Source organism: Pongo abelii, chromosome 9 (assembly GCF_028885655.2).
Source record: "Pongo abelii isolate AG06213 chromosome 9, NHGRI_mPonAbe1-v2.0_pri, whole genome shotgun sequence".
In the NCBI taxonomy this organism is placed as follows: domain Eukaryota; kingdom Metazoa; phylum Chordata; class Mammalia; order Primates; family Hominidae; genus Pongo; species Pongo abelii.
Window position 1 is genome coordinate 114,079,998 of NC_071994.2, and position 134,324 is coordinate 114,214,321.

Below are 134,324 nucleotides of genomic sequence, written 5' to 3' on the forward strand. Positions count from 1 at the left end.
ATCCAAACTATATCAGGCATATTCCAAAAAACACTTAGCAAGTCCAAAAGAAGGGGCATGTTCCAGAAACACTTAGCAAGTGTAGAATAAGTGACATATTCTAGGAACATTTAATAGGTAAAATCAATGGAACTTACTGAGGAGTCAAGAATGGTTTCCTGCTTCTCATGCAAGTAATTGAATGTATGAGGGAGCGGCTGAGATGGGGAATTGTCGAGGCTGAGGAGCAGGTTTTGAGAATAAAAACTAACATTTTTTTCTTTTGCCATAAAGGGAAATTTTTTATTTTTACTGCATAAAGTTTAGAAATGTTTAAACAATGTGCAATGAGGAGGGGGATGGCATATATCACAATAAAAGACCATAAACTAGGTCCACCCACTCACCCATAGATGAGTTATGTTTTAAATATATTTGATGCGATACGATTAACTTTGGACACCTTCCATGTACCTTGCACACCTTTGATCTCTGCTTAGACCCCACATCTCAGCTTTGAATTCTGTGTCCTGAATTGACTAACTATTTTATGCTTTCTGCTTGTGATCTGGGACTGGCTTCTCAATTCTGGATCTCAATGTATTGGTTATAGGGCATTTATTTGGTGGTTGCAGTTTCTGAGTACGTCTTTGACCTGAATCTGTGATTTGTTATAATGATGACTTCCTTGTCTTGTGGTTCTCTTTGAGCCCCAGTGGCAATCCCTACCTACACAGGTTAGGAGGAACTACTCTTAAGGGAGTTACCCAGGCAGTTCTGAGCTGCCTCTTTATAAAGGAATTTGAGAAGGGAGGGAATATATCTGGCTGCTGTACCAGGATACTTGTGGGTTTCCCTGGTTATTTATTTGAAAAACATCAGCAGACATTGATCAAGTGCCTGCAATGCACCAGGAACTAGAGATTCAGCTGTGGGTGAGATAAGTATAGCCCCTGCCCTCTATTATTTCATACATTCGTTGGAACAAGAGACAAACGAGTATACTTAGAAAAATAAATCCTCCTTCCCTTCCTCTGCCCTTTCAGGGGTTTGCTCTGGAGAGGGGATGATAACTCCTGTACCAAAAGCCATTCTCATATAGAAATTCAATGAGATGGGTATTTTGCCTAAGAATTAGTTCTGACCCAAGATTTTTAAAAATATTCTTTAGTTTCATGTTTTCTATTTTTTCTTAGTGTTTCTGTAGTGAAAGAAGATATCACTGCTAGGTGGGACTTTGTACTTGACTGGTAGGCCCTTGGGGGTGGAAAGTAAACATCTGTCTTTGCTTCTTAGAAGGCTCCCTCTAAGGGGATGGGGTGGGCCATAGGGGTAATGTTGTGTTTCTCTTTCCTAGACTATTCTGTCAAAATTCCTGAGTGTGAGAATGCATGCAAGTGTGCCTGGTGGCAGTGTGTACATATCCTCTTTAGAGATACCCACAGAAGCCCAGAATATTGCAGGGAGAAGAAGAGGGTGTCTCTTCCATTTAACGTAGTGGAGCAATCTCAAGGAAACATTAAGTGGACTGTTCTGCTGAAGCACTCATTCTCCAACTCCATGCCCCCGCAACCTCAATTTCCACAGATTATACCAGATGAATAACCTAGGCTGTAAGACACATATTGATGGTGACTCTTTTGCCCCATGGATAAGGGAAAGGACAGATTCTCCTTTCCACACTGAGCTTAACTGAATAATTTCATCGAAGAACAAATTTTGCATCAAGCTTCTGCACATCTATTAGCATCCCTTGATAGCAATATCTAAGATAACTAAGTCAAAACATTAATAACACCTACTTCCATGACCTCCCGAAACAGAGGGCAAACCACTTGCTGCTCCCAGGATCGTTCTCTTGGTGACAATTTTCTGTTCCAAGAGATCCTTCTCCTACAAATAATAACCACCGACAAAACTCTCATTTTAAAAGAAAGTAAGGAAGGAGGAAGGGAAGTGAAAATTAGTCACAATCAAAAAGAAAGATGGTAGGAGACGTCTGATGCAGAAGCATGTGAATTTTGGAGGCCATGCTGGCCTAGCACAAGCTGCTAATGAGGAACGTCTGCCTAGAAGTCTGCCACTTCCTCTGGAAGCCAGAGTAGGGGCTGCACTGCCTTGAGGGGCTGCCAGGATCTATGAGGCAAAGCCCATTCTATAGAAGGTAGTGGGCCATTTGTGGATCTTAGACAAGCTATTTAACTTCACTGTGCCTCAGTTTCCTCATTTGTAAAATTGGGATAATAAACCTACCTCACAGAATCTTTCAGAAAACCAATTAAATGAGTTATTATTTGTAAAAATTTTAGAACCGTCAGTGCTTGGCACATAGAGTGCTGAGGAGTGCTTGTTTAAAAGTAGGTCCATTCAATGTGCCGAAGTCACTTTCATGCAGAGCCATGATGTACAGCAGAGGGCAGCTGAGTTGCGTTTAAGGACCCCCAGACCTGCCTGTGGCCAGCACTCTCTGAAGCAATGGGCTATAAGGCAATGTGCGGTGAGGAGGGGAATGGCATATATCATGGTAAAAGACCATAAACTGGGTAGGTAAGGGCTTAGAGGGCTGCACACCGTATTACTCAGTTTGCAAGACTGAGATTCTAAGGTGATTTTAAGCAGCCCCAGGTTGATAAATCCCTCCAGTTCTCAGATCATCCCTTGGCCCCTAAGCTACTTCTAGAGCAAGCCTGAGCCATTCTTTTTATTGTCCATATCAGAGAGGTTCTAATTTGTTTGAGCTCCATAAATACTCTTCTAGTTTTGCAGTCACTTTCTTTGTCAAAAAGATAGCTGTCCAATAAATGCTTGCTGAATGGCTGTTCCTGTTATAAGAATCCTGGTTTACAGAAGAGACAACCACAGATTGGGAGAAAATATTTGCAAACATACATCTGATAAGGGGTTAATATCCAAAATGTGTAAGGAACACAGACAACTCAATAGCAGCAAACAAATAACCTAATCAAAAACTGTGCTTTCTCAAAAGAAGGCATGCAAATGTCAACAGATATACGAAAAAATGCTCATTACCATTGATCATTAGGGAAATGCAAATTAAAAGCACAGTGAAATATCACCTTACACCTGTCAGAGTGGATATGAACAAAAAGATGAAATAAACTAAGTGTCGGCAAGAGTGTGGAGAAAAGGGAATCCATGTGCACTGTTGGTAGGAATGTAAATTAGTGCAACCTTTATGGAAAACAGTATGTAGATTCCTCAGAAAACTGAAAGTAGAATTACCATATTATCCAGTTACCTCATTTCTGGGTATGTATCCAAAGGAATAGAAATCAATATGCCAAAGAGCTACTTTCACTCCCACGTTCACTGCAGCATTATTCACAATAGCCAAGATACAGAAGCAATCTAGGTGTCCATCATCAGATGAATGGATAAAGAAAAAGTGGTATATATATATACAACGGAATACCATTCAGCATTGAAATATCAGAAAATTCTGTCATCTGCAATAACATAGATGAACGAACCTAGAGGACATTAGGCTAAGCGAAATAAGTGAGGCATAGAAAGACAAATACCACATGATCTCACTTACATGTGGAATCTAAAATTTGAACTCATAGAAGTAGAGAGTAGAGTGATGGTTACCAGAGGCTGGGGGAGGGGAGGGGATGGAGAGGGAAAGGGGAGATATTGATCAAAGCTTGCAAAGTTTCAGTTAGACAGGAGGAATAACCTTTACTGATCTATTGCACAGAATGGTGACTATAATAAGTAATAATGCATTATGTATTTCAAAACTGAAAAACAGTTGATTTTAAATGTTTTCACCACAAAAAGTGATAGGCATGTGAGATAACAGATTCGTTAATAGCCTGATTTAGGTCAGATGTGGTGGCTGACATCTGTAATCCCAACACTTTGGGAGGCCGAGGCAGGCGGATCACCTGAGGTCAGGAATTCAAGACCAACCTGGCCAACACGGCGAAACCCTGTCTGTACTAAACATACAAAAACTAGCCAGACGAGGTGGCACATAACTGTGGTCCCAGGTATTCGGGAGGCTGAGGCCCGAGAATCACTTGAACCTGGGAGTTGGAGGTTACAGTGATCTGAGATCGTGCCACTGCACTCCAGCCTGGGTGACTGAGCGAGACACCATCTCAAAAAAAAAGAAAAGCCAAATTTAATCATTCCACCTTGTAAACATATATCAAAACATCATATTGTACTCCATAAATACATGCAATTATTATTTGTCAATTAAAAATAACAAGTTTTAAATTTTAATTAAAAAACCGTAAGAATCCTTGCTACTTGTCATCTGCTGTCATTGGTATTGGGGCTGTTACTCAGATGAAATAACTTTGAGTCCACCTTCTTAGTTCCTCTTTCCACCTCTTCTATGGAGCCTGTCTTCTGCCTGTAACTTTCTATCTCCCCCTCTCTCCATTCCATTTGCTTCATAGCAGGGAACAACACAATGCATTCCTTCTGCAGTTCCTTCCTATCATGCCCCAACAATATCTCTAATAGGTGAGGGTGCTCTTCTCTGCTGAATTCATTAAGTGGCCTTAGTAATCTTACTCAGCTGTGGCCAATTCATCATTCTCTACTGTTCTCCTTGAGTACTTTTCCCTTCCTCTCGACCTGAACATCACATCCCATACCTACGACAATTTATAATTTACCTATTTATAATTACGACTGACCATCATTGATGTCCAGTGAAACTTTTAAAGTGCTAATCCCACAACAGTTACATTTTAACAAAAACATCCCCCAACCCAGACATGACTGATGGGATTGGTCAACCACTCACTTTCAAATACTTATTGAAAAGTTATTTTAGACCCAGCCTCCATCTGTTCCAGAAGTTAAAAATAAAATGAGAATTCAATTAAAAGTATGCACACAATCTACCCAGAGTTGTGCCAGATCTTCTGAGAATATCCTACTTTCCAGCCAATTAGAAACGGAAGTGTGCCTATGCCAATAAACACCTTAGAATGCCAAATTGTTTAATTAAATAAGAGATACATCAGTGTGGATGCAAAATAGCAAAGATTTTTTAAAAGCAGTATATTCTGCCTTTAAGTTTCTTGCCCCTATTTTTCTGCAGAGAGATGTTAAAACGATGAAAAGAACTTAGCCACGTAGTACCTTCTACTCTATTTGTCTCCTCTGGTCAAGGTCAGTGGGTGGAAGCTCAGCAGTCTCCCTGCTTTCTACTCTGTAGTACTAACTGTAAAGTTCAATAAACCTGGGCCCGCCCCAGAGCTCATGCCAAAGTTTGACTTGTTTTAGGCTGGAAAGAAATCTCCACCAGGTATACACTAAAATCTACCGGTCTCTTTCTAATCCCTATTTTGCCGAATTCAGAAGAAAGATTTTCTTACTAGATAGATAGCTTTCATATTTCTTCCCTGAATGGTTCTTAACACATACTTAATTCTGTTCAAAGTCTGTGACTAAAGGAGTCCATCAAATTAGCTGATCCATTAATCCTGTTACTGTGTCGATTCTTATTTTTAAGATTCAGTTTCTGTGAATTGCTGATGTATGCGAGATGATAATAGCTTCTTTTTGTTTGTTTGTTTTCTCCAGACAGAGTCTCTCTCTGTTGCTCAGGCTGGAGTGCAGTGGCGCAGTCTCTGCTCACGCAACTTCTGCCTCCTGGGTTCAAGCTATTCTTGTGCCTCAGCCTCCTGAGTAGCTGGGGCTACAGGCATGCACTACCACCACACCCAGATAATTTTTGTATTTTTAGTAGAGACGAGGTTTCACCATGTTGGCCAGGCTGGTCTCCAACTCCTGGCCTCAAGTGAGTCACCCATCTCGGCCTCCCAAAGTGCTGGGATTACAGGTGTGAGCTACCACACTCAGCCTATGATGACAACTTCTTTCTAGTTAACATGCTTAAGACAGAGGCATTGCAAACAATGCCCATCCCTAAAATTTCCCAAAGAGATCTACGTGCCCACCATATGCACACACATACACATATATACATATGTATATACACACATACATAATATATTTACATATTTTAATTGAACCATTTGAATGTAAATTGCAGACATCAAAATATATCACCTTATCTCTTCTAAGAAGAATGAAGACACTCTCAAATAAAAGATATTTTTGGTTCTGTCTGGTTTCCTTTGCTTTTTTAAATAGTTTAATTATTTTATTCATAGTTGAGGAATACAATGAAATATATTTAATAGTGAACTTTAATAAGAATAATTATGCAGCACCGTATCTGGACACAAAGAGATTTTTCCAGCTTCAATTGTGACAAGACAGCCCTCCCTCTTCTTCAGGACTAACTTTCTATCTCAAAGAAGCCAGCATCAAAACAGGCAAAATGGCTCTGAATAGTTCTGTGGTAAACATGTTTATGGTTTGGCTGAACATTCACTTGGATACTAAAAGACAAAAAAGAAATTTCTGGCTGGGTGCAGTGGCTCATGCCTGTAATCCCAGCACTTTGGGAGGCGGAGGCGGGTGGATCACTTGAGGCCAGGAGTTCAAGACCAGCCTGGCCAACATGGTGAAACCTTGTTTCTACTGAAAAATACAAAAAATAGCCAGGTGTGGTGGCATACACCTGTAATCCCAGCTACTCAGGAGGCTGAGGCATGAGAATTGCTTGAACCCAGGAGGCAGAGGCTGTAGTGAGCCAAGATCTCACTGCACTTCATCCTGGGCAAGAAAGTAAGACTCTTGTCTCAAAAAAAAGAAAGAAAGAAATAGTTTGCCTTCCATCACCATTTCTTCTCCTTTTGTTTCCAGTTAGTGAATTATTTTCTGAATAATCCTGTGCTTTCCTAGTAAAGTCTACCTCCTGGTACTAGCTGGACCACGCCATTGGAGGTAAATTGAGTGACTGGCATCATCTTTCAACACACAATTTGATTCAAATCAGAAAAAAGCAAGGTTCCTACTCCCTCTAGTCCATAGCACTGAAGTGTACACTCTTTACAGGTAAAGCTTTTCATAGATCCTAACAGAGATGAACATTTCTTTGTGGACAGATGTTAGGCAACTTAAAGTGTAGATGTCAAACTGGTCATCGTTATTCATCAACAAAGCAAATTAGAGTGCTCAACACTCAGACAGAATCTTCAATATAGAAGGTGATAAATTTAAGTGAGCCAGAGGATTAGATCATAAAATAGCTGTTATTTTAGGGCTATGAAGGGAAGCAAGGTATGTTACTCCAAAATATGCCACTTTGACATAAGAATTATTTTGAGCTGAAGGCATGTGAGTTCTTGAAATCCTTTATCTGCCTGCAAGCAGAGGCTCCCAAAACAACTCAATTGTCATAAATCCCCTCCCCGGGAGCAACTGTAATCTCTCTAGAAGTCCATAGCACACCCAGACAGAAAGTGTCATAAACCATCACCCACCTATTCTCCCAAGGGCCCATTTATCTTTCCGAAAAGTCATTTGCTGTTCCATAAATGCCCTTTCTCCCTGTCCCTTTCCCCTACTGTTAGGTATCTATACCCCAAATTCTAACCACTTCTTCGAGTTACTCATTGCTGAGCAGTCTCATGGGTATGTGTGATGCACATGCTAATAAACTTCTGTTTGTTTTTCTCTTGTCAGTCTGCCTTTTGTTGGATTAATTTTATAGGGCCCCAGCCAGAGAATCTAGGAGAACGGAAAGAAAAGGACTTTTTTTTCTCCCCTAAAGCTGTATGGAACCACTGTGATGGTTCTATCCAGAACAATCAACCATCTATTGGTGATGGGTACACTGTAGCAGAGGAAGATCACAAACCAGCAAACAGAGGAGTAAAACAAGGACATGGAACCAAGGCTTCTAAGCCCAGGTCATTTCTACTACATGAAGCTCTTTAGCACATACCAGGAGCTATTACTAGAAACTAGCAGCATCAGAAATAATAACAGGAAGCCAACTAAATGCTTCAGAAAATGAAAACCACCATGGAAGTCAATCATCTGATTTCTTTTGTTTATAGTTCCTTTACCCAGGGAGAGGAGAGCTGTGGCCATCTGGAGTAACACACGTTTTGCATTTAATGGGAATGAATAGTGAAAAACAGCCAGAGGAATCTGTTTAGGTTAGTTCAGCTTTTCTTTGCTTTGGCTTTTTTTAATAGGATGCTATAAATTTTAGATGTTTGTATCTGAGTGAAACATTCAATATATCGTCACTTGAAATTTCACTTTCACAATTAATTCAAATAGCTTCGGAAAAAAATAGTCATATGGATTGAAAGCTGCTGAAAGAGGCAACAAACCAAGTGGAGGGTGAGATTTCCCAGGATCCAACATGGAATTCAGAGCTCATATAAGATACTCAAAAAGGGGGAGGAGGCTGCGCTATCAAGAACTACATTTATGGTGTCACATTGAGAGGTGACAGAGACTGCAGCCAGAGACAGGGAAATAGGTGTACCTGAGGACACACAGATACACCTAAGTGTGTTAGAAAAAAACTGGAAAACCTCTTTGAAAAATGACTTACTTGCCAATGATGAAAAAATAATAACAATGACAATAATAGTAGTAACTTCACTAAAACCCTCCCTATGGCGTATGGGCTGCCACCCATCTCTATGTATTGCCCTCCTGGCTTTCTCTTTGCTCCAACCAAGTTTCTTTTAGTACTTGGACTTTATCGGAACTGGCATTTGTATACACTCCTTCTGCAGGGAACACTGCTTTCCACTGCCCCTGCCCCTTCACCTGACGAAGTCTCAGATGAAACAACTGTTCCTCAGGGAACCTTTCCCTGATTTCCTGAGAATCAGTGACACCCCCCTGTCTTATGTTCTCACAGCCACTTAGGTTTTCATGACAATCATAATTTTATTCTTGTTCAATGGATCTTCTAGGAGACTATCAATTCTATGAGGTCAGAGACTATGTCTGTCTCCCAAGCTCACAACACAGTGCCCACCACAGGGGTATTCAGTAAACACTTGTTGAACAAATTACTATTGAACAAAACAACATCTGGATGGTATTTTCTGGTAAATACAGTATTTTGCTTCATAGGAAAAGGGGGTATAATTTAGGAACTCCTTGAAATTGCCAAAAATTACATCAAATTCTCATTTATCTCAAGTTATCCAGAGCATTGGAAGTTAAAATCTACTGATAATAATATTATAACACTTTCTTTATATAATCATTTAATTATATATGTAATACATAATCATTATAGCCCCACATGTCTCCAAGAATTCTTCCACATCATTTTTTTAAAATAAACTGGTAGAAAGGATCTAATTTGATTCTTGTGGTTTCCTCTCTTTAATCATTCATGATTTATTGATTCATCCATTGATTTATATGTTCATTTCTCTTTTCTGTCATAGGAGGTGTGGAAGCTTCTCTGCCTGTCTTTACCACCCTCTAGTCTAGGCCAAAACTGAGGGTGGAAGAGTTGAAAACACAAGGCAGACTAAGAAGAAGCAAGGATTCTGCAACAGTTGCATGCTTTAGAATCAACTTATTGACTAGATGTCTGGCAGACTGGACAGCACTAAGCTTTATATCCTCCAAGCATCTCCCACTTGACCCATTGCAAAGCTGGCTCCATGCAGAAGACTTCTTATTCTGGAGCCCCTACTCTTTAAAGGGCTTTAACTCAGACCACAAAGAAAATTGTGGCCCCTGAGGTCCATCAGATCTTCCAGATGGGGTCTCCAGCGCCTTAGAGAAAAATTGACGGTACCTGCATATATAATGTCACAGGAAGCAAACAAATTAATCGTTATCATAGAAAGTTGGATAATTTTTTGTTGCAATTTCTCTACTTTTGAACTGTCATGAGCATGATTACATTATTCTTGAGGTTTTTTATATTAAGGAAAAATGAAAAGTCCCCAGAGAAACCCCACAGTAAATGCCTTGTCCAGCTAAAAGCTCCTCAGTACTCTACCAACGTGGGCCAAGTGGCCAAGAAGGGAGAGAAGTGCACAGTGCAGGTAGGTGAGTCCCAGTGGAAACGTTCACAAACCTGGCAACACCCAGTGGTATCCAAGGTTTGGTGGATATTTTTCTCAGCAGACTGGATTAGTGGGTGAAGATGATGGCCAAGAAAACGTGGAATATGCTGTCTAGTCAAGCAAACCTTTCTTCTAGAAATATTTATTCTCTTCTCTAAAATTTAGATTCCTTTGCCTGGTCTAGCAGTGCCTCTTAAAAAAAAAAGCCTCTCTACCCTAGCTTCCATGGAGCTTACACTCCTGGGGATAGAAGGAAGTTTTCTATATTCACTTAATCTACAATGTTGGTGTTAGTTCTATGCTTCTATCGATTAACACCACCAAGAATCTCCCTGCTTTTAAATACCCCAGCTATTGATAAGATGCACAATGTCTGGTGTCTAAGATTGACCTGTGACTTTTATGGAGATTGACCTTTTATATGAAATTATTACTCAACCTGTATAACTAAATCTCACAAGGGCTGCTGGGGGAGGTATGGGGGCATCAGTCAAAGGGAAAGCTAAAGATAGAGAATTTCAAAACTCTCCGGGCTGATGTATTAGTCCATTTTGTATTGCTATAAAGGAATATCTGATACTGGATAATTTATAAAGAAAAGAGGTTTATTTGACTCATGGCTCTGCAGGCTGTAAAAGCATGGCATCGCATTTGCTCAGCTTCTGACGAGGCCTCAGGAAGCTTTTACTCATGGTAGAAAGTGAAGGGGGCATGGGCATGTCACATGGTGAGAGGGGGAGGTGTCAGGCTGTTTTTGAAAACCAGCCCTCATATGAACTCAGAGTGAGAACTCACTGATTACCATGGGGAGGGTACCAACCCATTCATGGGGGATCTACCCCCATGACCCAAACACCTCCCACCAGGCCCCACCTCCAACACTGGAGATCACATTTCAACATGAGATTTGGAGGGGATGAATATACAAATCATATTAGCAGGGAAAGGGTGCACAACACCAGCATATGTGGAAAACACTGCCTAGTTGTATGACTTCCTTTAGGCCAATGGAACATTAACGATTGCACCATAAGTGCTTGTGTCATGGGGCTTGCCCACTGTTGCAGTTGGGATCCTTTTACCATCATGCAAATAAGCCCAGAATAAACCCTTGGAAAATGAGAGACCATGTGAAGGGAGGCTTTAGTCATCCTAGCTGTCCCAGACAAAGTTATCATAAGCCAGCTGGCCCCAGCTGGCCCATCAGTTCACTGCCAGTCATGAATAAGGCCAGCTGAGGCCAGCCAAGCCTGACCAAGACAAGAATGATCACACTAAGCCCAATCTGCAGAATTGTGAGCCAAGCAAAGTGTTGTTGTTTAAAGATGCTAAAGTTTAGGATGGTTTGTTCCCCAGCAATAGCTAATGGACACAGAGGTCACTTGAGCAGCATAATCCCTGAATCTATGCAGCCACGTCAGCCATGTCAATCTTCAGGGATTGGTGCATAAAGATCAAGGGCAGAGAAGAACCGCAACAGTACCATTATGATGTAGTACCTTTAGCAGATGACCCCCCAGCCAGTATATGAGGCTGCTGTTTTCCTAGCTTTCCACCCGTAGAACCTATTGTACAACTGTGTTTTTCACAGCTAGATAAATCCGTACCCTATCAATATTTAATGCTCGGTTGCTTTTCTCTCCTGTGTCCTCTGATCAAGTCTCAACATTGGCTTACCATTTACTCTCCCTGGCTCAGCTCAAGGGACCCATTTGTGGCCAAACAGATGATTATTTCATCAGCACCAACCTGGGTCTGTAGAATACTATACATCTGTCAAAATTATCTTAGGCCACATTTCAAAAGGCTTTTCTAGACATTCGTAAAGAGTCTGATTTAATGTCTTCACTAAGATACCCTAGGGAGGTTATTTTCATTCACCATAAGAACTGGCTGTTGATGTCCCTGATAGAATGCCATAATTGAAATTATCTATACATGAGTCCGTCTGTCCCAATCAAGTATGAATTCTTCAAAATCAGAGACCATATGTTATTTGTCTTTGAAATCTCCAGGCTTAGTGCAAAGCCTAACATACAAGTTCAGAGTCTGTCATATGAAATGAATGAGTGAATAAATGAATCAATCAATAAGCCATGTGCTTTGGACAGGCCCAGTACCATACTGATTTATTTATAGGATCACAATATGAGTGTTGTATTCTTTTTTGTTTAGCAGCCTTCTGAATTTTGGTAGTGGTTGTTTTTTGCTTTTGTTTATGTTTGAGACAGGGTCTTACTCTATCACCCAGGCTGGAGTGCACTGGCGTGATCACAGCTACTGAAGCCTCAACCTCCTGGGCTCAAGCAGTCCTCCTACTTCAGCCTCCTTAGTAGCTGGGACTACAGGTGTGCACCACCATACCAGGCTAATTTTCTATTTTTTGTAGAGATGTTTCCTGGCCGGTCTTAATCTCCTGGGCTCAAGAAATCCTCCCACCTCAGCTTCTCAAAGTGCTAGGATTATAGGTGTGAGCTACTACACCTGGCCTTTCTGCATTTTTGGCTACTTTGAAACATCAGAAGTTTCTCTGGTTTTCTTTTGCTTATAAGATTTTGCCTTCTGGATCACTTTGATTTACAGTCTTAATTTACATGTAATAGATGCAATGTAGAATTTCCTTTGCTTCATTATTTCTACAAAAACAAAGATTAAAGATTAACGGAAAATAAACTGAGAAAAACATCAAAAGAATTCTGGATATAGGAAAAGGGAAAGCTGTGGTTATTGTACAGAGTCTTTCCTACATGTTACCTTCTCCATGAAGCCAACATTTGACATCCCACTTAAAACAGCAACTTCCCATGTCACCCCTACCACCCAAATCCTGCCTACTCTGCTGTTTTTTCAAAGCATTTACTGCCTTCAAATATACCATCATAATGCCTTGTAGATAGTAGGTACTCAATAAACACTTGTTAAATGAATGACTATACCCATGACTATTGTGGGAGGCAAAATTCTTAGATGATCTCCAAGATTCTCACTTCCTGGTGTACACACCTGTATAATCGCCTCCACTTGAGAGTGAGCAGGACCTGTGAAAATGTTGGGGCACCACGCCTTCTTCCCATGTTAGGCTGTGTTATGTGGCAAAGGTGAAGGTAGTTTACAGATGTGACTAAAGTCCCTAAATTAATAAAGAGAAGTTATCCTGGATGGGCCTGACCTAATCAGGAACTGAATTCTGCCAACAACTAGTCGGCTCAGGAGATGGAGACCTCAACTGCAGCCTTCTCAGACCCTGAGTAGAGGGGCCCAATGACACTGTATAAAGATGGACTCCTGCCCCACAGGAACTGTTAGATCATAGATGAGTGTTGTTTTAAGCTGTTAAATTTGTGGTCATTTGTTATGCAAGAGTAGAGCACTCATAATACAGCTACGAACTCACCGAGTGTTGAAGAAAGGGGTAAGAGGAACCAAGCAACCTACAGGACTTTTCTTCCTGGTGAGAAAGAAAACTTCTCCTTGGCCTCTGATGTCTCCTTAGGTACCATCCCATGTCCTGGGACCTCTATGCCAATGGCCTTTACCTCCACTCTACCCCTGCAGCCCTCTAAAAATTTAAATTTATATAGCTCAGAGGACATGTGCTTTCCTGCCTTCAGAAATATTTGTAAATCTGGTGAGACCTCCAATTTTACTTCACGTCTGAGTGCTCCTCCCTCCCTGTGGTCTCTGAGGGTTTCCACCTTACTTATTCTCAGTTCTCTGGGTCCCTGCAGTCCCTTACAGTGACACTTTGTAACCTTTGCTACAAAACAGAATCCCTGAGGAACTTCTCAAAAACACTGAGAAAGGATCTTGATCCCCATAGATTGTGACTTCATTGGTCAATGATGGGGTCCACACATAGACATTTTTTTAAAAGCTCTCTGGGATGTTCTTAATTGTACCCAGGTAGAGAGTCTCTGATTCGGGCCATTTACATTTTATCCCTTCTTTGGCCCTTACAATAAATCAAACCTGCCAAGCTTACTATAATTTTGGTACATTTGCTGTAGGTTTAAGACTGACACAAAAAGGGGATTATTTTGTGGGGTAGTGGCTGTTCACCATCTCATGAGCTTCTGCCTCACTTGCTTTTCTTTCAGATCTGCTGCCTCGCACTTGGCTGTTTCACAAATCCCATGCTTCCACTGTGGAAATGTCATATATAGTGAAGTTCCCTAAGTATATTCCAGCCAGCCAGCCCCCTGCCCCAATCTCCAGATTGCTGTGTTTCAGAGAACATCGCATCAGGTGCTCTGAGACGTCTCTGTTTTGGTACATTTGTTCATCAATGCTCCATCTACAACCTCTAAGTCTCCTACCTCTTTCCTTTCCTTACTGTCTCCACTTAACCAATGTTTTATCTTCATTGAGATGTGGGTTTATTCTTTCAATCCATCACCCCTGCATGGACTGACTTAACACCATCCCCAAAGCAAATGGTTTCTTCAACCACATTATCACTGGGACCTGGCAATTCCTTCATTCTCTTGTCTTCTGATGGCACCACCCAAGAAACTACCAATGCTGCTGTTTCTGAAGAAATTCAAACAGCATGGACTGGTAAAACTCCAAACGCTTGGTAGTTAGCTTCTACTAGCCATTTGCTAATATTGTACTATTAATAGCTAATGTTGAACACTATCTTATCAGGAACTTTGCATTCTGTCTTTTAATACTTACAACAGGATGTTAGATAAATATTATTATTGGTACCACTTTGCAGATGTTGAAAATAAGACTTGCTAAAAGTCACACAGCTATTGACATGATTTGAGCCTGGGTCTGTCTGACTCCAGAGTCTTAACTCTGAGGTACTATATTTTCCGCCTTACAATGAGAAAACTCTTGGCTTTACTAGCTCCATTTTTAGATTCATTAGCACTAACACAATTCTTCCCTCTTCTGTCCTGTCTCAAAGAAAAGGTCATCTCTCTTCCCACCCCCTCCCCCCCCTCCCCAGTTAATTCCTTCCCTGAAGGGCTATCGCTTAATTCTCACATCCCTTTCAAAATCATCCCATTTCAGCAGCCCCTTCTTTTGATGTTTTTAATCTGTTCCTCACTACTAATTCTTTTTTTTTTCTCAGCCTACGAATAGACCCCAAACTAAAAAACTCAGCTGGAGACTAGGCATGGATCCTCCTTAATATTTATCTTGTGGGTACCACAAATGTAACCTGTCCAAAACAGAATTCATCATATGCAACTTCCCCATTCCACATCCCCCTTCCACAAACTTGTTCTGCTCTGATATACTCATCTACTAATGTAGAAACATATTCAGTTTTAAGATATTTTCTTATAAGCAAAAGTTCATTGAAGTGACTATTAATTCTCATTATTATCATCATCAAAATAGTGCTTTTTCTATTTATGAAAAATAAGCTCAAGTATCATGCTAGTGTTGTTGATAACATAAATTATATTTGTAGACAACTATAAGCTATGCAATTATACTAATAAAATATAAAATTCTAAGGTAACTTGGAAAAAGCTCACACATCAGCTCTCTGCACCTTGCTATCTCTTGGTGATTATAAGAATTATCTCAGACTGGTGGCAATAATTGCCATGTTTTTAAAAACCAATATTGTATGAAGAAAGGGAAATTTTTAAGCACAGAAATAGTACTTTAATGTAATAAAATAGTACATTGAGGCACACTGAGCAGAAACATAAAATTTATGCTATCCCTTAGGCTATAAGCTCTATGAGGGCAAGAAGCTTATATGTTTTGCTCCATACTACATTCTCAGCATCTAATGTAGTGCCAGGAGCATAATTAGTGCTCAATAAATGTTCATTACATTAACAAATAAATGGGAGAAATTGATGTATAGTTAGGATAATCTCTGTAATAAACAGACTCAAAATGATGCTCATTTTCCACTTGCGTAACAATACGTGGCAGCTGAAAGCCTCCTCTGCATAGTCACGCAGAGACCCAGACTATTGGAGGCTCTGTCACCTTTACTTTGTGGCTTTGATTAATGTCCCAGAGGTTATCTCCATTCCAACAAGCCAGAGGAGAAAGCAAAGCATGGAGGAATGCCTCATGGAGTTTATGGTCAAGCTTCCAATCAGTGCACATTACTTCTGCTCACATTCCAGTGACTGGAACTCAACCACAGGGCCACTCCTTACTGTAACAGAAGCCAGAACATGCAGTCTAATTGTGCCCAGGAAGTGGAGGAGGCCATGAATTTTGATAAGCAGCTAGTAGCCTGTGGCACATGAGATGAGCAGGCCGGAACCAGATCTTATCTTATCCTCTTGAAGCAAAACATCTTGGCCCACATTTTAAAAAATAGGTATATAAGTCTCTTTTCTGCTTGTATAAGCAAAAGCATGTAAATAGAATACTTACACAGAAAAAAATGAGGTTAGTTTTTGCATCTATTCATGGTGTCACCATGTATCCTACCTTCAAAAGGAGAAGCTTGGGTGCCATCAACAGATTCTCCCTCTATTTTATTCCAAATCCTTAGGTCTGATCTGTCAGCTAGTGTACACTATAAGACTGAACTCTAGCCCCTTTTCTCTGACTCCGTTGCTTCTCTCTTCTTTTAGGACCAGGCTGTTAACTTTAAGGGATGCAATAGCTTACAAAATGGTCTTCGGGCCACTAGTCCCCAGTGCAATTGATTAAACATCTTTCTTCCATCAAAGTTATATTTTAAAAACAAAGTCACTAGGTCCTATCCCAGGTTAATAAAGTAAAACAAACAAAATGCAAACTACGCTTCTTCTTGGCCATCCTAGATTTTACAGATAAAAATCCAAACTCTCCAGCTAGGCATCACAGCTGGCATCTAAGTGCCTTTCTAGACTTACCTGTCTACTTTCACTCTATCCCATATCTTAATTTCCTGCCTTCATTGTCTTCTTGTGAAATTCCAGTTCAGATTAGGCCTATGACTCTATTCCATTTCAATTTATGATTCTATGCCTTTTTTTACAAGCTTTGCACAAAATAAAATCTCTCCCCTCTTTACTTCCTAAATTACCTTCATTTTTATGGGACCAATTGAAGTATTACCTCTTCTACGAAGATTTTTAAATAACTGTCACAGCAGAGTTGGCTGATCCATCCTCTGTGAGCCACGGCACTTTTCCCAATTCAATTTTCACTTCAAAAACTCAAAGTGAGATAATTGCCTAGGCAAAACTTTCTCCTGAGAGTAAAGAACTATATCAAATAGTAGCAAGAAAATTGAGACGATTTTCTGAACTTAAATGCATTCTTTCCCCTTGCGATTCTGCAAAAATTATCATTATCACCATCATCACCATCACCATCATTATCACCATTACCATCATCATCATCCAGTCAGTTTTCATCCACCCTGTCTACAACACACATACATACCCCAGCACTCTCTTTCTTTGTTCTGCCTTGGGAATCAGTAACCAGACAGCCCAACTTTGCAAGATTATCTTATTCCTCAAAAAGTTTACCAAGTGTTCCAAAACTTGCTGTTGGAACAACATATACTTCATCTTTGGGCCTTTTAGCCAATTTGATTACTACTTAGAACAACAAATAAGACTTTCTGAGACTTCTCTCAGCCACACAAGGCCAAGATGCCACAGACCTCAGAGAGTAATTTTGCTGCATCACAGTAGTACATGACTCTGTTGAGCAATAGCACTGCTAAATGCTGATATTCAGCTCTGACTCAGAACCGAGGGCTCTGGTCTAGGGATAGGAGTATGAGAGACATGGGGGCTTGTTTTTCATAAACATTCCCTGCTTTTTGTATATCTGGTAAGTGGTACAGTACATGTCCAGACTGTCTGAATATCTAATCTCCGCTTTTCCTTCCCACTTGAGCCTTTGATCTCTTCCCAGTCCATTGGGCCATTAGCCCATCTGAAACTCAAGATTCTCCCAACATGTAAAACATGTTGTAAAATCTTTTAATGAAACACAGCTTATTTTCTATTTTAGGAAATTATTTTGAGAGTATTAGACTACTTTACGCTTTACTTCCTTTCCTTATAAGATGAGGCATACATTGGCTCTTTATACATTTCATTTCTAAATCTAACAACATCTTCAGAGTTCATATTATAATTTAGTTTTACAGATAAGGAAATGGAGGCTGAAAACTTTTATTCCCAAGGTCACATGGCCAAGTGATAAGTAAACAACTGAGCCTGGAATCCAAATACAGTTCTATAGAACTATAAGCCTTGGCATTTTCCAAAGGGCTCGTACTATTTTGATATTGACATTTTGGTGCCAAGGCTCCAAAATGATGGGGTTCACAGGATGAGAGACAGGGCAGGGCTTACTCATAGCATAGAGGATATGTCAGGGATTTCTTTTGTAGACATCACTAAGTAATAAAAAGCAGTGTTTTGATAATTCGATATGCTACTTTAATATGGCTCCATCAAAAGGTGCTGCTTTGTTCTGCTAATCCACTACTATCTGAATCAGAGGGCACACACAATACAAGAGCTGGAAGGATCCATTAGGAAACGATTTATTTTAGCCCCTTCCTGCTGCTGCTAAGAAAAGCAGAGAAGAGATCTGCCAAAGGTCACAAAGGCAGTTGGGGAAAGAACTTAGTCTAGAGCCTGGCTTCCTGTTACAGCCTCTCAGGACTCAACATTTCCCTACCTTGCACACAAAGTCCTGTCCAGGCCAGCCTACACTGCTCTCTCCCTTCTGAACTGGCTCACCATAAACCATCTCCCAAAGCATGTTCTGGGACTCATGCTCCCAGAACTCATGCCTCCTTATTTATGCAAGAGTTGATATTACAAGTCTTACAAAGGCATACATTTTAACCACGTATAATCAGTTACCTCAATTAAGAGAACAAAATTAAGTGAAGTTGGGGATAGTTGAAGAGAGTGAAAATAAACTCGGAAAAATGGAAAAGTAGAAAGTCAAAATACCTTTAAAAGTTTAATTAAAAGATTATAAAAAACTTTCATTAACAATAAGTAAAAATAATGAATAATGACTATTCAAACATTTTAAAAACCACTAAAAATTAAAGATCGTAATGTTACTTTTGAAGAGTACAAACTTATAACAAATATAATGAGGCTTTTAAGACCAGAAACTAAAATGATTTTTTAAAAGCATAGAAAATAGGTAGTGGGATAAATTCCTGAGCTGAAAATCCTAGAATAAGAACAAATTTTGTCAACATGCTTTAGGCAGAGCTGAGGGGCAGAGAAATGGATCACTCTATTACTATGTACCAGGAGTTTGGAGTCCTCCAAAAGTCCAGTGCAGGTGGTGGCCGTGCCTTACTCTGGAAGGCGGTTCTATGCAGCTAGCTATTTGGTGATACCTCTGCTTTATGTTGTTACTCCATCACTTCAGGAATGGTTGCTCTGTTCCCCTAACAGGATAATGGCTGTACATTGTAGATTCAATTAGGAAAGAGCTCTGAAGTCAGTCTAGCTTCTAATCCTGGCTCCATCTCTTGTTAATCTTAACCTTGCCAAACCTCCATTTTCTCTTGAATAAAGTGAGAATAATTAAGAGTGCCTAGTTCATTGGCATGGTTGTGAAGACTAAATGAGATCCTTTCAGTAAAGGACTTAGCATAATACCTGATAAATAGTAAATGCCGTGTAAAATTTTAGCTATTTAATTATGTGGGCTGAATTAATGAGACTGAAAAATCTTTGCAGACAGGAGCCTGATATGTTTTGTTCACAACTGTGAACACCAAGCCCAGTGCCTGGCACATAGTGAGAGTTTAAATATTTATCAAATGAATAAATATACTGATCTTTCCATTGTTTCTCATTTTCCTTTTTCTTCTTTGTCTCATTTTTAAAAACACACATTTAGCAACCACTATGTGACAAATATTCAATACACAAAAATGGCTAAGGTAACGAGATTTTAAGCAGGAGTGTGACTTGGTCAGGTATGTTTTGGGTCAGGTCACACTGATGACAATGTGAGAGGAGGTTAAAAGGCAGCAAATGTGGGTCCAGATGAGAAATGATGATGATCTTGAGCAAAATACTGATCATGGACATTAAAAGGGAAAAATGAATCAAAAGTGGATTTATGAGGTTATGTGATGGAGTCTCAGTAACGGAATAAATATAAAGAATAAGAGAGCAGGGTCTCCTCTTTCAATTACCATATAGCACACCTCCTATATAATTGGCCTACTTTGTGATATCTTTTCCATTTTCCTGAACTTTTATCTGTTCATTTCATTGCTATATTCTTCTTTGTAGCGCTAGAATACTAAGTATTTTGGTAGATTTAAAGTAGTTTTACCTAATTAAAGAGTAAAATGGAAAATCAACAAGCCCAACATGCACAAAGGTTTATTGTTTTGTATGTTTAAACAAAAGGTAAACCACATCTACATTCAAAAACAACCAAAAGAGAGAGAGAAAAAAAAAGAAGGAGAGGGGAAGGAAGGAAGGAAGGAAGGAAAAAAGAAGAAAGTGAATCTTAAAGTAACCTCTGAAATGTTCTTTTTATCCCCATAGATCACTGACAATGTATCTATTTTCCTTTAAAAAGAAGCCCACCTGGACTAATAAATCAAATACACAATTTGAGTTTCATTTGTTATTTACCAATTATGGTCAGGTAACAAAAAGAACATTTGCAAAGAGAGAAAGTCTGGGTGAATTCCTCCCATCTGGCATAACAAAAAAGAAAAAAAGAAAAAATGTATAAAATGGAAAATATATAAGAAAAAGTACAGAATTATTATGTAAATGTTCAAGTTGTATTTATTTGAATAATGAATTTTCTGCTGTTTCAAATCGCTTAAGAATTACAATAAACATACACCATTTAGATTCCACTAAAAGAACTGTTAGCACCAATAAACAAATTCAGTAAAGTTTCAGGATACAAAATCAACATACGAAAATCAGTAGTATTTCCATACACCAATAGCAAAGTGTCTAAAAAAGAAAGCAATCTCATCTACAGTAGCTATGAAAAACTTTAAGATCCTAGGAATAAATTTAACCAAAAGGTGAAATACCTCTATGAGGAAAAGCATAAAACACTGATAGAAGAAATTGAAGAGGACACAAATAAATGAAAAGATATCCTGTGTTAAAGGATTAGAAGAAATAATATTGTTAAAATGTTCATACTACACAAGGTAATCTATAGATGCAATGCAATTGCTATCAAAAATACCAATGATATTCTTCACAGAAATAGAAAAAAACACTCCAGAATTTGTATGGAACCACAGAAGTCCCCAAATAGCCAAAGCAATTTGAACAAAAAGAACAAAACCTGCTCTGTCGCCCAGGCTGGAGTGCAGCGGCGCGATCTCGGCTCACTGCAAGCTCCGCCTCCTGGGTTCAGGCTGTTCTCCTGCCTCAGCTTCCGGAGTAGCTGGGACTACAGGCGCCCGCCACCACACCCAGCTAATTTATTTTTGTATTTTTAGTAGAGACGGGGTTTCACCGTGTTAGCCAGGATGGTCTCCATCTCCTAACCTCGTGATCCATGAAAGTTCTTTTGAAGCATCACATTACCTGACTTCAAAATATACTACAAATCTATAGTAACCAAAACAGTATAGTATTGACACAAAAATAGACATATAGCCCCATGGAACAGAAAAGAGAACATAGAAATAAATCCACACACTTATATCTAACTTATTTTCAACAAAAGTGTTAAAAACACAAATTAGAGAAAGTATAATCTGTTCAATAAGTAATGCCAAGAAAATTGCGTATCTACATGCAGAAAAGAAAAAAACCAGATCCTTATCTGTCACCATATTAAAAAAAACCCTCAAAATGGATTAAAGGCTTAAATGTAAGACCAACAGTTATAAACTAGAAGAAAGCATAACGAAATGCTTCACAACATTGGTACGGGGAAGGAGTTTTTGGATAAGACCACAAAAGCATAGGCAACAAAAGCAAAAGTAGACAAACTGCATTACATCAAACTAAAAAGTTTCTGCACAGCAAAGGATACAATCAACAAAGCAAGGAAACAACCTACAGAATGAGAGAAAGTATTTGCAACCTATGCATTTCAAAAGGGGCTAATAACCACAATATATAAGAAATCCAAACAACTCAATAGTAATAAAAACAAATAATCTAAATATAGGCAAAAGAAATGAAAAGACATTTCTTAAAAGATGATGTACAAATGGCCAACAGGTATGTAAAAAAAATGTTCAATGTCATTAATCATTAAGGTAATGCAAATCAAAACCACAATGAGATATCATTGCACTCTAATTAGAATGGCTATTACCAAAAAGACAAAAAAAAAAACAAGTACTGATGTGGATGTGGAGAAAGGAGAACTCTTATACACCATTAGTCGAAAGTAAATTAGTATAGCCATTATGTAACACTATATGGAGGTTTCTCAAAAAACTAAAAATAGAACTACTGTATGATTCAGCAAACTCACTACTGGGTATACATTTAAAGGAAATAAAATCTGTAAGTCAAAAAGATATCGGCACTCCCATGTTTACTGCAGAACTATTTACCATAGCCAGGATATTAAATCAACCTAAGTGTCCATCAACATATAAACAGATAAAGAAAATGTGATATGTATATACAGTGGAATACTATTCAGCTATAAAAAAATAATGAAATTCTGTTATTTGCGGCAACACGGATGAACCTGAACGATGTTATGTTAAGTAAAATAAGCCAGCCACAGAAAGATAAATACCCCACTTTTGTGAAATCTAAAAAAGTTGATCTTGTAGAAATAGAGAGTAGAATAGTGATTGCCAGAGGCTGGGGAGTGGTGGAGGGGAGAAGGGAGTGGGCAAAATTGGTCGACAGGTACAAAGTTACAGTTAGATGGGAGAAATAAGTTCTGGTGTTCTATTGCACAGTAGATTGACAATGATTAACAATATTAGTTTGTAAATTTCCAAATAGGTAGAAGAGAAAATTTTGAATGTTCTTACCACAAAGAAATGATAAATGTATGAGGAGATGAATGTGCTATATACCTTGATTTGATTATTGATTATTACACAGTGTATACTATACATACATGGCAACATCACACTGTATCCTAAGTGTTAGGATAATTATCTGTCAATTAAAAACAAAATTTTTAAAATAAAAAAGTAAATATTGGACAATAATATAAGACAGAGGAGAGTTACTAGAATTAGAACTTTCTAAGATCTTTGTATTTTTCTGGAGGAAGGTAAAGACATTTTTGATCATATATGCATGTAAAAATATTAAGGGTAACATTTTAAGGAAATAAAAATAACTTTCAAACTGTAGAGGAACAAAATGAACTAAAAAATCAATGAAAATTAATTTAGAAAGGAAGAAAAATATACTAAGCTAGCTGAATATAAGTGCAAAATAAGATGATGGAGATAAATTCATATATATCAGTAATCACATTCAGTGTAAATGAAATATATACTTGTTGATAAATGTCAATTAAGAATAACAGTTTGGAATTTTAAAAATCAGCTGCATGCTATTTATAAAATACATGCTTAAAACATAATGATACAGACTGGCTGAAAGTAAGATAACATAATAAATTACACCAAACAGTCATGAATCAAAAGAAAGTTCCACAACTACATTAGCAACTGAAAAAAAAGAATGTTAAGGCAAAATAATTTTAAGGGATGAAAAAAGCTCATGATTAATAAAAAATGGAACAATTTGCCAGTAAGATACAGTAATTATAAACTTGTATGCACCTAACAACATAGCCTCAAAATATATAAAACAAAAGATATGTTTTGAAGTCTGGTTGCTTCAGAATATGAATTAATGTACATGTACCATTTACCTGGGTCTTAGAAATATTTTATTCTCAGTAGAAACTTCAGTTACAATAACACTTATTATTAAGTCTATAACATTCTCACTGAATAGGTCTTAAAATACAGACTAAGTTCAACAGTTATTCACATGTCAATTAAAACAACTGGCCTCAGGAAACAAGAAAAGAACCTCCACAATGAAGCCCTCATTTGACCCAGCCTTGCTCCCAGCCTCTCCCTTCCTCCTTTCTTGCTCACAGCTGAGGCCACCTGTAGGTCCAGCCTCCTTCATACTTACAGGATTAAATCAGACTCAGACAGAAGTTGGTGAACTTCTCTGGTCAACCAGCATGTTAGTTCAGCATTATTATCCTTGCTGCTTGTAAATTTTTGTTTCTCCACCCCTTTGCCTCTTACCAACCTCCTTCCAAAGCTCTTAATCTTGATACCTGAATTACACTTTTAATAACTAGTCAGTAGTTAACTTCTGGACTTCAGAGCAATCCCTGACCTCTAGTCAGTATGCCCCACCTGCCAAGCAAGACAGCCCATACTTCAGCTTCACTACTGACTAATCAGTGAAAAGTTACAACCATGACCCTTAGAAATGTACTTGGACAGAAAGAGTTGTCTCTGTCAGCAGTGTAGCTGAGTCAGATCCCCTGGCTTCTGTCCTGTTCATGTGGGTGTAGATCTAGTGCCAGATCCCTGCCAGGTACCTGAGTGGGTCTGCTGATTCCAGTACTTGATAACTGTAGCCCTAGGCCTCCACCCCAGTTTCAGACTTTCACTGACTCTGATTTGTAATTCTTGCCTCTCCACATCTATTGTCTGATCTGCTCTGTGAAAAGTCATTCAAGTTCATTAAATCCCTAACACTTATGGAATGTATGTCCCACTCCAAGCCTGACCTAGATGCCACTTGATATAAAAGATAAATAAAACCTCTTTCAATGAAAGTCTCTAGAACAGACCAGTGCACAGAAGATCATATTTACTATGACCCCAAATCTAGACACATGCTATATGAGAATTTATTACACTTGAGGATGCAATATATATAAGTCAGACTTCTTGGGTTGTAAACAACAGAGAAAATGCTGGCTAATTTAAGCAAAGAAAGAAATGTATTGGTTAAAAATTGGCTGGCTCAGAATCAAAGACAGAATTTTGAAAAGAATAGGAACTTAGGCAGCACCTGGTACCTTTGTGGGAGGAACTAAGTTCATTCTCTTCAGGAGATACCAGTGAGCTATATTTTTTTTTACTTTTCTTATGTTACTTTGTATAACTTTCAAGTTATCCAGGGACAGACATTCTAATGTGTCCACTTTTTGGCTAGGAGATGCTGGGGGCGCTTTGACAACACCATAGAAAAACACATGAAGTAAGGCAGAGATAATTCCTAAAGTAAGAGAGAGGTGCTATTACCAGAAGGAGAGGGGTAGCTGTGGAGGATCCTCAGCAGATGTCAGTTGCAAAGCATCAGCCTGAAAGTTGTCTACTGGATACTGGCATGTTGTATCTAGGCCAAAGAATCCCAAGGACAGAATGATAGAAAGCAGAATTTTGACCAGGCACAGTGGCTCACACCTGTAATCCCAGCACTTTGGGAGGCTGAGGCGGGCAGATCACTTGAAGTCAGGAGTTCAAGACCAGCCTGTACAACATGGTGAAACTCCAGCTCTACTAAAAATATAAATTAGCTGGGTGTGGTGGTGGGAGCCTATAATCCCAGCTACTTGGGAGGCTGAGGCAGGAGAATTGCTTGAACGTGGGAGGCAGAAGTTGCAGTGAGCTGAGATCACGCCATTGCACTCCAGCCTGGGCAACAAGAGCAAACCTCTGTCAAAAAAAAAAGAAAAAGAGAAAGCAGAATTTCTCTGCATATATTGTGCAGATGATCTCTTTGATTACATTATGAGGCAGAGTAAAAGTGCTATGAGTAAGGTAAAAATAAACTGCAAGGAGAGTTAATGGAGGAAGTGCTGGCATTTTAAGGGAGGAAACTAAGAAAAGCTTCAAGGAGGGATTCGCATTTAATATGGGGTGTTTAAGATTTAAAGGAGGAAGAAAGGGCACTCCAGTCATGGGGAACAACGTCGGTGAAAAGGTAAAGATAAAAAGCAAGGGAGGGCTTTAATAAGACTAAAACTAGATTTTTAAAAAATTAAGGTAGGTATTTTTATGAGAACAATATATAGATAATGATAGAAAGTTAGATTGGGGCATAGTTGTGGGTGAATAAGGTGAGGAATAAATTTGCTCAGTCCAAATAAGAGGTAATGAAGTCTTGATCTCTGATGGCAGCAGTGGGCAACAGACAGTTTGAATAATGGAGGGAGAAATGGGAAGAATATTGCAGAGGTTATCAGTAAGCTATAGAAATGGACTAGGATGTGGAGAGTGATCAACAAAAAGTCAAAACTGATGCTGAGGTTTCAGACCTGGGGGCAAGAAAAAGGCAGAAGAGGCAGGCACAAATATGCTAAGCCTGAGATGATGGAGGGGCATGAGTTGGAAAACTCAATTCTGGAGTCATCTGTCTAGAACTTGATAGTAGTGATGTGAATGAAATAACGGAGAGAAGGAGAAAAGAGAAGAGGGCCAAAGATAAAATTTAACTGAAGATCTAAATTCATAGGGTGTGGAGGTAAAGAACTGGTGAAAGAAGCAGGGGGGAAAGCAGGAGAAAAAGTGGCTGGAATGACCACTAGGCAGCAACATGGAAGCCAAGGGAAAAGAGGATGGCAAAGGAAGCTGGGTCTGTAACATCCAATTGTGCTGATATGGAAGAGGCCTTTGGATGAGACCTTCAGGAGGCTGCATGTGACTCCAGGATAGTGTTGAAGGCAGAGGCTAATGTGCAATTGTCACGGAGGGATGGACAGAAAGAATGTGAAAGGTACACACACGGAGGCTTAATGTTTGACAATGAAGAGAAAGAAAGAGCCAGGCCAGTACTTTGAGAATGAAACAAAGTCGAGAGAAGTTTTTAGAATAAAGGAGAACCAGCTTGTCATAGGTTTAGGGCAAAACCCAGAAGAGATGGAGACACTTAAAGATGGAAAAGAGTGAGAATCACTAGAGGGGTAAGACAGGAAACTAAGGCCATTGTTTCAGGGGTTATGTAGGCCAGGAGGGGTCCTGGAATGCAGGGCAGAGAGGGAGTAGAGATTCAGAGTGTTTGGAGATGAGAGACCTTGAGCTCTTTGGTCTTGATATTCTTGGTTGAGGATACAGCTGTCTGCTGAGAGTAAGGCTGAACGGTCTGGCATTTGTGAAAAATAGAGAGGATTTGAGACAACTGCTCTGAGTTATCTGTTACATAACAACTGCCTGAACAGTGGAAAATAGTGCTGACTTTTCTTAACTCCTGGAACCCCCTGATTTTGTGACCAAAATTATTGACTTTCTCACCAACTTGACAATCTATAAGCCAGAGTGGTCAGGGTTCTGTTGAACTCTATTCCTTCCTGGAATAATGCTATCAGTCCCAGGTATTCCAATCCAAGTGTGACCATGCAATGGAATTAATAAGTTCATTGTTTTGTCAGTCAAGTTATCATTACACAGAAACTTTCCCATTTGGGGCTTAATAACATCAAGCATTATTGTCCTTATGGGTCCCCTGTGTTCATGTCACCGAGCCCTCAGGACTTAGTGGATATCTGACAAGGGTCTTCATGATTCAATCACATAGTCATTTTACCATACACCAAACCCCTGTAGCTGCCACAATATTGTTGACCCATATACCATTTAGTGTTGTTTTATTCTTAGTCATACACTGTTTAGTTTGTAAGGAACTCTGTTGTTGAAATACAGAAAGTGGAAGGGAAACACAAAAGCAATGAATCCGCAAACTTGCCTCAAGATGCTTGCATTAGATCCACGGATAGCATTCAAAGTTCTCATATTGCACATCAGGGTGTTTCTTGTACTTCAACAGTATTTAAAATGTAAAATACATGATGATTATATACAATTTGAATTTCCAGCTATTGAGAATAAGGCCTGTCAACAACCGCAGTGTGTTATTTGTGCAAATGAAATCCTGAAACCTTCATTCTCATCTTGTGATTTAGAAACAAAACCTGAAAATTAGATACATCGAAAAACAACACCAGTTGATTTTTTAAGTTCAAAAGAGAAATTTTAAGCAAGTTATGGAAGCAATTGTTGATTCTAGAACTTGTAGTTAGACTCCAATTTACTTTAATATAGTTTTAGTCCCAAAGTAAAAATATGACACAAAGAAATGTTAAAATTTATTTGGCCATGAATCATTCTTTTACATCTAGAATTAAGTTAATATAAATCAAATAGGCATCCTGTTTTTTTTAAGAAGAAACAAAGATAAAAGGAAATAGAAAAAAATCAAATAGTATATATCACTCGATAAATAAAAAATTGTTGAAATTTTTCCTCTATTAAAATAATTATTAGACTATTAAAAATGAAATATTGGTGCAATATTATCTTTTTATAATGGTATATATTGGGAATACAAAAAAGTATAGATAATAATATAATGAATGTCTATATTCTCATCACTTGGCTTAAGATTTTATAACACAGACCTAAAATATGTATATTTTTAACTTAAAATCACTCTTTCATACATAACATGTAAAAGGGGTAAAACATATAAATTTAATTCCTAAGAGAGTTTGCAAGGTTTTATCACAAAAAGCATTGACACTAGGTGTGGTGGCTCACGCCTGTAATCCCAGCACTTTGGGAGGCAGAGGCGGGTGGATTGCCTGAGCTCAGGAGTTCAAAAAAGCATTGACAAATCTGAACACTTTGAGTGATACAGGGTTCACAGAAGACTTAAAGTGCTTTTTAACTGTGGGTGGACAGACACACGAAATGTTTTTCCAGACTATCTTATTCATTTCACTTAAGGAGCTCAAGAGAAAGCAAAGAGAGTAACTGAGTCTTGATTATTGTTATTTATTCTGAAGTGCAGAACAAACCACAAGAAAATACATCCAGCATTCGTACCCTCTGAGTCAGTTTACGTGGTGGATACAGAAAGGCCAGAGCTGGGTGAAAGTTAGTAGGAAGGCTTTATTATACTGAGGGTCTTACTGGGTGCTAGACCCCATGTCGGACACATTATATATCTCAGTTTATTTAATTCTTGCAACTATCGCTAAAGTAGGTATTTTGGTGGTTGCCATTTTGCACATGCAGAAACCAGGAGCTAAACAGGTTATGGGATTTGCTCAAGGCCAGTAGTGTTGAAGCCAGCACCCAAACTTACGAGTCTGATTCTAAAGTTCATAAGGGATATCTTTGCTGTATCAGTGTTGATGAGGACTTCAAGGTTCAGAATGAATAGCAGCTAGATGGTAAGATATCACAAATGAAAGCACAATATGTTTACCTCATCAAGATATGTAGGGTTCACCTTTGCTACTCTCTGGAAGCAGAGTCAAAGTCAGACAGGAACTCCTAGAACTTTCAGAAGCCTCCTGTTATCATTCTTTCCCTGGTAACTCTGGGGATACTGGGCCTCAACAGCTTCTGATCCCCACTCCTGGAGACAGGAAGGGAGACTCAATTGCCAAGGCAACTAGTGGACCAAGAAACACATATTGAAAACATGCCAGGTCCTGATTGCTGGGTTACCAGGGATCCTGCATTAATGAATGGCCAAAACCCCAGAATGTGTTTCTGCAATAACTGACCTACACGTTAATAATCTTCATTATGAGTCCAGGTGCACTTTCATTGTGCCCCAATGTGGAACTCTTCCAATCTTGTTTAACATTCACTCCAACCCTATGCAAAATTCAAGATATATAGCTGTGTCACTTTGGGAATAGGAAAGAGGGAGTAGGAAGAGGAAAAGAGTAAGAGAAAGAGAAGAATAAAGGAGCAGGAGGAAGAAAGGAAGCAAAAGGACATCATTTCGTTGGGTTTCATTTCGCTGATCTGTTAAAGGAAGGTATTAGACCAGGTATGTTATTCTTAATGTTTCTGGATGTTAGAACCTATGAGAATCTGAGAAAAGCTATGAACTATCTTTAATACACATAGCATATTTTGTACAGAGTTCCAAAAAGTTCATGGACTTCAGGTTAAAGACCTTTAGACTAGATCTCTATGGTTTCTTCCAAATCTGTGGGAACAAACCCACCATAAATTGAAATCGAGCTTCTTTTGTTGCTATCAAATTTCTAATTCAAAGGGGGTGGTAGAAAAATAATCATATTGATAGTTTGGTTGTTTGCTTAGCAACCTGCAGGTGAGAAACCAAATGAATGTCAAGTAGTATTAAGGATACAATCATTATTCTAAATATTTTAATATGCCACAGGTAAGCCTCAAGTCAAACAGTAACGCTCCACAGAGCGGAAGTCTGACAACATGTTAAGCAGCTGCTGCAGTTCTTGGCCTGACTCCTCCTCCTCCCCACCCCAGGCCCCACCCTGGACACCAAACTTTCAAATAAATTGCCAGGAGGTCCTTTGTTCTAAAGAAAAAGGCTGAATGGTGAGATGAAATGGGCATTGAATTTTTCTTTTTCTTTTTTCCTATTCTATTCTTTTATAGTCTGAATGATAATCACAGAGGAAGTTCCCTTGGCAATGTTGCATTTCCATGGTGATGGGAGAGGTCAAGGTTAGCAAACCAGGGTTCTGGGAACCTTCTGCTGCAGGCTGGATGTGAGGGAAGGGCTAGCAGTCAAAGTGTCAACAGGGGACCCACTTTCACAGTCTCTTCTTTAGAGTGGACCACAGAGCCTAACTTGTCCATTTCTGAATGGACAAACCAGTGATGTCTTGAATGTAATAATAGCTCCATCGCTTCCCCCTATGCAGAAACTTGCTGTGCCCTTCCTCTCAAAGGCCAGGAATGGATGCCTCTTACTAACAACAATCCGTGGATTGTTGAAATATGTATGTGCTCTTTGTATCGGTACCAGAAGCTCAGAGATGCCAAGTTTTAGAAACCAAATCTGCTTTAGAAAAGCAATTTGATCTTTGAGAACAAGGGATCCGAAATAAGCCGTGACCGTGTCAGTGCAAGCAAACAGATGAATTAATTAAAAGTGGAATAGGAAGCATACAGTTTAAATTAAATATCGAATGACCTAAATAATTCCCCTTAAAACCCCACTCAGTTATTTTGCCTGAAACTGCATGTCCTGATTTTACTCTTTTGAATTCTCTTCTTATGCTTTTATGTGGGTATATAATGTTATGAAACTTGTACAGTTTGTTCAGACCAGAACTACAGAGGAAGACATGATGGAACCAAGGTAAGCCCTAATAGACCAAGGATATTTAAAGTAATTGATTGAAGATCTGTGATTTCTTTGAGAGGAGGAAAAGGTAGGAGAGACACAGAGATTCTTAGGATCCTAGAGATGGAATGAAATAGAATTTTGTATATTACAGAGCTGTGGTGAAGCCGATTCAGAAATGGGGCAGCTCTTCCCATTTTAAGTCATATTACTGGATGCTTCGAGTTCTGCTACCAAGAAGACTTAAGGATTCCTTACACACATTGTCTGCCTAGACCATCTATGTGCTAAAGTCTCTCAAATCTCAGTCCAGAGCTCCAGGTCCATATGTCCAATGTTTGAATGCCCATCAGACATCCTAAACTTAGTAAAAACAGAACTGAACTCCTTCTCTTTATCCCTTCATCTGCTCCTCCTCTGTACCTCAATGCTCTATCTCAGTAAACAGTTATTAAATACCAGGTCAGCCACAAATACAGGACTCATTCTTGCCTCCTTTTTAACCCTCATTCTAAACATAAAGTCTTGTCTATTGTCTCTTGTTAATACTGCTCAAATCCATTCCCTCCTTTCTGTCTCCATTTCCATTGGCCTTACTCAGTCTTCCATCATCACTCCTGAGAATTATAACACCCTCCTGTACTGAGCTTCCTGCCTGCAACTTACCCACATCCACCCATTCATTCTCCAATCTACGTTCAGAGGGATCTTTCTGAGATGCAAATATCATCATGGTCATTCTTTTGCTTAAAAGCAGCCAATGCTTTGCCCCTGCTCTAAGGATAAATCCCAAATTCTGTTATGAGTATTACCAGACTTGGTAGATCTGGTCCCTGCCTGCCTCTCCAGCTTCATCTGTGGATACTCTGCCCTTCCACCTGCTCCTTCCCGACCCTCCACATACACACAGTATATATATGAGTTCCTGGGATGAGATACTTGGTTTCCTGAACTCACAGGCTTTCTCTTTACTCTGAGTTTTCGCATAGAGCTCTGCTCATACTCTCACCCACCCTCCTTCTCTGTGGTTACTCATTTTGCTGGTCTAGGTTCTGCTTATGTTTATGACCTCTAAAAATGTCAGCTTCTTTGTAATTTCTTTTCTTTGTTTTTATTTATTTATTATTTTTTGGAGACACGGTCTCACTCTGTCTCCCAGGCTGGCTCACTGCAACCTCCGCCTCCTGGGTTCAAGGGACTCTCCTACCTCAGCCTCCTGAGTAGCTGGGATTACAGGCACACACCACCACACCCAGCTAATTTTTTGGTAGAGATGGAGTTTCACCATGTTGGCCAGGCTGATCTTGAACTCCCAACCTCAAGTGATCCACCCAGCCTCCCAAAGTACTGGGATTACAGGAGTGAACCACCACATCCCGCCTTCTTTGTAATTTCTTTAAGGATGTGTTTCCTGACCTCCAAATTTAGCCTGTATGGTCACATTGCACCCTATACTTCCTGTATCAAAGCATTTCCCATAAAAAATATTGTTATATTATAATTGCTTATCTATCTTTTTGTACTTTTATTTTAGATGTAAGCCCCATGGGGGCTGAGACTGTGTTTACGTTGTTCACCAGTATACCCACAGTGCCCTGCACAATGCTCAATAATGTTTATAGAATGTTCTTGAAAAATCCCTGTCAATAATTAAGCATTTGCCTGGGCATAGTGGCTCAGGCCTGTAATCCCAGCACTTTGAGAAGTCGAGGTGGGAGGATCACTTGAGCTCAGGAGTTTGAGACCAGCCTGGGCAACACAACGAGGCTTCATTTCAACAAAATATTTTAAAATTAGCCAGTTGTGTTGGTGCAGACCTGCAGTCCCAGATACTCAGGAGGCTGAAGTGGAAGGATCACTTGAGCCCAGGAGGCTGAGGCTGCAATGAGCTATGATCACACCACTACACTTTAGCCTAAGTGACAGAGTGAGACCCTGCCTCTGATGATGATGATGATAATAATAATAATAATAATAAAAATCTGTAGAAGACTAAAATATAGATTATGTAACCTCTGAACTCTTTACGCTTTTTTATGAGATGTAAATTTTCACCAAGAACTAACAAAGTCTTAGATACTTTACAATACGTTTTGACTGTGGTTAATGTTTTTCTTCCTCTCTTACATTCTACAACTGTAACTTGCATTCACCTTCCATAGATTCCCACAAGAATCATATTGGAAGAATATTTTGGCAATCTGCTTTTTCTAAGAAAATTCCTGTGGATTGTGATTTGGCTCACATAGAACTAAGAAACTAGCCCTTCCAAAAAAATGGGTGGAGTGCATTTTCCCAACATTTTTAACATTTTTTTAAGACGGGGAATAATTTGGATGGAAGAGAAGATCGAAGATTATCTCATTTGGAAATAACATATAGAGAAAGGGAAGTTTGCCAACTGTCTGAATATTTTCACCATGATGTCTTGGGCCAGTTGGTAATCTCTGTAATTTCTAACAAATGTAAAATGTTTTTGTGTAATTACAGTGTTTAAGAGGGTCTTTTGTAGTTGTCTGACCCTTTCTGAGAATTCCAATCAGAACATCCATCTGCTGCCAGTTAGTTTTCTAAAATCCAGCGCTGATTATAACACCTCGGCTCACAAAACCCTTTGTTGGCTACTACAGTGGCTAAAGAAAGAAAACTCAACATCATTTGCTTGGCTTGCATGACCCTATATTACAGGACCCCACCTCCCTTTGGGAGTTCGTCTTTCCCAGGTCCCTCCATATATTTTACATTCTAGTCACACTGTATAACTTACCATTCTCTAAACACGTCTTGTCCTTTCAAGCATCTATATTTTTCCCTATCTCTGCTACGTACCTGACTTTCCTTCTTCCTTAACCATCTTTGCCTAATGCAACATTACTCATTCTTCAACACTCAGTATTCCAGTATCTTTAGTGATGGAAAAGCTAATGGGGACTCTAAGCTAGTGCAGCCCTCTAAGTGTTAGTCCAAGGCAGTTGAAATTTATCTCAAAGCAACAGATTCTGAGTAGACAGATGGTACATGAAAAGCAGTGTTCAGGGAACAAGTTAAAATAAACTAGGAGTCCCAAGGACCAGGAAATGTTGATAGTCACATACTAGCCAATTATAAGGAAAAGTCATCAGCTCCAGGTTTCCTGGAGGATACCAGATATTCCCATTTTTTTCCTCCTATCTGATATTTACACTCTTAACATGGTGTTCTGCTTGCCACACTGCTGGCCAGCTGTAAACTTCTGTTGGACACAGCAATCCAGACAAACAGATAGAAGTGCTTCTTACATCAGCAGGCCCTTCTTGTGTCAGCTTTGATTTCACAGGTTGCCACGTTCATGACATCTGCCAAGATTTCCTAATCAGCCATCTGCAAACCAGCTTCGTGCTGAAAATGAAAATCCGAATGAAAGCAGGCTTACTTAACACCTCAGTGATTTAAGAAAATTAGGCCATCTTTCTAGTCCATCTATGTCATCTTTACTTGTAGTTTTTGTAAATGAAAGAATAGGAGGGTTGAAAGATAAAAATAAAATCACTTGGAAAAGTTAGCTTAAACTTGAAAATCACTTGTTCTTGCAGTCATTGCATTATACTGTGATAAATAAGTCAGTAATTTCCAATTTACAACATAATCGAAAACTATTTAATACAATAACAAGGATGTTAAATGAGTGCACATGCATTAGATACAAAAAGATCTGATGTTCTATAAAAGAAAAATGAAAACTTTTCAGTTAAGAGAACTGCTTTCAAGAGATCCAAATTGTTTTAGAGTTCAAGTAAACGTCTCTGGAAAGAAATTCAGTTTAAATGGATGTAGTTTACTCATGCCATGTGATTTGTAATTACTTCAGAATTTCCAGTTGCTCTTCCCGGCTTGTCTTCTCTTTTCACATATCAGAGTTATCTGTCATAACTCAACAGAAAAGGGAAATGACGTCTTGCCTTCTCATGCAAGAGCTAGGAACTTTTTCTTGTCTCTTTGCTTCAATTACCCACCTAGGGAAAAGTTATCTTACTTCTTTGTAGGCATCAATGGGCTGTTAAATACAACACTTTTTAAAAAGTTAAGAAAAAAATGCAATGCTTAAATTTAGTTTAACAGTTTACAGTTTCTGACTTCCCCACTACCCCTCCCACCCAAATAGTGGGTTGTTTAATAGAATCTCGTTGGAGTTTCTGTAAACAGGTTTGCACATGTGGCTCCTGCATGGGAAGGGTTCCTGGGATTGTGATATTTAAAAATGGTTTACAAATGGTGGGGCACGGTGGAGCATAGCTGTAATCCCAGCACTTCGGGAGGCTGAGGCAGGCAGATCACAAGGTTGAGAGATCGAGGCCATCCCGGCCAACTTATGGTGAAACCCTGTCTCTACTAAAAATACAAAAATTAGCTGGGCATGGTGGCACGTGGCTGTAGTCCCAGCTACTCAGGAGGCTGAGGTAGGAAAATTGCTTGAACCCAGGAGGCGGGGGTTGCAGTGAGCAGAGATCGTGCCACTGCACTCCAGCCTGGCAACAGAGTGAGACTCTACCTCAAAAAAAGAAAAAAAAATGGTTTATAAATTAAACAGTATGTCACCACCCTTCCCTAGCCTCTCAAAGATTAGCAGATGTGCCTGCACATATATTTTTTCTTTGTGGGGTGGGGGGTGGGCGGTGTTTTTATTTTTAAATATTAGAATTTAATATGAATTTTGTTATTGCAAACCACCTCAACTCCTTGTGGGAAATAGTAGGGTTATACATTATCAGTAAGTCATATGTGCATATTGGGATGCTGGAAAATAGTAGCATCTCACTCAACGACCTCCAAGGAAGTTTCCAAATGGAGTCTGCAGCTCTGTATCAGGAGGCTTAGGTGAGAGCCAGAGTGGTTGCAGGTGGATGCCACGTGATTTCCTGCTTCTTGGTTTCTGGCCCTGATAGGGCTTTGCTGGAGACCTCCCTTGGTTAAAAACTAACTTCCTATAAGCATTTAAAGGAGCTTTCAATACATTAACATCCACTACTTGAAGGGAGAAGGTGAGAGAGAAGGAGGTCGCAACAGAAAGAAGGCTTCTCTTTGAGAACTTGGTTTGACAGTTGGCAGGGAGTTCTCTGCTGCAGAAGGTCACAACCCTAAGCTCTGCTTTTTGTTAGGGAGTCATGGCCAAGGTTTGTTAAAACAAAGCCACACACCACATCCTAGTGCCAAACGGGCAGGAGCTCTGGCCTGTTGCAAATGAAATCATTAGGAATTCCTTTGGAGTAAGAGTTACAGCCCTAAAGCTCTCTGTTGCTAAGCAAATGCAGATGTCTAATTGTGCATGTTGTTGTCTCCCTGAGACACGGCTTGGAGCATGTCACTTCCCTTTTCAAAATCCTTTAAGGCTACCACCCTCCTTGAAGAAAGTCCAACATCTTCAATATCCCTTTCAAAGCTCTCCCCATTCTTCTCTATGCTCTTTTTCAATCTCAAGCCACAATATTCCAAGTGTGCCAGGTGTCCTATTAGCTGCAGGCCTTTGCGCAAGCAGTGACCTCTGCCTGGAATGCACTTCCCACCCCCAGATGTCCTCCAGTTCAAGATCCACTTTTCCCTCAAGGTCTAGCTCAGTGCCAGGCTTCCCCTCTCAGAATTAGTCTTCTCTTCTCACTCTGTTTCCACTCTATTCTAGCTTGTCTAACATCATCATTTTCAGGGACAATTAAAAGTTCAGATGCTTACATCAAAGACACTTGGGTTCTTCTCCCAGCTCTGCAGCTTGCTAAGTGTGATGTTGAGCAAGATGCTAATCTTCCCTAAACCTCCACTTTCTCCTCTGATAAACAGGAATTATTCTAAAATAGCGTAGTTGTGAGGATTACATCAGAAAATATCAGAAGGAAAGCATTTCCATCACTCCTGGAACCACAGACAAGTTTGCTATTATTATTTGTTTCTCCTGATAGGTTGTGCTGATTTGGGGCCATAGCTTATTTGACAGGTATTCCCAAAAGCACTGTGATTCCCTCCTGGTATGTGCTAAATGACTTTTTCTTGAATTAAGATATTTGTTGAGTAGATTCACAGTACGAAGCCAGGAAAATCACACCAAACAATGCAAATGAGTGAGCTCTCTATGCCAGACTCCTGCAACAGTTGATTTGGTTTGAGCCCACTGTCAAGGCCTCCAGGCAGATTTCCTGAGGGAACCACACTCTGCTTCTAATCCTGCTGCCTGGAGAGTAGGCAAACACCAGCCTGCTTCCTGGAGTTATCCACAACTTCCCTATCACAACTAAGAAAAATGATAGAGTTAACAAATCCCAAATAGCCCCCCTAAAGATAACTGTACTATTTTTTTTCTCTACAACTAAGTAAGAAAAAAACTGCAAAGAGATGATCTAGAGCAGTGGGTCTCAAACTTTTGGTCTCAGGATCCCTTTACATTTTAAAAAATTATTGAGGACCTCAAAGAGCTGTACTTATGTGGGTTCTAAGCTAGCTATAGTTCATCATATTAGAAACTGAAACAATATTTTAAAATATCAGTTTATTTTAAAGAAAGCAATAAACATGTTAACATACATATTTTATGAACAATAACTACATTTTTGAAAATAAACCAGTGAGAAGATTAGCATGTGTGTGTGTGCAAATCTCTTTAATGTCTGGTTTTATAGAAGACAGGTGGATTTGTATTTCTGGTTTTGCATCGAATTGGTTATGATTTGTTGTTTTGGTTAACGTATATGAAGAAAATTGACTTTATACAAATAAGTCATTAGAAAAAGAAGGACTCAACAAGGACAGCTTCTTAGAGGTTAGTTGCCATGTAGAATCTGAAATATATCAATGAAACTTTGCAGTGTTATATTTAAATCCATTGGCCAATCTTGCATTTGAGATGGATCTTTTACCATGAATGATGTTTTTAACATTATGCATTGATCTCTTGGAAAATATTGGTTCACTGAGTTATACAGACCCTTAAAATAATACGTTGTATTATTCAATATATAAAGCGCCATTTTTCAGTATTACCAACAACCTCCTCAGAAAAGTCTCTAAATATTGGGAAGCGGTCAAGTTCAAAGTGGAAAATACAAGTTTCTAATTTTTTTCTTGAAAGCTCAATATTTTGCCATTGGCAATGGTTATCAATTGTTTTCCCTGAAATGACTGGCTCATGTGGTTCATTTTGAGCAAACACCCAAGTCTGAAAAATCATGGTTTGTCTATCAGTAATTTTTCCCAATAAAACTTATGTTTCATGAACAGAAGCCAGTTCAGCTCACTATGAAAGAACCAATCACACAGTGCTTTACCTTGCAAGATCTATTATATGCCAGTGTGCATACAATACTTTATGTATACATCCCATTTCACCATGCAGAATAGTAAAAAGATACATAATCGAGAGTTGAGACTTAGTAAAATGAATAATTTTTACTGCTTCATCAAGGTCACTTTTAAGCCAAACTGGCATTTTCTTTTTACTTCAAGTACATGGCAGTGAAGAACATGTCTCTAGCACATAGCCAACAGTGTTCAGCAGAGATGACAGGCTGAAACTAAGGAAGGAAGTCAAAATTGAAAAGATATTCTAAAAGAATATAGATCAAGAGAAATTTCTTCCTCCTACACTGGGCCTAGCACAGGTCTTTTTGTCCCTTTTCTTTGAGTTTTGTCCTAAGAGGACATGTCCTGTCCTTTTAGGACAGGATAAGGACAAGTGTGATACTTTCAGCTGTGACTTACAGAGTACGGCTGCAGGGCCTATGCCATCTGATATTTCTCTTCAAATTTGGTCACTTTAGAAAGGGACAAAAGCTGGGAACCAGGAGGCAAACTTAATCCTGAAACAAGATCATTAAAACTTTTAAATAGATTCCAGAAGGCTGGGTCTGTCAGCTCTGATGCTACTTTCCAATCAAAATATTGAAAACAACTTTATTACAATGTTTGATTTACCAATCCAATTAATAAAATCTCTTCTTGCCTCCTTATGAATTTGTTATTTGCAACATGTGTTTTATGAAGTAAGACTGGACTTCTTCAAGCCACTGATAAATCCAATGATCTTGTAAAAGGACTGAGCACAGCATGAAATCAAAGGTCACTCTCTGTTCAAAAAGAGCAACGATCCCCAGATAATGGCTTTTTTGAGCAAATTTTTTTTAGCCTTTGCCTTTGGAATTCACCATCGAAGTCATGGGACTCTGGTTCATGGGCTCACCATTGCACTGGAAAAGTTGATGAACCATATTATCTAAAGGATTGCAGAAAGGTAACTTGCTCCTAGTGGGTTAGGATTGGGCAGACTCCAAAGTTGTGCTCTTGAAACATTGAAAAGACTCTTGGAGAAATCATATACAAATGAAATAATGAATGGGAAATCTAAATGAATCTATCCTGACCCAAATTTCATCCTGAACATACAGAATGTATCTATTCTAGAGAAGCTTAGGTCATCAGATGTAATCATGTTATTCCAAGTTAAAAAGAGAGGAGTAAATGACTAATAGGCAGAATACATTTTCTTCTACTCATTCAGGTCAAATAATAGTTCCAGTATCTTTACCCTTGAGCAACAAAAGAAGTCCTGAGTCTATCCTTTTACACTGGAAATATCGTTGAATAAGGAGACAGAAGGCATGAGTTATTTTCTTGGCTTTTAACATTACTGGGTGTGACCTAGGCCAAGTTGCTCTGTCCTTCAGAGTGAAATGATCATCAGATTGTTCAGTTCCCGTAATTAACACATATAGCCCTCCAGTCTCATTCTCATACCTCAAAGAATCAGAGTTCACCCAAGTAAAATGGATTGTCCTTAAGATCTAGGTAAAAAAATGAACAAACAAACAAACAAACAAAAAACACCTTTAACAGGTGGCACACCCACCCTGCTTCCAATTTCCAAGCCTGTGGAAATCCAGAGTCTCTGTGAATTCTTGAGGGACTCAGGTTCTCCTGGTATCCTTACCTTCCAGGCACTTTGTTCTCTCACATGCTAGTACTGCCCCTCACCATACCAGTTGATGGGAATTTCATCCCCACCTTTGCTTCACACATACACACACACACACACACATACACACCCCACATATTTGTTAATTTTCATAAAGTTTAGTGAAGATAATGAAAGTGCCAGGGCCAGGTCAGGGCGCAGAGATTACAAACATTTTTTGGGCTCCTCTCTTAAAGAGACCTGGGTTAGAATTCCGGTCTATCATTTAGTTGCTTGATCTTAGGCAATTTGCTTAATCTCAATGAGTACTCATGTCTAACTTAAAAGACATTACCTCTATTGTAGGATTACTGTGAGAATAAATGAAATAATGCAACTCAAGTTTCTAAAAAATTTCCAGCCTTCCAAGGTCACCCTCTAAAAATAGATATAAATAAAAATAATATTGGAAGGTTCACATCTGAGAGTATGAAGTACATTAAATATTCCTCCTACTAAGTACAACTAAAACCCCTGGGCATTATGCATAAAACAAACATAGTAAGACTTTTAAAGATTGAGTGGGGAGCCTAGACTTCCACCCTTGCAAGGCTGTAATGAGCCACCCCATTACCCTTTCCAGGATGATATCAGAAAAGGCCAGGAAAAGAACCAAGACTTTCACCATTACTCAACAATGAGGCCACTCAAATTGCAGTGTTGGTGGAGACCATCTGGGAGCTGGAACTCCCAACCCCCACCAGCAGTAAGGAAATGATATCTCCCCTCCTCTGCTAGAGCAGTACCAGAAAAAATCAGCTAAAACATGTTTAAATAACATCCAGAGTCTCATGTCATAATATGAAAATGTCTAGGTTTCAATAAAAAAATCATTCATCATGCCAAGAATCAAGAACATCTCAAACTAATGAGGAAAAGGAATCAATAAATGCCAACAGATTGGCAGGGATGTCAGAATTACCTTACAAAGATATTAAAGAAGATATTATAAAATGGTTCTAAAAGCAATTATAAACGCGCTTGGAATAGAGAAAGGAAAAAAGTAGAAAGCCTCAGCAAGTACACAGAAAGTCTAATCAAAGAAATAGAAGATGTAAAGAGGACCCAAGTGAAAATTTTAAAATTGAAACAAACTGCAATGGAAGCAAAAAGCTCAGTGGATGGGCTCAACACTATAATAAATGAGACATAGGAAAGAATTCGTGAACTGTATGACAGAACAATAAAAATTATCTAATCTGAACAATAGGAAGAAAACAGACTGAAAAAAGTGAATGAAGCCTCAGAGACCTGTGGGACTATAACAAAAGCTCTAACACCCATGTCAGTGGAGTTCCAGAGAGGGAGGAGAAAGAGAGTGTGTCTAAAAAGGACTCCAAGAAATAATTGCAGAAATTTCTCAGATTTGGCAAGACACATAAATGTACAGATTCGAGAAGCTGAGCAAACTCCAAACAGGGTAAACCTAAATAAATCAATGCCTAGACACATCATAATTAACTTTTGAAAACTAAAAAAGAAATCTCAAAAACAGCCAATGAAAAAACAAAAACCTTACCTATACCGGAAAAATAATTCAAATGTCAGTGGATTTCTCATTAGAAACCATGGAGACCAGAAGTAAATGGCACCATATTTTTCAAGTGGTGAAGGAAAAAAAAAACAATTGTGAAACCTCTACTTAGTCTCACACTTTACACAAAACATTACTAAAAATGGATCCCAAACTTAAATTCAAAATGTAAAACTATAAAGCTTTTAGAAAAGGCAGGATAAAATCTTGAAAGTTTAAGGCTAGGCAAAGATTTCCTAGATTTGACTCCAAAAGCATGACCCATAAAGGAAAAATAGATAAGTTAGAGTTCATCAAAAGTAAAATATTTGCTCTGCAAAAGAACCTGTTAAGAGTATGTAAAAACAATATAGAATGGGAGAAAACATTTGCAAACCACATATCTAACAAAGGACTTGTATCTAGAATATATAATAATTCTCAAAACTAAACAATGAAAAAATCCAGTTGGATAATGGGCAAACGATATTTCAGTGAAGAATATTTGCCAATGAAAATGGCAAATAAGCACGTGAAAAGATTTTCAACGTCAGTGGCCATCAGGAAAATGCAAATTAAAACCACAATCACTGCACACAACCACACAATCTCTGCACACTAAAAGAATGGCTGAAATATACATATATAGAACGGGAGAAAACATTTGCAAACCACGTATCTAACAAAGGAATTTTATCTAGAATATATAAATAATTCTCAAAACTAAACAATGGAAAAATCCAGTTGGATATACGTATATGTGTATATATATATACGTATATATACATATACGTATATATACATACACAACACCAAATCTGGAGGAAATACAAATAAACTAGATTACTCATAGGTTGCTACTGGGAATTTAAATGGTATAGACATTCTAGAAAACAGTCTCATGATTTCTTTAAAACTAAACATGCAATTACTACACAACCCAGTAATTTGCACTCCTGGGAATTTATCCCAGAGATATAAAGATTTATGTGCACAAAACCCTGTGAATAAATGTTTGAAGCAGGTTTATTTGTAATACCCCAAAACTGGAAACAAGCCAGATGTCCTTCAATGAGTGAACAGTTGAACAAATTATGGTACATCCATGCCATAGAACACTATTCAGCAACAAAAATGAATTATTGATACAACACAATGACCTGGATGAATCTCTAGAGAATTATGTTGAGTGAAAAAAGCCAATTTCAAAGACTATATGTAGTATGATCCTATGTATATACCATTCTTGAAATGACAAAATTATAGTAGTGGTGAACAAATTAGTGATTACCAGGGGTTAAGGAGAGGACGGGGGCAGCAGGAGGGAAGTGAATGTGACTATAAAGGAACAGATAGCTTGATGGTTTATGTATGCTCGGGGGGGTTTCCTGCGAGATAAAAATGCATTTGCTTTTACCTTAGGTAAATTCGTGCAGTCTTTTATGATTTCTGCCTTTAGAGTTCTCCTTAGAAAAATATATAGCCACACTGAGATTATATAGTAAAAGCCACCTTCTATTTTCTTCTATCACTTTTATGGTTTTGTTTTTCACTTTTAACTCAATCTCTTCATACGCTGGGGATGGTAGATATGATGGGAGGTAGGATTCTGTTTGATTTTTTTTCAAATGTAGACTTAGCTCTTCTAATACTCTCGAATAGAACGGGAGAAAATATTTGCAAACCACCTATCTAACAAAAGACTAGTATCTGCAATATATAAAGAATTCTTAAAACTAAACAGTGGAAAAAATAATTCAGTTGGATGATATGTAAAAGACATTTCAGTGAAGAATACATACAAATGGCAAATAAGTACATGAAAAGATGTTCATGTGCTTTTATCACTAATTTGAGATAGCATCTGATCATTCAAAAAATTCTTACATTTACTTATACTGTGCATATTTTGTCTTTTATATCTATCTCCTTTACATTTTTATTTATCCCTCTGTGTAAGAATCACTATCGTAAGGCATTTAGGGCCAAGAAAATGTTCCCAGTGAGAATTACTAGTCACCTACCTTGCTATCCATGAACTCACTAGCTGGGTAACTTTTGACAAGTAGAGGTCTCTGAACCTCAGTTTATATACCTATAAAATAGAGCTAAAATACAATTCTACTTATTACATGTGGCATACTGAGATCCTCTTTCTTCAAAAGCTTACTAAGGCAAAATTTTGTAAGAAGTTATGATTACCTTGTTTAGCCCTTCCAAGCACCAACATCTTGTTTATAACAATCTTTTTTAAAAAAAAAACTTTTGAATTTTGAGATAGTTTTGGATTTACAGAAGAGGTATAAAAATGGTACAGATAGTTCCAATATATCTTTCATTCAGCTTCTTCTTATGGTAACGTCGTATGTAACCATAGGACAATTATCAGAACTAAGTAACCCCAGTACAATACTAATGTCTAAACTATAGACTTTATTAAGATTTCACCGTATTTTTCTACTAAGGTCCATTTACAATTCCATGATCCAATTCAGGATCCCATACTGCATTTACTTGTCATGCCTCTTTAGTGTTCTCCAATCCGTGACAGTTTCTTAGTCTTTCCTTGTTTTTTATGACCTTGACACTTTTGAAGAGTACTGCTCAGTTATTTTGATAATAGCCCTTTTCTCTCAAAATAGTTATTTTTTAAATCAATAGCATATCATTGGGTTCCATTTTGTTTTTTCCAACAGCTTTATTAAAATATAATTGACAAATTGAAATTTTATATATTCATCACCTCACCTGGTTACCATTTGTGCATGTGAGAACATTTAAATCTATTCTCTCCACAAATTTCAAGTATATGACATGTTTATTACTATGCTCCCCATGCTGTACATTAGGTCTCTAGAACTTATTCCATCCTACATATGGGTGTGGCTGGTAGACACATAGAACTAAAAGCACCTTTTTTTTTTTTTTTTTTTTTTTTTTGAGACAGAGTCTCGCTGTGTCATCCAGGCTGCAGTGTAGTGTTGCGATCTTGGCTCACTGCAACCTCCGCCCCCTGAGTTCAAGCAATTCTCCCACCTCAGCCTCCTGAGTAGCTAGGAGTACAGGCATGCACCACCACACGCAGCTAATTTTTGTAGTTTTAGTAGGGACAGGCTTTCACCATGTTGGCCAGGCTGGTCTCAAACTCCTGGCATCAAGCGATCTGCCCATCTTGGCCTCCCAAAGTGATGGGATTACAGGTGTGAGCCACTGCACCCGACCTAAAAGCACCACTTGATACTGATCTTTCCTACTGGCAGAGATGAGATTCCAGGGTCTTAATTATTATTTGTGCATTTTGGTTTCTACAGGCAAAATGAAAGGTAGGCTAAAAGCTTCAAGTTGTTTCCTAAAAGAAGAAGAAAAATGATGTAACTCTCTGCTCCTCTCCCCCGACACAACTGCAAAGGGTTAGCTTAGGACCATGAGTGAAACTTCCACACTTCCTTAATTTCACACATTATGCATAGTTACTATTAGCACATGTGCTTCCAATCACCCCCATCTTACAAACAGTGCAAATGTGGGTGCTAAGAGAATTGAACCTGCCAAACATATTTGACATCACGATGCCCTTGGAAAAGCTATCCGCTAAACCCAGATATATATGTACATCTCAGCAGTTCTATTTTATTAAACTCACAACATTTCCACCCAATTTAAACTCACTGTGATAGCACACGTCGTGACGGATTTGGGTGGTGGTTTCCTTTCCAGTTGGCTCTAAGAATATTGTATTAAGCCAGACCACAATCAGATGCCAAGCCCATGATTAGCTTTCTCTTTCCACTTGGGTCGCTTTTGTTTTTTGAGCAGATATGCAGTGCTGGATACAGCCATTTGTGGGTGGGCTGAGGATGGGTTCTGTTAAAAGAGATGTGATAATGGCTGTGAAAATCCATTTTAAGTGCTGTAACCCTTGTTACTTTAAATGTTATCTGTGAATTTCCTGCTAAGGGTTGCATTTCTGTAATAGTGATTGCAAACTGGTGGCCCCTGGGCCAAATATGGCTCACAGATGTGTTTTATTTGGCCAGCTCAGTGTTATAAAAGCATCTGAATTTGTGGCCAATATTTACATATTAAGAGATGCTACACAAAAATCTAGATTTCGGTCTTCTCATGAGAAACTTGACGTGACCACATTGGGCCCACTTTTCCATGTGGCAACAATTGGTTGGGGCTGAGTTGCAGCTGGCTCTTTGAGACAGAGTATGTACCATCTGGTTAGCATAATATCTATCCAGCTCACTTCTCCCATTTATGTAACTTGCTGCATCTCTGTGAGTGTTTAGATTTTCAACACTGGTTTATCAAGATCAAGAGATCAAAGATCAAGAGATCTTAATTATCTAAGCTTCTGGTTAGACCAAGTAAGAAAATGCATGATGAGAAAAGAAAAAGTATGATAAGTCTTAGTCTAGGTTTCTTCAAAAGTAGACCTTGAAAGAAGGATTCAAGTGCAAGTAGTTTATTTGGGAAGTGAACCCAGGAAACACTGGCAGGGAAACGCAGTAGAGCTGGAGAAGAGAAGGCAACCATAAAGAATGTAATGTCAAGCAAGTAACTGCCGTGGTTACCTGAAGCTTCCTCCTCCTGGAAGATTGTAGGAGATAGCGTAAAGTAGGAGCCTCAGAGTCACCCCAGCAAGGGGCAAGAAAGTAGGAAAATTCATTTGCCATTTCCATCAGGTATTGGTTGATGGCTCTCAGAAGTAGCAAATCAGCATTTCTAGTCTTTCATGGCTGTGCACAGATTGTCTCTAGAAGTCAGAGAAAGCCCTCAGGCAAACGTTCCCCAAATTGTAAATTAGTGCTATAAGCACTAAAATGTAAGACCCAGGGGGATATGTGAAGGGTACCAGCAGTACCAGCCACAACATGCTTCCAAGGAAGGGTACAATGATGATTTTGTCCCACAGAATAGAGAGGAAGCCCTTGGTATTTGCTGACCAGCAACACAAACTTTCTCTCCCTCATGATAACTGCTCATCCTCTGGAGCAAGTCCTAAAGTCCCCCAAATAGGCCTTCACTTCCTGCTGCTCACTTCTAGTTCCTGAGTAAAAGGACGTATCATCCAAACTGTCCAAAGCAAAAGAATTGTAAGGATACTAAGAGTGTCTTTTGAAGTTGACAATGGGCCTTCGTCCCCTTATTCTTGGCTTGTATTTCTTTATTCCAAAGCGAGGACATTTAAGCACTTTCCATAGTGAGCCCATGATCAGAATCCAGATGTGAGCAGGCTGCCTTCATTTTTTGATTGCTAACAATGGTGAGTCATATGAGGATTGGATATCACTCAAACATGAGCCCAGTGCATGTGAATGCTTCAGTCATGCCAATGTTTCCTTTGGTGAGAATCCCTCCTAATGTCCAAGCATAGTGATATGTTTATAGTAATTTTTTTCACTAGAATAGCAGGAAATTATGTTATGTAATTATTTACATTGATTTTCAATTACTAATTGATCCAATCCTGATGCTATGACAACTGGCGGCACTCAGTTACCCGATGAAAACTGACTATAATCTCCTAAAGAATAAGGGCAATATTGCCAGCACTTAGAATCTGCCTGTAGACAGTAGGTTCTTGATGACTCCCATTACTCATTCTTTGCTGTTTGGCACATCATAAGTGCTTAAGAATTGTATATTTGCTCCACATTTCTCTTCCTACCTTTCTCTCCTCCCTCTTTGCCTCAGTTTATCATTAGAGGTGGAATCGAGGGTTCATAAAAGAACATTCTAGATGATGATATGTAGAAACAAGTTAAATGGGGTGGGAAACCACTAATTCCTTGAACATTAGGTGTCTAAGAAGGGATTTTTTTTTTTTTTTTTAGGTCCAGTATGTTTTCCTGACCAGGGAAAGACTCTAAATGGCAAAAAGCTGGGCTAGACATAATGCCACTTCAAGCCCTGGGTAGCATAATGTTCGATATTGACCCTTGGCTTATGGAATTTCTTGCCAAATTGATTTTCTCTTTGGGGAAACCTTCTTAATGTGATTTTACTAGGGTTAAACTGGAATAGCACAGAAAATTATTAAATACATAGCAATTATATTCAGATTCAGGTACTCAAGAGAAACTGTACAAAGTCAATCCATATTGATGACATTGTTATTATTTTGTACAATTGTTCAAGAAGAGTGTGCCCACTCAGAATTGAGCCAAATAAAACAGTTGACCCTTGAACAACATACGGGTTATGGGCACTGGCCCACCACACAGTTGAAAATCTGCATATAACTTTTGACTTAACTACTACTAATTTAACTACTACTTAAATACTGCTAGCCTTCTTTTGACCAAGGCCTTCTTTTGAACAAGAGCCTTGTTGACAACATAAACAGTAGGTTAACCCATATTTAGTAGGTAGCATATCATATGTACCTACTGTCTCAAGGTGTCTTGAGACACCCTTGCTGTCTCAAGGGTGGCAGAGATGGAGGAAAATCCACGTATTAGTGGACCTGTGCGTTCAGTCCATGTAGTTCATGGGTCAACTACAGAACATTGATTCTCAAGTGGTATGGAAGATGTGAGTGTCAGTAAAGCTGTGGGCAGGGGAACTATAGTGAGAAAACATGCCAGAATTACCTGCATAACTTTTTCAAACTACAAGTCTGCTTACAGCCTGGTGCCTGATTCAGGGAGTTCTGGTCTGATATGTCACTGAGCAACAACCTCTGGAATAAGGATGCTGTGCATGCCTAAAGAAAGCATAGGTTCTTCTCTCTGCTTATCCCAGGGTGGAGGGGTCTCCTGTTGGCAAGAGGTGCTCTGGACATATCAGGACTGCCTTCCCAATGGGGGTATCATGTATTGCTCAGGAAGGCACAGAGCCAGTAGCCTCAATGAAGAACAAGCCCCTCTTTGTGCAGACCCCACTGGTTATGACTCTGAGGCTCACAGAAAGTTCCACTCACTGAAACCCCACCAGAAACTATCAGTCCCAATATAGTGTGAAAGAAGAGCTTCACTTAAAAACCATCATTAAAACTTTCACTCCCACTATCACTATGTTGTTAGCACTCTCAATTAAAGCAGAGATTTCCCTCCTGGAAATAACTATGAGTCTGTTACAATCACTAGGTCCCTGATACAATGAAAATATTTTCCTTGAAAGAGGCAACATTCATCCAGAATTACCATTGGACCTATATTTTATATGAGGGATATTGCTTACAGCCTCTCATTGAGTACTACACATCCATGATAATAATTCATGAAAACCACTATAGGATGTTGATATTCTTATTCCTTTCTGCAGATAAGGAAACCTAGGCTCCAGTAAGGTTAAGAAACTTGCCCCCAAGATGTCATAGAGCTATTAGGTGTAAGACTCATCACTCCTGTACACTAGTTTGGATTATCTCAGGCAAGCCATCATTACCTAGTAGGGAGGAAGGAATGGTCATAAGAGAGATGGGGCCAGCTCCAGCATTCTGTATATGGGGGTTTTCGGGATGACAATCTGCTCAGGGCAAGGTGGAGGTGGTTTTTTTGTTGTTGTTGTTTTTGTTTTTTGGTTTTTTTGTTTTTGTTTTTGTTTTTTTCAGAAAATTCTCTTGGAAGCTATGGTTACATTCAAACTCATATTTTAAAAAACTCAGTTGGAGTGACTTGAAGAGGAGATTGATGGAACTTATCGGGGAGTCTAAGATCACCAACAACCCCTGACTAATGACCTAAAGCCACCATTAAGTTTATCCAATAAGCATTTGTTTAAGCAGTTTCCATGTGCCAGGCTCTATGCTGGAAACATACAGTTGGCCATTTGCTTAAGTCACTCAAGAAAACTAGGGGGAAAGAAGTAGCACTGACCAAATTATGTCATCATTTGAAAGGTGGCAATTCAGAAATATCCAAGATTCACAGTAAGAGTAAATCCTATGGCTTTCCTTTTTATGGTTCTAATCTAAATGATCATTATCATCTCTCAGGACTAGAGATTTTATTTTTCTCACAGAGTATGTGGTCTCCAGGCACACAGCTTGCATAAATCCTGAACACACTCCTCAAGGCTTTATGATGTGTGTGTGTATGTGTGTGTGTGTGTGTGTGAAAGAGAACAGAGGGAGAGACGGAGACAGAGAGAGAGAATGTTACAGGGAGGATGCATGACTCCCTGCTGTGATCTGACAACATCCAGGAAATTTAGAGTTAACATTCTTACAGTCAGCAGTCACATAGGAGACTGGGCCTCAATCTCAGCATTCCTGGGCTGTCGTCAGCTTCACGATTTCAGTGTGCCTCAGTGTCTGTTTTGTATTTAACTCTGCCCCACATATAACACCACAAGACCTGTTCGTGGTTTTGCTGCTAGAGAATGGTTAATATCTAAAGAGGGTGGGTGCCCTTACCAAGCACCCCCAGGGGAGATCTCAAGCTAGAAAGATAATGATCAGTTTCATGGAGAAAGCCACACAGGCACAAACACCAGAAACTGATATTTAAACCCCGAACTCATAAGGGACCCCACGTTTTCACATTAGCTGGCTTTGTCTGTTTCTCCTCATCAGCAAACATATGCTCTCCATGGAACCAGCCCAGCCCATCTGAACCAGTTACTATTTCTGTAAGAAGTAGGAGGGGAAGGAGAAAGGGAGAAGAAATTTTACATTACCATTCTCATGCGGTGCTATAAATATTTGCCACAGAAAGCCATGAGGTCTCATTTGCATGAATGATACCACAAAAGTCAACTGTGCCTCTGTGAACTAAGGCCTCTCTCACTCTGTCCTGAGTGTACTGCTTAAATATTGGGGTGGGCTCTTTGATTAGAGAAATCTTAATTTGACTCCCACCTCTGCAACATAACATTGTATGACCTTGAGAAAAGTAATTGACTTCCATTTCCCAATTTCAACTATCCCATCCTCTCACTACCGTCTTCTACCTGCCGATTCCCTGCCACCACCAGTAGTTCAACAACACTTTGACTCCTACCAAGATCTTGTTCTATTGATCTCTACAAGTGTTTCACCGTCCCTTACCTCTTGCATGGCCTCCTTTTATTCATTATTCATTTAAAAATTCCACGGCCATTCAGTAATTCTTCTCTTTAGTGTATTTTTAATTTCCTTGTCCCTCTCCTTTGGCATATTTGCTTGGCTAAATGACAAACCTAGTTATGTCCACCTCTTTGCCTCTTCCTCACCTGAGCCTGTACAGTTAGATATGTTTGGAGAAAAACACATAATCTTACTGACTAGTCTCATTAAGTTTATGACTACCATCTTCAGCTGTGCCTTCTGCTGCCTGGCAACTACTCTGCCTCCCTAGCCAGTTCACCGTCTCATTTTCCTAGCTGAAGATCTCATACGTCCTCTGTTCTCTTAAACCCCACACCCCCACTCTCCCTCTCAATTACTGGCTTTGCTTCCTGCTTTCTTGAGAAAAATGAAGAGAGAATTTCCACAAACTCCCACTTCCGCCTCTACCCATCTCCCTATATCTCATTTCTGTTAATGTGGATGAACACACTCTGCTCTCAGCTGAGCAAAACTTGCCACTTCTTTCTCTCCTGCATCACAGGATTTTTTTTTTCTGTATTCAAACCGTTCCCATACTAGCATGCTATTATTCCGTTTTACTAAAAATCTTTATTTTGACTCCACTTTCCTCTGTAGCTATAGCCCCCATTTCTCCTTTTCCCTTTGTAGCAAAACTCTTTGAAAGAGCACTCTATGCAATAGTCACTATCTCTAGTTTCTCCCAACTCTTTCTTGAACACATTCAAATCAGGGTTTTGCTCCAGTGAAAGCATTCTTATTAAGACCACCAATAACTTCCATGTGTCTAAATGCAATGATATGCACTCAGTAGATATTCTTGAATGATGAATGAATCACTCTAAACCTCACTTTCTTCATATGTAAAATGACATAATAATATCTACTTTTGATATTTGTTGTGGGGACTGATGTACTATAGGCAAAGAATTTCACAGAGTAAGTGCTAAATTATATATTAAGCAAAGGAAGTTTGCTACATTTTAAGAGGAAATATTTACCTGCAAAGACTCTGCAGCTTCTTTCAATGCTGAATCTTCAGTGAAAGGTGTTGCCCACACCAGTAACCACCCCTAGCCCTTATGAAAAGATTTCCTCCCGTTCCTCTAAAGATGGCAACTTTCATTTTCCTAAATTGGATATTAAACTTTGATATGTTGGAAGATGTGAATGTATGTTGTTTGCTGATGAAATTGTGGGGCTTCCTTCCAGTGAGGGGAAGGGTGAGACATCTGGGTTGAAGAGACATCAGCACATTGAGTTTGTTCATTAAATAGGACCTCCAATATATGTGCAACCATTTGAAAATAATTGAAATCTGTTGGGGAAGAGAGAAAGAGAGAGGCATGCAAGGATAGACGGCTGAGAACTGAGCACTGCACCTATTTGGTTGAAGACAGTAAAAGGACGGAATGGTCCAGCCAATCTCATTGGCAAGTAGGTGAGCCAGGGGAAGGACTCTAGATTAAACATTTCTCTCCAAGACTCCCATCATACCCTGCTGAAGGGAATATGCATTCCTAAAACTTTTGGGGCCAATTTGACAATGTGTTTTTAAAAAGTTTGAAATGCACATGTTCTTTGATCTAGTCATTCAATTTCTAGGAATTTATTCTAAGGAAATAATTATAGATAAGCACAGAGGTTTAGTTACAAGACAGTTGGCTACAACATGGCCCATACTATGGTTTAAAAAAAACTAGAAAAATATAAATGTTCACCAATAAGGAATTGGTTAAATACATCATTTATTCAGTTTAATGATATTCAATGAAGTCATTAAAAATATGCTGGAGATTACATGATGCTGAAATATGTTCACAATACATTGTTAAGTGAAAAAGTCAAGTTGCAAAACATTATGTAGAGAATGATTTACATTTTTATAAGTTTTTAAGAAAAAAGTTTGAGAGACTTTGTAACCAAATAGTAATAGTTGTGGGATTACAAGTGATTTTCATTTTCTTCTTTTTATTTATATTTTAAAATTTTTCTACAAGTGTGCATTACTTATGTAGTAAAAGTTAAATCCATAGAGAAAATTTCTCTCTCTAGTCAGTACAGGACCTTTTTTTTCTTTCTCCTGGCCCCTAATGATCATATGCAAATGGACCGAGACTGAAGATACACACAAGTTAATAGGCATACAGCAAGAGGGGAGTGACTTGATATTTTTAAAGAATGTCCATCCATCATTCATTTGCCAAACATTGATGTGTGAACTATGTTTGGCACTACACGAGTATCTAGCCAGCAATGAGATTAACGTGGCCTCCCATCCTCATGTAGTTTTTCGTTTACTAGAGAAAACAGATACTAAGCAAATAATTATGCAAATATGGGAATTATTACAGAAGAAAAATTTAGTTGTAACAGAGCACATAGAAGGATTTAACCCAGTCTGCAGGGTGAAACTCTTTGGGTTTTAGATACATGGGAAGGAGCACTCCGGACTGATTTCTGCCTTTCTGATTTCTCCCATGATGTGTCTAAGGGAAACTGCCAGTGTGATCGGACTGGACAATGTCCTATTGCTGGTCTCCAGAGTTATAATAGAATCACAGTTCCCAGCCATTCACACTTACCACGTCAGGAGCCAGGAGACCTGCCTGGTTCAAGTCCCAGCTCTGCCGCTTCTAGCTGTGTGACATCATACAAGTCACTTCATGTCAGGTTTTACTCTCAATATTTACAGAATGAGCTGATTGGTTTAGACAATTCAACAACAACAAAAATTCTGGGACTGTATGACTTCAGAGGGCCGGAAAGAGAAGAGACCCTGGCTTGGGAACGGGTCCAAGGGTAACTAACCCGCCTTGGTTAAGGTGGGGTGGGAAAAATTAGAGAAGATTCCCAGAAGGGGACTCAGGTCTTGAAAGATGAACAGGAATTTGCCAACACAGGATCCTGAGGCTGGGGCCAAGGCCTGAGTGTTCGTGTGGCAGGAGCCCAATTGAGGTACAGGGAGAGGGGCCACTGAAAGTGAGTGTGGAGAGAGGATTGTGCTCTAAGACAAAGCAGAACCATCAACATTTGAAGTCAAGAACTAATAGAAACAGATCTGCCTATGGTGTTGAGGACATTTGAGAGGGCCAGGCTGGAAGCAGGGAGACCAGTGAGAAGACTGTCGGAATAGTGCCCAGTCAGAGTGAGACACAAGAGGAGGAGACGGGAGAGAACATGACACTGGACACTGCAGGTGGAGGTGGGGCTTGGCAGCCAGCTGACCAAATGCAGGGAGGCAGGCGCGTGGCCTGGTCAACTGGACAGACTTATGGCAACCAGAAGGAGGGATTGGCTTGGGGTGGGAGAAATTATGGATTCCACATTGCTCACATTCAGTTTGAGATGCTGTTCAGAAGCTGAAGTGGAGATTTCCAACAGGGAGTTAGATGTTCAAAAGCCCCAGAGGTAGGTCTGTGTGGAAGACATATTTGAAAGCCTCAGCTTATTACCCATTCATTGAAATCATGAGTATAGGCAAGACCACCAGTGAGGAAATGGGACCAGCGATTAACTTCAGGAAACTAATATTTAAGGAATACATGGAAGGAAGGAAGCCAACAACAGCGAAGCTCAAAACAATGGCCAGACAGAGACAGAGACAGAGAGAGAGAGAGAGAAGAGACAGAAACAAAATAACTGAGTTGTTTTACTCTTTAATTCCTTTCTTTCTTGTTAGAGGACCAAATGCAACATCACATTTAGTTATCTGGGGAGAAGAAGGGTCCTTTTGAGTTTGTCCAGGTAGGGACGAGGGAGAGGTGGAATATGGGGAGTTTGTGGGGGCAGGGTGAGATGAGGTAACTGGGCATTATCCCTCTAGCCCAGGGTGGATTGAGGGATGGGGGAAGAAGGCTGTGCCACACCATACATTCCTAGAAAAAGAGAGATGGGACATTTCACCTGGCGAAAGATATTTGTTGTTTAGTTTATGACACAGGTGGAATCATCATTAATTCCTGGGACAGAGAACCATCTCCTTCTAGCAAGTTCTCCTTGAGGCAATTTCAGATTCAAGTCTGGAAGGGATCGATTCAAGTTATCTAGATATGCTTTGGCCCTGAATAGAGCCAGAATCAACATATTTTTAGGGATGAGCCTGAGATCCACGTTCATCAGCGAGAAGCCAGCACCTGCAGGCAGGCCCTGATTCTGTAACACTCAGCCCACCCTGCATATAAGCCATGGCACCCAGGGCCATGAGAGGGAGGCAGGGTGGGATTCTCTGAACTTCTCCCTGGACAGGTGGTTATATGTCATATAGGGTTATCTCCCCTCACAAGAGTGTAGTGATGTCTAATTTCATGATCTGTGCAATTTGACCTTCAGGAAAGAAACTCAAGCAGAAGTGGGCTGTGGATTTAGAGGAGAAGGATGGTAGTGTGGGTATCAAAACCAACCCTTTGTCTGTGCTGTGCAATCTGAAGAATGAGGATAACTGCCCAAGTATGAGCTGATGAGCATGCCTTTTGTCAACAATTGTTTAGTGGCTCTGCTAAGGAGGCAGCTCCCATGGTTAATGACCCACAGAGTAATAACACTGCATACACTTAAGTGCTAATAGTGCACTGGGGAAAATTCAACAGCATTTTCGGGAAGAACAAAGTGATTTTCAGGCCGTCAGGATTTGCTGCTGACAGATAACGTGGCTTCTCTGACTGGGGAACAAAAACCATCCAACACCTGGCCCTTCCTGCCACCTGAGATAGGAGCCAGGCACGAGGCTGTACTCTCCCCTCCAGGCTGTTTCTCTGGAAATAGAAATCCCTCTCTTCCCCACAATATGGTTTGTACTCCCTCTTCTGCCCTCTGAGCCCCACCCCTCAGGACCTTTGTACTTGCAGTTCTCTTTGCTTGAACTCTCTTTCCTCAGATACTCCTCTGGCTCAACTACTGTCTTTGCGTGTCTGTCCAGTTGCCACCTTACTTTTAAGTGACTTAGAATGGCAAATACAATTCTAAAATGGCAGCCTGCCAAACTGGCTTGGTTTCTAGTTTATCTCACTGTCATGCATATGGGGACCCTAAAACACATCACAATGACTCAGAGACTGAAACTATGTCCCTTTCTCTTTTTTAGCTCATAAAGCCAGTCACACAAGGCATTTTTTTGTATAAGAAAGTTCACTCAAGTTTCAATGAAGATGGATGTCATCATGGTTTGCATCACAACAGGACAAACAAGTTTTATATTCAGGACAGTGTATAATGAACTCATACATTGAACATTAGACATCCCTATTTGTAAGTGCTTTTGGCCACTCACCTCTGGGGAGATTTTATGAGCCAATTTAATCCCATTGAACAACTCTGCCTTCTTTTCATGCTTCTGTCTTCTCTCTCCCTTCCCTCAGTCTCTACGATCTCTTTCTCTTCCCATCTCCCTTTTTACCCGCCTTAGGAACTCAAATTTTTTTCTCATTCTACTATGAAGAGCAATTCAGTTCTCTCCATTTCCTACTCACAACCTCCAGGCCCATTTTTGTAGACCTAAGCCCATTAACATGCACATCAGAATGAAAGGGACCTTCATTGAACAAAACCCCATCTTCCTCTGACTGCAACTGCACCTGTTAATAGTAATAGCTTATTTCTGTTCTCATGGAAAAAAAAAAAAAGTTCAGTTTTAACCTATAAAGCAGGACAGCTGGTGGGCCCATTCTGCTATTAAAAACAAGAAGTCCTTTGTATGAGTTTATTATACATTGTCCTGAATATAAATGTGGTGTCTCCACAGGGAAAGGTTCTAGAAGAGAGATAATCTGGCAAATGTTACAGTCATCTAGGTAATAATGTCATCAGTGCCCCCAGGTGAAGGAGATAATAGCACAAGACACCCAGACAAGTCAGCCTCAGAAAAGGGAGAGATTTACTTGAGAGTCTGTTTATGTGCTTTACAGATCGAAGGTACCAGGAGCACATTCCTGCATCCCCTTGGCAGAGGTTCTGAGCAGCCTGTGATGCTCAGCACATAGTAGGTGCTCAATAAATATAATAGATTGAGGGCCAGGCACGGTGGCTCACGCCAGTAATCCCAGCACTTTGGGAGGCCAAGGCAGGTGGATCACTTGAGGTCAGGAGTTCAAGATCAGCCTGGCCAACATAGTGAAACTCTGTCTCCACTAAAAATATAAAAATTAGCCGGGTGTGGTGGGCATCTATAATCTCATCTACTCAGGAGGCCAAGGCAGGAGGATTGCTTGCACCCGGGAGGCAGAGGTTGCAGTGAGTTGAGATTGCACCACTGCACTCTAGCCTGGGCGATAGAGTGAATGAGACTCCATCTCAAAAATAAAATAAAATAATAAAATAAAATAAAATCACGGAGTGAATGGAGGACTGAAGGAATGGATGGCCCCATTCACTGAGTAAGTTCCACCACAGCAGGTGTTTTAATAATGCATCAGTAGGAAAGTATAGCAGAAATGATTCCATATGGATGTGGACAGTCTGCATTTTCTACAGCACAGGGAGAGACAGGACCATGCAGGACAGTGCCAGGACAGCTGGGACATTAGACACATTTGGCTTTAACACTTCCTAAGAAAGAAATGGATCTGGACAGGCTCAGGCATGAGTAAGTGCATTCTCAATTCTCCCTCCAATCATTGCAAACCAACTGCATGATTGTATTTGTCTGGGATTCATTTTCAAAAAGCATAACAAAAATCATATATGGACCTGAACCAGGGCAGACTAATGAATATTGATTTTTTTTCCTTCTGTCTGAAATCTGAATATCTCTCTTTGGTAACATTGCTCATTTCATTCTTCTCACAAGCATGGGCTTTGGAATCAGACAGAATCTGGATTCACCACTTATTGATCAGGTAATCTTGAACAAGTTACTTAATCCCTCTGAACCCCTGTGTCATGAGTTGAAAACTAGAGAGAACTGTGTAGCTGAGAGAATTATTGTGGAAATAAATAAGACATCTGTGAAAGTACCTAAGCAGAGTTCTGACCATATTGGGTATTCTCCATAAGTCATAGATCCTCTGAATGAACAATTAATAAAGAAATTAGCATTGCTTCTCAATGTTCCAAAATATTGCTGCGATAAGGATACGTGCAGTGTACTACAGACACAAGAGAGTACCTCTAAGTCTGTCTCAGGGCACAGGAAAGGCTTTGGGCAGTAGGTGGCCAGTGAGCGTGCGTGCGCGTGTGTGTGTGTGTGATACTGGGTAGGGAGTGATCATTTCTGAAGCTGGAATTCAAACCCAGGCATATGTCTAAGTCTACAGATAAGGGAGCAGAGGTGGATCCCATGGAAAAAAAGCAAAGGGCATTTAGGCAGAAGGCACATCATATAGAAGAGCCAGATGAGTTTAAAGTATTTTTACAGACTCTAGAAATAAAGGAAGTTTCATGTGAAAGAGAAAAAAAGGTGGGTGGTAGGTGGTGAGGCTGGAAAGGGAGGCAGGGACATCTCGAGATGTGGGGACAGGTTGTGCGGTAGCAACTGACACGGCCAGGTCTGTGTGTAGTGGGAACACTGGCAGATCGTAGAGGCTGGCTTGGAGTGGGGAGAGGCTGGAGACCAGGAGATTTATGATCATCATTCAATTGAGTCATTAATACTAAAAACAACTATCTTTTATTGAGCTTCTGTAACCTGCCAGACAGGGCACTTAGACAGTTTTCATGTTTCATCTCCGGCCCCACAACAACTCTGTGAGGCAGACACAATTATCCCCAATTTACAGTTAAGAAAACCAAAATGTTGAGCAGTTAAGGAATTTGTCCAAAGTCATATAATAAATAATTTCTGAAGCTGAAATTGAAACCCAGATGTGTTTCTAACACTCAAGCCTCTGCTGTCCTGCGTCTCCTGGTCAGCAAACATTTGGAAAAGCGAGCCCCATCCTCAAACCACAGGCTGCTGGAGCAAGACTGTGCTCTGATGGCAGCTGCCTTCCTGCCTGTTTTTGACCCCCATTTATGGCTGCGGGGATCTGCCCAAATGGAGTGACATTGCCCCCTCAATCCCTACCCACCCGATGCATACAGATGTGCACACACAAACACACACACACACACATATACCATATTTTGACCCCGATTGCTGCTCTTGCTTAAACCACATCCTAATTCTATCTCACTTCTTGGACACCATGCTTTTGCTGAGTCTTCCCTGAGCATCTGCAGTTCTAACTAGCCCCTCTTGCCTGCTCCACCCTAGGGGAGGCTCAGATTCTTCATCCTCTGTCCTCCCAGTCTGGCCATTCTGAAATAATGTTTAGTCCTTTCCACATTGCAGGATGGCAGAAGGAACAGAGAAGGAGGCACTGCATGGGTAACTGGAAGTATGGCAGGAAGAGGAGAGCAAACAAGTGATAACAGATTTGCAGCTCTTGATCAAAGCCAGCTCAAATAAGATAAATCACTACATAGAGCATTTTTAATGTAAAGGGCTTTGCTGTACATTATTCTTTTCTTGTTTTTATCCTAAAGGGACCATACCAAAAGTTGCATAGAGGTATTCCCAGGCAAAGGAGGCAGCGTATTGAGTGGGAAGACATTGTGAGGCCGAGCACCTGCATGGAAGCTGCCAACCAGCCCACCTCCCTGCCTCCCACCCTTCCTAAAGTTATTCTCTAGTAAGTAGCCCTCCCACCTGGATTGGCACCCATTGAAGGGTGATTGATTATCAGAAACAAACCAGCATGGGACCTCTACTTACATAACTACAGAAAAGGAGAAAAGAAGCTGATCAAACACAAATATAAACAACAACTTTCCAAAAATGACTATCTCACCAAACAAGCAAACTTCACTTTGCAATGGACATCATCAACTAAGTAGAAGGAAATGTATGCTTTTGAAGAAAGATTTCAAAAAAAGAAGTTTAAAAAGAAAGAATAAGGAAGAGAAAGTAGGGCAAGATAGTTAGTGGATAGTGAGCAAGAAAAGTTCAGGATAAAAGTTGAAGAAAGAAATAAACCCATCAAATGTTCAAAATAGCAAAATATTAGAATAGACACTAATTGAAAAACAAAGATATGGAGGACTGGCTTGAAACAAAAACATACATATAAAAAATATTATCAAATTATGAGATAAAAGTCATTAGACAGTAAATTACTGGTATGCCAGTAGAAGATAGACTAAAGGGATCAAATTTTGAATCAGAGTTAGGAAAAAGTAAGAACAGGACAATTAGAACAAAAAAATTCAAAAATACCTGAAAAGAAAATTACCATGAAATAAATAACAGAAACCTAGAATTTATACAGATTAAAATGGCATATTATAGCTCAGAAAAAATAGTGATACAGAAAAACCAGCTCTAAGATACAGCCCAATGAAGTTTTCAGACTTCAAGAATAATAAAAGAATTCAATGAAATTCAGCATTCGTCATCTCCCACACACAAAAATTCACCTATGGGGAAAACTGATGGTTCCTCCATATTCAGTACTAGAAAATAATGAGTGACTCAGATTTTCTTTCAAGTGTAAAGAGAGCAGATAGAATTTTTCAAGTATGCAAGAGATCAGGAACAAAACGCTTATGTGTCCTTCTGTATAAACTAGGTATAACTAAATGGTGGTTCAAAGTTGATATAAAATAATCAACATATAAAATAAGCAGAAAAATACAGAAAAGATTTCATTTTCAATTTATATTAAGAAATATATCTAGAAATAAACTTAAAAAGAAAATGTGGAAGACATATGAAAAAAACCTACATGAAGAAATCTTTGCTGAAAACCAATAAAAGCTTTATATAAACAAAAAGTTATATTTTTACAGATACATTCCCTATTTTAAGAATCATAATGCTTCCTAAATTAGTGTATAACTACAATTTTATTACAATCAAAATACTAACTGGCAATTTTTTAGAACTTGCAAGCTGATCTTAACATACAAAAGAAAAATTTAACATGGGGATATAGCCAGAAAATTTGTTAAAAAAAAGAATCACAAAAAAGGGGGAAATGGGTCTAAATTACTAAAATGTCTCCAGTAATTTATAAAATTTGATGCTGTCACAAGTGTAGATAAGCGGATCAGTGGAATGGAATAAACAGTCTAGAAGCAGACACAAACACACTTGTGAAGCCAGCCCATTAATGGAGTTAAGATGACTGACTGGCTATGTAGAAAATGTAGCGCCGAATACCTCTTCCTACATCCTTTCTTCCACCGAAAATAAATTCCTGATTGGTCAAAGATTTAAGTTTCAAAAATGAAACTATGAAGTAACTAGAGGAGAAGATGAAATATTTAAAATATAATCTGGCAGCAGTGACATTCTAAGTATAACATGAAAACCCAAATCTATGAATTTCACTTAATAAAAAATTTAAACTTTCATATGGCAAAATCCACTATAAATAGACTCAGAAGACAAATGACGAATCAGGAGGAATATTTACAGCACAGATCACTGGCAAAAGGTGAATATCCTTAATATCTAGAGTTTTACATATTAATATATTAATTTACATGTTAGCAAGACCAACAACTCAATTGAAAAATAAGGAAGGATATGAACAAGCAATTCATACAGAAAAAGTAAAAGAATACCCCCTTAAAGTATGAAAGGATGATTATATTGCTCACAATTGAATGAAATTTTCATTATGATGAGATATCATTTTTACCTATCAGACTGGGAAAGATTAAAGCATCAGATAATACCTGCCATTAGCAAGGCTGCAAATGGGTGCTGCAACACTGTATGCTAGCAGGGAACGTGACAAGGGAGTTTGGCAATATTAACAGGATAAAATTACAAACATAAAAATGCTGTGTTCAGCCCTCTTTTTAATAGCAACATTTTGCAGGCAACCTAAATGTGCAATAAAAGAAGAATGGTTACATTATGATAAAGTCCGACAAAAGAGTTTCATATGGCAGTTAAAAAAATGAAGTGCTGATTTGTAAATATCTCTGATTGATTGTTAGTTTTAAAAAAGGAGTTGCAGAACAGCAACTATAAACGAACTCATTCGAGTACAATGATAAAGAATATATACTATATCCTTTACTTATATGCTTGCATATGCATAGAAGTTTCTGGAGAATTATACACGAAACCATTTCTAATGTTCACCTTTGGTGAGTGGGCTGAGGAAGCAGGAGAGCAGAAAGACCCACACTTTGCACATAAAGAAAAGTGCCATGTATGTCAATTTTATAATTTAAACAACTTCTATAATTAAAAAATGGAGCAAAAAGAAATTAATTTTATGGGGGAGAACAATGTTTTTATATACATTCCAGCTAGTACAGCACTCTGTCATCCTTCCTATTCCCTAGAGGGACATTGACACCACACATTTTCATCTCACTTGGCTCATTTGACAGCAACAAGAATTTTGCTGGACACAAACTGAAGAAGTTTGGGAGAGGGGTCCATAGACAGAGGGCAGGAGTGAAGAAGGCACTTTACATTTTACCAAGTTATAAAAATTAGCAGCTTGATTTTTTTACTCAAAAAATACCTAGGGAAATAAATTTATATATCGCATTAGGATTAAATACTCAAGGTCCCCATTAAAAAATCCCGAGACCAATTTGAATGTACTTCCATCCTCAGCCAAATTGTGCTAGGTTCTGGGGCTATGACAATAATAAAACACATTCTCTCTCCACAAGCAATTCTAAGGCTGGTAGGAAAGGACAAGAAACAATTTTAAAATGATTCAGTAAGTGTTACTATAGCTGACACTTACAGGAGAACTTCTCAAAGCGAGAAATGGTATACAAAGTAGAATCAGAGCTCCTTAGCTCACCATATGGGACTGGGATGAACTATTCTCTCTCACTCACCAACGCTTCTCATCAGAAGCTGAAATAAGGGGAGAGAGAGGCCCAGTCTTTATTTTACTAACATAACCCATGATCCCTCTCCATAGAATTTCTTTCCAAGCACAGTGTGTTTCATGAAAAAAAACAAACAAAAACAAAAAAGAAAAGAAAATCTGGCATAGCTTTTTTTTCTCTTTCTTTTTTCAGAAGGTGAATTTCCTCTATACCCTTCATGAAAATTTTTAGGATTAGATTCTTCCTGCACTAGAACTCTCAGATCAAGGCATCCTTCACCCAACATATAGGAATCAAGGTTACTTACCAAAGAGGACTTAGAAGCTGATATGTTATTGTTTGAAAAATCTATCATTGATTGACAGGCCAAGAGATTCCATTTCTGCCTGAATAATAAGAGTTTAAGTTCACAGAACACTCTCATAAATGATATCTTATTTGATTGACACAATGCCTATAAACTAGGTATTAATAGTGTTCTCCATCTGATAGATAATTCCAAATAAAGGATTATGGAACCTACCTTATTTCATTTAAACCACATAAAACTGTGTAAAGCAGTTGTTATTTTCTTTCATAGATCAGGATTTTTGCTAATAGTGTTGGTTAGGAGCAAGACAAGCCAAAATGCCTAGGTTCCATTCCCAGTTTTGCCACTTAATGACTGTGTGATCTTGAGCAAGTTGCTTAACTTCTCTGTGCCTGAGTTTCTGTACATGTAAAAATGAGATGATGATACTTTATGGGGTTACTGTGAGGACTAAATGAGTTAATAGATGAGAAGTACTTGGAACAGTGCCTGGTACATAGGAAGTATTATGAAATTGTGAGGTCTTACTCTGGACCTCGAGGTTTAGATTATTTCTGTTTTGTTTTGTTTTGTTTTTTGAGACAGTCTCACCCACCCTGCTGCCCAGACTGGAGTGCAGTGGCACAATCTTGGCTCACTGCAACCTCTACCTCCCAGGTTCCAGTGATTCTCCTGCCTCAGCCCCCTGAGTAGCTGGGATTACAGGCATGTGCCACCACAGTCGGCTAATTTTGTATTTTTAGTAGAGATGGAGTTTCACCTTGTTGGCCAGGTTGGTCTTGAACTCCTGGCTTCAAGTGATCTGCCTGCCTCGGCCTCCCAAAGTGCTGGGATTACAGGCATTAGCCACCGCACCCAGCCAAGATTTAAATTCTTGATTTGCATTTCACTGTACTGTGGTTTCCCAGAGTGTGTTTGTGGAATGTTACTAGTCTTTATGGGGAGAAAATTAAAGAGGATCATATTGTCAGACATATTTGGGAAGCGTTACATTAGATGAAATTGAATAGCTCTCTTCTTTATAATACCACCCAGAGCATTTAATAAATTTATGGTGAATGTGAATCTCTTTGGAGGGTTTCCCACCTAAACACTGGCACTGAGGCCTTTCCTTCCTCACCGTCTTTGACCTGCTGGCTACAAAACTCTCTTTTTGGAGACGGAGGACTTACAAGCATCCTTGGTTTTTGAATGGTGAAGGGCATTCACAAGGGGAAGTTTCACTGGGGCCTGGCCATGTCGTAGGGTCCTGGCTGGCTTTCTGCTGTGAGTGATCCACAGGCAAAATACAGACAGCATAGATAGAAGGCCTGCACCTCTCAGAGACAAGATCGAAAGCCAACATCCTCTTTTCCTGGTGAGTGTGGTGCTCCCTACAATTGTGATGAAGGATTGCATGTCACAGGGTGACCATACACTCTGTGGCTTCCCTGAATAGACATCAATGATACTTGCTGCCCTCTCCTCCGCCCTGAGGAGATGTCTCCTGTGGGGAGACAGAAGGGGCGTTGGCTAAAGATCTTCTCTTCCTCCAGCCTCTCTCCAGTTCAAGTGGCCTGAGGAATTGTAAACTTTGATAAAGATGGAGTAGAGAGAAAAAAAATGAGTTTTATATGATGTTAGGCCTCAAAAAATGGGTGGGGAACTTGAGAGAATCGATAGTTTATAAAAATGTATAATAAAAAATGTAACCAAAGTTTGTGAAATTCTTATAGTTAGCAAAGCACTTTGATTACATCATCTCCTTTGAGTCGCTGGACATTGCTGGAAGTTGTGTGCTTAGCCTGCCCATCTTATAATGAGGTAATGAAAGCCTAGTGGGATAAGAGACCTCTCTAAAGCCACATAGCTAGAGGTTGGCAGGGCTAGGACCAATAACCGGATCCTGACAGTCCAGAGTTATTGCTCTTTGACCCACGCTGTGGTGCCAGGCATGAGAGTGCAGGGTTATTGGAGGAGGAGAGTAGAGAGAGCTGGGAGTAGAAGAGGAAATAAAAAATAAAAATGGGAAGGCAGCTTCGCCACAGCATTGCCTTAGGACAGGCTCTGAGTAGAGCTGCCAGCCCTACGTGTTTGATAAGACAAAACCTGCCAAGAGTGAAAATCCATCCTGCTGAGGAGTTTAAAAAATAATTTCAAGCCGGAAATTGCATTTTATCTTTTCATTCCCTTAAGTCCAAAATTCGCCTCCCTGCAATTGCCTCAATTTAAAAAAAGAAAAGATTCCAGCATCACAGTTCAACACACAGAGTCAAAAGTCCCTGTGCATCCATGCTGAAAATGGCCAATTGAATTGGCGTGTCTTGCAATGAGACAGGAGACTGCACATCTATCAGCCATCAGAGCCCATTTTCATCATTCATTATTATTGGAGAAGAAAGAGATTTTTGCTCATGCACAGACAGAGGATAATACTGATTGCTGTGGTAAGATATCCAGGGACTGGGAGCTGACTATCACTTGTTTCTTGGGAAACAGTCTTCTCTAAATTTAAGGGCTAGGAAGACAAAGATAATAGCTACAAAGAAATTTTCTAAGCACCGTTTCTTCCCAGAGACCCATAGACATAATCAGAAAGAGGACTATATTATGGTAAAAGAGAGCACTGGCTTTGCAGTCAGGCCAGGTTTAAACATTACCTTCCCGTTGACAAGCTGTATGATCCTTGGCAAGTTATTTCTACTGTCTGAGCTTTGATTTCCATACTCCATAGGTTTTATTGTGAGACTCAAACAAAATAGCCTATGTTATCAATAACGGTTTAAACCTACGCACTCAATCAATTATATTTGTTTTAATCAAAGTCATCATAATTCAGTAGGAAATGAGAAACCTTGGTTAGGGCAAATATTAATAAACCCAGCTGTCTGATGAAGAGCCATTGTGATCAGCAATAGACTAAAGCAGAAGTTGGTGAAAGTCAGAAGTGAGCAGAAGTTAGACTGGCACCTTGGTTCATTCGCGTTCTCCATTCTATCAGCCCCAGAACCTAAGGCCTAGGGGAGCCAGGGCAGGGGTGGAGCCTCTGATTCACAGCTGACCATGTGCCAGCTCCAGCTGAGAATGCAGACAGAGTAAACTAGTCAAAGAGGCAGGCCAGAGGACACCATGCCTCTCATGGTACCTTCCAGAAACATGTCCTGGAATCCTGGCAGACTGAGGGTCCACAATGCCTAGCAGGAGCCTGTTGCCAAGGGGGTGAAAACTAGAACCAAAACAAAGAGGCAGGCAGGAGATGGGCTGCTATGGAGTCAAGAAAATGCTTTTTTTCAGCTCATCCAGAAGCAGATCAAGCAGAGGAGGTTGCTGAGGGCTGTTTCTGTTAGAAAAGCACTTCTCATGCCATCATAATCAGGCCCATTAAGCTATCATGAATATTACAAAGCACCTTATGTGACCAGCCAGGGTTAGGTGCATGTGAATAGTTGGAGGGGCTCATCCTCTATTTACATTAAGTTAGTTCCTTGCAAAGCTGGACTTTATAGCCTGGCCCCTTACAGAATCAATTTTCCTGAGTTATGGTCCAATGCTAATCTCAAGGCTCTTACTGAGAGCCTAAGAAATACCCCAGAAAGTCTGCTTCCTACAGTGCTCATTACATCATTTAATATTCTTTTAAAAAAGTAAAACAACTCTCATTGGGCAAATGCCTTTTAGAGTTAACAGATACAGTAGAAAGGCCATAGGTTTTGTGACTAGGGACCTAGATTGGAATCCTGGCTCTGCATACACTAGTGACACTCTGACAAGTGGAGGAATCTTATTTCTTAATGGAGATAGTAACACCTTCCTGGAAGGGTGTTATAGGAATTACAGAATTCACTGGATGTTTACAATGTGCAATGCACCCTGCTAGAGCTTTATAAGCACCTCACTAAATTCTTACAGCAAACTTATGAGCCAGGGATTATTATCCCCACCCCATCTGCTTTCCAAGTGCACAGATAAGGAATCACCTGCATTGCATTAGGTAAATTACCTGGAATCTCCCTGCTAGTTGGGGAGGGAGGGGCAAAGGTGATGTAGGTGAAAGCTCTTAGGAGTTACTGAATGGGCGCCAAAGGATCATCAGCTACATTTTCCTGCTTCTCTTAAATACCTGAAATCTTCCCTTTTGAATGACAGAAAGACTGAGCGTTGCCTCTCATGGATTTTTGGGTTGTTTTTTTTTGTTTTCTGTTTTTTGCTTTTTTCCTTTTTGCCTCTTGGGCAGTTTCAACTTAACATTCATTAACAGTAACTCTGTTTCACGAATATTTTATTCCCCCAATTTTTTCATGGTTTTGAATTTCCTATTTTAGAACCTCTATTACAGCAATGTTTGTTGGAATCGATTTAATAACCCTTTGAAAGCAGATAAATTATAAATCCAGGGTCTGTAAATGGGCTACTAGCTGTTGGATGGACACAGCCCTAATTTAAAAATAGGTCACTTTTTTAAAAAGTCAAACATACTAGAATGCTTGAATTCAAATGATGACTTAAACCTCCAGAGCCTAAACATGCATTTCAATGATAAATATTCCAAAAATCTTGAATGGCTCCTTCTCAGGAATTGCCACTAATATCTATGGTATCATTTTCCCATCTTTAAAATGATGGCAAATTCACATTTGGGATGAGGGGTTTAATTTTTGGAAACAGATAAAAGTCATTCAGAAATAAAGTTGTTGACTAAGATGAATGATTAAACTGGGAAATGTGGGCTTTGGTCTGATGCCAGATCACTATTTGAAATATGAGACTGATGATCCTTCTCACGGGGTTTCAGAATTGGCTAGAAAGACATCATCAAATCCTAAATACCAGGCATTGGAAAAATACGCCTAGAAAGCCATTGAAAAGAGGAGATCACTTTTGAAGGAAGAGACTCTGTCCTTCTGAGGGGAAGGATAACTTGGAGGTAGGAGGACCACAGCGAGGAGGAGCTGTGATAGCCATGGGAAGACAAGCTTAGGTGTGGCCATGGGAAGATAAGCTTAGGTGTGGCCAAGGAGAACTTGAATTAAGCTTCTGAGAAGCAAAGGGGAGGCCAGGCGCGGTGGTTCATGCCTGTAATCCTAGCACTTTGGGAGGCTGAGGTGGGTGGATCACTTGAGGTCAGGAGTTCGAGACCAGCCTGGCCAACATGGTGAAACCCCGTCACTACTAAAAATAAAAAAATTAGCCATGCATGGTGGTGGGGATCTGTAATCCCAGATAGTTGGGAGGCTGAGGCAGGGGAATCGCTTGAACTTGGGAGGCAGAGGTTGCAGTGAGCTGAGATTGCGCCACTGCACTCCAGCCTGGGCGAAAGAGCAAGGGTCCACAAAAAAAAAAAAAAAAAAAAAAAAAAAAAAAAAAAAAAAAAAAAAAGAAGCAAAGGGGAATAGGTGCTAAAAGCCAGAGAACTCTTTCTTCCTTGTTTAGTACAGCTCAGATTGCTATGGAAAGAAACATCAGGAACTCTCATTTCAAGGGCCAAGCTTAAGTGAAAGAGGTGAGAGAGGAAGAAAGGTTGACACAGTCAGCACATGCAAAGAAAAGCAGAACAAATCTCAGGCCACCACATGATAGTCATTGGTACCTGGGCTAAGTATCTCACATGTATTCTGGTGTATTCATGTGTTTTCTCACATATTCTGAGACAATCAGTTCATTATGCTCAAATCTAATTTAGCACTAATTTCCATTGTTCAAAGGACTTTTATACCCTTGTTTCAATGAATGCCCACAACACCCTTGTGATATGAGTGGGGTAGGTAATGTTATGAAACCTATTTGATAGTAAGAAGGCCAAGATTCAGATAAATTTGTTGACTAATGAATCACCCAAGGTCACTCAACTTATTAGTGGCTAAACCATCACTGCTAGAACTTTGATCTGTTGGCTTCAACTTTTGAACTTAACTATCTAATACTTTTCTATCCTCTTTATCAACAAAGACATTTACGTTCTGAGATATTTGCTACAAAGAAATTATCATAGCAGTTTTAGCAGTCTTTATTAGTATATTGGATATAACATAAAGAATAGCTTCAAAAATTAGAGAAGACTCTTCTGATAACTTGTGTTTCAAAACCTAAGAATACCTACATACTTGTTCCATCACCCTCTTCCTTTGAATGAAGCAAAAGGGATACAAATAACATTTCTTGTGATATAAGCTATGCTTTCTTTTCACAGATACTTAAGGTCTTCGATGAACAGCCAATTATTCTTCCTAAAACCTACACCACGGCAAAGACTCCTTCAGTCCTATTTGTCTGCCCAACCTAGTCAATACCAAGACAGATGGAGAACAGGTCCCTGTCAAGCTCTCATGACTCACTTTACTGCTCACCTCTCAGTAATCCAAATAGGAACCCAGCAATATTTAAGCTTCAGCAGCCTTGAAACCCAAACCAAGTTTTACTCCTACACCTGAGTTTGATCGAAATCTTCAAAGAATGCAAGGAAAGACTAAGATGTAGACTGTTCAAAGATGGGATCTCTCATTAATTTCTTCCTTTTCAGCATCAGTGTGATACCTGTAACATACTTAGAACTTAAAGTAGATGAAGAAAAAAGTGAGAAAGTTGGAAGGAAGGAGGGAAGAAAGAAAAGAAGAAGGAAGGAGAGAGGGACAGAGTCAGGAGAAGGACCTACATCTTTAATCCTGACCAAGGATTAAAGCCTGGTCCTGTCTCTGTTCCTAGACCTTCTGGCAAGGCAAAGAAGTGAGATCCCTCAGCAGCCTGGTCTCCTGCTTTCAACTCTTGATGACTTTAATGAAGAACAGTTATAAAAATACTCGGTTTGTGTTCATAAAAAAACACCAAGAAACAGGGAAAAATGAAGACTGGGAGTTGATTCTAACCAGAGGCATTTTCACTAGGAATTCTTGGCTTGCTTTTTCTCTATGAGCTATGCTCACCTCAGGAGCTTTCATGTGGATAACACAGAGATTTTCTTTTGAAAAGACTCTTACTATGCCTTATGAGGTCTGTGAGTTGCACTCTATCTTCTGGGGCATAAATTTACTAAGGAGATGGTGGGGGTCATCATTCTTCCATGGACAAGCACATCTTCTCTATGACTCCTGTCAATCTTCCCCAAGACTATGCTGGCATGGTAGTCTACAGCCAGCTAGCAACCATGCTATGACTTATGCAGGTTTTTGCTTCACACATTCATTTTGCAATATTTCTTGATTGTTTACCATGTATGTGGCACTGTGCATTATTTCCCCTCCCCTCCTGCACAACAGTACCATGGAAGACAGCAGAAGTTTGTGACAAAGGGTTATGTTTCCCAGTGGCCCTTTGCTCATTTAGAACATTCTGAACTTCTTCCCAGCATCTGTGGAGGCAGAACCCTTCAGTGCACTGGGAGCAGTATCTACAATGGCTTCTAATTTACTAACACACAACATTAAGATATTTTTGCCTGGCTTTCAAGACATTTATCATTCAGTGGTACCATCCTCCCTTGCCCCACAAAGATGCGAAGTGACAGACCCTCTCCTAATTCTAGTCGGGCTCCCCTAGGCCCTCAAGATCCCAAACTTGTGTTCTTTCCTTGGCCCATTTAGTCCAGTTTTAGCAAAGATCCTGCTGAATCAGTTTCATGAAAATCACCCACCCTTGATATCTGATCAAATTCCTCATCCCCCATGCTCAATATCTTGTCATCCTGCCCTATCTTCAGCAAGAATCCTATCAAAAGTCTGTTTAGCCTGACCCTCCCTTCTAGCTTTCTTATTTTCCTTTAACAATTCTCGATCCAGTGACCTCCCACCCTGTTCCTTGGCTCTAAGTCTCCATCTGTCCTTGTATTTGGAATGGAATTAGTTCTATGTTGAGGTGTCTTTCCCTCTATTGCAATAGTTCCTGAATAAAATTTGCAAACACCATTTTAACTTCTGTCAGGTTCTGGTTTTCTTTAACACAAGCTCCTCCCAGCCTTCTGTATTTCCTTTCATGTCAGGGTCATTGCTAGTCCATAAGGTACCTTTGTACAAATTAGAAAAAAGTGTTTCTTTCTGAAATTTTTTTCATCAACAATCAAGAAGATTGTTCAGAATATACTAATTTTGTTAGAACTAAACATTTTATTCTCATCTTCCAGAAAATTATCATAATAACCTACAAATGATGCTGTCTGCAGTATGACTGTGCTCTTTAAATCTGGCACCTCTGGGCATGCATGACAGGAGTGCTGTAAGTTATGTCTTTCACTTGAGTGCTTCTACTTCTCGCTTCCTTCCATATAATTTGCCACCTTTCAAGGCTCAAATTATACCTCAGGCTCTCCATGACTATTTCCCTGATGACTTATTCATACACTCCCCAAATATCATTTGAGCACTTATCATGTGCCAGACTCTCATCTATAGGCACCAGGAATACACAGCAGGGAACAATGGGCAAAGATGGGCAAGGTTGCTGTTCTCATAGAAAGATGATACACAGATAAACAAATTGTTATATAATAGAAATGGTAGGGGTTCTACCTCAACAGCCAATCAGCCCTGGTGCTCATGAAGGGTCTCGGAGAAGCGGATTTCTTCTGCCTCTCTCCCTCAACAGGTGTACCTGCGCTGACCTCCCATGAGAGAAACCCCAGCTTTCTGGAACACTTCAGGGTGACTGCATCCCCACAGAAGGAGTGCCCTCTTAGTTCAGGTTTGCACAAGAAATAGATCCCAACCTCTCTGTAAGTGGAACATCAGCATTTCTGCAGATGAAGAGAGGTGCCTGTCTGATCTGAACAGCCAGAACACTGGATTAGGAGTGTGCTGGGAGTCAGACTACTTTCCTGCTGGCCTGGAAGGAGAGCTGTGATGGCTCCCTCGCTTCCTCCTGAAAAGACCTCAGTGAATTTCACTGAGAGCTTTCCCAGCCACCTTTTTGGGGGCTGGGAACTCTGCCCACCACTGGGGTATTTCATTTACCCATGGCTTTAGCCACAGCTGATTTTTACTCATGGATACCTCCTACTGTCTGAAGCTGGAACTGTTCAATCCAATTAATAAAATACCAGAGAAACAAAGTTTTAAAACTGCACATCACTGGAGAATGAGATAAGTTCCATGAGACCTCTGCCATTCTAGCTCCACAGGAGACAGTGAACCTGCTCACACACCCAGCACATTACTCCTACCACCAGTATCGGAGAAACCTATCCCACAAAGATTGTCTATAACCCAGGAACTCATACAGAGTCTTTGCCACTGAAAGCATTCAGAGCTGAAGCAAGGTGACAATAAACTAGAAACACTAAACTCACATACTCAAAGGAAAAAAAAATTGTAAACCCAGTTGAATCAAAATTAACTCAAAAATAATTAGAAGAAGTAGTTTACTCATATGAAAAGGAAACAGAAAACTAATTCTGGCAATATGGAAAAAACAGGGGTCCATAATACCACCAAATGTCACACTAGCTTTCCAGCAGTGGATCCAAACCAAGGTGAAATCTTTGAAATCTCAAAGAATTAGTAAAGTTTATTATCAATTTACTGAAGGAGATATAAAAGAAAGAAAACCAACATAAAAATTTTAAAAAACAATTTAAGATGTGAATGAAAAATTTTCTGAAGAGATAGATATTTTTTAAAAATGCCAATCAGAACTTCTGGAAAGAACAGACACATTTAGTGAATTACAAAATGCAGTGGAAAGTTTTAACGATAGACTAGACCAAGTAGAAGAACTAACTTCAGAACCCAAAGACAAAGCTTTTGAGTTAACCTAATCAAACAAAATAAAGAAAAAAGAACTAAAAGAAATTAAGTCACCAGGAAATACGGGATTGTGTGAAATGACCAAACCTAAGAATTACAGGTGTTCCTAAGGGAGAAGAAAAAGCAAAAAGTTTGGAAAACATATTTGAGGGAATAATTGAGGAAAACTTCCCGACTTTCTGGGCCTTGCTAGAGATTTAGACATCCAAATTTAAGAAGCTCAAAGAACTTCTAGGAGACTCATTGCAAAATGCACATCACCAAGGCATATAGTCATCAGGCTATCTAAAGTCAATGTAAAGAAAAGAATTCTGAGAGTAGTGAGACAAAAATATGAGCTAACTTATACAGGAAAACCTATTAAGCTAACAGCTGACTTCTCAGCAGAAACCTTACAAGCCAGAAGAGATTGGAGTCCTATATTTAGTCTCTTTAAGCAGAGAAACTGCCAGCCAAGAGTTTTGTATCCAGCAAAACTGTTTCATAAGTGAAGGAGAAATAAAGTATTTCTCAGACAAGCAAATGCTGAGGAAATGTGTTAATACTAGATCAATACTAGTTCTATAAGAAATGCTAAAAGGAGTTCTAAATCTTGAAAGAAAAGGTCAATATGCACCAGAATAGGAACTCCTGAAAGCATAATATTCACAAGGCCTATAAAACAATAACACAATGAAGAAAACAAAGTCAGTAGGTAAAAATCTCATAATGACTGGAACAATATCTCACATCTAAATATTAATGTTGAATGTAAGTGTTCTAAATGGTGTACTTAAAAATACAGATTGGCAGAATGGATAAAAAAAATCACAAACCAAATAGTTGCTATCTTTGGGAGATCACACCTAACATGTAAGGATTCTTATAAACTCAAGGTAAAGGAGTAGAAAACATATTTCATGCAAATGGAAACCAAAAGCAAGCAGGAGTAGCTATTCTTATATCAGATAAGATAGACTTTAAAGCAAAACAGCAAAAAAAAAAGACAAAGTCATTATGCAATGATAAAAGGATCAATTCAAAAAGAAGATACAATAATCCTAAATATATATGCACCTAACACCATAGCTCCCAGATTCATAAAGCAATTACTATTAGAACTAAGAAAAGAGATAGACACCAATACAATATTAGTGGAGGACTTCAACATTCCACTGACAGCACGGGACAGACTATCAAGACAGAGAGTCAACGAAGAAATACTGAACTTAAATTGCACTCTAGAACAAATGGGTCTAACAGATATTTACAAAACAATCTACCCAAGAGCTGCAGAATATACATTCTTCTTATCAACGCATGTAACATTCTCCAAGATAGACCGCATGATAGCCCACAAAATAAGTCTCAATACATTTTCAAAAATTAAAATCATATCAAGTACTTTCTCAGACCACAGCAGAATAAAACTAGAAATCAATTCCAAAAGGAAACCTCGAAACTACACAAATACATAGGAATTAAACAATCTGCTCCTGAATGATTTTTGGGTTAACAATGAAATCAAGATAAAAATTAAACATTATTTTGAATGGATAACAATGACACAAGTTATCAAAACCTCTGGGATATAGTAAAAGCAATGCTAAAAGGCAAGTTTATAGTGCTAAATGCCTATATCAAAAAGTATGAAAGATCACAAATTGACAACCTAACATCACACTTCAAGGAACTAGGGAAGTAAGAACACACCAAACCCAAAGCTGGCAAAAATAAATAAATAAATAAAATAAAATAAAATAAAGATCAGAGGAGAAGTAAATGAAATTCAATCTAAAGATCAATGAAGCAAAATGCTGGTTCTTTGAAAACATAAATAAATTTGATAGACCACTAGCTAGATTAACCAAGAAAGAAGATCCAAATAAGATGAAATGAAAATGGAGACTTTACAACTGAAACCACAGAAATACAAAATATCATTTAAGACTACTATAAACAACTCTCTGCACAAAATCTAGAAAATATAGAGGAAATGGATAAATTCCTGGAAACATATAACACCCCTAGTTTGAATCAGGAAGAAATAGAAATCCTGAACAGACCAATAGCAAGCAGTGAGGTTGAATAAGTAATTCTTTAAAAAACTCAAAAAAAAAAGAAAAGCCTAGTGCCAGACTACTTCACAGACAGATTCTATCAGACATTCAAAGAAGAATTGCTACCAATTTTACTGAAACTATTTCAAAAGATTGAGAAGAAGGGACTCCTACATAACTCATCCTATGAAGCCAGAATCACCCTGATACCTAAGCCAGGAAAGGACATAACAAAAAAAGAAAACTACGCACCAATATCGCTTATGAATATAGATGCAAAACTCCTCAACAAAGTACTAGCAAACCGAATCCAATAGCACATAAAAAAAAAAAAAAATCACCATGATCAAGTGGGTTTCATTCCAGGGATGCACGGATGGTTCAACATACACAAGTCAATAAATGTGATTCATCACACAAACATAATTAAAAACAAAAACCACATTACCATCTCAATAAATGCAAGACAAACATTCACTAAAATTCAGCATCCTTAATGACTAAAACCCTCAACAAACTAGGCATAGCATAGAAGGAATACACTTTATTAAAAAGTCAAAAATAACAGATACTGGTAAGGTTGTGGGAAAAAAGGACCACTTACACACTGTTGATGGGAGTGTAAATTAGTTCAAAAACAGTGGAAGACAGTGTGGTGATTCATCAGAGACCTAAAAACATGAACACCATTCAACCCAGAATTCCCATTACTAGCTATATATCCAAAGGAATATAAATTATTCTATTATAATGACACATGCACACATATGTTCATTGCAGCACTATTCACAATAGCAAAGACATGGAATCAATCTAAATGCCCATCAATGGTAGACCGGATAAAGAAAATGTGGTACATATACACCATGAAATACTATGCAGCCATTAAAAAGAACAAGATAATGTCCTTTGCAGGAACATGATACAACTGGAGGCTATATTCCTTAGCAAACTAACACACAAACAGAAAACCAAACACTGCATGTTCTCACTTATAAGTGAGAGCTCAATGATGAGAACACATGGACACAAAGCAGAGAACAATAGACCTGGGGGCCTACTGGAGGATGAAGGGTGGAAGGAGGGAGAGGATCAGGAAAAATAACTACTTGATGCTATGCTTAATACCTACCTGAGTGATGAAATAATCTGTACAACAAACCCCCATGACATGAGTTTACCTATATAACTGATATGGTTTGGCTGTTTCCCCACCCAAATCTCATCTTGAATTATAATCCCTATAATCCCCATGTGTCTAGGGAGAGACCTGGTGGGAGGTGATTGGATCATGGGAGCATTTCCCCCATGCTGTTTTCATGAAAGTGAGGGAGCTCTCGTGAGATCTGATGGTTTTATAAGGGGCTCTTCCTCCTTCATTCCTCACTCTTTTCTCTGTCACCTACTGCCATATAACACATGCCTCTTCCCCTTCCACCATGATTGTAAGTTTCCTGAGGCCTCCCTAACCATGTGGAACTGTGAGTCAAATAAACCTCTTTCCTTTATAAATTACCGAGTCTCAGGTGTTTCTTTAGAGCAGTGGGAAAATGGACGAATACAATGACAAACCTGCACTTGCACCCCTGAATTTAAAAGTTAAATAATAGTAATAATAATAATAAAATCCATATATGACAAACCCACAGCTAATATAATATTGAACAGTGAAAAGTCAAAAGTATTCCCCCTAAGAACTGAAACCAGACAAGGAGGCATGCTTTCACCACTTCTATTCAACATAGTACTGCAAGTCCTAACCAGAGCAATCAGGCAAGAGAGAGAAATAAAGAACACCCAAATTGGAAAAGAGGAAGTCAAACTATTTCTATTTGCTGATAATATGATCTTATACCTAGAAAACCCTGAAGACTCTTCCAAAAGACTCATAGATCTGATAAATGAATTCAGTAAAGTCTCAGGTTACAAAATCAATATACACAAATCAGTAGCACTGCTATATACCATCATTGACCAAGTTGAGAATCCAATCAAGAACTCAATCCCTTTTACAATAGCTACAAAAAAAAAAAAAATCCAGGAATATACTTAGCCAAAGAGGTAAAAGATCTCTAAGAGGAGAACTACGAAACACTGATGAAAGAAATCATAGATGACAGAAACAAATGGAAATATATTCTATGCTCATGGATTTCAAGGACTGTAATAAAAATGGCCATACTTTTCAAAGTAACCTACAAATTGAAAGCTATTTCTATCAAAATACCAACATCATTTTTCACATAATTAGAAAAAACAATTCTAAAATTCATATGGAACGCAAAAAGCCCAAGTAGCAAAGCAATCCTAAGCAAAAAGAATAAATTTGGAGGCATCACATTACCCAACTTCAAATTATACTACAAGCCTACATTAACCAGAACAGCATGGTACTGGTATAAAAGTAGGTGCATAGACCAAATGTAACAGAACAGAGAATCCAAAAATAAACCCAAATATTTACAATTGATCTTTGACAAGGCATACAAAAACATAATTTGGAGAAAGGACACTCTCTTCAATAAATTGTGATGGGAAAATTGGATAGCCACATGTGGAAGAATGAAACTGCATTTGTATCTCTCACCATATGCAAAAATCAACTTAAGATAGGTTAAAGACCTAAATCTAAGAGCTAAATCATAAAAATTATAGAAGAAAACCTAGTAAAACTCTTGTGGATTTTGGCCTAGGTAAAGAATTTATAACTAAGACCTGGAAAGCAAATGCAACAACAACAAAAATAAATAAATTGGACCCAGTTAAACTAAGAAGTTTCAGCACCCCAAAAGAAATAACAGAATAAAAAGACAACCTACAGAATGAGAGAAAATGTTTGCAAATTATTTTTCTGACAAAGGACAAATATTCGGAATCTACAAGAAATGCAAACAAATTGGCAAGAAAAGAAAAATCCCATTAAAAAGTGGCCAAAGGACATGGATAAACATTTCTCAAAAGAAGATATACAAGTGGCCAACAAACATATGAAAAAATGTTCAACATCACCAATCATCAGGGAAATGAAAATCAAAACCACAATGAGACACCACCTTATCCTAGACCAAATGACCATTATTAAAAAGTCAAAAACAATGGATATTGCCATGAATGCAATACAAAGGGAACACTTATACACTGCTGGTGGGAAAGTAAATTAGTCCTACCTCTATGGAAAACGGTATGGCGATTTCTCAAAGAATTAAAAGTAGATCTACCATTCAATATAGCAACCCCACTACTGAGGATCTACACAAAGGAAAAGAAGTCACTTTATAAAAAAAGACACCTGTACATATGTTTATCACAACACAATTCACAATTGCAAAGAAACAGAATCAAACTAAGTGCCCATCAACCAATGAGTGGATAAAGAAAATGTGACCATATATATATACACACACACACATATATATATACACACATATATACGTATATATGTGTGTGTATATATATATATATATACACACATATATACGTATATATGTGTGTGTATATATATATATATATACACACACACACACACTCATACACACCATGGAATATTACTCAGCCATAAAAAGAATAAAATAATGTATTTTGCGGTAACTTTGATGGAACTGGAGGCCACTATTCTAAGTGAAAGCTACTTGGGTGAAGAGCAGTTAGTCTATCTAATGTATAAGAGTACATTCCAATTCAGACACTTCCTGATTTCAAAATATATTATAAAACTACAGTAATCAAAACAGAATGGTATTGGCATAAAGACAGCTGTATAAACCGATGGAACAGACTTGCAAGCCCAGAAACAAAATCGTCAATATTCAGCAAACTGATCTTCAACATGGGTTTCAAGAATACTCAATGGAGAAAGAACAGTCTCTTCAAAAAATGGTCTGGGGGACACTGTATATGCACATGCAAAAGATAAAATTGTAGCCTTATCTTACACTATACACAAAAATAAACTCAAAATCAATTAAAGACATAAAGGTAAGACCTGAAACTGGAATGGTGATTCCCAGGGGCTGGTGGAAGGGAAATAGGGATTTACCAATCAATGGGCATAAAATTTCAGTTAAATAAGATGAGTAAGTTCTAGAGATCTGTACCTATATAGATCTGTACCTGTACTTTGTGCCTATAGTCATTAATACTTTATTGTACACTTAAAAATTTGTTAAGAGGATCGATTTCATATTAAATGTTCTCACTATAATAAAATACTTTTTTTAAAAAAGGAATTAATGAAAAATCTTCAGTAATGCACAGACTTTAGGAGGAGGCTTTAGAAACAGCTTTGAGACCAAGCTTCCAGGAGGACTTCCTTGTGGCAGAACCAGCTTAATAGGAACACAACTAGTCTACAGCTTGACTCAGCCTGACAGAGAGGTCCCTTCTGCGTCAGGATAATCACTTGAGCATTTCTGCCCCACACTACCACTCCACCACTAGGAGCTCAGTGGCTTGAGGTAGGAACAGAGCTCCACCAGGACCTAGGATGAATCAGGCAGTGGCTTCCCAAGATTATAAAAGATTCTGGGGCCATGGATAGGAGGTCTAATCAGAGCCTGTATGTGAATGCAGGAGTCCAATTACCATATACCATGAAGATCAACACTGGATGCCAAGATCAAAGGAACCAGAAATAGGAAACAAGTCTGAAACATTGGTCCTAAGTGATTGGGCTGAGAAGATGAGATCAAAATGGCAGAAGGCCAGGAAGCTGAGGGAGAAGAAGCAATTTTATAGTCATTTGCATAATAACTTGATTAATATTTTTCTCCTCCATTAGATAAAAGCTCTGTATAGGCAGGGACTGTGCTATATTTGTTTGCTCACCATAAAATAGCTTCATAATGGAGTACTACATTCTTGGCATTTATTCAGTCAATGTAAAAAGAGCCATATAAAGAGATTTTCTATTATTGTTCTAACACTTCCACTGAGAACATTGTTGCCCAGTTTCCTCATGTAAGACACTCCCTGACTGATGATGTTTTATTTCTTGATATTGGTGCTTGTTTCATGGCTGTGTTTGCTTGTGAAAATTCATGGAGTTGTAAACTTATGATTTGGGACCATGAGCCAGCAGATCTGACAATGCTAAAGATACTGTGATGCATACAGTTCCGGTTTCAGCCTCTGTCACAACTAGAAGAAGAATCCCAGAACCCTCAGTGACTAGAACCAGGCCATCCTTCTCTGTCAGAGAAGTAGCAGAGTCTGCCAGGCTACAGGGCCCTAGTGTATTTGCAATTACACATCATTATGTGGGCATTATCAGATCCACCACGTCAGAAGGGTGAGTGCGGACAGTAGTAATATATCATGCCCAACAGAAATTATCAACTCAGGATGGGTCCTGGGCAGTTGTATTAGTCTGTTCTCATGCTGCTAATAAAAACATACCTGAGACTGGGTAATTTATAAAGGAAAGTGATTTAATGGACTCACAGTTCAGCATGGCTGGGGAGGCCTCAGGAAACTTACAATCATGGTGGAATGGGAAACAAACGCGTCCTTCTTCACCTGGCAGCAGGAGAGAGAAGTACAGAGCAAAAGGTGGGGAAAGCGCCTTATAAAACCATCAGATCTTGTGAGAACTCACTCACTATCATGAAAACAACATGGAGATAACTGCCCCCTTTTTTCAATTACCCCCTCCCACTGGGCCCCTCCCACAACACATGGGGATTATAGGAACTACAATTCAAGATGCGATTTGGGTGGGGACACAGCCGAACCATAGCACCAGTCCAAGAAACACAAATTAAGAATTTCGAGCAAGTAGACCTGACACAGTTTAGATATTTGTCCCTTCCCAAATTTCAGGTTGAAATGTAATCCCCAGTGTTGGAGGTGGGGCCTGGTGGGAGGGGTTTTGGTCACGGGGCAGATTCCTCCCAGTTTGGTGCTATCCTTGCAATATTGAGTGAGTTCTTATGAGATCTGGTGGCTTGAAAGTGTATGGCATCTCCCCAATACCAACCTCCTTGCTCCCTCTCTCACCATGTGCCATGTGTACTCTTGCTTCACCTTCCTCCATGAGTAAAAGTTCCCTGAAGCCACCCCAGAAACTGAGCAGATGCCGGTGCCATGTTTCCTGTATAGCCCTTCAGGGCCATGAGCTAATTAAACCTCTTTTCTATATAAGTTACCCCTGGTAATCACCAATCTAGTTTCAGGTCTTACCTTTAAGTTTTCAATCGATTTTGAGTTGACATTTGTGTATAGTGTAAGATAAGGCTACAATTTTATTCTTTTGCATGTGTATATACAGTGTCCCTCAGATCATTTGTTGAAGAAACTGTTCTTTCCTCATTGTGTATTCTTGAAACCCGTGTTGAAGATCTGTTTTTACTGAATATTGATGATTTTATTTCTGGGCTCACAAGTCTGTTCCATTGGTTTATATATCTGTTCTTATGCCTATACCATTCTGTTCTGATGGTGATGTGGTTCATGGTAAAGCAGTATCCTATGATCACACACACATTGTTCCACCCTCTTTGCCAAAAAATTTGGTCCATCAGTCTGAAGCAATGTTATACAAGAGCCCATGCTGGTAAGTTAGGCATCCTGCAAGTCCTTAGGTGTAGTGCTGGAAGAGGTATGGAGGGCAGGCAGTGTAAACCCATATCCAGAGTAGGTATTATCAGTTCCATAAGGAGTAATTACTCCCCCTCTGTAGGGTAAAAGGGCTATGATGTAATCAACCTGCTCCCAGTGGCTGACTGGTTTCCTCATGTGATGATGCCATGTTAAGGGTTTAGTAGTGTCTCCTGCTGACAGTTTGGGCACTCAGCTGTGGCAGTGGCTAGACCAGCCTTGGTAATAGGGAGTCTATGCTGTTGGGCATAGCCTCCATCCATAAATGGCTCATTTTTCAAGCACTGGGGTGGCTGAGGAGACAGCCCGGCTGACATCCATATGACAAGTTGCCCTCTTTGCCTGGTTGTTGAGTGCCTCTTCTCTGGTGAGCATTAATGTGAGGCAACAGAGACATGCCTGCTTTGTTATCCCTCCCATTGCCCATCCACGTCTCACCCCCAGAATTCCATGTCTTTTATATTTTAATCTTGCTTCTTCCAGGCTCTAATCACCCAAACAAGTCATTTTCTGTGTGCATCCCAACCTCAGGCCACTTGTCTCTCAACATAAAGTAAACGATCAAATTCACTGCTTGCAACTATGCTCATTGACAGGATTTCCCTCTGATACTGCCTATGTGGGTCACCTCTGAGTCCAGCTAAATGGCAGTAGCAGTTCACTTTGGGCTAGCACCTACATAATAACCCCGATATTTTTGGGGGAGTTGGTCATAGAGAACCCCCTGTGAGGACATAGGTGTGAGGTGAACAGAGGTAGGTGATATAGAAATATGGGTCTTGGGTTAGGCCATTCTTGCATTGCTATAAAGAAATACCTGAGACTAGGAATGCAACTAGTCCACAACTAGTCCACTGCTAGCCTAGAAAAGTGAAATAGCCTATTAAAGACTTAGCTAAGACATTGGCTCTAGGATGGCTACTGGCAGTGTTTGAGTGCTCTTCTCCAAGATGATGTATATGCATACTAGTTTGTGTATGGTGCTGAGTACCCAATAGCTGCAATGCACATGTCACAAAACCAAGAGACGAATATAAGATTAGCCCTTCTTACCATCCCTGCCATAGACCTATTTATGGGATTTTTGCTTCCTATATCCACACACTTGGATTCTGCTAGACTAGATGCCCTGGTTGTTGGGGTGGGGTGTGAGATGGGAAGGGACCTTTCCACTAAGAGATGTTTAAAGATCCCAAGTTATGGCCCCTACCTGTTCTCTTTGGGCTCCTCATACTGGTGGACCAATATGCAAAGTAAAGAGTATTGAGGTGAGGATATTCAACTCTGGTTACCTTGAGAAGCTAGGGTTCTGCAACACAATGGAGGCAGAGAACTCAAGAGACTCTTTATGGTGAATCCACGCCCAGTATTCCATGCCCAGCAATAACAATAAACAGACAATTACAGCATCCAAAGCCCCAAAATGCCAAGGCAACCTAAAGACTCAGACATCTTGGAGATGGAGGTCTGGGTTGTCCCATCTGGCAAGCAAACTCCACCAGATGAACTACTGGTTGAGGGTGAAGACTGACATTGGAGGAGACCCTGTAATACAGCCTTGGAACTTGTTGGAATTAAGCTGGTTCCATTAACTCACCTACACTAAGTTATTTGTAGAGATTGTGGCCTGGCCACCAATGAATTGGGCTTAATGGAAGGCTAAGAAATCTGTATGGTGAATAGTGTAAGGTGTAGACTATTATTGATTGCCTTTTGTTCATGGTCTTAACCTACTCTTGTTCTTACCTTTGATTCTAAGCACAGGTATAACAATCAGTTCCAGATAGGCTTTGACCCACTTTTCATTGACAATGCCTTCCCTCAAATATGCCCCACAGGCTTCTTTGAAGGATACCTCAGGAAATATTATTGGCTCCATTCATGCACAATCCAGAAATGAAGAGGAGTTAACACTCCAAGAGGCAACCACTTGACAAACAGAGTTGTATCTTTTGGATTAATTCTCCCTTTTGTTCTTCAGCTGGACCTATTTTGAGACACAGGGTATGTGCTCCTTAGAAGATCCCAGAAGGTTCAAGCACCATGGTAATAACTAATTTACTAAAATACTCTTGCATTGATTTCCCACCTCTCTTGTTCACTCTTCCCAGCCTCTCACTCCAATTCCCTAGGATCACATCCCCAAATAAACCATCTAAACACAAGCCCTTGTTTCAGGCACTGATTTCTAGGACCAGCACTGGTTAAAATACTCCCACAGTCACATTATTGAAGAATTGCCTGTCCTTTATAATTTTAAGTCCAACAACCACACCATCCTTACTCTCTTAATTCCAATACGAACATTCTTCAGCATCACAAGGACCTCCCATCTTGACATCACCTTACCTTCTCTCACTTTGTTTCCCATTCAACACAGACCCATAACCCACCACATTAATCATCTAATTATCCTTTTCTTGGAAATGTAACCCCTGGGTCTTTCCTTAAAGCACCCTCACATTGAAAAATCTCAGAGAAAGGCATCTGTGGTTTTTGCTGCCTAGTGCCTATTTACCTTTTTCTTAATGACAGTTCTTCAATTTCCCCTGGGGGCTGCTCTTTCCACTACCTGGTCCATGATGCCACAGGCAGAACATGTGATGGGGCTCAAGACTATCAATATGTTGCCACAGAGATAGGTACAGGAATAACTCAAGCCATCAGGCCCAGTCAGAGCAAATGCCAGGACTTTTGCTTGAGTGACCAGGAAGAGTAAGGTGTCTTATTTTTGCCTCCCATCCACGTACTAACCAGGACGGACCCTGCTTAGCTTCCGAGATCAGACAAGATTGGGCGCGTTCAGGGTGGTATGGCCGTAGACATTATTGCCTGTTTCAGAATGGAACTTATCCAGAAGAGGCAGAGTTAAGCAACATCAGTCCTAATGACATCGTTTGAACACCTGTACCAAATTTTATTTTAGACATCTGGACACTTGGATGTTTCAGTTCTTTAGCTAATATATCCCCTATTTAAGCTAAGTTGGGTTGGCTTTTCTTTTACTTGCAACCAGAGTCCTAATTAATTCTCCTCTACCAGTCTTATCATTTAACTTCTCTGCTTCTAATATGGTTAAATAAAAATCCTGCTCTAAATTCATAGTCTTCTAAATTAATTGCTGTCCTCAACACCACCTCACAATCATTCTTTATAACACACACACACACGGAATATATGTATCTCATATACACGCATACATACAAACATATATGTTTATTTCTTTTCATTAAATTGTTTCACATCCTTTCTGTTTTCTCTCCTCTTCTATCAATGGCTGTTTATAACTTTTTCTACCCTCTTCAAGCCTCCTTCTCATTCTGTCTTCTTTATATTCAGCAGAAGACTTGCAGGATAACTCACTAACCAAATCAAAGTCATCTTTCTTTTTTCAATTATTCTATTTATAAAGGTTACTAGCAACTAGTTAACTACAGTATAATTATTATACTATAAATATTGAAGACTTTTTCTCTTTTGTATTTTAGAAACTCTTTGAACTTTATAACTCAAGACCTAGCACAGCATCTGCTATATTGTTGATGCTCAGAATATATTTTTTAATGAAGAAATGATTCTCTCTTTTATTTAAATATGATCCACCTAGTAAATAGATATACATGTGGCATATATATCTCATATATATGTGGAATATATATGTATCTCATATATATATATTTATATATGAACACACACATATAAACCTGTATGTGTATACTGTCAGTGGTATTATTAATTAGTACAACCATTTTGGAAAACAGTATGGAGATTTCTCAGAAAACTAAAAATTGAATTATTATATATGATCCAGCAATTCCACTACTGGGTGTATATACCCCACCCCAAATTGAAGTATAAGAGATGTCCGTACGCCCATGTTCATTGCAGAATTATTCGCTTCTGTTGGAAACAACCTGTCCATCAACAAACAAATGGGTTTTTAAAATGGGGTATATATACACAATGCAATACTATTCAGCCTTTAAAAATCAGAAAATCCTGTCATCTGTCATAACACAGATGAACCTAGAGGTCATTATGTTAAGTGAAATGAGCCAGACATAGACAAATACTGTACGATCTCACTTACATGTGGAATCTTAAAAAGTTGAACTTATAGAAGTTGAGAGTAGACTGGTGTTTACCAAACACTGGGGGAGGGGAGAGGACCAGAAAAGGAGAGATTTTGGTCAATGGTTACAAAGTTTCAGTAGGACAGGAAGAATAAGTTCCATGATCTATTGCACAGCAAGGTGACTATATATAGTTAATAATAATATATTGTATATTTCAAAATAGCTAAAAGAGAGTATTTTAAACATTCTCACCACAAATAAATAATAAATAATTGGATGGATATGCCAATTAGCCTGATTTGATCATTCCACAATGTGTACATACATCAGAACATCACCTTATACCCCATAAATACCATTATTTTCCATTAAAAATAAAATAAAACAAAAATACATGCATGTATGCTTTTTTATTAAATTAGCTTAAATCCTTTATATATAGACAAGTAAAAAAATACATATGAAAGCATTCATCTTTTCTCCCATTCCCATACTACACAGAATACTGATCGCGGAGGGTGTTCTTCTTCATAGCCTCTCTCTTCATCTTTAGCCTCTTCCTGATGCTTCCTAACCTCTGACTGAGAGTACTTGCTAGAGTAAACCCACATTTTAGAATAAAGCTAAATGCAACAGTAAGTAGCCAACAATAAAAATGCACTATGTCTTCTAAATTTGGAGAGCAACAAGAAATGTAGTAGCTGCTTAGAGTGGAACAGAATCTCAGGATTCATCTATTTCAACTGCACTGATAGAGGAGGAAACTGATACCTAGGGAAGTTAGGCGACATTTTCAAGGTCACCGGCATTGTTGGAACTAGAACTCAACTTCCATCGCAGAGGTTTCCTCATGATATCACTACTCTCTTCACGATGCCTACTATCCCATCCAGTTATTTTAGGTATAGACAGTTTTCCAAAAGCTCTCCTTATGCATTTGCCCATGCAGGTCCCAGGTCAGAAGATGCAGAACTCAGGAAAATGATGTTTGTTGTGATCCTATCTATAAAAGTCTCTCATTGTGCTTAACCCAGCTCAGCCTTTCCATCTACAGCAATGAAGTGATTTAAGTTTGACGTCAGTACCACGATCAGAAGGGCCAGTGATGAGGAACTTAGGTGATTAACAAAACTCATTTCTTCTAACCCATCAGCCCATTCCATTGACACCCCAACCCCCAACTCTAACCAATATATCAAAAAGGAAACTTTACTCTGCCAATAGCCCAGTCTCTGCAATGAGGTTCAGATATTTTGGAATACATATTTAACCAGGAAGCTGAAGTGCCTCAGCATGTATTTTTTAAAAACTAGAGAACTGTGAAGAATCAAAATGTTTATCTGTTCATGACACAATGAGAAACATATACCTTGGAACTAAAAAATAAGTTCTTAAAAAAGGTATTTAGAAAAAGGAGGAAGAGGCTGGGTGTGGTGGCTCATGCCTGTAATCCCAGCACTTTGAGAGGCCGAGGCGGGCAGATCACGAGGTCAGGAGATCAAGAACATCCCGGCCAATGTGGTGAAACCCTGTCTCTGCTAAAATACACACAAAAAAAATTAGCCAGGTGTGGTGGTGCATGCCTGTAGTCCCAGCTACTTGGGAGGCTGAGGTAGGGGAATCGCTTGAACCAGGGAGGCAGAGGTTGCAATGAGCTGAGACCATGTCACTGCACTCTAGCCTGGCAACAGAGAGAAACTCTGTCAAAAAAAAAAAAGAAAGAAAGAAAGAAAGAGGAGGAAGAATAAGCAAGTAACATGCAAACACCATTTGGTGATACTATTTCCAAGCATATAACCTTATAAAAGCTTTCAGTTGAACAATATTTATTAAGCACCTACTATGTGATCAGGGAATGTGCTAAGTCCTAAGATGAGAAAGATCACTGAGATGGGACCTCTGCCCTCAGTGAGCTCCTGCAATGATTACACACAGTTCTCCCGACTCCTAGTTCTCATTAAAGCCAATAGCCACTTCTTCCCCTATTCCCCAAATTCAACTCTTCCTCCTCCCATATTCTGTCATGTTCCCATTTAAGCCTCAACCATTTCTTTTATTTATTATTTGTATTTTTTGAGACAGTCTCGCTCTGTCACCCAAGCTGGAGTGCAGTGGCATGATCTGTGATCTCTGCTCACTGCAACCTCCACCTTCCAGGTTTAAACGACTCTCGTGCCTCAGCCTCCCGAGTAGCTAGGATTAGAGGCACCACCATGCCTGGCTAATTTTTTTTTTTTTTTCCGAGAGACGAGGTTTTACCACGTTGGCCAGGCTGGTCTCAAACTCCTGGGTCAAGTGATCTACCCACCTTGGCCTCTCAAAGTGCTGGGATTACAAGTGTGAGCCACTACACCCAGCCAATCATTTCTTATTTGGGTAATTGCAGTTAGTTTGTATTACCAGGTTGAGGAGCTCTTCACACTTGATTCAAATTTAGAAAGGTCATGTGTTCTTGTGCCTAGTATATTACCTGTGGCATTCTATTTACTCTCCAGACCTTCTCCCAGTCCTCACCTGACTTCCTTCTTCAGGTCCTTCGCCTGACTTCCCTCTCTTCATGACTGCCTTCTTCTCTCTAATTCACTGCCCTTCCCTGTCAGACTTCCTCCTTCTCTTGTCCTTTCTGCTGACTCCATGAACCTAAAGCTAATGTGCTCCTAGGTGACTTGGATTTCCCAACTCCAGATCTTTCCTTTTTTTTCCTACCAAACTTTGGAATTACTGTGTATTCCACATCTTCCAGATTTTTTTCTTTTAAATTTTTTTTATTTGTATAAATGTAAGAGTTACAAGTGTAATTTTGCTACATGGATAGACTACATAGTGGTGAAGTCAGGTCTTTTAGTGTGTCCATCATCCGAATAACTAATATACCCTTTAAGTAATGTCTTATCATCCCCCCACCCTTCTGAGTCTCCTTTGTCTATTATTGTTTATCTATGTCCATGTGTACATATTATTTAGATCCCACTTATAAGTAAAAAGGTGGGGTGTTTTTCTGTTTCTGAGTTGTTTCACTTAAAATAGTGGCCTCCAGTTTCATCCACGTTGCTACAAAGACAGGATTTCATTTCTTATGGCACATTTCTTATTTATGGCTTAAGATTATTTCTTTATGTATATATATGTGATATTTAAGATATATATATGATATTTAAGATATATATATATGATATTTAAGATATATATATATATATACACCACATTTTCTTTATCTAATCATCCATTGATGGGCACTTAAGTTGATTTCATATCTCTGCTATTGCAAATAGTGCTGTAATAAACATTTGAGTTCATGTATCTTTTTGGTATAATGATTATACCAGACTTCTTTTCTCTTGTTTCCTTTCTACAGTCATCAGAAGGGAGAAACTGCTCACCCCCTGAACCTAAGAAATCCACCAGGCCCTTCCCTTCGGAGAACCAATTGGTCAACCCTACTCCTAAAATTAGGCTTGTAACTCAGAGAACACAGGCTCTCCTTTTCATTGTATCATCTGTGGTCCCCCAGCACACACGTCCCTGTGGCTAAAATGGGATTGCAGCCGCAAAACAGAGTTTCTTAGGACCTACTCACTCACGGTATTCAAGAAAGCTCAGGACCTTGAAATTCTTCCCAAATACTTTTGGGAAGGCGCAAGCTCATGCTTTGGCTGGCACATGCCTGTCTCCACGTCCCCCCGACTTTTCTTTTCTGCCTTGGATCACAGTAATAATGACTTCCGTTGCTGCGGATGACAAAGAAGCAGCTGTGCTGTGGTTCCCGCCAGCCCTGCCAGTGCCTCTGCCAAGGCTGCCAACTGAGCAGGGCTCATCTGGATCCCTCATGCTCTGTCCTTAACTATGGAAGATGCTGCTGCTGATGCCAGCAGAAAGAGCTGATTTCATCAATGTCCCCGCTGCCTTTGCTGTCAGTCTCCGTGCCACACCACATGCACACCACTACAGAAACACTGATGTCAGCGACAAGGGCGCGCTCTCCTATTTCCACTGGCACCAATTCTGCTGACATCTTCAGCTCTCAGCAGCCCATGGAGATTTTAGCAAACCAATCTTTTATTGGTTTTTATCTATTTTTTACTGGAGCTGCCTAAACCCAGGACTCAGATATGAGTCCAGAGTTGCTGAATCATTGGACAGCTGAGTGATAAACCCTTGGGCTGCATTTAGCATCACTCTTCCCCTCCTGTACTCACCGAGAATGTCCTTGAGCTAAGCCCTTGCTTTTCAGCTCTCCCTTCCTTAGAATGAGTTCTGTTCTCATGTAAACAGACCTCTGGCAGGCTTATCCTGCCAGTTCTCCCATTATGCCAAAAAATCCACTAAAGAGTACAGGAGAAAACCTAGGTAAAAATGAGTGACCAAAAATGGGAACATCTGCCCAGAAAAGAAACCTCTTGACAATACCCTTTAGATATATACGGCCTAACACAGTGGTTCTCAAATGATAAGCTTCCATAAAGAAAATAAATTAGAAAATTTACTAAAGAGAATCCTGTTTATTTGTCCAGCCATTTGTTTCTTCTGAATGAGAACTTTTTCTCTTAATTATAGCTCTTAGTGACTGTCAGTAATGGACAATTTATTTATTGCACAATTTCTTAGAATTCAATTCTCTCATGACTGTAAAGAGCTAATATTTCCACAGAATCAAGTTCTCAATGTTTCTTAGGGCCTTATTTAGAGTTAGTGACTGGATTTCACAACAGTACCACAAGCTTAAGTCTACAAACTACTGCCTCATGCCCATTCCCTCAAGTAGACATTTGCAGGAGGGACAAATCCCAGTGTAATTGCACAAACTGTTAACAGTGCTATGATTCTTCCAAGGTGCCTACCCACAGGGCTCATTCAAATACTACAGTCTCTTTTTCCTAGGAAAACTGAATTTTCCCTGAACATTTTCTCATAAGCTAGATTTCTCTCGAGGATCCCTGTAGCTTATATAAACCATCTCCACTTTTCTCTGGTCAAGCTGTGGTAAATCAGAAGATGTCTGTTTCTAATTGTTTTCTTACTCTTGGCTTTGAACTTCACACGCTTTTAGCTGATGCACTTCCTGAAATCACTTCTTTCCCTGGGAGTCTAGGATTGCTAATGCAAACCATGGTCAGCCCCTTGGGCAGGTTTTATCTGCACAGGAATGTCTTGATCAGAGATTGCTGTTCTTATATCCTGCTTGTGTGACTGTGGGTATTATTTGATTTGATTCTATTAGATCAAGTTCATGGTAGACTGTCTTTTCTTTCTATACTACACTGATTTTATTATGCTTTTTACATGTCAGTGGTTCTCAATACCGCCACACTTAACCTTTTCTCCGAGAACATCCTTTCAGTAATTTATCATAAAATTGCACACTGACCTGAGCTTGGGTATCTTCAGTCAGCTTTGTCTTGATCACAACTATTGCTCCAGTCCGTTGGCTTTCAGATCAGGAGAACAAAGAGGAAGAGAAAAAAAAGCACACAATGAGGAATTCGGAGTCTTGTGTAAATATTGTTTACAAGGAAGCATGTAGAGTAAATGCTATTTTCTCTAAAAAAAAAAAGTATTTGAATGTATTATGCGACAGAACTCATGGAGTTTTACATTTCAAACACTTAACTACTTCTGTGTCTTTGAGCAGGCTCTTAATTTCTCTGTGTTTCAGCTCTTTTCTGCATAAAGTCAGAACAATCCTGTCTGCCCTGTCACCTCCTAGAAGTCAGGATCATGTGAGATAATCCCATGAGTTGATTTTAAAATATATAAGGCACTACTCACCTGTAATTTGTTAATATTGTCACTAGAAGAGTAGAACTAACGTGTCTGGAGAAAGAAGTCATTTTCTTATTAAATGAGTTCCCTTAACTCTCAGCGTTGGCCTTCTCATAAGCAGTGTGTTAGTCTGTTTTGTGTTGCTATAAAGGAATACCTGAAATTGGGTACTTTATAAAGAAAAGAGGTTTATTTGGCTTGCGGTTCTGCAGGCTGAACAAACATGGCATCAGCATCTGCTCGGCTTCTGGTGAGGGACTCAGGAAGCTTTTACTCATGGCAGAAGGTGAAGTGGGAGCAAGTGTGTCACACGGTGAAAAGGGGACAAAGAGAGGATGAGGTGCCAGCTCCCTTTAAACAACCAGCTCTCATATTAACTAACAGAGTAAGAATCCCTCATTACCACAAAGATGACACCAAGCCATTCATGAGGGGTCCGCCCCCATGACCCAAGCACTGCCCACCAGGCCCCGCCTCCAACACTGGGATCACATTGCAACATGAGGTTTGAAGGGGACAAATATCCAAACTATATCCAACAGAATAGACAGTTTCTGCATGGTGAAATTCCAAGAGACTTGGAAAACATCCTTGACCCAAAAGATGCCTTTGCCACCTGCTCACTGATATTTAAAATACAATCAATCACCAAGGACACATTTAATGGTTAGTGACTAAAAACTGATGAAGGAAAAATACGCTGACATAGATTTATTCAAAGGTATGGTAAAAATTAAGAACTGGTTCTAGAACCCATCCTAGGAGCAGGTTTGGATGTTATGGAGTCGAGCAATGCTTATTTGGTATTCCTGTCTTATAAAGCTTGTATAGTTTGGCTTCCTCCAGACAGTTTCTCACTCTTGGTTCATCAGTTCATTTCCAAATGGCATTAAAAGATGGTCAAATTGCAATCGCCTCCCAGAATCAAAGTTGATGATTGACCACAATGGGTATCCCCACCCCCATATTGGGGACTGCTGGTCCAGTCTGTAGGTCCACAGGCTGGGCTGGGATATTCAAAACCCTCTTACCAAAGGCAGGCTGAACCACAGTATGTCAAAAATGAAAGGACATTTTAGAGACTAATCAAGGAATCAGTAACTTAAATAGCCACAGAGGACTGGTGGGTAACATGAATGTGTGAATGAGGACGGTATGAGACAATAGGGGTGGTAGGGTCTGTGGTAAACTAAAGAAGGAACACATGTGCACCACAGATATTTAAATTCAAATCTAATTGAAAGTTGTGTTGACCAAATCAAATATGTCCACAGAGTGACCACATTTGACCACCAGGCTGTCAGCGTGTGACTCCTGATCCAGCCCCACTTCATTATAAAGGCAACCTGTGGGTACTCCTGCAGTCACAGGTGCCCGTAAGGCCCAAGCTACAATGTCTCAGCTTGATGGTTAAACTTCAAACTCCCCCCGTCCAGATGAACCTCAGTTGTTCCTGAATGCATCACAACTTTGTGATTCGTCACCATGTGCTTCTGTTCTGCTCTTTCTCATCCTCTCCTGCTCTATCTCCTCTTGGGCTGCTAATTTTTTTTTTTTTTTTTTTTTTTTTGAGACGGAGTCTCGCTCTTTCGCCCAGGCTGGAGTGCAGTGGTGCGATCTCGGCTCACTGCAAGCTCCGCCTCCCGGGTTCACGCCATTCTCCTGCCTCAGCCTCCGCAGTAGCTGGGACTATAGGTGTCCGCCACCACGCCCAGCTAATTTTTTGTATTTGTATTAGAGACGGGGTTTCACCGTGTTAGCCAGGATGGTCTTGATCTCCTGACCTCGTGATCCACCCGCCTCGGCCTCCCAAAGTGCCAGGATTACAGGCATGAGCCACCGCGCCCAGCCTTGGGCTGCTAATCTTAAAGCTGTGGGAAGAACCTCAGTGTATGGAATACCAATGGTGCCTTTGCAGAAACATCTATGTCTATTCCAAGGGTGCTACCCCAGTGCCCTCTCAACACACCACTTTCAGGCTGCAAAGTGGGGAGAATCACTCTCTATTTGATTCAGTGCTGCACTTCGCCACCTGGGCCCCAAAGCCACACTGGGTGAGCCCAGAATAGCAGAAGACCTCTTTGGAAAGCAGTCCCTATGGCTTCTTTTCTCTGTGCTCATCTCTCCTGCATAACTCTAAGACAAATACACAAACACCATCCATCTCTGTCAGAGTGAGTCACAGGGCAGGCACCATGCACAGATGGCCAAGAAACATTTTCTCCCCATCCATCCCACCACCAAATAAACAAAAGCAAATCTGCAAAATTGTTGCTTTGACGAAAATATTCCCAGGAGTTTACACTAACCAAAAGAATGCACCTTCTCTGTTTAAAGCCTCATCTTGAAGAAAACTGTGATCAGTGCAGTAAGTTGGGACTTGGCTTATATTTGTGCAGCTAAAGGGCCTATTCAGTTGATTCTGCAAGAGCAAGGGTGTCCCCAAGAAGTACTGAATCTCACTTTTAGCAAGACAGACAACTTCTGGCAATTTTTTTTTTTTTTTTTTTGAAAGAGAGTCTCACTCTGTCGTCCAGGCTGGAGTGCAGTGGCACGATCTTGGCTCACTGCAACATCCGCCTCCCAGGTTCATGTCATTCTCCTGCCTCAGCCTCCTGAGTAGCTGGGACTACACGCGCCCGCCACCACTCCCAGCTAATTTTCTGTATTTTTAGTAGAGACGGGTTTCACTGTGTTAACCAGGATGGTCTCAATCTCCTGACTCCGTGATCCGCCCGCCTCGGCCTCCCAAAGTGCTGGGATTACAGGCGTTAGGCACCATGCCTCCCCGGCAACTTTTAACTACAATGTTTTAGCTTCTACCCATAGTACCTTAAAAAAAATTGTGGGGTTGACTTTTATTCAGCGTATCATGATACATGGTCATGCATCATGTAAGGCTGATACTACATTCTGACAAATGCATCCAGAGGCGATTTTCATCATTGTGTGAACCACATAGAATGTACTTACCCAAATCTAGGTGGCATAGCCTGCTACACACTCTAGGTTCTACAGTATAGCCTATTGCTCGTAGGCTGCAAACCTGTAGAGTGTCATTGCTGAATACTGTAGGTGACTGTAACACAATGGTGAGTGTTTGTGTATCTAAACATACCTAAACATGGAAAAGGTACAGTAAAATGTATGATGTAGTAAACTTATGATACCGCTGTCATCTATGCAGTCTGTTATCAACTGAAACATCATTTTGCAGTACATGACTGTATATTCATAAAGATTTTGAGATTTCAAGAGGAGATGTATCTACAAATGATGCCATCAAGAGAGTGAAAACACAATCTACAAAACTGGAGAAAATATTTGCAAATTATATATCTGATAAGTGATTTGTATCCAGAATATAAAAGAACTCTTACAACTCAATGATAAAAAGATAAATTTAAAAATGAGCAAAGATTCTAAATTTCTCCAAAGAACATGTGCAAATGGCCAATAAGCACATGAAAAGATGTTCAATGTCATTAATTATCAGGGAAATGCAAATAAGAACCATAGTGAGATACTGCTTGACACCCACAAGAGAGCTACAATCAAAAGGAGAGATAATAACAAGTGTTGTCGAGGATATGGAGAAATTGGTCCCTCAAACAATACTGGTAGAAATGTCAAATGGTGCAGCTGCTTTTGAAAACAGTTTTGCAGTTCCTTAAAATGTTAAACACAGAGTTACCATATGATCCAGATATGTACCCAAGAAAGTTGGAAACATATGAACACCCAAAACTTGCCATGAGTGTTCACAGAGCATTATTCATATTAGTCACAAAGTGGAAACAACCCAAATGTCTACCAACTCATGAATGGATAAATAAATGCTATTTATTTACTTTTGAGATAGAGTCTCACTCTGTCGCCCAGGCTGGAGTGCGGTGGCACGATCTCGGCTCACTGCAACCTCCATCTCCCAGATTCAAGCAATTCTCCTGCCTCAGCCTCCCGAGTAGCTGGGACTACAGGTGCCTGACATCACACCCGGTTAATTTTTTGTATTTTTAGTAGAGATGGGGTTTCACCGCATTAGCCAGGATGGTCTCTATCTCCTGATGTCCTGATCCACCAGCCTCAGCCTCCCAAAGTGCTGAGATTACAGGTGTGAGCCACCACGCCACGCCAAAATGCTATATATTTATATAATGAAATATTATTCCTCAATAAAGAGGACTGAAGTGCTGATCCATGCTACAACATGGACGAACTGTGAAGAGAGTTTGCTAAGTGAAACAAGCCAGTCACTAAAGACCACATGTCGTATGATCCACTTACATAAAATTTCTGGAATAGGCAAATCCATATTGACAGAAGGCAGATTCATAGTCACCTAGGACTTGAGGGAGGTGTATGAGAGGAACAAGGAGTGACTGCTACCGGGTGTGAGACTTCAGACTGATGGTTGACCAACTCTGTACACTTTAACTGGGTGAATTATACGGTTTGCAAATTCTATCTCAAAAAGCTGTTAAAATATATATTTTTTAAAGAGGGACTGTGGCATGTAAGAAATTCAAAGCCACAGGGTAGAGGCATAACAAAGTTGGCTCTTCTCAATTCCCAATTGTAAATCTGCAGTAAAATTGGTTGAGTTATAAATACGGATACAAGTACAAAAGTAGACAGGTTTTTTAAATATTTTAAATTATTATGACTACTGTAACTTTCTATATTGAAGTGGTTGGCTCACAAGAAGTTGCAGAAACAGTACAAGGGTGTTCCCCTATACCTTTCTCCTAGCTCCCTACTGTGATGATACCTTATATATCCACAGTGCCTTGTATATATGGACACAGGTTTTTCAATCACCTCTGAGAGTTCTTCTCCTGTTTCGTTTTTTGTGAGACATTTCTTTGTGGTTAAGAGGCTCCCATCTGTTTTGTCCCTGTCTCCAAATTTGCCAAAATAGGACAAAACCTCCTTCACCACCAATACCATAAATGGAACACTGCTTGAAATCCCTGAGTTTGTCTCTGATGCCCATGAAAGTTACATTTTGCAACCACACACTCAGCCTCCTTTGGAATGGCCTTCAGAGAAGCACGTGTGGTCAGGTGTACCACAGTCTGCATGGCACAGCTGCAGGCTGAGGAGCCCACACAGGAGAAGGCTCCCTGGGCCTAAAGCTGACATCTGAGCTGGGCTCACAAGCTTTAAGAAGTAGTGGGAGAGAGAGCAAGTGTGAATGGGGGTGTGAAAAACTGCACTTGAACATTCATGCTGAAGGTAGAAAGTGAGATGCGAGGCTGCTGAAATGTCAAGTGAGGAAATAGTAAGTCAACAGCAATGGATAGGCCATGGCAGACAAATCAGATCTTGGGAGCAAACAGGGACAAAATGTAGCCCTCGAATGGCTGAATGCAAATGTGAGAAAATGAAAAGGCACTGGCTCAGTGTCACGGGTAACATTCAGCTAATTCTAACTGCAAAGCAAAATGCATAAAACTCAAGGAAACATTGAGTCACTAAGGTTGATTTGAATAGGAGAATACAAAATATGAGTGACTCCCTCAAGGGACATTTGCAGGGTTCTCTTGCCAGGCTCTCCTGTGGCCACAGTACCTCCATCATTCCACAGATGCTTTTAAAGTTCAGCTAAAACTTAAGCAACTTTGCATATTCAAGCCTTAGGCCAGGCTTTCAAATCAAACTGACATGTGCCCCCATCTATTCCAGCTGTATTATCTTGAGCTAGTTACTCACCTGCTGGGATCCTCAGTTCCCTCATCTGTAAAATGCGAATACTAGTGTTAATAGCACCTACCTCACAAAGTGACTATGAAGCTGTATGACAATAAGCATAGAGAGCGCTCAGCCGTAGTACTAGCAAAAATAAGTGCCTGCTATAGAGTGGCTATAATTAATATGTGAGCATTGCTTTCCAGCCAAGAACCAAATCCCAGTATGGCCTTCAGAGGTCTCAGTTTCTCCAGCTGAGAATGCCCAACATTACCTCTGAGCTCCCCCAAGTGCTCTCTTACTGTGTCACTGTGACAAGAGGAGTAAGCTAGGCAAAGCAGCTTGCATCTCTACACTGGTCTGTTTCCACCCATTTTTGGACTATGAAGGACAGAACAAAAGAGTCTTCAAAGGCATTGCAAATTTAATTTCAATAACCACCTAGATGAGGGCTGCTGGAAACCAGAAAGAGCAGAGATTTCTTCCCCCATGCCCATCCCTGTCTGCCATCTCAGAAGTACAACTAGGGAAGAGCAGAAACTACTTAAATTAGAAGTGATCCCAGCATCCTATTTAAGCAGTTCCTGCTCTGAGAAGTGCAGAGATTTCACCTTCAAATGGAAAGAGCACAGGACTTGAGTTTTAGTTGTGGTGCCCCACATTCCTCTCCACTACTACCTCATTGCTCTGTTCCCTTTAAGAGAAACAAACCTATTCCTCAATTCCATTTAGATGAAATATCCAGAATAGTTAAATCCATAGAGATGGAAGTAGATTGGTGGTTGCCAAAGGGCCAGGGGAGTGGGGATTGGGGGAAAATGGCTTAATGGTATATGAGGTTTTATTCTGGAGTGACTGAAATGTTTGGGGACTAACTGGAGACGTCTACACAACACTGTAAATGTACTAAGTGCCACTGAATTGTTCACTCTAAAATGGTTAATTGTGTCTTATATAAATTTCATCTTAATAAGTAATTTTCTAAAATCCCCTGAAAAGATTTGTCTCTACTTCCTTCCTGTTCAAATTGTTCATCTCTCACTTCCTATGGATCTTCTGCAAATACAGCTTTCCCCTCCACCATTTCACTGAAACTACTATTGTTAAGGTCCTCGTGACCTCCAGGATGCTAAATCTCATGGTCCCTTGTTGCCATATGGAGTTTCAAGGGAGGCTGAAAAGTGTGGTCTATTTTAGGCAGCCACATCTCAACTAAAATAAATAAACAATAAGGAATAACTAGCAGTTTCTCTTAGTTTCTTTAAGGGTAAACTATTTAAATGCTAGAAACAATGAATAGTCTCTAAACGGGGGCTGGGGGGGCAAAAGGGACAAAGACATTTTTAAAAAATTGGATTAATTCAATAGCAGATAGAAAAAAATTTTGATAAGCAGAAAACACAAAGTAGGAGGGCAGAAATAATTCAAATAAAGATACAATAATTAATGAATAAAATAATCAGTAAAAAGTCAGAGATTTTTTCAAGTAATTGGTCCATTTCATCTAAGTTGTCAAATTTGTAGGCGTGGAGTTGTTCAAAATATTTCTTTTAGTATCCTTTTAATGTCCATGGGATCATTAGTGATGGCCCCTCTTTCATTTCTTATACTAGTAATTTGTGTCTTCTCTCATTTTTCTTAGCCTGGCTAGAATTTTATCAATTTTATTAATCTTTTCAATGAATCAGCTTTTGGTTTCATAGACTTTATTATTTTTGTCTTCCATTTTGTTGGTTTCTGCTCTGATTTTTGTTATTTCTTTTCTTCTGTTTGCTTTGCATTTAATTTGCTCTTCTCCTAGTTTCATAAGCTGGAAGCTTAGATTATTAATTTTAAATATTTCTTCTTTCTATTATATGCATTTAGTGCTATAAGTTTCCCTCTAAGCATTGATTTCATTACATCCTATGTGTCAGGCCTCTGAGCCCAAGCTAAGCCATCATATCCCCTGTGACCTGCACGTACACATCCACATGGCCAGTTCCTGCCTTAACTGATGACATTATCTTGTGAAATTCCTTCTCCTGGCTCACCCTGGCTCAAAAGCTCCCTCACTGAGCACCTTGTGACCCCCACACCTGCCCGCCAGAGAACAAACCCCCCTTTGACTGTAATTTTCCTTTACCTACCCAAATCCTATAAAATGGCCCCACCCCTATCTCCCTTCACTGACTCTCTTTTCAGACTCAGCCTGTCTGCACCCAGGTGAAATAAACAGCCTTGTTGCTCACACAAAGCCTGTTTGGTGGTCTCTTCACACGGACGTGCATGAAATTTGGTGCCGTGACTCAGATCGGGGGACCTCCCTTGGGAGATCAATCCCCTGTCCTCCTGCTCTTTGCTCAGTGAAAAAGATCTACCTACAACCTCGGGTCCTCAGACCCACCAGCCCAAGGAACATCTCACCAATTTTAAATTGGGTAAGCGGCCTCTTCTTACTCTCTTCTCCAACTTCTGTCACTATCCCTCAACCACTTTCTCCTTTCAATCTTGGCACCACTCTTCAATCTCTCCCTTCTCTTAATTTCAATTCCTTTTATTTTCTGGTACAGACAAAGGAGATACGTTTTATCCATGGACCCAAAACTCCGGCGCTGGTCATGGACTCAGGAAGGCAGCCTTCCCTTAGTGTTTAATCATTGCAGGGACGCCTCTCTGATTATTCACCCATGTTTTAGAGGTGTCTGACCACACGAGGATGCCTGCCTTGGTCCTTCACCCTTAGCAGCAAGTACCGCTTTTCTGGGGGGCAAGAACCCCCCAAATCCTTCTCTCCATGTCTCTACCCCTTCTCTGCTTTTCTGGATGGCAAGAACCCCCCAACCCCTTCTCCTTCACCCTTAGCAGCAAGTACCACTTTTCTAGGAGGCAAGAACCCCCCAATCCCTTATTTCTGTGCCCTGACCTCTTATCTCTGCACCGCGATCCCTTATTTCCACACCCTGACCTCTTATCTCTGTGCCCTGATCCCTTATTTCCGCACCCCGACCTCTTATCTCTGTGCCCCATCCCTTATTTCCACACCCTGACCTCTTATCTTTGTGCCCCAATCCCTTATTTCCATGCCCCAACCCCTTATTTCCATGCCCTGACCCTTTTCCTGCTTTTCTGGAGGGTAAGAACCCCCGAACCCTTTCCCTCCGTGTCTCCACTCTCTCTTTTCTCTAGGCTTGCTTTCTTCATTATGGGCAACCTTCCACCCTCCATTCCTCCTCCTTCTCCCTTAGCCTGTCTTCTTATAAACCTAAAACCTCTCCAACTCACACCTGACCTGAAACCTAAATGCCTTATTTCCTTCTACAATGCCGCCTGACCACAATACAAACTCGACAGTGGATCTAAATAATTCTTGTCGTAAAATAGGCAAACGGTCTGAGGTGGCTGATGGCCAGGCATTCTTTTACACATTGGTCCCTCCATAGTCTCTGTTCCCAATGCAACTCATCCCAAATCTTCCTTCTTTCCCTCCCGCCTGTCCCCTCAGTCCCAACCCCAAGTGTCGCTGCATCTTTCTAATCTTCCTTTTCTACAGACCCATCTGACCTCTCTCCTCCTAGCCAGGCCGAGCTAGGTCCAAATTCTTCCTCAGCCTCTGCTCCTCCACCCTATAATCCTTTTATCACCTCCCCTCCTCACACCCCATCCAGCTTACAGTTTCTTTCTGCGACTAGCCCTCCCCCACCTGCCGAGCAATTTCCTCTTAAAAAGGTGGCTGGAGCTAAAGGCATAGTCAAGGTTAATGGTCCTTTTTCTTTATCAGACCTCTCCCAAATCAGTTACTGTTTAGGCTTTTTTTATCAAATATAAAAAACCCGAGGGGGGTGGAGCCAAGATGGCCGAATAGGAACAGCTCCAGTCTATAGCTCCCAGCATGAGCGACGCAGAAGATGGGTGATTTCTGCATTTCCAACTGAGGTACCAGGTTCATCTCACTGGGGAGTGCTGGACAGTGGGTGCAGGATATTGGGTGCAGCACACCGTGCGTGAGCCAAAGCAGGGCAAGGCATTGCCTCACCCGGGAAGCGCAAGGGGTCAGGGAATTCCCTTTCCTAGTCAAAGAAAGGGGTTACAGATAGCACCTGGAAAATCGTGTCACTCCCACCCTAATACTGCATTTTTCCAACGGGCTTATCAAACGGCACAACAGGAGATTATATCCCACACCTGGCTCAGAGGGTCGTATGCCCACAGAGCCTCACTCATTGCTAGCACAGCAGTCTGAGATCAAACTGCAAGGCAGCAGCGAGACTGGGGGTGGGGCGCCCACCATTGCTCAGGCTTGAGTAGGTAAATAAAGCAGCCAGGAAGCTCGAACTGGGTGGAGCCCACCACAGCTCAAGGAGGCCTGCCTGCCTCTATAGGCTCCACCTCTGGGGGCAAGACACAGACAAACAAAAGACAGCAATAACCTCTGCAGACTTAAATGTCCCTGTCTGACAGCTTTGAAGAGAGTAGTGGTTCTCCCAGCACGCAGCTTGAGATCTGAGAACGGGCAGACTGCCTCCTCATGTGGGTCCCTGACCCCTGAGTAGCCTAACTGGGAGGCACCCCCTAGTAGGGGCAGACTGACACCTCACACAGCTGGGTACTCCTCTGAGACAAAACTTCCAGAGGAATGATCAGGCAGTAGCATTTGTGGTTCACCAATATCCACTGTTCTGCAGCCACCACTGCTGATACCCAGGCAAACAGGGTCTGGAGTGGACCTCCAGTAAACTCCAACAGACCTGCAGCTGAGGGTCCTGACTGTTAGAAGGAAAACTAACAAACAGAAAGGGCATCCACACCAAAAACCCATCTGTACATCACCATCGTCAAAGACCAAAGGTAGATAAAACCACAAAGATGGGGAAAAAACAGAGCAGAAAAACTGGAAACTCTAAAAATCAGAGCGCCTCTCCTCCTCCAAAGGAACACAGCTCCTCACCAGCAATGGAACAAAGCTGGATGGAGAATGACTTTGATGAGTTGAGAGAGGAAGGCTTCAGAAGATCAAACTACTCCGAGCTAAAGGAGGAAGTTCGAACCAATGGCAAAGAAGTTAAAAACTTAGAAAAAAAATTAGATGAATGGATAACAAGAATAACCAATACACAGAAGTCCTTAAAGGACCTAATGGAGCTGAAAACCATGGCACGAGAACTACGTGATGAATGCACAAGCCTCAGTAACCAATGTGATCAACTGGAAGAAAGGGTATCAGTGATGGAAGATGAAATGAATGAAATGAATCATGAAGAGAAGTTTAGAGAAAAAAGAATAAAAAGAAACAAACAAAGCCTCCAAGAAATATGGGATTATGTGAAAAGACCAAATCTATGTCTCATTGGTATACCTGAAAGTGACGGGGAGAATGAAACCAAAGTGGAAAACACTCTGCAGGATATTATCCAGGAGAACTTCCCCAATCTAGCAAGGCAGGCCAACATTCAAATTCAGGAAATACAGAGAACACCACAAAGATACTCCTCGAGAAGAGCAACTCCAAGACACATAATTGTCAGATTCACCAAAGTTGAAATGAAGGAAAAAATGTTAAGGGCAGCCAGAGAGAAAGGTCGGGTTACCCACAAAGGGAGGCTCAACAGACTAACAGCTGATCTCTCAGCAGAAACTCCACAAGCCAGAAGAGAGTGGGGACCAATATTCAACATTCTTAAAGAAAAGAATTTTCAAGCCAGAATTTCATATCCAGCCAAACTAAGCTTCACAAATGAAGGAGAAATAAAATACTTTACAGATAAGGAAATGCTGAGAGATTTTGTCACCACCAGGCCTGCCCTAAAAGAGCTCCTGAAGGAAGCACTAAACATGGAAAGGTACAACCGGTACCAGCCACTGCAAAAACATGCCAAATTGTAAGGAACATCAAGGCTAGGAAGAAACTGCATCAACTAACGAGCAAAATAACCAGCTAACATCATAATGACAGGATCAAATTCACACATAACAACACTAACCTTAAATGTAAATGAGCTAAATGCTCCAATTAAAAGGCACAGACTGGCAAATTGGATACAGAGTCAAGACCCATCAGTGTGCTGTATTCAGGAAACCCATCTCACGTGCAGACACACATAGGCTCAAAATAAAGGGATGGAGGAAGATCTAACAAGCAAATGGAAAACAAAAAATGGCAGGGGTTGCAATCCTAGTCTCGGATAAAACAGACTTTAAACCAACAAAGATCAAAAGAGGCAAAGAAAGCCATTACATAATGGTAAAGGGATCAATTCAACAAGAAGAACTAACTATCCTAAATATATATGCACCCAATACAGGAGCACCCAGATTCATAAAGCAAGTCCTTAGTGACCTACAAAGTGACTTAGACTCCCACACAATAATAATGGGAGACTTTAACACCCCACTGTCAACATTAGACAGATCAATGAGACAGAAAGTTAACAAGGATATCCAGGAATTGAACTCAGCTCTGCACCAAGCAGACCTAATAGACATCTATAGAACTCTCCACCCCAAATCAACAGAATATACATTCTTTTCAGCATCACACCACACCTATTCCAAAAATGACCACATAGTTGGAGTAAAGTACTCCTCAGCAAATACAAAAGAACAGAAATTATAACAAACTATCTCTCAGACCACAGTGCAATCAAGCTAGAACTCAGGATTAAGAAACTCACTCAAAACTGCTCAACTACATGGAAACTGCACAACCTGCTCCTGAATGACTACTGGGTACATAATGAAATGAAGGCAGAAATAAAGATGTTCTTCGAAACCAACAAGAAAAAAGACACAACATACCAGAATCTCTGGGACACATTCAAAGCAGTGTGTAGAAGGAAATTTATAGCACTGAATGCCCACAAGAGAAAGCAGGAAAGATCTAAAATTGACACCCTAACATCACAACTAAAAGAACTAGAGAAGCAAGAGCAAACACATTCAAAAGCTAGCAGAAGGCAAGAAATAACTAAGATCAGAGCAGAACTGAAGGAAATAGAGACACAAAAAACTCTTCAAAAAAAAATCAATGAATCCAGGAGCTGGTTTTTTGAAAAGATCAACAAAATTGATAGACTGCTAGCAAGACTAATAAAGAAGAGAGAAGAATCAAATAGATGCAATAAAAAATGACAAAGGGGATATCACCACCGATCCCACAGAAATACAAACTACCATCAGAGAATACTATAAACACCTCTGCACAAATAAACTAGAAAATCTAGAAGAAATGGATACATTCCTCGACACATACACTCTCCCAAGACTAAACTAGGAAGAAGTTGAATCTCTGAATAGACCAATAACAGGCTCTGAAATTGAGGCAATAATTAATAGTTTACCAACCAAAAAAAGTCCAGAGCCAGATGGATTCACAGCCGAATTCTACCACAGGTACAAGGAGGAGCTGGTACCATTCCTTCTGAAACTATTCCAAGCAATAGAAAAAGAGGGAATCCTCCTTAACTCATTTTATGAGGCCAGCATCATCCTGACACCAAAGCCTGACAGAGACGCAACAAAAAAAGAGAATTTTAGACCAATATCCTTGATGAACATTGATGCAAAAATCCTCAATAAAATACTGGCAAACCAAATCCAGCAGCATATCAAAAAGCTTATCCACCATGATCAAGTGGGCTTCATCCCTGGGATGCAAGGCTGATTCAACATATGCAAATCAATCAATGTAATCCAGCATATAAACAGAACCAAAGACAAAAACCACGTAATTATCTCAATAGATGCAGAAGAGGCCTTTGACAAAATTCAACAACCCTTCATGCTAAAAACTCTCAATAAATTAGGTATGGATGGGACATATCTCAAAATAATAAGAGCTATCTATGACAAACCCACAGCCAATATTATACTGAATGGACAAAAACTGGAAGCATTCCCTTTGAAAACTGGCACAAGACAGGGATGCACTCTCTCACCACTCCTATTCAACACAGTGTTGGAAGTTCTGGCCAGGGCAATCAGGCAGGAGAAGGAAAAAAAGGCATTCAATTAGGAAAAGAGGAAGTCAAATTGTCCCTGTTTGCAGATTACATGATTGTATATCTAGAAAACCCCATTGTCTCAGCCCAAAATCTCCTTAAGCTGATAAGCAACTTCAGCAAAGTCTCAGGATACAAAATCAATGTGCAAAAATCACAAGCATTCTTATACACCAATAACAGACAAACAGAGAGCCAAATCATGAGTGAACTCCCATTCACAATTGCTTCAAAGAGAATTAAATACCTAGGAATCCAACTTACAAGGGATGTGAAGGACCTCTTCAAGGAGAACTACAAACCACTGCTCAATGAAATAAAAGAGGACACAAACAAATGGAAGAACATTCCATGCTCATGGGTAAGAAGAATCAGTATCATGAAAATGGCCATACTGCCCAAGGTAATTTATAGATTCAATGCCATCCCCATCAAGCTACCAATGACTTTCTTCACAGAATTGGAAAAAACTACTTTAAAGTTCATATGGAACCAAAAAAGAGCCCACATTGCCAAGTCAATCCTAAGCCAAAAGAACAAAGCTGGAGGCATCATGCTACCTGACTTCAAACTATACTACAAGGCTACAGTAACCAAAACACCATGGTACTGGTACCAAAACAGAGATATAGATCAATGGAACAGAACAGAGCCCTCAGAAATAATGCTGCATATCTACAACTATCTGATCTTTGACAAACCCAACAAAAACAAGCAATGGGGAAAGGATTCCTTATTTAATAAATGGTGCTGGGGAAACTGGCTAGCCATATGGAGAAAGCTGAAACTGGATCCCTTCTTTACACCTTATACAAAAATTAATTCAAGATGGATTAAAGACTTAAATGTTAGACCTAAAACCATAAAACCCTAGAAGAAAACCTAGGCAATACTGTTCAGGACATAGGCATGGGCAAGGACTTCATGTCTAAAACACCAAAAGCAATGACAACAAAAGCCAAAATTGACAAATGGGATCTAATTAAACTAAAGAGCTTCTGCAAAGCAAAAGAAACTACCATCAGAGTGAACAGGCAACCTACAGAATGGGAGAAAATTTTCACAACCTACTCATCTGACAAAGGGCTAATATCCAGAATCTACAATGAACTCAAACAAATTTACAAGAAAAAAACAACCCCATCAAAAAGTGGGCAAAGGATGTGAACGGATACCTCTCAAAAGAAGACATTTATGTAGCCAAAAGTCACATGAAGAAATGCTCATCATCACTGGCCATCAGAGGAATGCAAATCAAAACCACAATGAGATACCATCTCACACCAGTTAGAATGGTGATCATTAAAAAGTCAGGAAACAACAGGTGCTGGAGAGGATGTGGAGAAATAGGAACACTTTTACACTGTTGGTGGGACTGTAAACTAGTTCAACCATTGTGGAAGTCGGTATGGCAATTCCTCAGGGATGTAGAACTAGAAATACCATTTGACCCAGCCGTCCCATTACTGGGTATATACCCAAAGGATTATAAATCATGCTGCTATAAAGACACATACATGCATATGTTTATTGTGGCACTATTCACAAGAGCAAAGACTTGGAACCAACCCAAATGTCCAACAATGTTAGACTGGATTAAGAAAATGTGGCACATATACATCATGGAATACTATGCAGCCATAAAAAATGATGAGTTCATGTCCTTTGTAGGGACATGGATGAAGCTGGAAATCATCATTCTCAGCAAACTATCACAAGGACAAAAAACCAAACACCTCATGTTCTCACTCATAGGTGGGAATTGAACAATGAAAACACATGGACACAAGAAGGGGAACATCACACTCTGGGGACTGTTGTGGGGTGGGGGGAGGGGGAAGGGTTAGCATTAGGAGATATACCTAATGTTAAATGATGAGTTAATGGGTGCAGCACACCAACATGGCACATGTATACGTATGTAACAAACCTGCACATTGTGCACATGTACCCCAAAACTTAAAGTATAATAATAATTTAAAAAAAACAAACCCAGCCTAGTTCATGGCCCCTTTAGCAGCAACCCTGAGATGCTTTAGAGCCCTAGACCCTTAAAGGTCAGAAGGCCATCTTATTCTCAATATGCATTTTATTTTATTACCCAATCTGCTCCCGACATGAAATAAAGCTCCAAAAATTAAATTCCGGCCCTCAAACCCCACAACGGGACTTAATTAACCTTGCCTTCAAGGTGTACAAGAATAAAGTAGAGTCAGCCAAGTAGCAATGTATTTCTGAGTTGCAATTCCTTGCCTCCACTGTGAGACAAACCCCAGCCACATCTCCAGCACACAAGAACTCCAAACGCCTGAACCGCAGCTGCCAAGGATTCCTCCAGAACCTCCTCCCCGAGGAGCTTGCTACAAGTACCAGAAATATGGCCACTGGGCCAAGGAATGCCCACAGCCCAGGATTCCTCCTAAGCCGCGTCCCATCTGTGCAGGATCCCACTGAAAATCAGACTGTTCAACTCACCTGGCAGCCACTCCCAGAGCCCCTGGAACTCTGGCCCAAGGCTCTCTGACTCCTTCCCAGATCTTCTCGGCTTAGCAGCTGAAGACTGACACTGCTTGATCACCTCGGAAGCCTACGAGACCATCACAGACGCTATGGGTAACTCTCACAGTGGAGGGTAAGTCCTTCCCCTTCTTAGTCAATACAGAGGCTACCCACTCCACATTACCTTCTTTTCAAGGGCCTGTTTCCCTTGCCTTCATAACTGTTGTAGGTATTGACGGCCAGGCTTCTAAACCTCTTAAAACTCCCCAACTCTAGTGCCAACTTAGACAATACTTTTTTAAGCACTCCTTTTTAGTTATCCCCACCTGCCCAGTTCCCTTATCAGGCTGAGACACTTTAACTAAATTATCTGCTTCCCTGACTATTCCTGGACTACAGCCGCATCTCATTGCTGCCCTTCTCCCCAACCCAAAGTCTCCTTTGCATCTTCCTCTCATATCCCCCGACCTGAACACACAAGTATAGGACATCTCTACTCCTTCCCTGGCAACTGATCACATGCCCATTACCATCCCATTAAAACCTAATCACCCTTACCCTGCTCAATGCCAATATCCCATCCCACAGCACACTTTAAAAGGATTAATGCCTGTTATGACTCGCCTGCTACAGCATGGCCTTTTAAAGCCTATAAACTCCCCTTGCAATTCCCCCTTTACACTGGTCCTAAAACCAGACAAGGCTTACAGGTTAGTTCAAGATCTGCACCTTTTCAACCAAATTGTTTTGCCTATCCACCCCATGGTGCCAAACCTATATACTCTCCTATCCTCAATACCTCCCTCCACAATCCATTATTCTGTTCTAGATCTCAAACATGCTTTCTTTACTATTCCTTTGCACCCTTCATCCCAGCCTCTCTTCGCTTTCACTTGGACTAGACCCTGACACCCATCAGGCTCAGCAAATTACCTGGCTGTACTGCCGCAAAGCTTCACAGACAGCCCCCATTACTTCAGTCAAGCCCAAACTTCTTCCTCATCTGTTACCTATCTTGGCGTAATTCTCATAAAAACACACGTGCTCTCCCCGCTGATCATGTCCAGCTGATCTCTCAAACCCTAACACCTTCTACAAAACAACAACTCCTTTCCTTCCTAGGCATGGTTAGATACTTTTGACTTTAGATACCTGGTTTTGCCATCCTAACAAAACCATTATATAAACTCACAAAAAGAAACCTAGCTGACCCCATAGATCCTAAATCCTTTCCCCACTCCTCTTTCTGTTCCTTGAAGACAGCTTTAGAGACTGCCCCCACCCTAGCTCTCCCTGACTCATCCCAACCCTTTTCATTACACACAGCCAAAGTGCAGGGCTGTGCAGTCAGAATTCTTACACAAGGACCAGGATCGTGTCCTGTAGCCTTTTTGTCCAAACAACTTGACCTTACTGTTTTAGGCTGGCCATCATGTCTCCGTGCAGCAGCTGCTGCCACCCTAAAGGCCCTCAAAATCACAAACTATGCTCAACTCACTCTCTACAGCTCTCATAATTTCCAAAATCTATTTTCTTCCTCACACCTGATGCATATACTTTCTGCTCCCCTGGCTCCTTCAGCTGTACTCACTCTTTGTTGAGTCTCCCACAATTACCATTGTTCCTGGCCCGGACTTCAATCCGGCCTCCCACATTATTCGGGATATCACACCTGACCCTCATGACTGCATCTCTCTGATTCATCTGATGTTCACCCCATTTCCCCATATTTCTTTCTTTCCTGTTCCTCACCCTGATCACACTTAGTTTATTGATGGCAGTTCCACCAGGCCTAATCGCCCCACACCAGCAAAGGCAGGCTATGCTATAGTACAAGCCACTAGCCCGCCTCTTAAAACCTCTCATTTCCTTTCCATCATGGAAATCTATCCTCAAGGAAATAACTTCTCAGTGTTTCATCTGCTATTCTACTACTTCTCAAGGATTATTCCGGGCCCCTCCCTTCCCTACACATCAAGCTCGAGGATTTGCCTCCACCCAGGACTGGCAAATTAGCTTTACTCAACATGCCCCAAGTCAGGTAACTAAAATACCTCTTAGTCTAGGTAGACACTTTCACTAGATAGGTAGAGGCCTTTCCTACAATGTCTGAGAAGGCCACTGCCGTCATTTCTTCCCTTCTGTCAGACATAATTCCTCAGTTTAGCCTTCCCACCTCTATACAGTCTGATAACAGACCAGCCTTTATTAGTCAAATCAGCCAAGCAGTTTTTCAGGCTCTTAGTATTCAGTGAAACCTTTATATCCCTTACGGTCCTCAGTCTTCAGGAAAGGTAGAACCGACTAATGGTCTTTTAAAAACACACCTCGCCAAGCTCAGCCACCAACTTAAAAAGGACTAGACAATACTTTTACCACTTTCCCTTCTCAGAATTCAGGCCTGTCCTTGGAATGCTACAGAGTACAGCCCATTTGAGCTCCTGTATGGATGCTCCTTTTTATTAAGCCCCAGTCTCATTCCACACACCAGACCAACTTGGACTGTGCCCAAAAAAACTTGTCACCCCTATTATCTTCTGTCTAGTCATACTCCTATTCACCATTCTCAACTACTCATACATGTCCTGCTCTTGTTTACACTGCCGGTTTACACTGTTTCTCCAAGCCATCACAGCTGATATCTCCTGGCGCTATCCCCAAACTGCCACTCTTAACTCTTGAAGTAAATAAATAATCTTTGCTGGCAGGACTATGCTGAATCTCCTTAGGCACTCTCTAATTAGATATCCTATGTCCTCCCAATTCTTAGACCTTTAATACCTGTTTTTCTCCTTCTCTTATTCGGTTTAGTTTTTCAATTCATACAAAACCGTATCCAGGCCATCACCAATAATTCTACACGATAAATGTTTCTTCTAACAACCCCACAATATCACCCTTTACCACAAAATCTTCCTTCAGCTTAATCTCTCCCACTCTAGGTTCCCACGCCGCCCCTAATCCCACTCGAAGCAGCCCTGAGAAACATCGCCAATTAGCTCTCCATACTACCCCCCAAAATTTTTACTGTCCCAACACTTTACCACTATTTCATTTTATTTTTCTTATTAATATAAGAAGACAGGAATGTCAGGCCTCTGAGCCCAAGCTAAGCCATCATATCCCCTGTGACCTGCACGTACACATCCACATGGCCGGTTCCTGCCTTAACTGATGACATTCCACCACAAAAGAAGTGAAAATGGACTGTTCCTGCCTTAACTGATGATATTATCTTGTGAAATTCCTTCTCCTGGCTCACCCTGGCTCAAAAGCTCCCTCACTGAGTACCTTGTGACCCCCACTCCTGCCCACCAGAGAACAACCCCCCTTTGACTGTAATTTTCCTTTACCTACCCAAATCCTATAAAATGGCCCCACCCCATCTCCCTTCGCTGACTCTCTTTTCGGACTCAGCCTGCCTGCACCCAGGTGAAATAAACAGCCTTGGTGCTCACACAAAGCCTGTTTGGTGGTCTCTTCACACGGATGCGCGTGAAACTATGTATTTTGATGTTATTTTTTATTTTCATTTAATTCAAATATTTTCAATTTGAGACTTCTTTCTTTCACCCATGTGTTATTTTTAAACATATTGTTTAATCTGTAAATATCTGGGGGTTTTCCAGCTATCTTTCTGTTATTGATTTCTTCATTAGTTCTACTGTGGTTTGACAGCATACTTTGCATGATTTCTATGTTTTTAAATTTGTTAAGGTGTATTTTTAAGGCTCAGAATGTGGTGTATCTTAGCGAATGTTCCATGTGAACTTGAGAAGAATGTGAATTCTGCTGTTGTTGGATGAAGCAATCTATGAATGTCAATTTGACCCAGTCGATTGATGCTACTGTTCAGCTCAACTATGTCCTTACTGATTTTCTGCTTTCTATTTCTGTCATTTGCTAATAGAGGGGTATTACTTTCTCCAACTATAATAGTGGATTTGTCTATTTCTACTTGCAGTTCTATTAGTTTTTACCTCATGTATTTTGTTGCTCTGTTGTACATACACATTAAGGATTGTTATGTCTTCTTGGAGATTTTACCTCTTTGTCAAAATAATGCCCCTCTTTATCCCTGATAATTTTCTTTGTTTTGAAGTCTGCTTTAAAATGGAAGTTTCTATGTTAGATACAAAATAAAAATATTTATTTTTTGCAGTTTGCAAAATAAATGAACTAAAAACAATTTTACAGAATGTTTAAAAACAAAAGGATAGAATAAAGGCAAAACTAACCGAAAAGGTCTGATGTGATAATATTCAATATTAGGCAAATTAGAATTTAAAATAGAACTCAAAAGAATTAACAAAATTAACATTAATTAACAAAACATAACCTAATCTAAATAAAGAGAGCTACTGTTACAGTAGATGGTTAGGCAGACATCAGCAAGGCAGGAGAGGGCCCCACCCACCAGCAGGAATGTCAGGCAACAATCAGGTGACAGTCAGGTGGTTGTTAAACTGTCTAAAATGATAATTGGTCACAGCCAGTGCCAGGGAAAGGCAGTCTCCCAATAGGTAGAAAATATTTGAAATTGGTGATCAGCAGCTTCCTGATATGATCTCAGGAGTTTGGCAAGTGGGCTCAAGCATGCACACTAAAAGGCAAAATGGTAGAGTTTAACTGGTATATGACCTTCCTCTTGGAACACTCAACTGGTAAGGGAAAAATGCCTAAAGTGAGCATGAGTACAACACCTGCGAACACATTGCACATGTGGCCCCTTGCAAGGGCTGGCAGAGCACTATGCATGTGGATAGCCCACCCCAAGGGAAGAGTCAGGGGAGAAGTAATGCAAACCCGGAAGCATGCCAATGTATAAAGCCTCAAGTCAGGCCGGGTGCGGTGGTTGATGCCTGTAATCCCAGCACTTTGGGAGGCCAAGGCGGGCGGATCACGAGGTCAAGAGATCGAGACCATCCTAGCCAACATGGTGAAATCCTGTCTCTACTAAAAATAGAAAAATTAGCTGGGTGGTGCATGCCTGTAGTCCCAATTACTTGGGAGGCTGAGGCAGGAGAATCACTTGAACCTGGGAGGTGGAGGTTGCAGTAAGCTGAGATTGCGCCACTGCACTCCAGCCTGACAACAGAGTGAGACTCAGTCTCAAAAAAAAAGCCTCAAGTCAAAGGTCAAACCATGCACTTGATTCTCTTAAGTCAGCCACTTGGCCCTCTTCCAAGTGTACTTTACTTCCTTTCATTCCTGCTCTAAAACTTTTTAATAAACTTTCTCCCCTACTCTAAAATTTGCCTGGGTCTTTCCTTCAGCCTTATGCTCCTTGGTCAAATTCTTTCTTCTCAGGAGGCAAAAATTCAGATTGCTGCACAGCTGTATGGATTTGCCACTGCTAATAATACTATATAATAATAAACATGAAACCTCTCCAAAAAGATATAACAAATATAAACATATATGTACCTATCAACCTCATCTTAGACTACATAAAAATAAAAATTGACGCATTTACAAGGAGAAATCGATTAATCTACAAGCATTAGTTATTGACAATTTTAATATGCTCTTCTCAGAAAGAACAAGCAGACAAGAAAATTATAAGAATGCATAAATTTGAACAGTATAATTAACATATTTAATCTGATCAATATGTATAGAACCCTGTACTTTACAAATAAAGAATACATTTATGTTTTTCAAAGACATGAATTAGTTACAAAAAATGACCATGTACTGGAACTCACAAAGGAAATATCAACCTCTTCTGAAGAACTTAGAACATGTTCTCTAACAATGCAATTAAACAAGAAACTTTTTTTTATTTTGAGCAAAAACATTGAAACACACACACAAATAACACAGCTTTTCTCACCATTCTCGGGTGCTAAGCCTTCAAGTCACTTTCATTCACAAGAACAGTCATTTTAATTCACATAACTGCATATTCTCACCCAGTTTAAAACTTTTTCTCTTTTCAATTCCAGTTTGCTTCACCCAGGAAACTGCAGAGGGGCAGGAGGTAGCTGACTTTTCTCTCCTTGTGAGCCTTGCTGGCCTCTGTCTCCACCTCCCTCCCAGGTTGCCTATGGGCCTGCAAAGTTGAAGGCTGAATGTGGGCGATCACTGGAGGAGAAATAAGAGACAGGAAACAGGCTCTTGCCTGCGCATAGACATAACCTGGTGATGGTATCCTGGAGCATGACCTGCTAACTACATCTCCCTCAGGGCATTTTGTGACTTCCTCAGAGATGGTCCCAGGGGGATCCTTAAATTGCAACTGACTTGACAAGGAAACTGAGGCTCACACAGATAATGGATTCTTCTCAGCCAGACTTTGTAGTTCCCCCTTCTTGAGCGTCCGTCAGCCCACCCCTATTGGGTCTCATGGCTCTTCAGGCAATCTTGGGTGGAATTTAAAAAGGCTCAAAGGCCAAGTGCAATGACTCATACCTCTAATCCCAGCACTTTGGGAGGCTGAGGTGGGAGGACCACTTGAAGCCAGGAGTTCCAGACCAGCCTGGGCAACAAAGTGAGACAGTATCTCTACAAAAAATAAAATAAAATAAATTAGTCGGGCATGATGGCACATATCTGTAGTCCCAGCTACTCAGGAGGCTGAGGTGAGAAGACCACTTGAGCCCAGGAGTTCAAGGCTGCAGTAAGTTAATATGATCATTGCACTAGCCTGGGTGACAGAGCAAGACCTGTGTCATAAATAAATAAATAAATAAATAAATAGGCTCCCCACACTGATCTGAGTGAGCCAAAGCTGGTTTCTGAGAAGCATGCCCTCATCTTTCCTCCACCAAGAATGGAAAAACTCCCAGTGCAGCTCCTCTCTCTTGAATTGGCCACCTTAGATAGATCTAGCCACAACTTTCAATCTAGTCTTTATGTTCCCCCGATTCCAGCATACATCATTTAAGGTACTTGATTTTTTTATTTTGAGTCCCCCTGTTTCTCCTGGCTTAAGAAGAGGCAGAAATGAGAGCCCTCTCCTTTTCCACCCCTAGAGGTGGGATGGGGGACAGGGAAGAGAAATACACAGGCATTTGACATCTTACTACACAGACATCTTCTATGATCCCTCTAAATGGATGATGGCATAACAGCACAAAAAATGAGTTTTATGCCACCCTCTTTGAAAATCTTGCACAGGTGGTTTAAATACCCTATTTTGGAATCTAGGGATATTTGGTCTTTTGAAAGAGGCCAGAAAGAGGCCATTTAATAAACTGTTTCATGACCATCATTATTACTAAGCAATGGAACACATAAACAAATAGATCTTTGTCTTTATGAGTCTCCATTTCTAGAAACATGCATTACACATTTGCATGCTATTTTCAGGCTTACTCACCTTAACCCCAAGTGCTATGGGAGTGCCAGGAAGTCATGGCAGCTGGGAAAGATCACTGGGAGGCAAGAGAAGATCCAGCCATTCTAGCTTTTCTCAAACTCAAACTCATACATTTAAGCAATTGTGAATTTATCAAGTGCTTCTTATTTTTCCTCATTTCATATTCATGGTGACCCCTGTGACTCTGTATTATTTTCCCAAGTTCTTCCTACAGACTAGTACACTGAAACTCAGAAAAGTTAAGTTCTTATTTAAGGTTATGCAGCTGGTTTATAGCACAGAGGAACTTGAACGCATGCCCTCTCTCCAGCACGTTACAATCTTGCCTAGCTGCATAAGAACCCACAGAGTTTAGCTGCTTCTTACCAAAAAGTTGAGATGGAGTAGATTTTCAAAAGGCAATATTAAAAAAAAAAAAAGCAGGGTGAACACTCCTGCTAGTCAGCCCCAGAGTTCAAATTAAGAAGTTCCACTAGATAATCATGCATATATTTGGAACTGTGTATTGCAGAGTCTCTTAGATATATGGTTTTCTAGGAATGCATTTGTCATGTTTAGTGTTCTAGCTTGTTTCTGAGATTGGAGATAAGTCTCTGAAAATATCGGTCTAATAAGGAAGAAGCACTAAGCAAGAGGCTCCAGAGAGTGGCTCCAAGTTGGGGTGGACAGAGATTTTGATTAGTTTGTGATTTATCACGTTTGATTTTCAAAACAAATTAAAATATTTTCCCTCCATTTCATGCCCCAAAGCCTTGGGACTACTTACGGCAGTCTCTCTTGGCAGCTGGAGCAGTTTGGAAGAAATAAGTGGCTTCTTATAAGAGTGAGTGCAGGAATGCAAGATGATATCAACAGCATGTGATCAGACCACTTGGCTCCCGTATGCATCCCCAGTAAATGAATTTGGTCAGAACACCCATAAATACAATGTATAAGACAGGCGTCAGGACTGTTGCTACTCACCCTTTCAGTGTGGGTCTCTTATTGATTGTTACGAATCCAACTCAAGCAGGTGACAGCCAGGAGTCCTTTGTCCAAATGACAGACATTTAGCTATAATATTTTGTCATAATTGTGTGGCTTGTGTTTTATCAGACAAGAAATCAATTTTGTATATCTAATTTAATTCAAATTAAGGAAAAGAAACTATATGAATATATGTGGGGAAACACTTTTTTTTTCAATTTTGTCTGCCTTGAAGTAGAATTATTTTGAAATAATTCTCCAAGCAAAAATAAATTAAGACCTTACACCTGCCATAAAAAATTAACTCAAGATGGATCATAGCCCTAAATGTAAAACATAAAATTATAAAACTCCTACATAGGAGAAAGCCAAGGTCACCTAGGTAACCTTGGGTATGGTGATGACTTCTCAGATACATAACAAAAGGCATGAGCCATAAAAGAAATAATAAGCTAGACTTTATTAAAACTAAAAACTTCTGCTCTGCAAAAGACCATGTCAAGAGAATGAGAAGACAAGCCACAGCCTAGGAGAAAATATTCGCAAAAAAAACATACCTGATAAAGGGCTTTTATTCCAAACACAAAAAAAACTCTTAAAACTCAAAGATAAGAAAACAAACAACCCAATTAAAAACTGAGCCAAAGATCTTAACAAATATCTCACCAAAGAAGATATACAGGTGGCAAATAAGCATATGAAAAGATAGATATTCAACATTGTATGTCATCAGGGTAATACAAATTAAAACAACAAAGAGATCCCACACACACCCACTAGAATGGCCAAAATCCAGAACACTGACAATGCCAAATGCTGACAAGGATGTAGAGCAACAGGAGCTCTCATTCATTGCTGGCAAGAATGAAAAATGGTACAGCCACTGTGGAAGACAGCTTGGTGGTTTCTTACAAAACTAAATATACTCTTAACCATGCAATTCAGCAATCATGCCCCTTTCTATTTACCCAAAGGAGTTAAGAACTTATGTCCATATAAACACCGGCACACAGATGTTTTTAGCAGCTTTATTTATAATTACCAAAACTGGAAGTAACCAAGATGTCTTTCAATAGTCAAATGAATAAATAAACTATGGTATATCCAGACAATGGCATATTATTTTTTTTTTTTTCTTTTATTATTATTGACAATGGCATATTATTGAGTGCTAAAAAGAAATTAGTATCTAGCCATGAAAGACATGGAGGAATCTCAAAAGCATATTACTAAGAAAAAGAAGCCAATCTGAAAAGGCTACAAAGAGTGTGATTCCAAATAGATGATGTCCTAGAAAAGGTAAAACTTTTTTTTACTATTATAGAGGCATTAAAAAGATCAGCAGTTGCCAGCAGTTAGTGGAGAGAGTAGGATGAATAGGCAGAGCTCAGGAAAGTTTTAGGGCAGTGAAAATACTCCAAATGATACTATAATAGTGCATACATGTCATTAAACATCTGTCCAAACCCACAGAATGTATAACACCAAGAGTGAATCCTAATATAAGCTATAGACTTGGGTCAATGTAGGTTCATCAATCGCAATAAATGTACTGCTTTGGTTGGGGATGTTAATAATGGGAGAGCCTGTGCATGTGTGGGACCAGGAGATATATGGGAAATCTCTGTGCCTTCCTTCCAATTTTGCTGTGAACCTGAAACTGCTCTAAAACAGTGAAGTCTTTTTAAAAATGCACATATGCACACAAGTAAAATAAAGTAAAATAGGAAGTAGTTTGACCCCACCATTATTCAGGGAGTTGGCTCAGGCCTGGGACACATGAGTTGGAAGACATTTCTTGAAGTGCTCAGAAAAGTGTCACAAGGACAGCCCGGAGCTTATGCAGGTAAACTGGGGCCACACCACACCCTAGAGTCTCTGTCTCTGGGCTTCGGTTGTCTCATCTGAAAAACTGAGAGTACCATGCAAATCTGAAAGCGGAGAAATCAACCAATTATTTTGTAAAGTCTATTCAAAGGCTTACATTTGTGACTATATGATATTCTATCCATGAAATGCCCTTCAACAAATTGAGGGAAAGAAAGGAGATTATGTTTGTGTCTTGCAAGAGTCAGTGGCATAGTGGAGAATAGCACAGTTTTTGGTGAGGGCTGCCTGAGTGTGAATCTTGGCTCAGCCATTCAATGGATGTGTGACATGGGCAGGGAGGTCAGTTGCCCTTCTCTGCACCTTGGCTTTATCATCTTTACACCTCACAGGGTTGTAGTCAAGGTCAAATGAGTTCGCACATATAAAGCATTAGAATAGTACATGGCATATAGTAACCTCTTAGTCAATGTTAGCTATTACTATTCTCCTTTTTCATACACATTAGGGTACAAAGATAGACCTTCCAACCCAGTAAATATATTCAAGGTGGGACAGAGGAAGGACCCACCAGAATAGTGTTATCTGGCCTGTAAGAGTGAACTTAGGTTACATCCAAGTATTTAAATGAGTAATAATGAGTAGTTGACTCCTATGATGTACAAACACCCCGCTGGGCACTTTATATGCATTACCTTTGATGTTAATAATCTTTCAAGGTAGCTAGTAAGGCATTATTACTCTGCTCATTTCACAGATGAGGAAAATGAAGTTAGAATATGTGTCCAAATCCACAGGGTAAGTGGCAACACGACAATTCAAACCCAAGCCCATCTAAATTCTCAAACATGCTGCCTCCAGAGTAACCATGGCCACTCTTTGAATGCCCACTTTGGGCCAGGTATGCTGCTGGCCACTTGGCTTTATGCAATGTCTCTAGACCTTATAGTCCTACAGAATGGGCATTATTATCTCTACTTCTTTTCTCAAAGATCTGCACCAAGCCTCCTATTTTCCTTGCATAGTGCTTACCAGCAACAGCGAGGTGGGAAGCATCTGAAATTTTTCAAAGTAGGAGTTGAGATGACATTGCTGACAACACTCGGATATATTTATTTCCAACCATGCCAACTGGCACTCTGGCACTTCATATTAAATAATGAGCCTCATTCAAGCTGGAGGGATGACTCATTGCCTGTCAGTACTAACTAGTGAGACTTGCTGACTATAGCCTAAAGCCAGGGACCCTCTCTCATTAGTGGTGGGGATGCCTACCTTCACCTCCCAGCAAGGACTAAGGGCTTAGCATCCTCATTCCCACTTCCAACCATTACCCTACCCCCGCTTGTCTTGAGAAGCCAATGCAAGAGACAGAAAGCTGAGCCTAATTACCCTAATGGCCTGTCACAGCACAACAGCTCATGAAATCTTTACTCAGGGGTGAGTGCCCAGGCTTGCATATTTATTTTTAATTATAGCATCTCACAAAGTCAAGAGAAGTTGGCATTTGCCTTGCTGTGACATTTAGGAATCCCCAACTCAGTTGTAGTTTGCTTATTTTGGGTGAGTAGTCTCATCAGGCATGCTGTCCACAGGCGCTGACTATTTGTGGTCATCTCACGTCCTGTGATTGCTTGGCTACAGCAAGAAGCAGCCTGGTGCAACCGCTGGTCATTTGTATCTGTTTGGAAGATTCAACAGGAGAGGGTGGCTTGCAGAAAACAAGCTTATGAGATGAGGGTGCATTGCTGAGCTCTGCAATCATTATTTTCCTGCAAACTTGTGTGGTTCCTTTACTTTTCTGGTCCTTATTTTTCAAATGTAGATTTTAAATTACGGCTAAAACAGGTGATTTCTAAGAATTTGAGATAAAATAATCAACCTTTTGATTCTAGAAGCATGCACACCTGAGCCTTGCCAAAGGGATGCTATTCTGTTCAAAATCCTGCAAAGTGAAGTATTTCCCAGTTCTCCCCTTCTGTCTTCCCATGGTAAGCCATTTCTGGAGTTAGCAAGCCTTGTCATAAGCAAGGTGCTTTCTTAAACATTCTCTAATTAGCACTCTTTCTACAGCATTATTTATAATCTTTAGAAAGTCCAATCCTGTTATTTGGCTGCCTCTCTAAGTCTTCTTACAGGCTAAAGTCTCTCTAATTTAGCCTTCTTGCCACAATTTGTGAGTCAGCCTTGTTATTCATCAGTGTTCTCTTTGACCCAGAAGATTCTTAAGCCTCATTCTCCCAAAAGAGGTGGGCTTGTGCTGCAGTTCAATGGAACATTTCTCGAAAAGTGTTCTATAGAACACAGGTTACCAGGGATATAAAGTAAGTGCTCCAAGAAAGGGCTCTGAAATCAAACACGTTTTGGAAATTCTGGGCTGAACAGAGTTGAATAAGCATCTTATCATAGGAAGTTGGGGTCTCTCTTCCTTGCCTGTTAGAACTGGGACTGCGGAATTAGGAAACTGGGGCAGAATTATCCTATCCTGGCAGTTACCTGAACCTTCCAGACAGGAGAAGAAAGTGAGAGAAATACCTTTCACTCCTCCCAGGCTAAACCCCACCTCTGCTACAGAGGACATCGTAGAGGAATGAACAAAGTCAAGGTCTTGGAAAGTAGACAGGCCACCAATACTCACCTCCCAGCTCTGCACTTTCTACTTGTGTGATATTAGGCATATTCTCTCTCCAAGCTCTATATCCTTAACAAAGGAATAGGGATAAAAATACCTGCTGTGCAGGGTTGTTGTGAAAAGTAACTGAGAAAACACAAATAAAAGGCTTACAGTTACTCAGACAATTTCAAATATTGTCGGAACCGAAATCCAATTCCCTTGTTTACCAAACAAGCCACCTACCCCTATTTGGAGATGGGGTATGAGATGCTCCTGTCCCTTCTAACTGAGGCACCCCGTCCCTTCTTCCTACTTAGAAATGGTATTGTCCAGACCCCAAGACAGACATGCCTGCTCAAGGGATGCGAAGCCTGACTTTGAACAGCATTGACAGCCAATCCTTGCCACAGGCGGGAGATTCTGTGGAGGAGCAGCTTGTCAGCAGTTTGAAAACCCATGGAGACACCGGAAATGGAAGATTGCAGTGTCCTCTGGAGAGTGAAAAGGGAAGCACCCCATTCCTGATATCAGCAGGAAGCCCTGCAGGGCCATCCTGACTACAGGAGAAGTGGGGTGTCCTCAGGAGACCAATCAATGTTCATTTGCCACCTCCAGTCTCTAAACAAGATGAAAACTACCGGCCCTTAGGCGTGTTTCGGTTGGCTCACACAGTGGTTTTAAAAAGTCATGTTAGTTGCCAAGATTTAAAAATTCAGAGAGTTCACATAAAAATTCAGGTTTGTAGCTTCTTTTCTTTTTTAAATCTAAATATTCCTGCATCATAGCAATTGATCAGGTTACAGTAGATGCAGTCCTCTTTAGAGGATGGTAGCAACTCCATTCTCCAGTAACCATCCTTCCCTATTTTATTATAACTTGCCTTCTTGACTTACTGCGTTACTCAATGGCACTTCCAGGCATCTGAATTGGAACATAATTTATTTAACAAATTGTGTGCAGGTACTGTCCTGGGCTAAATGTACAAAACAAGCTAGTGAGGGAGTAAGATATGCAAACAATGGCAATAGTACTTAGATGCTCTGGCAGATATAGACAAAGGCTGTGGGACTCCAGAGGTGGGAAGGACAATTGCCTAAAAATAATAATACTTAGAATTTATTGAGTGTCTACTATGTGTCAAGCATTTATCTGCCTAAGGAGTCAGGAACACCTTCACAAAAATGTTTCCGTTGGGGAGCCCTTCAAGAATAAGAACATTGTCAAGTAGAGAGGGGCATTTCAGACAAAACTGCATCTTCAAAGGCTATAGCAAATTAAATGCTTACCAACAGTGTATGAGGGTTCCCTTTCCTGCACATATGCACCCATTTTTTAAATCAGATTACAGTAGACCCCCCAACTTATATAAGGAGGATATGCTCCAAGACCGCTAGTGAATGCGTGAAACCATGGATGTTATCAGTACCAAACCTTATAGGTACTGTAGTATGTTTTTTCTGTACATACAAACCTACGATAAAGTTATAATTTATAATTTATAAATTAAGTACAATAAGAGTTCAACAATAACTAATAATAAAATAGAACAATTATAACAGTATGCAGTAATAAAGGTTATGTGAATGTGGTCTCTTTTTCTCTCTCAAAACTTCTTATTGTACCATACTCACCTAATTTCAGACCACAGTTGACCACAAGCAACTGAAACCTCAAACCCTGGAAAGAAAAACCGCAGAAAAGGGGAGACTGTTTTATTTGGTTTTGGATATTGAGTTGTGTGAACAAGCCAAGAGAGTTCAGTGAACAATGGAAATTATGACGTAGTTGCTGCCTTAGTTGCCTGAGGGGCTGGGATGAGAGAAGGGGCTATCAGCTTAGTTTGGGGCTGGAGGGACTCTGAACTCTATCCTAAAGCCAATGGAAATGTATCAGAATTATTTTTTATTTTAAAATATTTAATTGTCAAGTAAAGATTGTATATATTCAAAGTGTGCAATGTGATGATTTAATATAAATGCATATATAAGTAGTGGAATGATTATCAAAATCAAATCAATCAACATGTCCATCACCACCCATGCTGTACATCAGATCCCAAGAACTTGTTCATCTTAAACCTGAAAGCTTGTACCCTTTGATTGACATCTCTACATTTCCCCCACCCCAATCCCCTAGTAACCATCATTTCATTCTTTGATTCTATGAGTTTGACTTTTTTAGATTACACTTACAAGTAGATCATATAGTATTTGCCTTTCTGTGTCTGGCTTATTTTACTTATTTTCCTTTGGGTTCATCCATAAACAGTAGTCTTTTCATAAATAGTAGTCTTTCCTTCTTTTTATGGTTGTATAATATTCCATTGTGTACATGAGTATATGTATATATACACAATGGAATATTATATGTAGAATATATAAATATATGTATATATATACCACTTTTAAAATCTATTCATCCATTGATGGATACATAGGTGGTTCCATATCTTGGCTATTGTGAATAATGCTACAATGAACATGGGAGTGTATCTATCTTTTTGAAATCCTGATTTCACTTCCTTTGGATACATACCCAGAAGTGGGATTGATGGATATGGTAGTTATCTTTTTAATTTTGTGAGGATCCATCATACTGTTTTCATAATGGCTGTATCAATTTACATTTCCACCAAGAGTATATGAGGGTTGACTTTTCTCCACACCCTCACCAACACTTGGTATCTCCTATCTTTTTTATGATAGCCATCCTAACATGTGTGAGGTGATATCTCACTGTGGTTTTGACTAGCATTTCTCTGATGATTCATGATTTCTTCTAGGAGTTTTGCAGTTTCAGATCTTACAGTTAAGTCTTTAATGCATTTTGAGTTAGTTTTTGTATGTGGTGTAGAGCAAGAGTCCAATTTCATTCTTTTGCATGTGGATATCCAGTTTTCCCAACATCATTTAATGAAGAGACATTTCTTTCCCCACTGTATATTCTTGGTACCATTGTCAAAAACTAGTTGACCATATATACATGGATTTATTTCTATGGTCTCTTTTCCATTCCATTTGTCTATGTGTCTGTTTATATGCCAGTACCATACTGTTTTGATTACTGTCATTTTGCAATATTGTTTTAAATCAAGAAATAGGATGCCTCTAGCTTTATTCTTCTTTCTCAATGTTGCTTTGGCTAATTAGGGTCTTTTGAGATTACACACACATTTTAGGACATTTTTTCTATTTCTGTGAAAAATGCCATTAGAATTTTTATAAGGATTGCATTGATTCTATAGATTGTTTAGGTTATATGACATTTTAACAATATTAATTCTTCCAATCCATGAACATGGGATATATTTCCATATATTTGTGTCATCTTCTATTTCTTTTATCAATGTCTCATAGTTTTCAGTGTACAGATCTTTTATCTCCTTGATTAAATTTATTCCTAAGTATTTTATTCTTTTTATGCTGTTGTAAATGGGATGGTTTTCTTAATTTCTTTTTCAGATAGTTTATTTTTAGTGTATAGAAATGCATCTAAGCTTTAACTAGCTTCTCTACAGCCCTTCCTTACAACAGACTTAGATAGAGGTAAAGAGTCAAGGATCCTGAAAAGGAGGAGAAACAGAGGGATGGAGCCTGTGCTAGTCACTGCCCTGTCCAGACTACTGAAAAGTGAGGCTGGTATGAATTAGCCTAGACTGGTCCCTACTACCCTTACTCAAATCTCCTATAAGACATGTTCAGGTTAACTCAAGGAGGAGCCAAGATGGCCGAATAGGAACAGCTCCGGTCTACAGCTCCCAGCGCGAGCGACGCAGAAGATGGGTGATTTCTGCATTTCCATCTGAGGTACCGTGTTCATCTCACTAGGGAGTGCCAGACAGTGGGCGCAGGACAGTGGGTGACTGCACCGTGTGCCAGCCGAAGCAGGGGCGAGGCATTGCCTCACTCGGGAAGCGCGAAGGGTCAGGGAGGTCCCTTTCCAGGGGTGACAGACGGCACCTGGAAAATCGGGCCACTCCCACCCGAATACTGTGCTTTTCTGACGGGCTTAGGAAACGGTGCCCCAGGAGAGTATAGCCCGCACCTGGCTCAGAGGGTCCTACGCCCACGGAGTCTCGCTGATTGCTAGCACAGCAGTCTGAGATCAAACAGCAAGTCGGCAGCGAGGCTGGGGGGAGGGGCGCCCGCCATTGCCCAGGCTCGCTTAGGTAAACAAAGCAGCCTGGAAGCTTGAACTGGGTGGAGCCCACCATAGCTCAAGGAGGCCTGCCTGCCTCTGTAGGCTCCACCTCTGGGGGCAGGGCACAGACAAACAAAAAGACAGCAGTAACCTCTGCAGACTTAAATGTCCCTGTCTGACAGCTTTGAGGAGAGCAGTGGTTCTCCCAGCACGCAACTGGAGATCTGAGAACGGGCTGACTGCCTCCTCAAGTGGGTCCCTGACCCCTGACCCTGAGCAGCCTAACTGGGAGGCACCCCCCAGCAGGGGCAGACTGACACCTCACACGGCCGGCCAGGTACTCCAACAGACCTGCAGCTGAGGGTCCTGTCTGTTAGACGGAAAACTAACAGAAAGGACATCCACACCAAAAACCCATCTGTATATCACCATCATCAAAGACCAAAAGTAGATAAAACCACAAAGATGGGGAAAAAACAGAGCAGAAAAACTGGAAACTCTAAAAAGCAGAGTACCTCTCCTCCTCCAAAGGAACGCAGTTCCTCACCAGCAACGGAACAAAGCTGGACGGAGAATGACTTTGACGAGCTGAGAGAAGAAGGCTTCAGACGATCAAATTACTCCGAGCTACGGGAGGATATTCAAACCAAAGGCAAAGAAGTTGAAAACTTTGAAAAAAATTTAGAAGAATGTATAACTAGAATAACCAATACAGAGAAGTGCTTAAAGGAGCTGATGGAGCTGAAAACCAAGGCTCGAGAACTACGTGAAGAATGCAGAAGCCTCAGGAGCCGATGCGATCAAATGGAAGAAAGGGTATCAGCCCTGGAAGATGAAATGAATGAAATGAAGCGAGAAGGGAAGTTTAGAGAAAAAAGAATAAAAAGAAACGAGCAAAGCCTCCAAGAAATGTGGGACTATGTGAAAAGACCAAATCTACGTCTGATTGGTATACCTGACAGTGACGGGGAGAATGGAACCAAGTTGGAAAACACTCTGCAGGATATTATCCAGGAGAACTTCCCCAATCTAGCAAGGCAGGCCAACATTCAGATTCAGGAAATACAGAGAACGCCACAAAGATACTCCACGAGAAGAGCAACTCCAAGACACATAATTGTCAGATTCACCAAAGTTGAAATGAAGGAAAAAATGTTAAGGGCAGCCAGAGAGAAAGGTCGGGTTACCATCAAAGGGAAGCCCATCAGACTAACAGCGGATCTGTCGGCAGAAACCCTACAAGCCAGAAGAGAGTGGGGGCCAATATTCAACATTCTTAAAGAAAAGAATTTTCAACCCAGAATTTCATATCCTGCCAAACTAAGCTTCATAAGTGAAGGAGAAATAAAATACTTTACAGACAAGCAAATTCTGAGAGATTTTGTCACCGCCAGGCCTGCCCTAAAAGAGCTCCTGAAGGAAGCGCTAAACATGGAAAGGCACAACCGGTACCAGCCACTGCAAAATCATACCGAAATGTAAAGACCATCGAGACTAGGAAGAGACTGCATCAACTAACGAGCAAAATAACCAGCTAACATCATAATGACAGGATCAGATTCACACATAACAATATTAACTTTAAATGTAAATGGACTAAATGCTCCAATTAAAAGGCACAGACTGGCAAATTGGATAAAGACTCAAGACCCATTAGTGTGCTGTATTCAGGAAACCCATCTCACGTGCAGAGACACACATAGGCTCAGAATAAAAGGATGGAGGAAGATCTACCAAGCAAATGGAAAACAAAAAAAGGCAGGGGTTGCAATCCTAGTCTCTGATAAAACAGACTTTAAACCAACAAAGATCAAAAGAGACAAAGAAGGCCATTACATAATGGTAAAGGGATTAATTCAACAAGAAGAGCTAACTATCGTAAATATATATGCACCCAATACAGGAGCACCCAGATTCATAAAGCAAGTCCTGAGTGACCTACAAAGAGACTTAGACTCCCACACATTAATAATGGGAGACTTTAACACCCCACTGTCAACATTAGACAGATCAACGAAACAGAAAATCAACAAGGATACCCAGGAATTGAACTCAGTTCTGCACCAAGCAGACCTAATAGACATCTACAGAACTCTCCACCCCAAATCAACACAATATACATTTTTTTCAGCACCACACCACACCTATTCCAAAATTGACCATATACTTGGAAGTAAAGCTCTCCCCAATAAATGTAAAAGAACAGAAATTATAACAAACTATCTCTCAGATCACAGTGCAATCAAGCTAGAACTCAGGATTAAGAATCTCACTCAAAACTGCTCAACTACGTGGAAACTGAACAACCTGCTCCTGAATGACTACTGGGTACATAATGAAATGAAGGCAGAAATAAAGATGTTCTTTGAAACCAATGAGAACCAAGACACAACATACCAGAATCTCTGGGATGCATTCAAAGCAGTGTGTAGAGGGAAATTTATAGCACTAAATGCCCACAAGAGAAAGCAGGAAAGATCCAAAATTGACACCCTAATATCACAATTAAAAGAACTAGAAAAGCAAGAGCAAACACATTCAAAAGCTAGCAGAAGGCAAGAAATAACTAAAATCAGAGCAGAACTGAAGGAAATAGAGACACAAAAAACCCTTCAAAAAATAAATGAATCCAGGAGCTGGTTTTTTGAAAGGATCAACAAAATTGATAGACCACTAGCAAGATTAATAAAGAAAAAAAGAGAGAAGAATCAAATAAATGCAATAAAAAATGATAACGGGGATATCACCACCGATCCCACAGAAATACAAACTACCATCAGAGAATACTACAAACACCTCTACGCAAATAAACTAGAAAATCTAGAAGAAATGGATAAATTCCTCAACACATACACCCTCCCAAGACTAAACCAGGAAGAAGTTGAATCTCTGAATAGACCAATAACAGGAGCTGAAATTGTGGCAATAATCAATAGCTTACCAACCAAAAAAAGTCCAGGACCAGATGGGTTCACAGCCGAATTCTGCCAGAGGTACAAGGAGGAGCTGGTACCATTCCTTCTGAAACTATTCCAATCAATAGAAAAAGAGGGAATTCTCCCTAACTCATTTTATGAGGCCAGCATCATCCTGATACCAAAGCCTGGCAGAGACACAACAAAAAAAGAGAATTTTAGACCAATATCCTTGATGAACATTGATGCAAAAATCCTCAATAAAATACTGGCAAACAGAATCCAGCAGCACATCAAAAAGCTTATCCACCATGATCAAGTGGGCTTCATCCCTGGGATGCAAGGCTGGTTCAATATATGCAAATCAATAAATGTAAACCAGCATATAAACAGAACCAAAGTCAAAAACCACATGATTATCTCAATAGATGCAGAAAAGGCCTTTGACAAAATTCAACAACCCTTCATGCTAAAAACTCTCAATAAATTAGGTATTGATGGGACGTATCTCAAAATAATAAGAGCTATTTATGACAAACCCACAGCCAATATCATACTGAATGGGCAAAAACTGGAAGCATTCCCTTTGAAAACTGGCACAAGACAGGGATGCCCTCTCTCACCACTTCTATTCAACATAGTGTTGGAAGTTCTGGCCAGGGCAATTAGGCAAGAGAAGGAAATCAAGGGTATTCAATTAGGAAAAGAGGAAGTCAAATTGTCCCTGTTTGCAGATGACATGATAGTATATCTAGAAAACCCCATTGTCTCAGCCCAAAATCTCCTTAAGCTGATAAGCAACTTCAGCAAAGTCTCAGGATACAAAATCAATGTACAAAAATCACAAGCATTCTTATACATCAATAACAGACAAACAGAGAGCCAAATCATGAGTGAACTCCCATTCACAATTGCTTCAAAGAGAATAAAATACCTAGGAATCCAACTTACAAGGGATGTGAAGGACCTCTTCAAGGAGAACTACAAACCACTGCTCAAGGAAATAAAAGAGGATACAAACAAATGGAAGAACATTCCATGCTCATGGGTAGGAAGAATCAATATCATGAAAATGGCCATCCTTCCCAAGGTAATTTACAGATTCAATGCCATCCCCATCAGGTTACCAATGACTTTCTTCACAGAATTGGAAAAAACTACTTTAAAGTTCATATGGAACCAAAAAAGAGCCCGCATCGCCAAGTCAATCCTAAGCCAAAAGAACAAAGCTGGAGACATCACACTACCTGACTTCAAACTATACTACAAGGCTACAGTAACCAAAACAGCATGGTACTGGTACCAAAACAGAGATATAGATCAATGGAATAGAACAGAGCCATCAGAAATAATGCCACATATCTACAACTATCTGATCTTTGACAAACCTGACAAAAACAAGAAATGGGGAAAGGATTCCCTATTTAATAAATGGTGCTGGGAAAACTGGCTAGCCATATGTAGAAAGCTAAAACTGGATCCCTTCCTTACACCTTATACAAAAATCAATTCAAGATGGATTAAAGACTTAAATGTTAGACCTAAAACCATAAAAACCCTAGAAGAAAACCTAGGCAATACCATTCAGGACATAGGCATGGGCAAGGACTTCATGTCTAAAACACCAAAAGCAATGGCAACAAAAGCCAAAATTGACAAATGGGATCTAATTAAACTAAAGAGCTTCTGCACAGCAAAGGAAACTACCATCAGAGTGAACAGGCAACCTACAAAATGGGAGAAAATTTTCTCAACCTACTCATCTGACAAAGGGCTAATATCCAGAATCTACAATGAACTCCAACAAATTTACAAGAAAAAAACAAACAACCCCATCAAAAAGTGGGCGAAGGACATGAACAGACACTTCTCAAAAGAAGACATTTATGCAGCCAAAAAACACATGAAAAAATGCTCACCATCACTGGCCATCAGAGAAATGCAAATCAAAACCACAATGAGATACCATCTCACACCAGTTAGAATGGCAATCATTAAAAAGTCAGGAAACAACAGGTGCTGGAGAGGATGTGGAGAAATAGGAACACTTTTACACTGTTGGTGGGACTGTAAACTAGTTCAACCCTTGTGGAAGTCAGTGTGGCGATTCCTCAGGGATCTAGAACTAGAAATTCCATTCGACCCAGCCATCCTATTACTGGGTATATACCCAAAGGACTATAAATCATGCTGCTATAAAGACACATGCACACGTATGTTTATTGCGGCATTATTCACAATAGCAAAGACTTGGAACCAACCCAAATGTCCAACAATGATAGACTGGATTAAGAAAATGTGGCACATATACACCATGGAATACTATGCAGCCATAAAAAATGATGAGTTCACGTCCTTTGTAGGGACATGGATGAAACTGGAAATCATCATTCTCAGTAAACTATCGCAAGAACAAAAAACCAAACACCGCATATTCTCACTCATAGGTGGGAATTGAACAATGAGAACACATGGACACAGGAAGGGGAACATCACACTTCGGGGACTGTTGTGGGGTGGGGGGAGGGGGGAGGGATAGCATTGGGAGATACACCTAATGCTAGATGACGAGTTGGTGGGTGCAGCGCACCAGCGTGGCACATGTATACATATGTAACTTACCTGCACGTTGCGCACATGTACCATAGAGCCTAAAGTATAATAATAATAATAATAATAATAATAATAATAATAAAAGAAAAAAAAAGAAAAATACTTAACTCAAAGAGGATAAAATATGCATATCTTAAAATTCAATAAAGATGAATAATTTAACTTAAAAAAAAAAAAAAAGACATGTTCAGGGAATTCAAAGTTTGCATAAATATTAGTCCAAGTCCACATAATGAGAATGGTAAAGATGATGCCAAACATACTGACAATGCATTTGAAACCAAGTGTGATTCATATCCCTCTATCTTGAGTTAATAATATTCCTCCCACATCAGAAGATAGGTTTCAGTCTTTCTAAGTGTCTACAAACATACATTTTCTCTCAAAGCCATGCTCAAAATACCGTTTAGAAACACATGCTTTCGTCACTGCTCCTTCCAGCATCTTCTTTATTTTTTGTTAAATACTTCTACTTAGTGAATCACTTCCTTTTGGCAATGCCTATTCATGCTAATATGCAAAGGGGTCATGGGGCAGGTCTGGGGCCAGTTTGCCATGCAGATTATTTAGAAGAAGCAACATGAGAGCCCTTTGGGAAATTCTCTAATGTAACTGAATCAGAAAGTAATATCCTGTTTTGTCTGTGTTCTGCTCTAGTCCTCATGTGTCCTGTAGAGGAATCCTGGAGTTTCTCCCTGCTGGCTGAAAAATAAACAAACCACCAGCTCCCAGCCCTACCCTAGAGCCATCATAGGGAATTACACTGAAAACAAAGTGTAGTCCAAACTGAATCAAAAAGATGGAAACAAAGCCTTAAAGGTCTCATTAGCTGCTGATTTTACTTCTTGGAGAAGAAATTTGTATATTTCCACATAGAATAAGCATTTATATCAAGAGTACTTGACTTCCAAACTTTTCATGTAAGAGGACCTTCTTAACTTCACATAGTTTAAAAACTCTCCAAAATACTGTCAATATCAAGCAGTTGAAAAACCACTAATAAAATGAATTAGAAATTTAGTGAGAGTTTTTAGAGGAATTTTAATTCTATTAATCATAATAGTATATTTGTTTGCCCATTGAAAAATGGCAGTGCTCATACATGTGAGGCCTCTCTTTTTTGCTTAGTCTGAAGTGTAAACAGTATTACTTGGTAAGCGTATTGATCATGGAAGCTTTTGCAGGAATCTTTTTTCCCACACTCCGTCCACCACAGGAGTCCTCTACCTGCAGACTGAAAATCACTGTGACTCAGAAGAAACAGCAAGGGTGTAGTGTTTTGTGTTTCTTTTAAGTTTGTTCTTGTTTTGCCAAACAACAGAATTCTCTGTGATATCTGCAGAAAACTATTGGGATTTGGTCAAAGCCCTGTAAAACTGTGCTCTGTCTGCCTTCCTTCCTTCTGCTTGAATTGGCCACAACCTTCTTAAAGGATAGGTTCCCTGAAGTCCTCTTCTATCATTTACTTCATCATTAGATAATCTTTTCTCAGGGTCTGCAGCTCCATGCGCAATACTTAATATGAGTACCATCATTTCTTCTCCAGGAGCTAATACTACAGGAAGGACCAGGTTGTCTGGACTTTACAGAAGAAGAGACAGAGCAATGAGGCTAGAAAGGGCACCCCAGGTCATCAAGAATCCAAAATTCCATAAAGAATTTAGTCATAAACTACATTAATTATTTTACCATCGTATACTGAATGTATGCTATATGTCAGGTAATATGGAACAAAACTTAAAAATCTGTCCTCAAAGAGGTGAAAGACACAAGGTAGAGATGCTTTTAAGCTTCTTTGAGAGCTGTGGAAACACAGAAACCAAAATAAGTTAAACTCTGTGAAAAGCAGTAATGAAGTGTCATAGTTCAGAGAAGGGAAAATTGTCCTCCAGCCAGGTAAAATCTGGGTAGGTGTACAAAGGAAGCTATGTTTGAGTTGGGCCTTGAAAGACAGAGTGATTAGGACCATTCTTTAAATCCCATGCCAGGCCGGGCGCAGTGGCTCACGCCTGTAATCCCAGCAGTTTGGGAAGCCAAGGTGGGCGGATCACAAGGTCAGGAGATTGAGACCATCCTGGCTAACACGGTGAAACCCTGTCTCTACTAAAAATAAAAATAAAAATAAAAATAAAATTAGCCGGGCGTGGTGGTGGGCACCTGTAGTCCCAGCTACTTGGGAGGCTGACGCAGGAGACTCCAGCCTGGGCGACAGAGTGAGACTCCATCTCAAAAAAAAAAAAAAAAAAAAAATCCCTTGCCTGCCATAATGTTTGTGGTCTGGGTCTGGAAATTAGAGTTGTGGGAAAATAGTCATTTGGCTTTCACTTAATTAAGGAAGACTTTTCAATAAAGGATGAGTGAAGGCATCTTTGAAAGAAGGCAAGAGGGAAGTGCCTATTACCAGGCAATGTAATTAACACGCTTCCAGATTGTAAGGGCTAGTCCAGATTGTAGTAGATTCTACTAAGCCTGAATGAATGACTCCCTATTACAGGCTGAATTGCATCCCCCCCAAAATTCATATGTTGAAGTCCTAACCCCCAAACCTCAAATTGTGTCTGTATTTGGAGACACAGCCTTTAGAGGGGCAATTAAGTTAGAATGGGGTGATTAGAGTAGGCCTTAATCCAATATGAGTGGTGTCCTTATAAGAAGAGGAAATTAGAACATAGAGAAGAAAGACCATGGACATACAGAGAGAAGATGGTCATCTATATGCCTAGGTCTTAAAAGAAACAAACTGACGAACCCTGCCAACACCTCGATCTTGGACTGCTGGCCTCCAGAACTGTGAGGAAATACACTTCTGTTGTTTAAGCCACTCACTCCATGGTACTTCATTATGGCAGCCCTGGCAAACAAATACATTCCTTCTGTTACATTTTCCTGTCTTAGACTCATAATGCCTCCAAGATTAGCATTTTTACTACATCCTTATGCAAAGGCCATTGACATTTTACACCTAACGCCCTCTTGCTTCATTTTTCACAATGCTTCCCTACTTGCTACCCCACCAGCAGCCTTCCCTACTTTCACATGTTATGCTTTGCACACTCTCTCATGGCATCATGCTGCTTGGAGACTTCTGCACTCCAAAGAAGGTCCATGACCTTGTGCCTTTGTGCATGTCCTCTTCTTTGCCTCTTGTCTATTTGGGGAGTTCCTTACCATTTCTCAAAACTCCACTCAGAAGCATGACCTCTGGGTAGGCTTCCCTGTCCTCCCCTCCCCAACTCTTAATGTCTCCCTCCTCTGTATTCTGAATATAATTGCATAATTGCTGTTATTGGTATTTTACTTCCTAAATAGTGAGTTTCTTTATGAACTCTGTCTCATTCATCTCTATAGGCCCATACCTAACACACATCCTGGCATACACCAAGTACTCAATAAATGCTTATTAAATTGAACAAGTAATGAAACATGTTGTCATCAAATAAATTCACATTTTAACAAATAAACTCTTAACTGGGACAGAACACAAAATGGTTCTTTTGGGTTGAAATTACAACGGTATGGCATTTATCTGCTTACCAAACACTTTTACTGCCATTAAATATATATGTTAGGAACTAAGGTGACCTTAAATCCTGGATCAAGCATCTTCATTTGCAAGGTAGGAAAATTGAGTGAAGTGAAGAAATTTATCCAAAGCCACATAACTAGTCAAGTAGAAGACACAGAACTCAGACATAGACACTGAGAGCTGACCTAGAGCTTTTCCACTTAATCCAAATTGCAGTCATTGCTTTGGACCTAGATCAAATCCAAGCTCCTCCGTGGATCTCTTCTGGTTGTTTGTATCCATGCTAATGCTCTTCTTCTCTGGAACTGCTATTGGCTCAACTTACATTGGCTATTGATCTTGCCGCCTCATGTAATGTTCCATAACACTGTCTTCAGAACAGGTTTTGAAATCAGAAACACTGAGGTCCAAATTCCACCTCTTCTCTCTCTCTCTCTCTCTCACAGACACACACACACACACATACACACACACACACTAGTACAATGACCAAAAATAAACTGGGGTGGGTGCTGCCATGGGTATGAAGATTTCTGGTACTTTCGTAGGCAGGATTACACCTCTAGGGCTGTAGAACGAGTGATTCAATACAGGGAAGAAGAAGCCTTGGCCCAGGATGTAGCAGGTGAGTCCTTTAGAGGAGCTTGCTTGTGGCCAGAAATCCTAGAACAGTCACAAGTATAAGAAAATGTGGACCCTATCTCTTGTGAATACCAGGGAGAGGCACTGACCTGAAGCAAATGTACATCCTCGCTATCTCCCCTGGTGAGCATTCAAATATGATCTAGTTCTAGATGTGGCACAGTGGACACAGGATGGGGAAGCCTTGTTTCGTCATTCCTGCCTCTCGTTGGCTGCTATGCCAGATTACTTGGTGCTGGCTTACGGTGTAGATAGAACACTCCGAAAGTCACCTGTAGTATATCATGGCCAGCAGAGCACTGGCAACCTGAGGCCACACTGTGACAGCCACTGGGGCCATATGGCTTGCTGATGGCCATGAAGCTTCATTTTTGATGGAGGTCATCCCTGAGACCAAGATAACAGAATGCTGAGCCTGGAAGCAAATAGAAAACTGAATAGGTCCTAGTTTTGTGCTTAAAATACACTTCCAAGAAAAAGAACTGAGGGAAGAAAACTCTAAGTGTCCAAAACAGTATAAGGTGATAGCTCATGCCATAAGATCACTGACTAGAATATGGATCAGGAGCCATCCAATTTCACACGACTGGGGCCAGAATCAGCTTTTTCTTTTTTTTTTTTTTTTTTTTTTGTGAGACGGAGTCTCGCTCTGTTGCCCAGGCTGGAGTGCAGTGGCGCAATCTCAGCTCACTGCAAGCTCCGCCTCCGGGGTGCACGCCATTCTCCTGCCTCAGCCTCCTTAGTAGCTGGGACTACAGGCACCTGCCACCATGCCTGGCTAGTTTTTTTGTTTTGTTTTGTTTTGTTTTGTATTTTTAGTAGATACAAGGTTTCACCGTGTTAGCCAGGATGGTCTCGATCTCCCGACC

The 134,324-nt window shown here is 40.0% G+C and overlaps 1 long non-coding RNA gene across 1 annotated transcript; it reads right to left on the bottom strand.

Annotated features, from left to right (window-relative positions):
• Positions 1–45,109: 45,109 nt before the first annotated feature.
• LOC129048994 (uncharacterized) lies at positions 45,110–121,352 on the bottom strand. Its single transcript, XR_008511690.1, has 5 exons — positions 121,251–121,352; positions 113,303–113,395; positions 112,804–112,975; positions 90,328–90,388; positions 45,110–45,297 (listed from the first exon to the last, which is right to left on the bottom strand). It is a non-coding gene; the product is annotated as an uncharacterized LOC129048994 (long non-coding RNA).
• Positions 121,353–134,324: the final 12,972 nt, after the last annotated feature.